Source organism: Mauremys mutica, chromosome 23 (genome assembly GCF_020497125.1).
Source record: "Mauremys mutica isolate MM-2020 ecotype Southern chromosome 23, ASM2049712v1, whole genome shotgun sequence".
NCBI classification, from domain to species: Eukaryota; Metazoa; Chordata; order Testudines; family Geoemydidae; genus Mauremys; species Mauremys mutica.
The window spans coordinates 17,720,891-17,830,598 of NC_059094.1; the positions used below are offsets into that span (position 1 = coordinate 17,720,891).

Below are 109,708 nucleotides of genomic sequence, written 5' to 3' on the forward strand. Positions count from 1 at the left end.
AGCCTGTCTGCAGACTCAGGCTCACAGCACTGTAGGGGCCACATTTTGCAGGGGTTTCCTTGCAGACATAAGGAGAAGTGATAGCGTAACACACACTATGTTGTACTGGCCAGAACTAGTTCAGTAGGACTTCCATTTCTTCCAACGGTCCACTCTCCAAGCATCCCTGCCACCCTCCCTGGGAGCTGGGAGAATGGAAGACTCCTGCCCCCTCTGTGATGAGCACCAGACACTGGGGGTCTCTTTGCTGAGACAGGGAGACTCTGTGGACCAAGGACCTTGCTTCCCATCCACTCGGCAACTGAGCAATCACTGCTAGTAGAAACACACCAAGAAAAGCCCTCCCTGTTCACTGATGCGTCATTCTCCCAATGCCTGTTTGTCCTCTGAGGCTGGGGTTAGCTGGGGATTTCAGCAGCAGCAAAATGTCCAGAGCTGGGGCCTGGTGCTGCTCTCTGGGGTTCAGATGCCTGGCTGCAATCCCCCAGGGGATTCCAGAATAAGTGCCTCAGCAGGCCTGTCGAGTGTGTGCCCTCATGTGTTCCCCCGGTCTCAGAGCCCACCCGGCTTCCTTTTGCCTGGGTGGGGGCGGATGCAATGGGTGAGGTGACCTGGTTCTCAGAGGTTGTCTTGCCCACGACTTTCCCAAAAGTTAATTCTCTGTTCTCAGAAACAAAGAGCAAGAGGATCAGAGGCACCGATCTGAGCCCCCGAGCAGGGGGGCTGGAACAATATGTGTAGTGGGGGTGTGGAGAGCCGTTGAACCAAACTGTATATAATGGAAACCACTTCAAGCCGGGGGTGCGGCAGCCCCCTCCGCACCCTTAGTTCCAGCCCCTGAGACTGTTTCGCATGGTCTCCTTTTGGCCCCCATTACAGATACTCGTCTCAGGTTTGGGAAGGGGGTAAATAATTCCTTTTGATCGTCAGTGAAAAATCAGACCACGAAGCAGTTTGCCAAGCAGCTCACTGGGCTATGATGTGCTGGCAACTCAGACACATTAGCATCAGGGTGACGCATAGACGGCTCTTCTTTTATTTTCAAAACAAAGCCAGTGCTTTCTCATGCAGCACATAATCAAGCTGTGGAACTCCCTGCTGCAGGAATTCTTTGAGGCAAACGCTGAGGCTGGATCACCAACCGAAGATCAGAGCCTCAGCACTCTCAATCCCACTGACTCCAACAGGCATTTCAGGTGTTCAGTAGGTGGATAGGATTCGGCCCATCTTTGTATCTCTGCAAGGTAGGATGATGGTGGTACTCAACGGCCAAGCTCCACAGTGTACGCTGTAAGGGTCAGGAAGGAATCCATCCCATTCAGGGAATCAGGCGCACTACAAGGATTTCCTCCTCCTCTTGAGGTCTTGGATGTTAGCTGGACACATGCTGTCTGAGCTTGCCTGGTAAATCCTCTGGGCTTGATTCTCCACTGCCCTGCTCCTGGTGTCACTGTTTCCACTAGTGCAGCAGTTCTCAAACTGTGGGTTGGGACCCCAAAGTGGGTCAGGACCCCATTTTAATGGGGTCACCAGAGCTGGTGTTAGACTTGCTGCGGCTCGGGGCTGAAGCCAGAGTCCGAGCCCCACTGCCCAGGGCTGACGCCCTCGAGCTCTGGTAACCCACAGGGAGATGGGGGGTTTCTCCCTTCCCAGGCTGTGTAGTAACTTGTTGTCAGGAGGTCGCAGTGCAATGAAGTTTAAGAAACCCTGCACTAGTGCAAAGCGAGTGCCACTGTTCTGACTTGCTTTCCACACCCAAGCAGGGCAATGGAGAACCAGGGCCTATATTCTCAGTCTGACAGGGCTGTGGGACGGACACACACACACACCCCTCACCTCAGAAGCAGGCCCCAGGGTCCTCTGGGGCTCTGATGCCCTGGCCCTGTGACAGTTGGTGCGGCACATATCTCAGAGGCTCCAGCTTGCTGCCTGGCTCCCGCCCCCGCAGTGACTGTGCCTCACCTGCCATCCACCCACAGGCTGATTTCTCTCTGATCTTCTGCTCCTCGGGGGTCTCGTCTGCGCTGCAAACTGCTCCCTGGGCTGGGGTAGTTGATGGGGAGGCTCTTGCCTGGGTCTAGGAAGCTGTGGGGCCTTGCCAGAGCAGGCCCTGCCCCTTGCCTCCCCAAGACCCACCTGCCAACATGCCACGACCCTGCCCCGATAGGGCCAAGCAGGGAGCTCGGTCCTGGGGATACGCAGCCCTTGGCCTCTGGGTCCGCCAGCAGCGGTTCACCAGAGAGACCAAACCTTGCCCCCGAGCAGGGCCGAACGGGACGCCTGGCCCGTCTCTGCCCCCCACCGAGGGTATCCGCCCCTGGAGCCATCCTACTGGACGCCTGGCAAACACCAGACTCACCAGCACAGGAAGGAAAGTGAATCCTGCTCCTGTAAGAGCAGGAGTCACAGGGGCTGGGGAAAAATGCTGGGAATGTTACAAGTGATGGAGGGGTGAGGGGCAGGGGTGGGGAGCCAGCAGGAAGCCCTGAGCCTCAGGCAACCCCCCCGGGGCATGGGCTCCCAGAGAGCCCCCCCAGCCCAGCAGCTGCAGCATGAACAGTCCTTTCCCTCCCCCCCGAGCTACAGCTGCACCTGTCGCAGCCAGAATCCCTCGCAGCCGGGCTCGGGGGGCTGTCAGGGCAGGGGAAGCTAAGTGCTGCCGGGTGGGGGGTGCAGAGGAGGGAGGGAGTCAGGGGTTTGTCCCTCCCCACTTCCCCCCCCAAATTGCCAGCACCTGCCCTGTGATCCTGCGAGCGCAGCGGGGGCCGTGCCGCCTGCTCTGGGGACGCCGGCAGCTCACACACGTGCCCTCGCACGCCAGACCGAGCTCGTGCGGGACGCCGTTGTCCCCAAACCAGTCCCTGCTGCAGCTGCATTTTTCAAGCAACCTAGGGGCTAGGAGCCCCCTTCTGCCCTGCGAGAGCCCCCGGCAGGGGCTGCAGGAGACCTCATCCTCAAGGCACCAGGAGGCCTGTCTGTCTCCTTCTAACGTCTTTTCTTAAACAGTTCCACAGAACCGGCCCCTGTGACCATTCATGAACCTTAACCATCATTCTGGCCACAGCTACCCACGGGGGCTTTCCCCAGCTCTGACCTCTGGGACTCACTGCTGCTTCCCGTCAGGTGTGACTCAGAGCCCAGCCCCCCTTCTAGAGGAAGGGGGGAGGGTCACAGCTATTGGATGGCCAAGCTCCGCCCAGCTGCCCCCCTCCCCCCAGCCCCACCCTAGGCTCACACCCCACCTGCACCCGCCCCTGGCCCCAGCTGGATCAGCAGGCTGGGCCAGGGAGTCTCCCAAGAGGCCTGTTTCCTCCACCACATGCCTTGCCCTCCAAGGGCTGAGGATGGGGTTGGCGCATACACACACACACACACACACCCCCCGTCCCAATTCCTCAGCGGCGAGGATAGCGCAGCCCATGGCAGCGACTCACCCATTTGCAGCAGCCGCTGATGCTGAGGCCCAGGGCGGGGGCAGAACAAGAGGCAGCCCGTTGGAAATAGAAATTTTATTTAAAAGTCGGCGCTACGTGGCCCCCGTCCAGAACAGTCAGCACCACCTCCTTCCCCGAGGTCTGGCCAGACAGCTCCACGGGACCCTGGCACCACGATACGATTCTTAGCGACAGAGCAAAGTGGGCAGCCCCTGACCCCCGGCAGAGCATCCCAGGCTGGTGGCACATCCAGCGCAGTGCCAGGCGGCTCACGCTGCCCCCTGCCCTGTGCCTGCCAGGCTGGCTGGTCCTAGGACCGAGGAGACTTGGGCTCTCATTGGAGAAGCTGGGGTGAGCAGCGAGGAGAAGGGAAAAGCTGGGAATCAGCCCTGGAGCCTTGCAGCCTGAAGGAATCAACGCAAGCTGGCTCCTGGGGCGAGAAGAGTGTGTGGGGAGAACTGAGACTGCACAGCAAATGTCCAAGTTCGGGGAGCGGCTCTGCGGGGTTTGGCCCAGAAGGCCTGGAGAACGGAGGGGGCAGGACGTCTCGCTGGCAATGGCGGCACCTCAGTGCAGGTTTGGGGCTGACCTGAATGGGGGAGGATCCTGTGCTGGAGTCACATACGTCAGAGTGGAGAGACCTCACAACATCCACCCTGGAGAACCCGATGCAAGAGCCGCAGCCTTCTGGCACCGCCTCGGAGGACCAAGCTGCATCTCCACTGGCTCTGAGCAGCAAAGACGTTGCAGAGTTGGAAGGTTCCTCCTTCATTCCCGCTGCACGGAGTCCTTACACACCACGCTCCCTGGCCAGCGGAGAAGGGTGGGACCCCCAGGAGACAAAGGTTGTGTTCACCTCAGCTGTTTCCACTGAAAACCCAAGCTGTCTGCAGCTCCCAAGGAATGGGAGCCACAGAGATTCCCACAGGTCCTGGATGGGGATCAGCGATGGGATATCAGTGGTTCAAATCCAGCCAGGAACTGTCTGGACATGAGATGAGTTTTCTGGGTCTCAGCTCAGTTCCTAGGGGGACTGTCTCCCCGGCACTGGCTGGCAGAGAGGTGAAGGGCTTGCTAGACCACGGGAGCTTGACACACACACACACCCCGACTCACCCCAGGTCACACTGGAGGGTGAAACATTGTGGGAACTCACACAGCTGTTACCCATTTGGGGCACACTCCAGAGCTCCCCCCGCCCCCCCCATGAGGTCCCAGCACAATGCCATTACCCTTCCCCACCTGGCAGGTCAGGACGGGCCGCCTTCAAAGCCAGGGCAGAAAGAGAAACTTCCCAGCCCCTGTGCAAAGCTTCCAGGCCGGCAGCTGCTCCCCGCGCTCTGCACACAACTGCAGCAGGTCCCGGATTAGTCAGCACCGGGCCCCAGTTCTGCCAGCAGGGCCCACTGGTCCCTCCCCAGGATTTGAGAGTTTGTTCTGCGCGTAAGCGGCAAGTTCATTGGCAGGAAGCCATGTCATTGCAATGCTTGGGGGGGGGGGGGGGGAATCATTTCCTGCCAATCCAGCGCCCCCGCCCCCCATTTCATTCCAGTCACTCAAACTTGGACTTGGCCCTGCCCCCCCTTCCTCGTATGTTGAGCAGCAGCAGGAGGCCCAGGCAGATCGTAGCCGGAGCACACATGGCCAACGGCTCCTTCAGCACCAGCAGGGTGTAGATGGCACCTGGGGAGACAGAGAAGAAAACACGCTGGGGAAGAGTCAGGAGATGGACCAATGAAAGGTCAGAGCCACCCCTTCACCAGCAGCCCAAAGCACCTGACTCCAAAAGTGGCCCCATGGCTTTGAACCGTTGTCATTACACTTCAGAGTCAACAGACCCCATGAGATGGATGGGGGCAATTCACACCTCTAGGAGCTATTGTCTCAGGCACTCTGCAGACTCAGGCAGGGTGCAGCACCCCGGGTCAGGCGCAGAGGGTATTCTTTAGGGGATAATATTTGAACCCCACAGATGCTGACCAGGCCCTGAGTTTGGGCAGACCCTGGTTTCACAGAGCTCATGTTCCTCTGCCAGAGATTTATCTCTACGGGTCTCAGCATTAGCCGCCCTACAGCTCACTTTGACGCCAACAGACCGTTCTCCGCACAAGCTCTGCAGTGGCACCAAACAAACATGCGAGAAGCCACCGCAGCTCCCCCCGGAGAACCGCACGGAACGCTCCTCTCGGGGAAGCGGCCTCGGCTGCCTAAGGACAAGGATGATGGGAGCAGAGGGTGGAAAGGGGACACATTCCCAGGCTCTGCTCCCGCTCCGCTGCCGGTGCAGATAACGCTCCCCTAGGCAGTTCCGACGACGTGCCCCGCTGCAGCCTAACGGCAGCTCAGCCACTGCACAGCCAGTTTATCCAGCCCCTGGGGAGTATCCCCAGCATGGGGAGAGGCCCCCCACTGGGTGGGATGGTGCCTGCTCAATGTCCCTGCTGGGCTCACCCTGCAGGCCCCAGGGTCATGCTGAGGAGGGGATAGAGGTTGCTATTCTGGGGCGGTGGAGCTGTCCATAGGGGGCAGTAAATTTAGAGCAGCCTCTGGGGATGCTCTAATTTATGCTGGAGGGGGCAGATCAGGTCCCTGAATCCCCAGAGGGGACGTAAAGCCCCCGTTGCCCCTCTCCACACCAGACCGCACCCCTGTGAGCACCACAGCATGGAGTCAGGGCCAAAGGGATATACACATGACTCTAAACAGCTTTCCACTCTCTCTTCCAATTAACCGGGCCACGGATCTGGTCAGAGCAGCAGCAGTAAATTCCCTGCACGGAGCCCTTGGTGCTGGCCACAAGGCTGTGCTAGATGGGGCCCAAAAGGAATCCAACGTCCATCGTTCTGTGACGGGACGGATGAGGCACCATCTGACCTGCACAGCCCCGGGGCCTGGCAGACAGGGAGAAGCTATTAACCAGTGCAGCGCATGCTAGATTTGAACCTGATGGATGCCTGCTAGCCCCAGGAGCTTGCAGGGCCGAGTTACTTAAGGTCAGCTGTCACTGCAAGCCAAGGGTCCTCAATTTAACATGTGCAGCCTCCTGATTCCAGCAGACAGTGATTTTCTGGCCTGTAACTGACACGCCATTTGAGCAGATTGTTACCAGCCAGCTCCCCCGGCAAAGTGAATCCTGCCGGGGACAAGAGACAGAAATTGCAGCCTTTCACCCTGAAGAATCACTGCCCTCATTAAGGGCACTTGCCTTTAACCCTCAGGTTGCTGGCATGGTGCAGACTGCTGCCCACCTTTCACTGCGACACCCCCATTAACACCGAACTGTTCCAGAGCCGCTCTGAGGAGCCTTGGCACTGGGTGCGAGAGGGGAGGCGGCAGCCGAGGATTTATACCCATCGGGGGCTGGGAAGGATTTAAATGACAGACCATAAAGAGCTCGATTGGCTGAACCTGGACAGTGATGATTAAGAGCCAGGGGAGGGAGGCTTGAGAGCTGGCCGACAGGTGTGAATAGGAGGGAGTAGAAAACCTCGCCTGAATATCGGGGCAGAAGGAATTGGTGGAACCCCAGTTCCTGCAGCCAGGCCAAGCCCCTGGGGAACTTCCAGCAGGAAGCAATGCAGCTGCCGAGAGCAGAGACCTGACTGACCTTTCCTGTCTCGGGACACTGGGCATCTTTCCACGGGTTACGTTAGCCACGGCATAGGCACGTAGCAGGGCTCAGGTGGGCAGAGCCTGCCGTTCGAGGTGCCCCAGGGGCTGGGGATAGCGTGGGGACCCTGCATCCAGCCCCTGGGGAGGGAGGGGGCCTCAATCACGAGAGACTGCTCCAAAGAGTATCCTCGCCCTTGCCCGGAGAGCTGGGAGCGCCGGAGTGGCATCACCACAGAGGAGAAAAGATCAATTCTGGGGCTCCTGCAGCGAAAGCCAGGACTCCCTGGTGGGAGGGGAGGAGGGGGGTAGCGGGGCCGGGGAACTCTCAGTAACAAGCCCAGGGGCCGACACCTACCGATCATGACGATGGTGAGCACGAAGTTGCTGATCTCCTGCAGGAGCTGGGGCCCAAAGGCCAGCAGCGCCCCGGCCACCACCTCGATCCAGCCGACCACCTGCAGATACTGCCCCGGCTCCGGCTTGTAGCCAAACTCCTTCAGGGGGAAGACATCGGCGAACTGCACAAACTGGGACTTCTGGAACGGGGAAGGGAGCGTCAGTGGGTTTGGGGCCGCGGCGGTTCCCCTCCCGGGTATAGGGCGTTTGGGCCCACGGCACGGCAGGGCAGGGGCTCGGTCACGGTGCATGATCCTTGGCAGAGAGGAGATGGGCGGCCTGGAGCCCACGGGGGGCTAGGAAAGGAGCAGGGCGCCCCTTGCTTTGAGGTCTAGAAAGGCAGCTGGGGGGCTCCCAAGTGAAGGGCCTGTCTGCAGTGGTGCTAGGTGCCCCCAAGGTTAGTCAGGGGGGCAGCACTGCCAGAAACCAGGCCCTAGGCCTAGGAGGGACGTGTTATTTATTGGGTAAGTACCAAGAATCTGCCTTGCAGTGTAGCAAATTCTCACCCCGCCTGAAATCCCCCCTTCCACCCACCCTCTGGCCGGCACCTTCCCATCCCGTAGGATCCTGCTTTCCCGGGCTGCCAGCCCAACCTCTTTTCCCAACACCTCCGGCCAGGCTCTCTGACGTGCCCAGCGCCCAGCCAGGCTGTGAAACAAGCAGCCGGACCTTTCAACCCAACAGCAAATTCAACCCTGGGGTGACCCCTCTGTGCCTGAAGAAGAGGGTCCCAGCCTAGCAGCCCTACGCTTGGACTCCGTGGTGCCCGGCTCCAACCTGCACCTCCAGGATGCTTCTGGACTGGCTCGAGGTTCTTTCTGGGGGGGCAACGGGGGGGGGGGGGTAGTTAAGAATCCTTCCTACAACCACCTTAGGGCATGTTAATTATACGGGTTCTTACAGAGCACTGAGTGGGTGGCTTAGGCAGCCAGGACTCCTGGGTTCTCTCCCTAGCTCTGACACGAAATCTGTGGGTTACCTTGGGCAAATTACTTCCCGTGTCTATAGAATGGGGCTAATGATACTTCCCATAGCAGGCAGCTACCTGCTCTTTGGATGGAAGGGGCTACGTAAGGACGAAGTGTTACTACGCCAGAAGGCAATGCCAGTGCATCCCGAGTGCCGCCACCCTAATCGATCATCGTCAAGGCTTCAGGTGAGGTTACAGGTGGAATGTGTCAAGGTGGCAGAGAACGCCTTGCTGCGCTGACACGGACAGTTTATTTCCCTGCAGCTCTAGGTGACATTCCAGTGCTAAAACTCTCCTCTCATGATAGTTTTTGCCAGCTCGCAATATTGCTCCTTAGCCACAGAGCACTGGAAACCTCTGCTCTTTGCTCCTTTATTCCCTGTTGGCCTCAGCTTAAATCAAAGTTCATTTATTTGTGTGTTATATCAGGGCAGATTATTTAACTTCTTATCTTGTCAGTTAGTTTCTGCAAGGCCTCTTGGCAGGGCGCTGGAGAGCAACATTGGCCGTTCCTGAAAAATTGCCAGAACAATCCCGCACTGCTAGCAACAGGCATTAAGGGCTGTGAGCCAGATCCTGCATTCACCTGCACAGGTGTAAAACCAGCGTTACTCCATGGAGCTAGTTTTCATTGACATCGGTGGACCGGAGAGTAGAATCAGGCCCCCCATTTTCAAGTGCTCAGCACCCACATCTGGGGTCAGATTTTCTAAGCTCAGCACCCAACCTGCTGATCTCTGGACAGTCCGTGCCTACGTGACGTTGGAGAGCGTTTCCTCTCCCGATAACTGCCCAGGCTGGGGCGCAACGACGTTTACATGGAAAGTAACGTAGAATCGGTTCATCGTAGCCCCAGCACTTTCCAAGCTGGGGTTTATAACCGATCCCTGAGCCTATGGGGTGGGCTCAATGCAGCTGCCCTGAAGCCATGGACGGTGCTAGATTTTCCAGATTGCTCGTCCTCCAACATGTAGCCCGTGATCAGAGCTCCTCTGAACATCTGTGCGCCCGCCCCAACTCTCACTGTTGGTGCTGAGCGGTTTTGGGAAATCTGACCCCAGTGACAGAGGTGAGAACTAGAACCCAGTTCGCCGGCCCCCCCAGCCCAGTGTTCTAGCCACTGGATCACCCCACCTCAAGCCAGTTACAGCCCTTTCAGATGTCACCTCTGGCCCGAGTCCCTGACCAGCTGTGGGTTTGTAAACACCGTTGGGTTGGGTTTTGGTTTGGTTTGGTTTTGGGGGGCGGTGCGAAGTCGCTTTCCCCTGCTGCCCTGAGAAAGCCACACAACCAACCAGGAGAACTCACTGACCAGACAAGGGAACAGGGCAAGTGACTACAGGCAAAATGCTGTTAGACCTACAAAGAGGGAAAGCAAAGATAATTTCTCCAACCCCTGCCAGTTCTGCCATCCCAGGGGTTAATGTGTAACTAGGGAAGGTAACAAGCCTTCAGGCAGAGCCCAATGTTAAGCTGAGGTTTTGATCTCTCGATACATGTTTGTAAGTTGTGCCACCGCTGGGTGGTAAATATTTGTTTCCCCCTGTGGCCCTGATCCTACTCCAGCCCCCAGCCCAATGGGGTGTTGCTCTCTGAGAGCACAAAGCACCAATCACAATTCTGGGAAGAGCCCTTGGCCTACATCTGCGATGCACTTTCATTTGCAGGGGTCAATCACCCTCCTGTTCCTTACAACTCGGGGGAGGGGGGAACCGCCCCACAATCCGGGGGTGAGGGGGGGGGCGCACGGTGGCAATCGGAAAGGGGGGGACCGCCCCACAATCCGGGGGTGCTGGGGGGGGCCGCACGGTGGCAATCGGAAAGGGGGGGACCGCCCCACAATCCGGCGGTGCAGGGGGGCCGCACGGTGGCAACGGGAAAGGGGGGGACCGCCCCACAATCCGGAGGTGCGGGGGGGGCGCACGGTGGCAATGGGAAAGGGGGGGACCACCCCACAATCCGGGGGTGCGGGGGACTGCACGGTGGCAATGGGAAAGGGGGGGACCGCCCCACAATCCGGAGGTCCGGGGGGGGCGCACGGTGGCAATGGGAAAGGGGGGAGACCGCCCCACAATCCGGGGGTGCGGGGGGGGCGCACGGTGGTAATGGGAAAGGGGGAGGTGGAAATACCCCGGAGCCTCCCTTGTGCAGGGAGGGGGAGACTCGCCAGGCCAGCTGCCCAGAGTCCCAGCCGGACCCAGGGAGCGGCCATGGGGTCGGAGCTCGCCGGCCGCCCCCGCCCAGCCCCACGGGACCGGGCTTAGAGCCCCGGGGAGCCGCTCGGAGGCTGCAGGGCGGCGAGCCCCGCTTGCCAAGCTCGCTTCCCGCCCCGCGAGGAAAACGAAACCGGCCCAGCTCCCAGCCCAGCCCGCGGCCCCGACCCGCTGCTCGCAGGAGCCTGGCACAAGCACCCCGCCCCGGCGCCGCATTTCCCCCGCCGGAGCCCGCGGCAAAGCCCGGGGCCGGGGCCGGGGCCGGGCAGCCCCCGCGGGCCGCGCCCCCCGCACTCACCAGCTGCTGGTAGAGCTCGGCCGAGATCTGGTCCGTCAGCTTCACCGCCCCGGTGAGCAGGAAGAAGAGGCCGAGCAGCACCCGCACGGCGGGGAAGACGAGCGCCATGGCCGCGCCGCGGGCAGACACAGCCCGGCCTGGGGCGCGGCTCCGGCGGCGGCGGCTGCTCCCCGGCCAGGCCCGCCCCGCCCCGCACCTCGGCGGGCACGTGTCTCCTGCAGCCAGGCTCCGCCCCGCCAGGGCTTCCCAGGCGGCCGGGGGCCGGCTAAGGCCCCCTGCGACCCCCCACCGCCCCCCTAGCGGCAGAGCCCCGGGCTGGGGGGTCCCCGCTGGGCAGACGGAGCGCTGAAGCCACTGGCCAGGCTGAGGGGTCTAGGGTGACCAGACAGCAAGTGTGAAACATCAGGACAGGGGTGGGAGGTAATAGGATCCTGTATAAGAAAATGCCCCAAATATCAGGACTGTCCCTAAAAAATCAGGACAGCTGGTCACCCTAGCCAGGGCTCAGGATAGCAGCCGGGTTAGTCTGTATCAGCGAGGAGGAGGAGGAGGCCTTGTGGCACCTTAGAGACTAACAAATGTCTTTGGGCTTAAGCTGTCGTGGGCTAAAACCCACTTCATGGGATGCGTGCAATGGAAAATACAGCCGGACAATATATATACACACCGAGAACATGAAAAAAGGGGTGTTGCCATACCAACTCTAACGAGACTAATTAATTCCCTATCTTAATTAATTTATCTCATTAGAGTTGGTGGTGAGGTGTCTGGCTGATCACTGCATAGTACTGGGCATGGACTTCAGCTAGGCAGAATGGCAGGTGCTCAAACCCAGCCAGGCCTGCAGTGTCAGAACAGTTGAGATCAGGGTACAGTAGCCCAGAGCCTGGTGTCCACCCCGGGATGTGCAGAAGCAAAAGGCCTGACACCGAGAGACCAGGAAGGGGGGACAGTTGCAGTGAGCCCCACAACCCTGACAGTTACCGTGTACATTGCCCTACACTGGCAACTTGTCAGGCTAACGACGTCGCTCTGAGCGATGCAGTTATGCCAACCTCACTGCTGGTGTAGACAGCAGCACTACATCAAAGGAGAGCTTCTCCCGTCAACACAGCTACTGCACGGCCTCCTGGGGAGGTGGATTACCTGTGTGGATGGGAGACGCCCTCCCATAGGCATAGGCAGTGTCTTCACTGACACGCCACAGCAGCACAGCCTTTTAAGAATAGACAAGCCATCTGTGTCCTCACCAGCTGATCCCCCTACACGCTCTGGTAAGCAATGAAAGAGTTAACAATGTGGACATCTATAGCATTATCTTTGATGCATGGGGCACACCCTCTTCCTGTTGTGTAAATGCAGAAAGGCATCACTGCATCTGCTGAGCTGTGGGTCCATGTTTTCAAGACAACCTGAACAGCTGGGAACTTCCATTTAAAAACAAACAAACAAACAAACCTGGGTGTCGTCAGATGCCACCGGCGTGGTGCTCTGCTCTGCTCAATGTTAACTGTCGGCTGCGTGCATGTTCCCTCTGTGTGCTGCCCCGGCTCTGCAGATCACTGGCACAGCAGACCCCGAGAGAACCCCCGCTGACCACAGACTCCGATAAGGTATGAAGGCACCCGGCCAGGGTTATTACCAAACGAAGCACAGTAATAGTTCCCCGCAGACTCTACGGGACATACTATGAATATGCGCCCCCTGACAATGGACCGGCTCAGTCAGCGGCAGGACTCTCCACCGCCCTAGGGATGCATTCTTACACACAGGTACAAACAAGTTACACATCAGTCCTGACGCATTGAGGTTGAACCCCTCTGTGTTTTAGGGTGCTGCTTCTCTCCTGGTGCACGTTGGTTCGAACAAACGAGCCTATCCATCATATTGTCCTTTTGACCCTGACTTCAGGATGGGTCAGCCAGTTCCTCGTTATCTCTGTGGGATGTGTTCGTACCGGGATGTTCTGGTACCATCCTGGCACACGTATTCATGCAATGAGCAGCCTTCTTCTTGCCCACTTCTGTGAGCAGGGCCTGCCTCTGGCTCACAGCTTAACTTTGCTTTATGTTAGCAAAGTCATGACCATTACTTTAGTTCAGGCCTCAGGGCTCATAGCGGGCCTCTGATACAAGGGTTTATGTTTCAGGGCCTCATCTTACTACACTGGGCTTCTGGAGACAAGAGGGCCGCTTCAGAGCATGCACCTGGCCTTTACAGACTTCAAAGCTTCAGTGGGCATATGTGCATAAGTAGAGTTGAACGCGTGCGTAAGTCTTTGCAGTTACCTTCCTGAGGCTAAAGCAATCTTTGCTCTAGTGCTGTATTTATTTGGGTCAAACCAACGTCAGTTTTTTGCCATCGGTCCTTCCTTTGAAAAGTTTAGCACGTGGGACTGTGGAATGGAATGGAACAAACACAGCCCAATTCTGTCCGTCGTATTTTCCTTCCTCAACCCCTCAGATGTTGGAGAGCTGGTCAGACAGGGCACCGCCAGGCTAGTCTGCAGCACCCTGAGCTATTCTGGACTGCAAATTAATCAACAACTGGAAATGCGGTGGAGACAAGGGCAGAATTCAAGTGGGGTTTTCTGTGAAAGCCTTTTTAAAAATCCTTTCTGAATAATAGATTCCTGCATCAGGCAACGTTGTTCCCTTCTTCCAGGATGGGATTTTGTGTCCTTAATACTTTGCACATCACTGCATGAAACATTAAACAGTCCTCCCAGGACTCTTGTTAAAGCAGAAGAGGGCAGGAGACCATAAGGAGAAGCCAGCCTGAGGAAATCATTTTACTTCAGCTGAAAAAGAATCTGCTTGTGTTTAAATAGAGAAGAGGTTTCACTCCAATCCTTTCATGTGTTCTGGAAACTCCTGGTAATTTTGATCCAAATTCTGTCTTGCTGGGACTGCTTAGTGTGCAAAACAGAGGCCTGATTTTAATTTTTAAAATGCTGCAAGAACCGTTTAATTTCCCCTCATCCAAGAGCATAAGATGCCCATTTCAAGTGCCATAAGGACCAAATACCTTGCTGCTGTAACAGCCCCAGCCTTGGTGGGGTTATGTTCAACCTGAATTCACCCCCAAGGCATTTAAAAATGGCGATTACAGAGGGGATAACCTCCTAGGTTATGATTTACCCCAACAGCTTTACATTCCAGCACATATTAAAGATGCTCTGTGCATACCCCACCTCTTCTTGGGAGGCACAGGGCCTGCTTTTCAAAGCAGCTGAGTGCGCCCAGTTCGCATTGACTTCGGGTTGTGCTCTAAAAATCAGGGCTTAAGCCTCTCTCTATCAGCGATCAGGATGAGACTTTCACAGGGGCAGATTATTCCACACCTGTCTGGGAGGAGAGGGCGGTTCTTCCACCTTCCTCTAACGCACATGGTGTTGGCCACTCTCAGACAGGACACTGGGCTAGTAGACCATGGGTCTGATCCAGCCTGGGAATTTATAGGTTACCACACTCCTGTAAATCCAATGACTTCAATAGCATGAGATCAGAAATGTGGCCGTAGGGATTAGGTGCTGCACTGAGCAATCAACGCTGGAGTGATGCTGATGTGGCGTTTTGGACCATTACTGAGGGGAACCCCGCGCCCTTTAAATCCTGACCCCAGCCTGGCCGCCGGAGCCGCGGCCGGGATTTAAAGGACTCTGGGCTGCCCGCAGCCGGACCAGACCGGCTTACTTTCACCTCTGCCTAAGCACCCTAGAGAAAAGGATCTCACAAGATGGTCCCCCCTCCCAGCGTTAGATTTATAATGGAAGAGAATCCATTGTTACATGCTAGGGATGCCAAACTGCTATGCAGCAGAACCACACCTGAGACTGTGTTGCTAGTGCATTCAAGGGCAGACACTAAATTCCCAGTGAACTAATTCACTTCTCATCTTGCAAGCTCAATGAACTCAGCTTACTGTCCATATCTTCCCCCAGCGATTCACAGCCTGTGTTGTCTTCCCCTCTGGGTATATAGACGTGGATCTCTGCTCTGGATTTTCTGATCTGGGGCAGCAAAGGCAGATCCGCCCAGGCCAATGGCAGGCAAGTGAGCCCACACACCAGCAAACTCTGCGCTGTAGCACCAGGAAAGGGTTTCAGTGCTGCTGGCTGCATATTCCTCTGGGCCACTGCTCCTGCTGGGAGGTTGTTTCCATTAGGCTTCGACTTGCTGGGAGATGTCTTGACAGCTGGTCGGATGGGACTGGAAAAGTGCACGTAGGCCTGTTGCTTCCTCGGCCCTCGATGGGTTCCTGTCCTCTCCCTCAGGTTGGAAATGCCGCCATCTTGTGCTCTGCTACCTGTGGAGTAGATTAGCCCTGGGGGAGGTCTTAGGAAGGGTAACTTGCTGTTTTTTAGGAGGCCTTCCAGAGCAGAGCGTTCGCTTTTGGTGAGGAAAGCTTTGCACCTGCTTTAAAGACAAGACCAGGGGTTAGCTCAGGGAGCAGACACAGGAGAGCAAGAGTTCCAACCCCGAGCCAAAGACCCAAATCCAACGCGCATTGAAGTCCTTTGAAAGACTCCGTCAGGGCCCAGCTGCCTGCCAATTTGGAAGCCTGGAGCCCATTTTCCCTTCACCCTCTCTGCAAAGTCTGGAGCTGCAAACCCCTTTGCCCTCTCTGCTGCTGGCCCTTGGGTGAGCAGGTCAGGGATGACTCCCACTCCAGGGTTGGCTGTGCTGGCGTGGGGTTCTTCCCACATCACCACCTTTGAAATGTCAGGGTCCTTGAATGAGCTGCCTTCAGCAGGGGCCGGGTTCCAACCGCTGCTGCCCCTCTCAGAAATGCTCTGCCCAGCAAGAGGAGCACAAGGGAGGAGCTGCACATGGAACCCAGGTGTCCTGACCCCCCAGTACAGCATGATGTCCCCTGCCTCATAACAGCCCATTCAGGCAATGGAACTCTAGGCAAATTACTGCTCCTGTTCAGGGGGGAGGATGTAACTGGGGTTGTAGACACTTAAAATACAGGCACTACTTTGCTCTGCTGTTGCAGCATGGCTGCAGGTCTGTGCTGGGGTCCATTATCATCATGCCAGAATCTGAGCCTTGGAATTATTGGACCAGAATTTCTTCTTTACAATCCCAGGACAGGAAGGGGCAGCAGCGAAGGCTGCAGGGAACAATGGGAGGTGTCATTTCCGTTTCCTGCAAGGAACAGCCATCCAGTCTCCTTGGAGTCCTCAGAGTGGGCCAAGTTCAGCCCGGGGGTGAGTTCACTGCCTACACCAGATTCAAAGGGCTCCCTCCTGTTCTGAGAGTGGGCCTCAGACAGCGGTGGCATGCGGCCAAAATCCGGTTGGTGGCAGAACAAGAATCCATGGCGACTATACTGCTTGCAACCATGAAGGTGACAGGCCAAGTGCTTGTACAGCTGAGATGTGGGACACCCGAGCCCAAAGTCTGAGAACGGGTGATTCTGAGCAGTGGTTTCTCAAGCTCTTCCATCCCTCCTGGGGGTACAATGCAGCGTAAGTCTGGGGCTCTGGGAGGGGTGAAGGGTGCAGGCTCCGGGCTGGGGGAGGGGGTTGGGGAGCAGGCTGGGGTGCAGGAGGGGATGAGAGGTGTGGGCTCCAGCCAGGCAGCATTTACCTCGGGCAGCTCCCAAAAGCGACCGACATCTCTCTGGCAGCGGGTGCTAGGTGGGGGAGCCAGGGTGGGTCTCAGCCAATGGAAGCTGCAGAGTTGGTGCTTGGGGCAGGGGCAGAGACACCCCTGCCCCCCACCAGGGACGTTCCAGCTGCTTCCAGGAGCAGCGTGGGACCAGGGCAGACAGGGAGCCTGCCTTAGCCCCACTGCGTCACCAGAGGGAGAAGAGTTGATCCATGGGGCCCACAGACCCCAGGTTGAGAAACGCTGCTCTAATAATATAGCCATGGGGTGGGGGGGGGGAAGAGGGGGGCGGGGAGTGTGTCATGAGCCCTAGGGAGCTCTCTGACACACCCTGAGGCTGACGGCCCAATGCTTTGGATACCCTTGACAAAGGCCAGAGAAGCTAGGCGTTCGCTACAGGCAAGCTGGGCTTTGTTACAAGCAGGTTAATTCATTCACCTGCATAAAAGGACCATAAAGTACCCTGGAGTACAAAGCCAATTCATTCCATTCAAAGCTTTAGGGGTGGAGGGGGCGGGGGTGACATTTATAGGTCTCCAGGCTGGACTCCCTCTAAAGTAGGGAAGCTGTAATGGCTTCTTCGCCCAGATGGCTGGCGTGATTGGCCACACAGCCTTAGAGAGAGGATTGCTGCTGAGACTATGGAATCGACACCTTGCAGGGAGACACTCGGGCTATTCTTCCATGAGGATTGCAGAAATGCTGTGCCCAGCAGCGCTGTATTCAAACTCAGCTAATTCTTACCCCCATGGCCTTATTCCCACCTTTACGCCTCTACCTCAGCCGCTGCTCCTCTCTTCCAAGCACTGCCAAAGCCCCTAGCCCACTTCTTCGCACCTCATGGCTCTGTCCCCCTTTCCATCCTTTTGCACACTTTCCCCACTCCCACCCCCCGACATCTTCCCCCAGGATTACCTGCTCCTCTGGCTGTTTGAGCTGGTTTTCTCAGGCTCTTGGCAGTTCCACTCCCACCTCACTGCATCCTCCCAGTCCCTCCACAATGTGTAACCCCATTTCTGATCCACACACATAAAAAATGGCCATATGGGGTCAGACCAATGGTCCATTGAGCCCAGTACCCTGTGGATTTGTCTAACCTGTTCTTAAAAATCTCCAATGATGGAAATTCTACAACCTCCCTAGGCAATTTATTCCAGTGTTTAACTACCCTGACAGGAAGTTTCTCCTAATGTCCAACCTAAACCGCTCTTGCTGCAATTTAAACCCATTGCTTCTTGTCCTATCCTCAGAAGTTAACGAGAATAATTTTTCTCCCTCCTCCCTGTAACAACCTTTTATGTACTTGAAAAGTTTTATCCCTCCGTCTTCTCTGCTCCAGATTAAACAACCCCGATTTTTTTTAAATCTTCCCTTAAAAGTCATGTTTTCTAGACCTTTAATCATTTTTGTTTACTCTAGACTCTCCAATTTGTTCACATCCTTCTTGAAATGTGGTGCCCAGAACTGGACACAATACTCCAGCTGAGGCCTAATCAGCCCGGAGTTGAGCGGAAGAATTACTGCTCATGTCTTGCTTACCACACTCCTGCTAATACAGCCCAGCATTTTGTTTTTTTGCAAGTGTTTCACTTCTCATTTAGCTTCTGATCCACTCTGACCCCCATATCCCTTGCCGCAGTACTCCTGCCTAGGCAGTCATTTCGCATTGTGTATTGGGTGCAAAACTGATTGTTCCTTCCTAAGTGGAATACTTTGCATTTGTCCTTTGTGAATTTCATCCTATTTACTTCAGACCATTTGTCCAGAATATTCGGAATTTTAATTCTATCCTCCAAAGCACTTGCAATCTGTCCCAGCTTGTACTTTCTATGCCATTATCTAAATCATTGATGAAGATATTGAACAGAACTGATGACTGTGGGACACCACTTGCTATGTCCTTCTAGCTTGACTGTTCATGTGTCTGATAATTCTGTTCTTTACTCTAGTTCCAACCACTTTTTCTGAAACTGAAATTAGGTTTACTGGCCTATAATTGCCAGGATCACCTCTGGAGTCTTTTTAAAAAAAAAAATCAGCCATTACATTAGCTACCCTGATGTTGTCTGGTACAGAGGCTGATTTAAGTGATAGTTACATACTACAGTTAGTAGCTCTGCAATTGCATAGCAATTACAATCCATAGCATGGTATTTGTGCCCTGCACTGCCTTCAGGGCACAGAACTCTGGCATCCCTGATGCACTGGGAACAGAGCAGTGGTACCTCAAGACTTCCGAAGTACTGCAGCTGCAGAGTTGATAGAGATGCTGTGTTTCCATTTGAGAGTAAAGCAACAGCATGACCCTGGGTGAGAGCCCGGGCAGCATAGCAAGCTATGCCAGGTGAATAATTGCTGAAGTTGCATAACTTCAACAACCCCCCCCCCCCACCCCCCACGTGTAGACCAGGGTAGGCAACCTATGGCACGTGGGCCAAAGGCGGCACGCAAGCTGATTTTCAGTGGCACTCACACTGCCCGGGTCCTGGCCACCGGTCTGGCAGGCTCTGCACTTTAATTTTAAATGAAGCTTCTTAAACATTTTAAAAACCTTATTTACTTTACATACAACCAGAGTTTAGTTATATATTATAGACTTATAGAAAGAGCCCTCCTAAAAATGTTAAAATGTATGACTGGCATGCAAAACCTTAAATCAGAGTGAATAAATGAAGACTCAGCACACCACCTCTGAAAGGTTGCCGACCCCTGCCTTAGAGGGTGGAGTCGTCTCCAAGGCAGTGGTAGAAGCCCCACTGTTGGTGACAAAGCTAAGAGATCACTGTAGAATAGAGTATTTGTCTGAAGGAGGTGGGAAGAGGAAAACCACAGTTCTGCATTAGCCAACCAGACAAGGTAAGACCTATTCTCCCCCCTACCCCAGCTCCAATTCCTATGATTTAATCAGGCACAGTAAAGAGATCTCACAGGTATTTAAGAAAATGGTACACACCAACACACACCGGAGGTGGTAGGGGACTCACCTGCTCTCAAAGCGAAATTTCCAACTGCTCTGCTGCTGACGAAGGCTAGAGCATCTGTGAGATAGCTGGGGCAACAAAGCCACATACTCAGCATCTGGAAGAGCAGGATTCATGGGGGATTCAGAGGGAGTCTGGTGAGCAGGGGGACCTTTCCTTGCTTGCAAGTCCAGAACAAGTGGGTTGCTCAGTCCCACGGATATTTTTGGCACTAAGTGTAACATTCTGCCACGTTCATTCATTTCACTAAGTAACGTCCCAAAGGCAGTGGTGAGAGCCAGTGCTGGAAGAGTTCTCTAAGCCTCTTTCCCTGGGCACCTGCCCCCTTCCTTTTAGCTCAGGTCTAAACTAACATGAATAATTCAGTTGTTGAACTATGTAATATTCATAAGTGATGAGTAAAATGGGACCTAATTACCACCCAAACCTAAAGGGAAGTTAGCTTGAGTATGTAACATGAGGACTTGCCTACAATCTTGCCAGATAAATGGTTGTGTTAACACACAGAAAATGCAACATTAGACATCCCTCTGCAGCTGAAACGCGCATATTTTGCAGTTGCTTGAATAAAAGAGCAATGACTTATGAGATGCCAAATATCTGACTGAAATCCTCATTTTCCTGGACAGATTGTCCTGTATCTGAACAAATGTAAACAATTGTATGGGTACCTGGAAATCAGCTCAGTACCATGCAGAAAAGCCTGATGGCAAACTCAGCATTGTGAGTGTGGAGCTGGACTCCCACTGCTGCTTTGCCACTCTACCTCACTACTGGCCTGCAGCCCCCAGCTCTGGGCCTGTTGACCAAGTACTGCTAACCATACTTAACAGGGCAGTTCATTAAGGATGACTGAGCCCACATGATTGGACACTCAATCAGTTATACCACTTGTTGTTCCACTTGCTGATGTTCTACTTTTGGGAGCGAGGTTAAGAAACCAAAAGCCAAAACAGAAGTCACTGGTATTACACTTGAAGCACCGGTAATGTACATGTGGCTGATTGTTCACTTACAGCATGGTTCCACTTCCCACAATTATGTACATGCTCCAATCCAGTACTCTCTTCCCCTCACAAGTAACACCTCAAGGACTGCCAAGAATGTTCCCAGGACATTTAAGACACTAACTCCATTTTTAAAACTTAGGCCGGCCTCCACAGGGCTGACAGCAGGTTTCCTACTCAAATCTCCATGGCTTGTCAGGCTGCTGTTCAGTTTGACCCATGCAGCAATGAAGCAATGGCTGCTTCTCCCGCTACCACCCTTCCATTCTAACCCATTAATCAAGCTGTTTTAAGAAATTTTCTATAGCATTGTAGAAACCCATGATTGATCTTTTATTTGAAGGTTGGTTCCACATGGGAAAAATTTAGCTGGTTTTATGTTAGTGTGGATTAATGTAATTACAGTAATCTGCGCTGTTGTAATGTTTACTCCCAAGCCTTGGCTAGCAAAGGAATATACACATAATGGCTATTGGCAGAGCATAAACTTCATCAGCTGCTCCATATTATGTGACAGGACAAGATCAGAAATATGGATATTCAAAGCTAAACACAGCAAGCACCTTCCATCCAGCACTGGTTTAGTTGTGGCAGCTTTCTTGGTATAGACATATTAGACTGGAAGACCAACAAATTTGCAAGTGTGTTCACCAAGGACTGCTGCTACACTGTCTGCAATCACATGGGCACCAAAAAGGTTTGATGGCACAAGACGACTACCAGTGATAAACTGAATATCCAATCAAACCATTTTAAGGACCTAGACAGATCAATCCAGGTGAAGCTTCATCTGCAATGAAGCCACGTACCTTTGTGATTTGTCATCATGAGAGCATAAACTTAGCTGCTAGCTTGACTCTTTCCTTGGAGAAAAGTAAAGACATGATGGGCCTTCTTTAATAGACTTAAATCCTTATCCACACTGAAGCAATAAAGCATTACAGCAGGATTGAACAGCTGTAGGATTCATGCTTGCTACACAACCAACCTTATTTTGCAGTAGGTAGCTGACTCTGGCTAATGAGTAACTGCAATTTTGAGATCTACTGCTGGAGAAGCAGTTGGTCTGATTAAGAACCTGATCTCTGTAAGGGAGCACTTTGGAACAAGATACTTTGTCTAGTAAGAACTTTCAGAATCAGGCTTCTAGTTTTGTAAGCATGATAGGCAAGCTCCCATCCCAGCTCATGCAGCTGCCTATTTCTATGCTTCATTAGGGTCTTGGGTTTGTGTCTTGTTCAGTACAGTACCGAAAGACACTAACCATGCAAATGCTTAGACAAGCTCAAAAGACAAGTGTCTTCAGTGTTCCCCACACACTGATGTTTGGATGCTTAGGGGAGGTTCACAGATTCTATCTTTATGCTCCATCCCCATCTCATTTTTAGCAGTGATATCCAAAGTACATAAATATGTTCAACTAAATGAATTTCTGGAGTAACAAACTTAAGAAAACAAATGTCATTTGTACAGCAATTGAGTATTTTATTGAAAGAAAAACATTGCCACTTAAGTCCCTGGCTCCTCTCCACAGGGTTCTGGACTTCAAACACTGCTTCTTCCTGTGAATGCAAAAACACAAAGCTAGCCCCAAAAATCTACAGATGTTACCAGCAAGCGTCATACATAGGTCACTTTAAAAAAAATTGAATGAACACAAAAAAATAATGCATCTGGAACAAACATTCTTTAACAATATATATAAACTTTCAGATTACACCTGGGATTAAGTGAATAGCATAGAAACAGGGACACAGAAGCAGTTCTGAATTGGACTACATAGCATTAGGATCAAATCTTAAGAATCTTTACATCACTGGTTTCAAATTTTAAGTGTTCATTCTGTTCAAACTGCCTAAAGGATAGATCAGATGCATACAACCATCAACAGCGCAAAAGAAAATATTTAGCAAGTTTCCCCCAGGCCTGTGGTTTTACATACTGGCATCATAATTTGTAAGTGTTTTAGACTGAAGTCTGGTCAAATGGTGGGAAAAAAAGAATTATAGTTTAATTCCAGCTCTACAGATTCCTTCTTATAGTCCCTGCATACTACCTCCGGTCTGCTTGCTTCCCCACATATAAAACAGTATACCGGTAATATTGATTCACCTACCTTGTGGGGTGCTGTGAAGTTCAATTGTTTGTAAAATGTTTTGAAGATGAAAAGCAAAACCAATATTTTTGTATCAAGTTTAATTTATGTAATTGTTTTAATCAAGTGTTATGCTATCTGCCCTAAACCTTTCTCCTCCTAATGCACCATGCCTTTCTTATGGTGCTTGAAATTAACATGTTAGTTTCCTTGTTTGTGTCTGAGCATCTGTAGAGTTCAGTGAGCAGGGTTTATTGATGCTGCAGAGCCGGAAAGCCTCAAACAATGCTTATCTTGGTTCTACAAAAGAAAGATTAAAAAGTTGTATATAAAATCCATTAAAGAATGAATTCTGATCTTAAGAATCTATAATTAAGATCAGGTTAAATTTTAGGTGGAAACTGCTAAGTACACGTGGGGTCATTTCTTCTTACAAATTCAGTATCCCAAGATTAATCTACTACTCACCCATTCACTTCATAGTCTGGCTACTCCACATCACCGGACATCGAGTCACATTCTGGATTGTGCTCAGGCTCTACTGCTGTACAAGGAAAAACTACATAAGTTGATGTCTTCCATAAAATGATTTTATACCCCCAAATATATAGTCACTTATTTGGTGACTCTCAGTTTGGCCATTCCTTTTATGAGGTGCAGCATCTCAGCAAAGTAGAGGCCATGGAATTAAGAGGAAGTTGGAGTCTAAAGTAGAACATGACCAACCAAAAATGACAGTGTGCACAATTGTAACTACTTATCTGGAGGTGTAAAAAGCATGTTAACTGTATGGCAAGGGTTCCCAAAAAAATTTATGCAGAGGGTGAACCATCTCAACAAGATTGTTTGAGAACTACCTCCCCTCCCCCCTATTCGCTATTATAATGGGCTGCCTGTGGCAACTATCGCAATTGCTGACACAAAAATGTAAGTTTAGCTTTTTAACTCAATTTAGCTACTGGAAACAAGAACCACCACCAGCACTACTCCACAGTCCTTTAGACCAGTTTCTAAACTTTTTTTTTTTAAATGAAACATTAACAGATATGCTTACTTCACATGGATGAGCACGTGATTTCACTCCGCTTGCATCATCTTCACCTGAAGGATAACAACTGAAGTTAATATAAAAAATACACACACTAGAAAGTTTCTGAAAACAAAGTTCTAAACCCATTACAAAATTCTAACCTTTAAATTAAAAGTAAAAGTTTACAAGATAAATGGACTGATTAGTTATGAGGGAATTTACAAATTATTCCAAAATACTAGGTGGAAGTAGTATAAGGGGCAAAAGTAGGCTAGTCTAAACACTTGTAAGAAAGTAAAAGAATATGCAGGTGGTTGAGTGAAGAACTGCACCTACTCTGAACACCAAGCCATAACTGCTAGCTTCACCAGTCTGAGTACAATGAAGTTTGATTGCAGTCAGAGGTATACTATCCCTTATGTGAAGGTATGTAACTGTGAAACTATACTGGATATTTAATCAGTTTGGCTTATCTGTAGTAATACATGCTCCATATGGATGAAGCAAAGTGTCCCTGAAACTAGCTGTGCCCAGCCCAAGAATCCCACAAGTGCATTGCAATCCAAAGGAAGACAGTTTGTCATGCGCTTAATTACCTTTGTTCTACATCACAGCTTCTCCCCCCTCTGCATATTAAGCCTTTCACTACAGCTATGTTGAGGGCAAACTGCAAGGAGCTGAAGATCATCTACTCATCAGCAACTAGGGACAAGTCTGTACGAAGTTCTGTGCACACTATTAGTTGGAGGCAAAGCACACTGCCTTCACAATGCTACTTAGCCAGCCAAGTGGATGAGACCCAAATTTAATATCAAACCCACCTCTTGGTAGTGTTGAGACTGAATTATAAGTCGACAAAAAATGTAGTATGCACATTGTTTTCTATGCTGTAGCACCAAACACCATGCATAAGGGATACTATATCTTTGTGCATCTTTTTAACACTCCAGATTATGCACTTGTAGCCACCCCCCTTTTTCCCCAGTTAGCTCTTCAGTACTGGTGTTCAAAAGCAACATTTATAGATGGGGTATTCACAGCCCACTGTGGGATTGCACAATCAAGTCCTAACTTGTCAATCATTATCTAGCAGCAATGACAGACAGGGGAGAAGGCCAATCCTCCCATTTTTTTCTTTTCCAGTAGGCAGCCATTTAAAAACCCCACTAGCTGATATGGAGAGAAATCAGAAGCTGATCAGTTGATTCCAGCCTTGCTAGTAGTGGAAGAAGCCAACAGTCCAAAACAGCACACTATTTATGCAATTTCTCCAACATGCTTAGCCTCATTTAACATGTTACAACACACAGGCCTTCCTGATCATGTCACTGCAGCTGGCAATGATTAACGGACATGCAACCCCAATACCGCTCAAGTCCTAAAACTACTCACAGGCCTCAATATTTAGCTGTTTAGTGTTTTGCTATTGGGGAAACTGCAAGCAAGACTTGGTATGCTTAATGTTACAGTAAAAGCCCCCATATGCTACACTGTGCTGTGCTCTCCCATGACAGCACCAGTATCTGATCTAACAGGTACGCATATGTATTCTGGCACCACACTTCCGAGCTTCAGATAAACTTTTGGGAAAAGTATAATTCATAGAGAAAAAGATAAAATCAAGATGAAACACAATGCAAGCACTTCAGTGTACTGTTATTTCTCATACCCACTTATTACAAGTTGTTTGCTTAAAATAGACATGCCTATTTGTTTAAGAGACCTACTGCACTAAGTTTCGTTACTGCAGACAATTCAAAGCTAGTATGAAACCCATTGCTTTGTCACAAATTGCTTGCTCCAAGAGTGTCAAAAGCCTATTACCATTCCAAGTATGCAGAAGAAGGTAGATGTGTCCATATAACCCCTCCATGATATTCCTGAAGGCAAGTCACGTGTCTAGTATATACTCAGCACACTGGCAAATCTGAACAGACCTGACTGTTGGTATAGAGATACCTAATAATCCAATTCTTGCAGTTTCACAGCAAACATACTGCCATTAATTTCATTACTGAATTTTATTAATCAGAAAGCTCTAAAGTCAATGGCAACAGCCAAACTGGCTTAGAGACGAATGATGTCACAGGTTGAATAGCTGAAGTTCAGCTACACATTCAATGTAACTAAAGAGCTGTTACTGTCTGAGTTATGAAGCGCAGAAATTACTTTGATTTTTCAAAAGAACATGAATACAAACAGCAGAGGGCAAGCCTATCTAGTTTATAAACTGCTCACCAATGAGTAAGATTCCTTCTTGGAAGATACAATACAGAAGTATAATGTCCAAATTTGACAAAAATGTACACCAGAAACAAGTATGCAAAGTAAAACTTTGCATCTCAAGTAGAAAAACCCTTGCAATACCACTGAAAAAGGTTTCTTATGCATTGCCAAGAACCAGATCAGGGGATGAAATAAGGAAACGTATGACATTCAGACTCTGGAGTTACAGCTAACTAGCACAACAAAGCAGATAGGAGCTGAAGGTCAACACATTCTGAAGTTTGGAAACATTTAGGTATGTAACCTTTTGAAACACCATATCTGGTATTTCTAGCAGTGAAGAATTTAGAATAAGCACACACTTGAAAGATATTTTGATGAAAAATTAAGCTACTTTGATCAGTACATTCACTACTAAGATGAGTATTTTAAGACAGGAATCCATAGATTCCCAGCATATTCAGTTGCCTTTAATTGAACATATATCATGATCACTGCCACCTAGAAATTAAAACAAACATATCTTAAGTTGATAAACCCTGAAAACTAATGGAGATATTTGAACACAATTTATGACCTAAGACGTACTTACACCCAAGTCTTAAAGCTCACTACTGTGAGCTTTACATCTTTATCGCCTAGTTCATTGAAGGCTAGAGCAAAGATTACCAATATATTTTCTAAATAGCCAAGACTCTACAAGGGGATGTACTGCAGATGGGATATTTTGCTACTACAGAAAGTTAATACAAGTGACAGGTTTTCTAGGTGCAAATTGCACCTAGTTGACTAGTTAAATGATTCTAAAATCACATTCCCTCTTCCCCACAGAGCTCACCTAAGAATATCTTCATTACAATGTACTTAAGAAAATCCACACAAGCCAAGTCATATGTACAAAGGAATCGGGTCTGTGATACTTATCTAAGAATCGCAATAAGTTGCTTATTGCTGCTGAAAAAGATACAGCTTAAAACCGAAAGCCACGCAACTTTGATGCAAGCTAAACATACAAGTATGAAGAGTGCTGCACTGTAATTTCATAGTCGGAAGTGTGATGTCAGAATACCCACAGAATAAGGTTACACAGAAAGTCACCAAGTTATATTATATTGCTTGTTACCTACCTGTACGCAGTCGGCAATGAGAATCTCGGAGCAAGCAGGAATACTACATCCGGGTCCTAATGTCCATTGCCATTTGTGGTACTACGTTCCTCACAGTTATGAACTGCAGAAATGCTGGCTAAGTGCAGTTATGTAGCAGGCCACTACTTTTAAGAGTGTAAAATTGCAGTCTCAAAAACTCCAGCAAAAACTTGCTGCCACAGTAAGTGGTTGCCGCCAAGGAGAAGCCAAGAATTTTTCTACCATAAAAATACCACAAAATCTCACAAAAGCAGTTTCAATTTCTCATAAGCTGTATTTCTATTAGGTGGTATGCTGTATCTACATAGTACTGTAGATATGCTCTGTATTCATTTTTAAGGAAGTGTGAAAACATGCAAAAGAATACCCATTTCTATATGCTGCAGAGATTAAAAGTTTAAATGGGCTCAATTTAATTAAAGCAGACTAAATTGCAAAAGCCAGTATTTTCTCTAAATCCAATATAAAAAAAAGTTCTACATGGTCTAGACCATCTGGAAATGGGTCTGCCAGACCAAGGACTTCTCTTAATGGATTTGAAAACCCTTTACTTCAGTTATGTAAGTCACCTAACTTTGTGAATACTCCAAAACCACAGAACCATGGGGAAAGACCAAAGGAACATGATAACTTCCCTAATACCTCCCACCAACTTAATAACTGGGTATAAAATTTTAAAATTCTGACATTTGTCTGTCAGCTTTTAAGATTGTACCTTTAAAAAGGTTCTGAAATCAAACTGGCCAGAAGCTACTGTATGCAACTCAAAGCAGGACTTGATTCTGTTTAAAAAAGTCTGCTTATGCAACTATAACACAGGGTACACTGTTTAATACAACTATTTCAGAAGTTATAGAAACTGCTGAAGCTTTCAGTATATGTTTGCTAAACACAGTTTAGCAAACAGTCTATTTTTAAGACCCAGCAACAGCTTACATACAAATAGGGATTCTAAAGAGAAAACCTCTGGAAGGTAATGATTAGGACATCAGCATCCTTCACTCTTCAAAGTTACAGTACTACAAAAGAAAGCATTTTAGGATATGTGCCAGCATCTCTTTAATAAAGAATGACATGTAATCTGAAAAATAAACTGAAAAAATTAATTTAATGTTTACTGTCAGAGTTTCCCATCTCAGACACTTTCACCCTCTGTGGGTGTCCACGAACACCCTTTTGAAAGCATTTGCATTGAGTCCCTACTATAAAATTCATACGAGTTGTAATTGGACTGCTGATTTTAAACTAAGAATCCTATACAAAAGATCCCAGACACTTGATCTCCAGTTTAAGAACTGCTGATCCAAGGTTTCCTACATTTCAATTCATAGAGGTAAAGTGTCATCTACCCTCTTAAAAAGTTCTGGGAAAATAGGAACAGATTTGCCAAACTGGCTGAGTCTCTATTTAGACACTTAATATTTAGTCACACACCTGGTTATCAACATTTCACAGCTTGCCAGTGTTACATTTAAAGTTTAACAGTCAGCATTTAAACAGTGCTCACTTCTGAAGACAGACTGTTTGTATTCCTAGGTAATGAAATCTAAACACTAAAACTTTTATCCATAGAGACAGAATTTAGGATTAGCCAATGCTTAGCACAAACAGTGGAAAGACCTTCTAACAATTAAAACTATTCACAGATTGCTCAACATTTTGGGAGTCAGGTAAAAATACAACCAAACCAAATAAGTTTGCCAACTTTGCACAAGCAGGTTGATGTATCCTGTCTTAATACCAAGGCATTTTACACTGGGAAGCCATGCTCCCAGCTTGTCAGGTACAATCACAGTAATGAAGTAACTACATTAATATCAGAGTCCAGAATACCTTGCATTCTTATGGGGTTTAATTAAGTGGACAGCAAACTGTAAATTCATGAAGCCATTTCCTCTGTCAGAATCTTAAGAGGGAGTTTTATTTGTACTATATAGCATTAGCTATTGAACTCCAGGTTTAGTCCTACTCTTGCCTGCCAAATGTCAGCATTAAGATATCTGACAATATCAGAACAGGGGTTCTCAACCAGGAGGTGCGGTGAGCTGAGCCAAACTTAAGTGGCACTGTGACCTGGCACATGGACAGCAGAAGCTCCAAGTAAAAAGAAATGCTAAGACTGGACATGACTCAAAAAAAAGCTGAGAACCCTGCTACAGTGCAAGAGGCTATTTATTTACCTGAATTTAACATGATGCATTTTAGGATTTAAGTACTACAAGGTCTATGAAAGAAGATTTCAGTTTTTACAGACCCTTGAAATTAATCCTAGTTGATTTCTGAACTGTAAGAGTTAGTCCACTCAATTAGCATAAGGACATAAGCAAGTTAGAGTACAAATTAAAAATCTCCTTGTTTTACTCAAGTAATACTCCCTGGTCTTCTTGCCAAGCAATTTCAGTTAGGTATTAAATACTGAACCAGGCCAACCCTGCATCTCAGGTAGACAGCTTACGTATAAAACAAACATTTGTCACGTTTACAGCCCTTTAATTGAGAAGTCAGTTAATCCAAGCCATTCTGTGGCTTTATTTTAAAAAGTGACCTTTTCAACTTCTTTAGAAGATTTCAAGCAGTGGATGCCCAAAGATATAAGTCTCTGCCACCATCCCACCCTCCATTGTTAAAATCTAAAACTCATTACATGACAGCAGCATCATTTGCTGTTTAGTTTCCATTACTGCATCTTACAACACTTGCAAAATTTCCATTTATTTCCTTATTGCAGTATAAGGAATGCTCTGAAAATCTGTACCCATTGGAAGATCAAGTATCAGTTTACAACTATTTGACCCAAACGTAAAGCTTGAGGCATAATGGGAGGAGGCCTCACCCTTAAGCTACTTTTCTGCATCCTGGTCTGAATCAGACCTCTAAATCCAAGACTCATTTGTTTTATGTTGAAAGGTATGGCATTTAGCCTCCTTTAGAACCATGAATGGCGAGTTTATGATCAGAATAGTTACTACATTTAGTATTCTATTTATTTGAAGCACAGTAAAAAAAATTGGTACACTGCCATCAAGTTAGGGATGTTATACATCAAAAAAAACAGCTAAATTTGTTTTGAAACACTGCATTACATAATTAAATTTTACTCGTCCAAACAGACCACTTACAAATATTAGGTCACTAGTTTCTAACATCCATAAAAATGTAGCTTTCTTACTAAAATGCAAGAATTTAAAAGTTGGTGTCTAAACAAGGCAGACAAAAACAAACTGGAATGAAACTACTGGTCACATCTAAAATCGGGGCTTTTTGTTTGGGCCTTCATATTCTTCTCTCCCTCTACCATATCCTGCTGGTGTTCCAGGCCCCATTCCTCTAGGACCCTGGCCACCCACAGGCCCCGCACCTCCCTGCCCAAAGCGTTCAGCACGCTATTGGAACAGTATTAACAGTTCATTATTATGTAGTTGATGTCCATGTGTGTTAAGTATATATTTTTAGAAGGTTCCGTAGTCAAGGTTCGTCGATACAATCACCATTGAGCCGATCCACAGGTACCGGGAACATAGAAAGGAAAAAAGGGTAATTTAAAAATTAGTTTATTGTAATACATGCCTTGAGGTATGTTCCCAACTTGATGCATTCTCATACATCTGTTACAAAGAACAGATACTCCCTGCAGTGCTAGAAATGTAAGCATTAGTGCAGATGTGAATTTATACCCTTTCCGAAATGAGCTCTAGCAATTTTCAACCAAGTTTACGCAAATAGCTTGCAAACTCTCACCTTTAGTTCAGTACAAGTTTTGTTTATGTCAATAAGTTATTTCCAAATAAGCCTAGCCAGAAAAGGCAGATTCAGTTCACTGAAGTATGAGTTGACATTAATAAAATGTCATTGTAAGGAGGATGCCTACTCACCAGTTAATGGCATGTGCTGCATTAGAGACCATGTGCTTTTCAAGATGGGTTTAAGACTACATCTGCTGACTAAAACTGCAGAAGCCTTAAGTAGTAAAACAAACAACTGTAATACAGTGCTACTGGATTACAAGAATGAAAAATGTGAAAGACTAATAAGCAGTGATTTACCTAACCAACACAATTGCTTGATGAAAAGACCTTCATTTATTCTCACATTTTCAGGTCTACTGCTATATAACCAAATGTAAAAATGGGTTCACAGAACTACATTTTAACCATAGTGTTTCAGGTTTGCCCTTTGTGCATTTCACTAGGTGCACCCATTAAAGCCCCCCTCCCTTCCCAGCTTCACCACAAGCTCTTGGAAAGTCCACAAAGACCTTACAATTATTGAAAGACTTCATGGACTGTCTCCCATCAGAGTTGTAAGCACTGAATTAGACTGCAATAAAGCAGAGACTTCAAATATCTTTACTAATGCATCTAGCTGCACGTATTTCTACCAAGCTACCAGATAAGTAGGTGTGGCTGGCAGCAGATCTCTAAAAGTTAGATCAATACTGTGAAGTCAAAGATAGCTTTCAACTTCCATTTCAAATAAAAGTTTCACTACCCCCTAAAAGAATAATAATAATTTCAGTTTACTAAACTAAGTCTGTAAATACAGATCATGGGTTAAATTCAGACTTTTCTCCAGTTACTGGTATAGAATTATTTAAAAGTTAGCTTCAGTCTTTCTGAGGAAGGATTTTCAGAAAATAAGGAGTTTCTAGCTTCTCCATAATTCATGTCTTCTTTACAAAGTTTATACACCAGCTAAAACCTAATTGCAACTCTTAAGTTTAATAACGGGGACAGCACTGTGTGGCATAAATAGAGCCATGTCCTAGGGAACTTTAGGCAGTTAAACCATCTTAAGAGCAACACATTTTGATGGTATCAAGTTGTTTAAAATATTACACAAGTTCAACATGCACCCGTACCAGACTTTTAGAATGAAGAAAAAAATGTACACAGCATTCACCACAGACTACCTAACTGTTCACTAGACGCTTATGAATTGCTTAAAAATGTTATCAGTAGATTATAGATGCATTAATGCCGGTAGCATCATCTACTGGATCAATACTTTGCAAAGTTAGATACCATAGGTATGGTTTCCATAAAAAGAAGATACCTGGCAAGCTACTGTGGTAGCACACCATATGAAGCCAGAGGCCTGAGTACAGTCTAACCTTAAACCCACCCAGAAAAAGATTCTCTGCATTTTGTGCCAGAGGGTGTGTACCCTCAACAGGGAGGGTGGAAGCACACTATCATCAACCACTTGACCCAGAAGAGACTTCCATCCTATTAAAGCATTGCTGTCAGTACTGCTCCAGTGGGATAGCACCAAGCAGACTCCAACCCTATGCACACAATTAGTGTGCGCCAAAAATAGTATTGTTTGGAAACATACCTCTAAACATGAGGTATGCAGTAGATTAAGAACCTGCATCTACAGTCATGCCCAACAAGTGGGAAACAAGAAATTAGAACAGGCTATCATTATTCCTTTGTCAGATAGGAGTCACAAAATGACTAAGGTCAAGGAGTACTGGGAATATTTAAACATGCCTAAAGCTAACAACTGCATTTCTGCTCTTTTGATATTATGGCAAACATTAGCACACATCATATGGTATACTGTTTGCCATTTGATTACTCACAAGTTGAGTGATGAGTAATCTGTTGCATAAACATACATGTGAGCACAAATTTGCATTTTGCAGTGTATCAATGCGAGGGTGCACTGATTTTGTAATTAGGCTTGGAAGGACCAGATTTTAACTGGCCTCAGTTATTACACTTTGGAGAACAAGAGTAGAACCACGTAACACTTGCAGACACTTGATACAATTATGAAATAGTTTCTAGATAGAATTTGGTGCAAGCTCTCCTGTGTCAATTTGTTGTAAATTAATTTCTGTGGTAATCACATCTTGATAAATAAGGTTTAAATTTGTTTCTTGTTAGAGCAAAAGCTGTTGGAAATCAAGCCAGTATTTTGAAACATCAAAATTCATGAAAAATCCTTCCAAGCCTAAATATAATGCAGGTACTCAAAACTGAACCAGTAACAGGGTTAACAGCAAATATGCTTAATAGCACATTTGAATTTGTTTACAGACAACTTCTGTCTAAATGACCATACTCATAAGATCTGAGCTATTACTGTACATACTGCCAGACTAGTCCTTAATATTGCTATTACATACACTGACTGAAAAAAAGCAGTCAGTACTCAAGATTTAAACCATCTACCATTCAAAAATCGGTAGAGTTCAGAATTTCCTGCCTTAATTTCCCCCATACTAAAGTAAAGCCACCACAGGATACATTACCATGTCACTTCCCATCATAGAACCACTCATGGCTGGTTGGCCAACACCAGGACTGGCTTCATAACCTATGCCGCCACCGCCACCACCACCACCCATAGGTGGGAACTTCTGAGCTGCTGCACCATAAGGATCTAAGAAAGAAAAATATATAATCATATTCTGACAAGTTATATGTTAACCATGTAAAGATATTTAACAATCCTTTACCTCCCATGTTCATTGTGCTGGCACCACTCATTCTCATGTCTCTCTCTCTCTGCAAAGGCAAAAATAGATCAGAATGAGTAATCAATTCTGTCCCCCCTTGAAGGCCTGCTTTCATGAAGCAGGTGCACCATTTAACAGTATCCTTTCACCTACCAAAACTATTTGAGCATTAGTTAGTTTGAACTATTTTTTTAAACTAAGAAAATCCCAGTAGCATCTCAAATCATTTTAATTATTCATAAAACACAAGGTTTTATTTTGTTTATACTTACTGGATCCATGTAACCCATTCTACTGTAATTCTCTTCCCTTTGTCTTCTCATCTGTTCTTCCATCTCACGCTGGCGAATCATCATTTCTTCTTCTCGTCTACGACGTTCTTCCTCCTGCCTGATAATTTGTGTGTTATTATACCTCAAAAGCACAATATTTACACCTTTAATATGTATATAACCAACATGAGCAACAAAGAGTTAGCATCTTACAATGTGTGTTGGTGATTATTGGATGAAAAGGTTAAGTGAATTCAACTTCAGTGAGAGCTACAAAAGATTAACCATGTGATGCTATGAGTAGTTGTTGAAGGACACCACTGAGAAATATAACATGATTCAAATTTCAAGATGTTCAAGTAAAAAATGATAGCATTTTTACAAAGGTAAGCTAGCTTTAACATGCAAACCTCAACTGGAAATTGTATTAGCACATGCACAACTGTCATTTGCACAAAGAACATTGTTGTTGTAATTTAGTTTTCAGTGACAAAATCTTGTTCATCAAACCCAGACCTACCTTAGCTGAATTTCCTTGCGTTTCTGCATTTCTTGATTATGAAGTTCCTCCATACGCCTCAATTCTTCTTGACGCCTCATAAGATCTGAAAAAATAGTCTGTCAATATCCCCTTTGTACATGCTTTTTCCAAGTTTTTATTCTCACAAAGTGTTACCTCACTTCAACCACTTACCCTAGCCTCATTTAAACTCTACACAGCACATAACTGATACTGAAACATGACTGCTTTTCTCATCAATTACAGTCATTGGCCAACTAATTTAAAAGGGGAATGGTTTCCTACAGAATTTGAGTTATGCTCACAAAAAAAAACGTTAAACACAAACTCAACTTTGTGGGAAGCTTTTTCTCGTCACAGCATCCTACTGAGCAACCAGAATTCCCAGTCTCACAGAGCCACAGTAATTATGTAAATCAAATATACAAAACCAATTTTTAGGCTCCCTTATTTTTATGCAAAATAAAATTTACAGCGAGCAGGAAGCAAGACGTAATGTAAGTTGCAAGTTACTTTTTAAAAACAATTCTCAAGCTCCACCTGGCTGTTTACTATGGACCAGTTCATGAAAACCTAAAACACAAACATCCATATAATAGGACTATTTGTATAGATAGCACACACAACTAGAAAACAAATGGCAACAGAAGAATTAGTGCCAATCACCTTGACGCAAGAGGTTTGCCTGATGTTCATGATAGGCATCTTCCATTTCACTTTCAAGTTTGTCTTTGGCATCTTTCATGTTTTTCTCCACCTGATCTCTTTGCTGTTTTTCCATTTCATCTAAGGATTTCCACCTCTGGGAATATTCAAATTCAAAACTGCCATGCTGAGCAAAGCGGGGTGGAGTTTCTCTTTCCCTACAAATGGAATAGAAAATATTCACTAATAATGAATTTGAAAGACAGGAGTTGAGTAACAGGTTCATTTGAATACTCAGTTCAAAATTAACTAGTTTCTTCCTAAGCCACAATATTTTCAATAAATGTTTGAATTATGCTTAACAATAAGAGCTTTAAAGACTTAAAACACTGCTGCTGCTGACACAGGCCAGATGTTCAGAACAAAGAATCCAGAGAATTCCGTGTTGAGCCAACTGCTCCTCTGTGGACACTGCCTGCGCCTCTCACAGCGGTGGAGTACCGGAGTTGACAGGAGAGTGCTCAGGATTCAATTTATCGCATCTAAACTAAACGCGATACAATCAATCCCCAATGGATTGATCACTGCCTGCCGATCCAGCAGGTAGTGTAGACATACCCCCAACAACAGCGGTAGTAATTTCTTTCAAGGAATCAATGACCAAAGGCGGGACACATTGTCAGCTAGGTCCAAAACATGTTTTTTATATTAGAATTAGAAAAAATTATGCCTAACAGTTAAACCAAGGTCTCTTCCCATGAGGAAAAGTAACGTAGTAGCTGGACTGAGAAACGGTTTTTACACCCACAGCTCACTGAAAAGTCAAATGATATCCACACCATCGCTGCAATTTTCTGAAAGACCATTTTTCTTTATACTTTTCTGAATGTGTTGGCTTCGGACTATTAATATTGAAATATTTCACTAAAGTTGCATCAACTTGAATTTTTTTATTTAACAAAAAATTCAGAAGTAGTTAAGAAGTCCCATTTTCAATAATGATTTGGGTACATCTGAACATTTTACCAAGCACCAAATACTACAACTGCCCCTCCAATGTTTGTGGTTTTGCAATTTTTTAAATTTCCTTCTTCCCTGTTGCTGTGCGAAAACTGCCAAAGTGCTGTGAAGTGCACAAAGCAAGCAAAGAAAAATATTTGTTGTTTTCCTTGTAAAAATAGTAGAGTAAGCCATTTTAATACAGACGGGTGATTTTTAAGTTGACATCCTTTTAGTGGATAGAAAGAAAAAACCTACGAGAGGTTGTCAAATTCAATGCTGGCTTCACAGCAAAAATTTTATTAAAACTAATGTTTAAAAAAATTATATAATACACAGGTTAAGAAAAGAGTGTTTGTACATCTGGGTATAGTGTTTAGACTATCCATAAATACAAAATTTGTTTTAAAAATCATAAAATACATATGCTAAACTATCATATATTGTAAATAGCATGTACTGTAATATATTTGAGATCAATATGCCTTATCTCTATGTGGAGGAAAACAAAGAGTGCCCCTACTTTTGATACATTGGATTCTTCTGAGCAAGCTTTTCTGGAAGACCATCTTCATCATCCAGTTGTTCAAGTGGTTCCACAATAACTGGCCTAGGAGTACTAAACAAAAAAGATTTTTTTTCAATATGAATGCTGGTTTTAGCTTTTAGAAGAAAATTTGTTTATAAGAAAATTTGTTTACAACAATCATCACTTAAGCTAAGTTGTGATAAAACGACAGTAAGACTAAATGTTTATCTCTAACTGCCATGTTTAAATAAAATACATTTCTATATAGTCAAACAGCTTACGTTGTCAACAAGAATACTCCTTCGGTGCACCGTTCAAATGCTTTCCTTGCAGCTGGCTTAGATGCAAATTCAACAATGCCTTTTCCTGTTGATCTGCCTCGATCATCTACAATCACAACAGCTCTTTCAACTGGACCAAACTGTGAAAAAGCTTCCTCCAATAACTCATTGGACACATAGGGTGAAAGGTTACGCACAGACAGAGCGGCAGCATGTGTGGCAAAACGAACTCGAAGCTGTCGGCCTCTCATAGGAATATCATCAAGTTCTGCCTTTGCAATTTCAGCCAGTGCTCTGGATTCCTGGAAAAATTTAATGAGACCCAGTTTCAACAAACAATTGTGTTGCTGTAATTTAGCTGAACAACAGATTTAAATGGCTACAGTATGAGAACCCACCAATTTAATGAATCCAAATCCCTTCCCCTTGTTGATAAAAACCTCTCCAGGCTCCCCATATTTAGCAAATAATCTTTTGAATTCTTCATCGGTAATGTCAGCAGGCAAGTTCCCCACAAACAGACGGCAACGTTGGGTGTAAGTCTTCTCTCCAGGTCGCCTCAGAAGAGACAGATTTGCTTTAAAACCCTACAAAAAAAAAAGAGACCAGTTCAATGACACGTTGCTTTTATACCAGTCACAAGCCTTCAATCAAAGACGCTCAAATCGATGCCACCCTCTTCATCACGGTACATGCTCCGCGTCGCACAAAGCAATACTAACGAGCCCACGGGGTGACAGGTACCTCAGCGAGCCCTGTAGGTGGGACTGGGGTTAGTTACCAAGTTGGGCCTACGCGGTCTGTCAGGAGGCGACATCCCGCGTTTAGGCAAGGCCAGGCCCTCTCGGTAGGGAAAAGGCCCGTTCACCTGGGACCATACCCGCTTCCCTCCCCGAGGCCACGTCCTCCCACCCGGCCCTCCCTGCAGGGACGTCTCCTCTCCCCTCCTCGCGGCCCCACGCTGTCCGGCCACCCCCGACAGGCCCCTCAGCACTTCCCCGCCCCGCCCTCGGCTCCCTTCAAGATGGCGTCGGGCGCGCGGGGAGTCCGAGCGGGGCCGCCGCCATCTTGTGGCTGCGGGGGAGGGGACGGGACTCACCTCGTCCGTGGCCTTCTCGCCGCTGCCTCCGGCCGAGCCCTGCTGCAAGTTGAGGCCCTGCCCTTGGTGCTGTTGGCCCTGGCCGCGCCCGCGCTGCTCGCCGCCCGGGCCGCCGCGGTGTCCCTGCCCCCCCTTGGGGTGCGGGCCGCCGAGGCCCTGCTGGGGGCCCCCTGGGCCCTTGGGACCCCCGCCCGGAGACTGGCCCTGACCTTTTTTGGGGCCGATGGCAGGGGTGGGGCTCGGCTTCGGCTGCGCCTGTCCCCCAGGGACGGACGGGGTGGAAGGGGGAGCGGCAGCGGCGGCCGCCTGGGCCTGCGGCTGTTGCTGTCCCGCGGCCGGTGTAGGCCCCGCGGGGGGCCCGGAGCCGGCCTGGCTGCCGGAGGGTCCCGAGGTAGTGGCAGTGGCGGAAGTGGACGAGGCCGGCGGCGTGGCCGTCGAGACGGGCGGCTTCGGGGGTTCGGGCTTAGGGCCCCCGCCAGGCGGTCCGCCCCCCAAGGGGCCGCGGTTCTGGCCAAGACCCATGCCGGGCGGTGGAGACCGGAAATCATGGTTGGGGCCTCCCCGGCCTCCGCCACCGCCTCCGCGCCGGTGGAAACCGCCACCGCCTCGGCTACGGAACCGATCCCGAGACATGGCGCCGCTCTGCTCTTTTCTCTTCAGGCTCAGAGCCCTGCGCACAAAATGGCGGCTACGCCAAACGGCCTCGCCGGCGCCTTTGTCCGCCCCTTATATACCTTCTCCTCCCTCGGAAACCACCCTCCATCCCGAGTAACCAATAGAGAGCCGTGTTTGCAACGACTGATAGATCTAACAGCCAATCGGCCGCACCTCTTATGCCACATCTTTTCTCCCGTTGGTAGGAAATCTGTTCCTTGCTGATTGGTCCGTTTGACCTCCGAATACCCGACGGTATGATCGGTTATACTCTTGTGTGCTGATTGGACGATTTGACTGGCAGGCGGGTCGGTCATTAGCAAATATGTATAACAATTGGATGGCAGCGGAGTCACTCATGCTCCTAAGCTACCGGCTCTGCAGGGAAGACGATGAGTTTGTCAACTGCCACAATGTAACCAATGGCTCCGCTATCAGCCATGCAGCCTCAGCCACGTGGTGCGCATGACCCTGAGCTGCCAGGCTCGCATACCGGGGGGCGCTTTCTGGCTGTGCCAATGGCTATTTAACACCCACACAAAACAGAAAGGAGGCCCCTGATTGCTACCAGACTGGTCGTGTGGTTATAAGGCACTGGTCTGGCACTCAGAATAGTGTGATTCTCTTTATTCTGTGACAGGGTCACTGCTACCTTCAAAAGCAACTTCTCATCATTGGGATTCGTCTGTTTCTTGGTCCGCACTTTAGACTGATTTTCAGAGGGGCTGAATATCCCCAGCTCCAACTGAAGTCAGTAGTGTCTGTGTACCCCAAAATCAGAGGCCACTGTTGAATATGTTAAACTAGATCAGGGGTAGGCAACCTATGGCACGTGTGCTGAAGGCGGCATGCGAGCTGATTTTCAGTGGCACTCACACTGCCCGAGTCCTGGCCACTGGTCTGAGGGGCTCTGCATTTTAATTTAATTTTAAATGAAGCTTCTTAAACATTTTAAACACCTTATTTACTTTACATAAAACAATAGTTTAGTTATATATTATAGACTTATAGAAAGAGACCTAAAAACGTTAAAATGTATTACTAGCACACGAAACCTTAAATTAGAGTGAATAAATGAAGACTCGGCACACCACTTCTGAAAGGATGCCGACCCCTGAACTAGATCATAGGCCCTTCTGTAAAATACTATCTCAGTGGGGAATGTGTATGTATGAGGTGCTCAGAAACTAGTTACATGTCCATAGAAGAGATTATAAATAAACATAAACAATAAATAAATGGTGAAATAATTGTAGGCACAATATAAAAAAGCATCAGAATTTAATAACATTTTAATTAGACATATATAAGATTTTAGTGCTACTGAAGGTAGGTGGTTTGGAAGTCTTTCATTTATCCACTGAACAGTTGGTTGGGGAAAATGTAGGGGATTGTAATCATTAACATTTTTATTACATTTAACCTGATCTACAGCTCAGGAAGGCATCACGAGTACAGCTCGCTAAATAACAGATTATTGGTTTGCTGGCAATTTTGAGATACTGAAAAATCATTTCAGATTGGAAAATGTCCAGCAAATCAAAAAGTTAAAAAATTGATTTTAGGTCAAATTTCCTTGTGACCATTTTAAAACATTTTTTAATTATTTTAAATAAAATAAAAGGAAATGGTGTCTGGCCACCCAAAATCAGAAGTCACTTTTGAATGTTAGTCAACATCTTTTTGTACCAAATAGGTCCTTCTGTACCATACTTTAATATCTCAGTGGGGAAAACTGAAATGTTTCCTTTCACAATGTCAAACAAAACATTTTGATATTTTGGGAGGGATGTTTTTGTTTTTTCCTAAATGAACTGTTTGGCAAAGTCAACACAAATTCACAAAACATTTTGGTGTCACTAAATCTGCATTTTTCACTCTAAAAAAAAGCTTAGTGTGAGAAATTTCACCCAATTTTAATCACAAGTGAAAATTTTCAAGTTAGAAAAATAAAGCCATTTAATGAACCCTTGCCATTATGTAGAACTAGTCATTAAATTTAAGCTGTGACCTTGAACTTTTATCCATTTTATCCAACTGCTAGATTTTAGTACCATTTTATCCAACTGCTAGATTTTAGTACCAGCCCCAAGGTGGGTGTACAGTAAAAACCCATGGCAACTAGCTGGTGGAAAAAGCAGATTTGGGACCCCAAAATAGTAACAGGGGAGCCCCACTAGAGAGTTACTACACAGATCACTACTCCATAATACTGCTGTCACAACATTCTGCAGATGAATATATACAGTAGGCCAAGGTGGATAGCACCATTAACTGCAATGAAGTTACACCACGGACTCACTTAGTTTGCTATTATTAGAGGCATGTGGTATTCTGCAGTTTCAGTTTTGAGTGTTTCAATCCATGCGGATTTGCAATTTCTCTCCCTCTCCCCTCCGTTTCACATTCAATATTAGGTTGGAAGGAGACCCAAAACTCAAAGCAAAACTCAGTCAAAACCAAAGGTTTTGCTTGATATCACACGGAAACCAAAACATTCATGTGGTTTTGGTGTGAAATTCTAAAGCAGACCCAGGTTTGTTGAAATTGTTTGTTAACCCTTTGGATGATCCAAGGCAGATCATGGAATATGTACATGAAACAAAGTTTCATGGATTCCACTATGACTTTTGGTTTTTTTAAAGAGAGATTTCTTACAGCTCTAATTATTTTTCAAAACATTATATACATAACAGGCATGATACTTCAATCAACTTAATTCCAGCAGGATGGAACCCAAAACGATGTTTTAAAATGGACGCTCTCCTGAAATGTGAGTTCCAATTGCCAAGAGCAGTAAACATTTCCACCGCTAGGTGTCTCAGTGGTTGTATGACAGGAGAAAGCGTTTTTTAAACTCAGTCTAACCAAAATACAAATAATTGTCATTTTCAGCCTCACACTGGACTATTTCCATTCAGTAGGCAGTGAAAACAGAAAATATTCAATATACAGTCAATATTTCTGCCTTTGCTGTGTCTTAAGTGAAAACTATTTTTAGTTTAGGGAGCTTCTATTTGACAACATTATTTGGATTAGATACAAAGAAACAACTATGATCATTGGCTACAAGCCTACAGGCCAAGAGGAGCGTGGAAACACGGGGCAATTCTTAGGACCAACTCTCAATGTACTTTTAGTGTCAGGATGCTGTGTTCATGCGGGATGTAAACAAGATATCTTGTGCTAACAAAGACGGCTAACTAGGCAATATCAAGGATGATAACTCCATAAAGCAGGGATTCCAACTAGGGGAGACTTCAACCTAGCTCTATCGGGAGGAACTTCCTGGGAATACGAGAATAATTGGGAAGGTTGGACCAATGACCACACACGCAGTGTCTGTATTGAGCATAGTAAAGAATGATTTCATAGAACACTGAAGTACAAAGCATTAGACTTCAAGAAAACTCATTTTAGGCAATTATTAAATCTGGTGAGTAAGGTGCAGAGAGATGAATTATTAAAATCCATGTGTGTGAAAAAATGCTAGTGAATCCTAAAAGCCACTATAAATGAGGCACTATAACTACAGTTTCTCTGAAAAGAATACAAGGAATAAGAATCAGTCCATATGGCTTCACGAGGTGTTCTGAGGTCAATATCCATATGAACTGGAAATAGAAAAGGAGGAAGCAACCAAACAAGAATTCTCAGAATCAGTTAAGGAATTCAAGGAATATAGAAAAACAGCAAAATAACCTAATGTTATCGAATGGGCTAAGAGGGCTTTTGCAAATATAGAGGAACATGGCATATAGGAAGAAAGAAAGTACATTCATAAATAAATGAGGAAGGGGATTAAATTAGTGATTTGAAAATAGCAGAGATACTAAACTGCTTTTTAAAATGTCACCAACAAGAAATAAATGTGGCCAGATTATCCCACCTCAAAGGACTATCCACAGGAAGGGTGCAAAAGAGGTTGAAAACTCTATGCTGTTTGCCTCATGGAGTTTTCAGGGAATTATCACTTATGTATGACCTTGCACTATTAAATTTCATCCCATTTCACTGCAGTTTCAAGGTCCTCCAGATCTTCTTTTATGATATTCTGCTCATACTTTGTATTGGCAATACCTCCCAACTTTGTGTCAACTGCAAATTATATTAGCACACTCCCACTTTTTGTGCCAACATCATGAATAAAAACGTTACCATAAAATTGGTCCTAAATCTGATCCCTAAGGAGCTCCACAAGTAACTTTCCTCCAGCCTGACAGTTTTAGCACAACCCACGGTAGTCTCCCCTTTAGCCAGTTCCTTTCAATTCTCATATTAATCCCCATCTTCTCCAATTTAACTACTAATTTACCATGTGGAACTGTATCAAATGCCTTACTAAAATCCAGGCAGATTAGAGCTACTACATTTCTTTTATCTAAAAATTCAGTTATCTTCTCAAAGAAAGAGATCAGATAGGTCCGGCATGATTTACCTTTTGTAAAGCCAAGTTGTATTTTATCCCAATTACCATTTATCTCTGCGCGGGAAGTGCAGAGAACAAGCCAAATTGAAGAAGTGGCCAACTATTTGTATGAAAAGACTTGTCAGAAAATCTTTGCAGAGAATACTTCTTAGGAAGGTGCTCATGCATTTGGGGAAGAACAGAAATATTGTGTGTAAGTGCAATTGTCCAAATTTATCCCTCATGTAACTCTACTAAATTCACTGGAGTTACATTAGGAATTAATTTGACACATTATGTTTCTTCTATATGTTTGACAGTTTTCTTCTGGTAATAATTAGTATAATCTTAGAAAGACTAAATAAAAGGGTTAAACTCTTCTATAAGATCAGCATCTGCAGTGACAGAAGCATGGATGAGTATTATAAAGGTTCTCAGTCCTCATGCTTCAGCACAGAAGCAGGTTGACATCTAGATCAGGAAGAAACCCCTGCTTTCTCCTATACATGACACTTTCTCCCACTTCCTCATATACATAACATAGGCTACAAGCCTTCAAACCTTCCACATGTGCTTAAGGTTAAGCATATTTGTAAGTCTTGGCAGAACTGGGGCCATAGTGCATAGCACAAGTGACTTGTGACACAGATTAATTCCATTCCAGTCTCAAGAACTCGTGAGCCAATTACCACATTGCAGCCAATTACCGTGACTGAGACCTAGAGCCATGATTTTCCATGGAGTTAATTCTGCTCTCAGTTAGACCTATATAAATCTAGGCTAACTTAATTGAAATCTATGGAGTAACTTTGGATTTACACAGATCTAACAGAGAGCAGGATATAACCAAATGTCTCATGACATTATAAGTGCATTGTGAGCATTTTTGATAGGTCTGAAATCAAAGACACATTGGCTAAGCAGTTGGGAATTTTTACTTGGATTTAGGTGCCTAACTATAGACACCAAAATTTGCATATTTTGGCCACCGGCAACTAAAATTTTTGTTATGTAAACAAACAAGTTCATTTTTTAAAGTTACTGACTGTGATTTTTTAAAAACACATTGTACTTCTCACTGTTTATATTCTCCTTGTTTAGTTTTTGCACTTTTCTCTGGCTGGACAATGAAAATCATTGAAATCAGTTTCCCTAATTTGTATGTGCAGTCAGTTTCACTTTGGGGATCTTAGCACTGCCATGTTTGGCTTGCAAACACTGAATGTTGACATATTTAAAAAAAACAGCTGTTTTCTTTGGAATTAAAAAAAACAGTGGAAGGATTCCACTGGTTTTAGGTTTTATAAAAGCATGCTTATACTGATTTTAAATTCTGGGCCAAATTCCGGTTGTCAGGTCCATCCATAGAACAATTCATCTGATGATTGATTCCCACAGCAAAAAAATGCTATTGGATCATTGATGAAAATATGATTGCTTTTCTTCCCTAGTTATTCACAGAAGTCCACTCCCCGATTCCTGCAGTGTTTTGGGGTAATGTGGCACAAGCAAATCAAATGCATCACAGATCTAGAAGTGAATAGCCCATCTTGGGCCGGAATCCCTACAGAAAGTCCCTGTCACAAGACCTTATTGACTAAAATGCAGCAGCAGAAGGGCATCTGTTTGTGGAGGGAAAGGTAGAATATTCCCTTTTGAGTTCCGCTTCCTCCTTTCAATCCACCTACCATCAGACACTTCCTGGGCATCTCTCTAGCAGGGAGAGTGAAGCAGCTGCCTTTTTTTTTTTTTTGCAACGCGGGCTCCTTCGCTAATCAGTGGAAGGTTGGGGGAAGGGGATGTTATGTGACAAATCCAGCCCTGCAAGTCTGGGAGGAGTTTGTGCCTGGGGAGTTTAAAGGTGAACTGCAAAGAAAAAAATTAAGACCCTGCCATCACTCCAGTGTTAGTGAGTATATGACTGAGCGCCTGATGAATGCATTTCTTTTTTAAACTTGGCTTCTGTCCTTTAAGTCTATGTTGTTTCCATGCTTCTTGTCACTCCCCTTTGTCTTCAGAGTCTCAGGAGACCTTGCTTAGTGTAGGCCTGTGACATCACTAGTGCCATGGAAATGCAAATCACCGTACTGTAATCTGAACTCCTGCTGTCTCCGCAGTCTGCCAGCTTCCTTCTCCCCACCAATGGTGCCCTGTGCTGGGAGGGTTCTGAGATAAAACAATGGTAACTGTGTAAAAGAAAAACAAACCTAGGCTGCTCCCTGGATTTAATTTCCTCCTCTCCCTCCTGGGCTGCTATGGCACAAAGGTTGTGTCTACACTAGGTTTTTTTCTGAACTATTGCTCTCCATTGCTAACAGTGATGTAGCCCCACCCACAGAGACTGCCAGCGCCTTGTCTACACTAGAGCTGCCACCACAGCTACTCTGGTGGAGCTAGACAGGAGCAAAGGCTACAAGATCCATAGGCAGTCTAAACTTCAGCTGCTAGATCCCACGAGCTTCTGCCTAGGGAGAGAGCCCTGATTCAATCTTAGTTCCCCTTTCCCTGCTGCCATCCTCCTCAGAGCCCGTGAACACTTTCCTCTCCCCACATCCTGCCACAGGCAGGAAGGCCCAGCCTCCGGGCATTGCTGTCCCCTCCCCATAAGTGATCCGGTCCTGAGACCCCACAGTACCTTGCTGGCACCATCCCTGCCTGTACTTGAAGGGTGAAATGACTGTGAATAGGTACTTTCCCCTGCCAGGTTGCCTCCCCAGCAACCCTCTTAGGTCCGGTCTTCACTAGAAACGTCAGCAATCTAGTAATATCCATTAGGGATATAGTATTTTGGCTACATTTCTTTACCAGCTAAAGTCCTAGTGCAGACACAGTTATACTGGCATAAAAGTGCTTTGGCTGGCATAGCTTATTTCGCTGGCTAAACTAGTAAACGCTAGAGTGGCCAAAGCGCTCTTTTGCTGGTATAAACTGTGTGTGCACTAGGCGGCTCTGCCTGTATAGCCAGGCTGGCATAGTTATGCCAGCACATCTTTTCTAATGTAGACCCGGTACTTCATTTACCTCCCTCTCACTGGCAGAGCAAACCTGAGCTCCTCCCCACACTCCCATTTGCATCCCCACTAATAGTTACAGATGTTCCCTAACATTCACCCACTCCCGCCCCTGCTGCTGTGCTGGAAGGAGAGGGGGAGCCAGGAATGCCAATCCCACAACCCATCGTGTTGCCTGAAAGGACACAAAACAGTCCCAGGCTAACCCCCACTTTTCCTACCCCAAGAGTTCCCTGCTGGACTGTGGAGTGGTGGTGGTTATTGGACACTATGGCATGAATGGATCGAGTGGCTGCTGGCTAGTAGTGGGAGGAGTAAAGGTAGGGGAAATGCTGTGCTGTGAATAAAAAGAAGACCTTGCACAGGGTGGCAGACTTGAGGAGAAGGAAAGAGATTGCACAGCTGAGCTGTCCTGCAAGTTGGTTCGGAAAGCAAACCAAATACCTGGTCAGGATGGTGTATTGTGTGTTTCCCTTTTGTACTAATGGGCAGAGTAGTGGCAAATTCTTTTACTACTTCTCTTCCAAGGGGAAAGTGAGAGCAGCATGGACTGAGGCTTGCGGAAGGGAAATGAGCTGGAAGCCAAGCAAAAATAGCATACCCTGTGAAGATCCCTTTGATGAATGTGATTTCTCAACGATGGCGGACATGGCATGACGCTGTGGATACAAAAGAAACCCTCTGAAGAAGAAAGCTGTCCCCAAACTGAGAATACGAGCAACTGCAGGGCTGGTAGCAGGGATTAGAAGTCTGAGCTCCAATAGGAGGCATTTTTGTGTGGTAAGGATGTATGTTCATTGTGACAAGCCACACGACAAAAACGGTTTAGGAATGATTCCTATTGCAGGCGAGACTCCAATGTAACATTTCAATATTGTACTTCCCAACCACCCATGAATGCAGAGATGGATCCAGTGCTTGCTGATGAGAATGCTAGTCGAGGTGTTTCCAAACTTCCCAGGGCAGATGTCGGGAATATAAAGAGCACTGCAGTGCGAGGACAAGCAACAGTGAGTACAGCTTAGGACGTATCTTTTTAAAGGGGATTCTCTCTCACTCAGAGGTTTCCAGCAGAGGGAAAATCAAAGTAATTATTTTTGTTATTAAAAACTATAGGGAAAAAAACTGGTTTGATATAAAAAAGCAAAATGGAGCTAAACCCTCCTCATTAACACTGACCCTAAGAGACCAAACTCAAACATGCTTTCCAGATTACTCCAACAGGAGGTGATTAAAGGAAGGTCTTTGCTGAGCAACTTTACTGTCTAATGTAATTTGCCTAGGCTTGTGTCTCAGGCTCATCGCCATCACATCAGAGTGTCTCTGTAGTATATAAAAGTGTGGGAAAGGAGTCCTCACTGGAACTGAGCGAATAATTGAGTTTTTGGTTTGGTGGCGGAACCAAAAATCTGGAAGGAAAAAAAAAAGTGTTTTGACCTGAAATGAAATTTTTGTTTTATTCATTACATTTCAGGGTTGTTTTTTTTTTTAATGTTTTGAATGTTTTTTTTTAATGTAGCTAAATTTAGAAAGGAAACATTGTTTCAGACAAAAAGTGAAAACATTTCCTTGTGCAAATATCAAAACTATTTAGACTTTTTAAAAAAAAATCAATTTTTTATTCGACCAAAACTATTTGCCAAATTAATTAACAGTTTAATTTGCCCCAAAGCTGCTTTTTTCACTGTATAAACTATTTGACCAATTTTTTTCTCCTGGACCTATTTCTCATCCCTCGAAAATTGGCCTGGTTCTTTGCTAATGCAGCAATATATGTTTTATTCTATAGGAGACATACAGTTCTGTTAACTCCAAACTCCCATTTTTTTAAATTATAGCTGTTAATATATTGTCCTATTAAGGTCCCAACGTTTCAAAACTGAGCTCCCAACTTGTATATAGTGTGCTCCAGACCCATGCTAGCCATGTTCCTTCCAGGTAATCCCACAAAATAAAACGAAGATGTTCACAGAATCTGCTTCCAAATTTGGTTGAAAACATTATTATTGTTATTTATTTGTACTTAACAATTTTTAATGGTCCAAGTGTTTGCAGCTGCAATTCTCTGAATAGACTTGAGTTAAGATAGAGGAAGGAGTGCATAGATAAGAATGTGCAATGCTGAGGGGTTTATTTGGATGATCCACACTCAGCTATTCATGCCTGCACGTCTGCGGAATGATCATGCATTCAGCCTGCACACGATTGGAGTTTCACAATCACTTTTTAAAAAAATGTCAATCATTTAAAGACAAATGCGCTTAAACAGAGGTGTGCCATAGGCTATGGTTTGTTTGTTTTTCTTTCTGTAAATTAAAACCAACTATAAATCAAAATACAACTGAGCCCTCACATCTGTCTACCTGTCTAATCTACCTGTCTATGTTTTTTTTTCTATAGTGTCCATCACCACATAATCTAAGTCCTGAAGTGGAGTGTTTATTTTCACACAGAAAAGTCACAGTTACGTGGAGTTTCGCTATAACAGGAGAGAGCCTACCTGGTTATTGCTCCCGCCTTCTCAGCCCAGGAACAATGGCAAGGGCTTTCTTCACCCCTTGCATTTGAAGGGGGCATTATCAGTTTTGTGTGTTGTTGCTACCAGTGGGAAGCAGCTGTGGCAAGAGTAATCCAGTTCCTTTTATCCACCCTAAAAACAGATGCACCAAGAGTGGGAGTCAGTGGATGCCATTTTAGCCTTTTGCCATGGGGTATTGTCCGCTTCTCTTAACCCTCCTCTATCACCTAGGCCTGATCCAAATCCTATTTAATTCCCACAGAGAATGTCTACATAGCACACTAAGTCCAGGCTCTGATTCAGATTTGAGCCTAAGCCCCCGTTCCATCCATACACACAAAATCAGTCTGACTTGGGTCAGCAAGCACACAGGACCCAGGTTCTAGGATCCTGCTATTGTGGTAGGTCAGAGCTTGAATCTTTCTTTAACTCAAGTCCAAGCCCTGTCATTTTGCAGTGTGGATACAGCTCAAGCCACAAACCTGAGTCACAAGGTCTGCCTACTTCAGTATCGATGGGTTACCATGGCTATGAGACTCGTATTCAGCAACTGTAAACCCAGGTTTACAATGGAGTGTGGATGCTCAGGTCAGTGGTGCTGGAACAATTTTTACAGTGGGGGTGCTGAGAGCCATTGAACCAAACTGCAAACCCTGTATATAATGGAAACCACTTCAAGCCAGCACCCCTAGTTCCAGCACCTATGGCTCATGTGTTTGCCTGGAAACACAGAGTCCACAAGCACAGGTCTAACAGACCTGGGCATACAATGCAATATAGACATACCTATAGACTCCCGTGTGCTGATCAGGCCCCTACAGCAGGGGAGCGGGCGGTGGTAGTCTCTTTGGAATGCATCTATCTGGTAGGTGGAAAATGCTGTATTCCAGAGGATTTAGCAGAGTGGCATCTGAACACACTGGAGTGAAAAATTACTATTAATGGAGTGACACTTCATTATAAGAAGAGAGAAAGACCACAGAAATGTACTGATGTAATTTAGGACATACACTCTACTCCACTGGTAAAAATCTTACCTATATGCTGCTGCGCACAGTTAACTTAAGATGTGATTTTAAATGGACTTAGTTAAACCAGTGCCAAAGGCTGTGTGGAAACCCTTATTTCAGTTGAAACAGGGCTTATTTCAGTTTATCTTTAATCAATTAATAACAAGTCTAAGCTACATGAATCTAAGTCATTCTTAAACCAAAATAAGAGTGTCCACATGCGGGTTGGCACTGGTTTAATTAACCCAGTGCAAATGTGTGTGTAAGTAAAGCTAGAGTTTTACTATAGCTGAGCAGTATGTCCTTCAGTATTTTTGGAAGAACAGAGTTATGCACAATCTCATGTAATACAAACATGGTTTATGTTAGGTGCAATATTCAGCCAAGTTGTGGCAACTTTGAAAATTTATCCCATCAGTTCGTCTACTCCGTTCCTAACAGGGGCTAATGCAAGACTGTATTTTAGAATCTATGTTCTAGGGCTCTGCCTGATCTAGTTTTAAATATCTCATGTGACATGATTTTCCCTACTTCCAGTGGGAGATTATTTCACAAAATAATAAACCTCACTATCAGTAACACCGTACCAATACAAGAAAATCCTTTATCAGGCGAACTTGTTAACAGCACATTGTCTTGTAATATTCAATTTGAATGACAGGGCTATTGCTAACAAAAAATATTACTCAGTGTTTTGTATGCATTTTCAGTATACTGTTAGATCTGGGAGCTTATGCTGACATTTCCTCAGCTCCCAGTTTATATCTTTGATGACAAAAACACAAGAAGAAAAAGCTTATTGTTCCTGTTGTTGTGCGCTGAACAACTCATAAAAAGTATCATAGCATTCTACAGAATTATTCCAGACATGACAGTGCGCAACATCAGTTTGCAAACACTTGTGATTTCATTGAGAGTCTGGTGATATTTCTTAAAACCCCAGCTCCTGGAGTCATGTGGTTACATAAAAATCTCAGCTTTCATTTGGAGCTCTAGCCCTCATGATTGTGGAGCAAAGTTTGAAGATGTGATCCTAATGCAACTTACAGGCTCAGAAACCAAAAGTCAAAGAAAAAGAACTTCACAATTTTTTTTAATTAATAATTTTTAAGACAACTTCATCATATTTCAGGATTTGATAATATTGTTACTCCATTGTTTTGGGCCACTAATAAATATTTATACTTTGCACTTCCATCCATCCAAGAATCTTAAAAGAACTTTATAAATATTAATTAAGTCTCACAACAAATGTATTGTGTATATTATATAGCACTTTTCATTGTGAAGGATCCCAAAGTACTTTAAAATGTAAGAAACGGATATATTAAGTATTAAATAGTTAATTCACTTAAGGATGAAAAGTATAATTAATAATTTATTATTAATTATTATTAGATACAGGAATTATTTCACCACCACTGGAATGCAGTCACCTCTAGAGAGAGACTTGACAGCATTTTAATAATGAATCACATCAAGACACAACAGTTTAGGGTAGGAAGTGAAGGATACAGTTTATGCAGGGATCATTTCAACCACCACTGAAATGCAGCTATCTATGGCAAAGAATGTGGCTATTGTTTAACAGCTGTTCAACAATAGTGCACATAAGATTAGGATAGGAAATGAAGAATACTCTATTTAGTAAAAAATTGTAATTAGCAATTAGATTATTTAACTAGTAAACAACTGGGATTATGTTGTTCATATTTATTATCCTTGGGTGCTGACAATGTGTTTGACACTATACCAAGTAAAAACTGATGACAGTCTCTAGCATGAAAGACTTACAGTTTTCATGTTTTTTTGAAAGGCATGTGTCCTGTTACTGGTGGGAGGTATCAAGATGATGAACACCATTACAAAGCTTTAAAGATTTAAACTCTGATCCTGCAAAGATTTACACACATGCCTAAATTTAACTTAAAATCAGTGGGACTATTCATGTACTTAAAAATGAGCCCTCTTATGTGCTTAAAGTTAAACATGTGCAAATCTTTGCAGGATTGGGGGATTAGTTTCTGCAGAAACAGATCTTTGCAGAACCTAAGACCAATAGAAATCTTTCTGCAAAATTAGAAAAAACTCCAATGAAAACAAATAAATTATCCTCCACATATTTGCAATCCAGGTATTGCACTGACAAAAAGTGAAATTAACTAGAAACTGACTATGATATTATTATTAGTGACTAACATAGCCTGGGCACTATAAACAAAAGCAAAACTGACTAATCTAATTTAACTGGCCAGTCCAAGTGAAGTGCAAACAATAAATAACTCCTCAGGGTAGGGACTGTGTCTATTTTTGTCTCTAAAACAATGGGGTGCTGATCCCAGGATGGGAGGGATGCACCTCGGGGCTCTGTCGTAATATAAATATTAATAATAAAAATAGATTGCCTCAGAGATGAAAGATAAACAATATGCTTTCAGTGCTAATGAACTCAAGATGTCATGAGCAACATAGGGGAGAAAATTTGCTTGTAAGAATATATTATTTTTAACCTGCCAGCTTCCTTTAAATAAACAAATACATACTGCCTCCAAGAGTTGTGTCATGATACCACGAGGTGACTTCAAGCATGACTTCGATGTGGGCTTGAGAACAGCTTGGTCACTGGAACAAAGTTGCCTTACCGCATCAGGCAATTCCACCGAGGGTGGTGACATGCAGCCAGTCTTCACTGAGGCCAGTTGGTCCCAGGTACAAGAGGGGAGGGCACCATGGTGTGAGGTGGGGATGTTGTGGTGTGTGATGGGAGCACTGTATCAGGAGAGGCAGGGGCACTGGTATCATGGCCTGGATGCCAAGATGTGAGGCCTAAGGAGGGGGTGCCCTAGTGTGAAGTATGAGCGTCATAGTGCAAGGGAGCGCTGTGGCCGGGGTGCTGTGGTGTGAGGTGGGGAGTGCTACAGTGCAAAATGGGAGGCGGGAGTGCCAGAGGGTGAGGGGGGCACTGGGGCACCCTGGTGTGAGGTTGGGGTACTGGAGCATGGGGGAGGCCACTGGGGCACTGTGCTGAGGCTCCAGGGGAGGCCTTGGCATGAGGTGCCATGGTCCCCCTGCTGACAAGCCATGGCGGATAGTGCTGCCTGGCGTAGGCAACCCCTAATATTATACCCAACCCATCCCCCTCCCTTTACAGCACAGAGACCATGGGTCTCCACTGGGGCTGCAGGCTGTGTTGCCAGCTCAGCCCAGACATGGGTGCGGTGCCCTTTAAGAGGGAGCCAACCTAGACCTGAAGAAGCAAGGGGGGAAAGCGCGCATGCGCGGGGAGGGGGCGGGGGAAGCTGGGCCACGGCGCATGCGCCGTGCACATGCGCACTCGGTCCCCCGCGCTGGGGCTTGTCGTTGCAGCTTTAAGAGGTTGGCGGCCTGGAGGGTCCGACCAGCCCCCCCCTTCCTCCCCCCGAGGGAGCAGCCTAGACACCCCCCCTCCCGGGGAGCCCGGTCGGAGCCCCCTCCCCCGCAGCAGGGCTCGGGGCCGACCCCCACCGCTCCGTGTCACCTCCTCCCACGGGGGGCGAGCGGCAGAGACCCCCCCCCGGGGTGTGAGGGCTGCGGGGGCCCAACATGGCGGAGGCAAAGGAGGAGGGACCCGGCGCTCGTGCCAGGGTGAGCGGAGGGGGGCCCCGGGGGAGGCTGGGGAGGTCAAAGGGGAAGGGTCAGGTGGGGGTCAGGGGGAGTGGGCTGAGGGGAGGCGCCCTGGGGAAGGGGAGGGCGCGAGCCCGCAGAGGAGGGGGCCGCGCTTGCAGGCAGCGGGGCAGGGAGTGGGGCAGCCGGGCTGGGTAGCTGGAGTGCGCTGAGCTGGTGGGAGGGACTCAGGCGTCCGATCCTCTTTGTCCCCGGTAAAGGGCTCGTGCAGCCCGCCTCTGCATGGGGCGGGGATCGGGACCTGGCGTGTGGATGATGGGAGAGCAGAAGGCACCTTTTAACAGTGGTCTTGAAAAGATGGCTGTCTGGAAACGATCCTTCTTTCTCTTCCCCTTCCCCCGCCAACGTCCCATGCTCAAGCCTAGGTAGTCTATGGCAGGAGGTCCTGACCTGGCTGGGAGTGAGATGCCATCGTAAGGCATGCTGGGGATTCATGTGGGATGCAATGACCCAACAAGTCCCCACTAATTAAGGGTATGGAATCCAGTAGCTAAGGTGCATTTCAAGTGTTTAAAAATTTCTAGGTTTCCCTAAAACTGTCCGGTGCAAATCAATTGAGTGATATTACCTCTTTAAAATTTTGTAACGGAGTGTCAGTTGGTCCTCCGGGTGTCATTATTCAAACAACACAATTCAAGTTTATTAAGTTTCATCATTTGGATTTAATTGCCTGGCTTTCCCCTGTTTAAGCACACACTGTAGTTGTTTTTAAAAAGTTATGTTAATTGTCCATGTCAAACCAAAGTGAATTCTCAGCATGGCAGGCTCATCCAGTTCTTAGCTACTCAGACTGCAGCCACTATATAAGTACTATTAGCCCAGCTAATACTGAGACATGGTCCTTCAGTTCCACAGTTAAGTCTGCATGAATATCAGCCATGTTATTTTACCACAGTGATAAGGGATCTCAATAATAAATTTCTTATTCCCTATGTTTAGTTGCCTAAAGAATAGCTGATAAAAATAAGTTTTAAAGCATTTTTCTAAATAAATTTTCAGCAAGTCAGTGACTCTTTTCTGCACTTGTATAACTCCAGTTGAAAACTGCCAGTAATAAGTGAATCAGTGCTAACCTGGATTTGAGCTTCTGATTTAGAGAACTTTTACAGAACCAGACTAACACGGCTACCTCTCTGATACTTGATTTAGAAATGAAAGTTCCATATCCCATTACCATTCTTCTGAGCTGTCCCATTTCCATTGTCTGAGAGATGCTGTTTATGATGAAGTCCTTTCAAGTTCTGGACATTAGACTCAATGAGAATAAATTTAATTAATGTGCTTCAAATAACATGAACCTTGTGATTGGTTAGTTGTTAGGTAGATTATGTGAATCTTCTGGATGTAATTGGCGACACTGTCTAAGTTTTATATTGCTCATCTACCATAGAGTCATGGAACATCATCATAATGTTGCCTTAGACCCCGATCCTTCAAACACTTATACATTTGTGTAGCTTTATACTCAGGAGCAGTCCCATTCAACTTGGTGCAACTGCCCACAAGTGTAAAGTTTATATATAAATGTGGGGGGGATCAAGCTCTCAGATATTAGCAAGAAGTTGGGAGGGGAGGGACTTGATGAGACAAATACATTTGAAAATACAAAGCAAAACTTCATTTCCACTCAATGTAGATGTTAGTAATATAGCTCTTCTGTGAACTGTATCTTTCTCTTAGGTACATTATGCAGTGTTTATTGCCAAATGTATTCCATCTTTGAGAGGAGATATTTGGGATACACAGTGGTAATGCATTGTGAAAAGAGGAAAATCGTGAATCCCTTTCCTTTCTGGATATCCTAATTATCCTTAAACTTTCTGGTAGCCTAATAAGTTATAATGCTTGCATATTCAAAAATTGCTCTGATCTGTGTTATGACCTCCTCCATGTCCCCTGCCCCATACCTTTTGCAAGGACTGTCACTCCAGAGTGATAGTTCTGTACATGTTGAAATAGTCATCTTGCTAAATCCATTGGATGCAGTCTTGCAACTTGATCCAGGAACATCTGCAAAGAATGAAGGAAAGATTAACTCTTTGCCATTGCAAAAAACCAAAAAGCTGGCCTTCTCTTTGCTTTTTAATAATATTCTGCAACTTTTAATATTAAAAAAATCACTATCAAAGGAGATTAGTGTTCTCCCCAAAACAACACTGATACATTTTATGATTATGAATAAACCTACTTAAATTATTATAAAACTACTTTTGTATTTATAAATGCTAAAGTTTTAAGTTGAAGGTTGTCCACTAATATATCGTCTACTAAGAAGTGAAATTCTTTTTTTTTTTTTTTTTTTTAGGGCCTCAAATGCTCATGGCACTTTCCTCTTAGTTAACTGTAATGTCCCTCTTTTGAACAGATTACAACTTAAACAGGGCATGTATTTATTTAGGTTCTTATTCTGTCACCGTTACTGAAATCAGTGGGACTATTTGTGGAGTAAAGTACTAAGTGTGAGTAAAGTTAGGCAGCCTTGGGGCCTTGGAAATTTAAATTAGTGCTGACAGACAAGTTGGCATCTTACATTAATAAGGCAGATATCTTCAAACATTTGTTTAACTTCAGTATGATTCTTGTGCCATTGAAAATGGAAGGAAATGTTCTCTCATTTGAGAATTGCTATTGCTGAACCTCCTTCAGTGGTGCAAAGACATTATAAACAGCCTTTCATCTTGGCAGGGGTTAGACTTGTGGTCCCTTCTAACCCTAAGATTCTATGATTCTCAAAGGCATTTACTGTCACAATCCATCTCTCAAAAAACATGTTGCTACCATTATCCTTCCACACTTGGCTGCTATATGTGAGTGTAATTGGCCTGATTCTCTTATACATTAAGGCCATTTTACATTGCCAGAGCAGTATAAAGGGGCCTTCAAGTGGAAGTAAAATATACTTAAGCACACTTTAAGGCCCTTCACACAACTAGAGCTGTGTAAAGTGGCCTTGCAGTGAGAAACATGCCCAACATTCTTGAACTGGACCTGTTTCCATCTTCACCTTCTAATAATGTCTAAATAATATTGTAGCTGATTCTGTTTACTGAATTTTCTTGAAGGACTCCTGTCAATAGCCCCCCTCTATCCAGATGGCTACTGTCTTTACGTTTTATAACAAGTTCCTAGCTGCATAGAAACAGGGCTATTGTAGCCCAGTCCTGTTCTTGCTGATAACATCTGTGCTTTGTAATCGTCTATACCTGTTAAAGTATAGTAAAGTAAAGTAAAGACTTCTCCAGTAGAAGACTTTTCATCAAGCACTTGTCATTAGGGTGGCAGCTGCTCCTTCTTTCTAGTGTCTTAGCCTATTTTTTGCTTTCCGTTCTATAGTGAAAGCAACATCATGTCTCTACTGGTGAAAAAGGGAGACAGGCAGAGAACAGCAACAGAAGTGCATTTTTTAATGTCAGATGTCTAAAGGGAACAGAAAAAGGATGTGAAAGGATCCATATGGGGAATTACCTGGAGAAGAAATTGAGCTGTGCCACAGGGAAGATTAAATGGATTATATCAGGAATGCAGTAGGAAGTCTGGCAAGTTGGCCTCTTGTGTGGAACTGGTTCCACCAGCAGGTAGTGTCTGCACTGCTAGCAGCATAGTTCACGCTGAAGCAAAGACCACATGACAGGTGAGTTTGAGAGAGATAGGAGGTCTGCTACCTTGATTTGCTGTTTGGCCCTCTCAGGGAAAAGGACACGCATCTATAAGAAAGGTTAGGGAATGGTGCTCACCTCATAATTTAAATGTCGTCTCGTTCTCTATTTACCCTTTCCTTTTTCTTAGTTCTGTCTTTCTGCAAATGCTACTTTCCAGAAACTGCAAGGGAAACAAAAATAAAAGTAACTAGTTTTTTAAAGACTTCTTATCTGTAGCTTTAGGTTACAAAAATGTTGTTTGTTCAACAAATGCATGCTACTTACTGCCTTTGTTTAGACCAGTTGAGAATTGGTAATGTTGTGAAACCCATAGCTGCTTTGTATTTTCCATACATTTTTGCTACATATTAGAAACCATATCTCAAATGTAATATTTGATTTATCAGTGCAAAATTATTGCTTTTCTTTGGCTTTTGGCAAAAAATAAATTAGAAAGGTAAAATCACAGTTGGTCACATGTCAAAAATGTTTTTGGTTTTGTTTTTTTTTAAATTCATCCAGCAAGAACTAACAGTCAGATTCTAGGAACGCTCTGACAATAGTATTGTCTCTCACTCAATAATACTGCAATGAAATTGCACATTTAGAAACTTTTAAGTGGCCTTTCAGAAGCATATGCAAATTGGAACACGTTTTGAAGTTTCAAAGTGTCTATGTGTAACTCTTAGTTTTCATTGAAAAATATATGATACTCAAATATCATTGTAATTAAAACTTCTTAACTGTGGTTTCAATTTTATGGAAATCATAGAATTTATCACTTGCTTCAAAAACATAAAATTCTAGCTGTGCAGCAGTCCCCTCTCCTCTCCCCCACATCATCTGAAAATCTCTTATTTAGGCCATGATTCACCAGACTGAGATTGACAAAGTATAAGAACTTCGATAATTTTTCTGATTTGACAAATGTTGCAGTTGTCTTTGTGTGCCAGTCCACAATGCAAGTGCTGAAATAACCTTTTCACACTATATTGCACTGTAGGATTTTAAACACAGGAGCATAAGACCAGAGAATTTGGGCTGGATTCTCATTTATAATAGGGCCACTTTACACTACTCTGGCAAAGGGACTGAAAATGAGAGTAAATAATATCTATACTAACTTTAAGTCTCGTAATGCATGTGGTACACAGAATATTGTGGCAGGAAGAACTCAGCTGAACAAACATTTTCCTAGAGCAGATGTTCCTGTATCTTTTGTTTACATTTTTTATTGAAATTTATTCTTATTTTTTCAATAAGTTATATAAGTTCTCCCTTTGATTCTTGAATATTTTCAAAGTTCCAACAAGTTTAAAAAGTAAATGGAAATTCTTTGCTTCTTCATTCTGGTACATACTGAAATATTTCAGCTCATGATGAAGTATTGTTTAATTGATACTGGCTGTTAACATGAATGTTTATGAAATGTGATGTTACCCTGTGAAAGTTGCCATGGTTCTTTTTGAAAAATGACACGTTTTCCATGACAAAAAAATGTAGCATTAGCTAGAAAATTGTTTAGGGAAATCAGTAGGGTTTTAGAAACAAACAAACAAAAAAAAATCTGTCTTTGGGAAGATCATATAATTAGTTTTTACTTCAGTCTTTAATATGTTAATGTTCAAAAGACTCCCATCTAAAGCTAGGTTAATATCAGGTAAACAGTGAAATATAGGTGGTAGAAATAATGTAGAAATATTCACTGTGTAAATAAAAATAAACCAAGAAATGTTTAGGTACAAACAGTAACAAAAGGTAATTCCTGAAATTAGCATTTGAGATCGATTAAACACATACCGCATTCATTACATTTTCCCCTTAGAGCTGTATCCATAATTATTCATAAATCACCGAGAGTGGAATCTGCAGTCATGCTCCAGAGACAGCGAAGGCTGGTCCAACTGAACACTGACAGTATAGCACAATGAAGTCTGGGATATGAAACACTAACAGCCTCATTATTCCTCAGGCCAAAGTACAACGCCTCTGTACTAAACACACAGTAATAACAGAAAAATTAAACCCCAGACTCTCTCAGTTCAGAATCAAACAATCCTTTTTAGTGCACCATTCAGAAAAAAGTCCCAATCAAATGGCACTACAGCAAACATCAAACCTGTGCTTTTTCAGCCACAACAGAGTTCTACAAATAAATTTCATTCTGTAACTAGAAAGCATAAAGTTCATCTGCCTGTTTTAATTAAAAAGATCTTAAATCATATATACAAATACTCAGGCTATTTACTAAAATTCAACACCAATGTTTACTAAGGCTGTCAAGGAATTAAAAAAATTAATCGCGATTAATCGTGCAATTAAAAATAATTGTGATTAATTGCTTGATTAAGCGCACTGTTAACAATAGAATACCATTTATTTAAAATATTTTTGGATGTTTACTACATTTTAAAACTTATTAATTTCAATTACAACACAGAATACAAAGTGTACATTGCTCACTTTATTTTTTTTACAAATATTTACACTGTAAAAAACAAAAAAATTGTATTTTTCAATTGATTTCATACAAATACTATAGTGCAATCATCTACCATGAAATTGAACTTACAAATGTAGAATTATGTACAAAAAACCCTGCATTTAAAAATAAAACAATGTAAAATTTTAGAGCCTACAAGTCCACTCAGTCCTACTTCTTGGTTAGCCAGTCACTCAGACAAACAAGGTTGGTTACAATTTGCAGAAGATAATGCTGCCTGCTTCTTGTTTACAGTGTCACCTGAAAGTGAGAACAATCGTTGCCATGGCACTGTTGTAGCTGGTGTTGCAAGATATTTACATGCCAGATGCGCTAAAGATACATATGTCCATTCATGCTTCAACCACCATTCCAGAGGACATGCTTCCATGCTGATGATGGGTTCTGGTTGATAACGATCCAAAGAAGTGCAGACTGATGCATGTTCACTTTCATCATCTGAGTCAGATGCCACCAGAAGAAGGTTCATTTTCTTTTTTGGTGGTTTGGGTTCTGTAGTTTCCACATCAGAGTGTTGCTCTTTTAAGACGTCTAAAAGCATGCTCCACACCTCGTCCCTCTCAGATTTTGGACAGCACTTCAGATTATTAAACCTTGGGTCAAGTGCTGTAGCTATTTTTAGAAATCTCACATCGGTACTTTCTTTGCGTTTTGTCAAATCTGCTGCGAAAGTGTTCTTAAAATGAACATGTGCTAGGTCATCATCCGAGACTACTATAACATGAAATATATGCAGAATGCAGGTAAAACAGAGCAGGACACATACAATTCTCCCCCCAAGGAGTACAGTCACAAATATAATTGACGTATTGTTTTTTTTAACAAGCATCATCAGCATGGAAGCATGTCCTCTGGAATGGTGGCCAAAGCATGGTAGGGGCATACGAGTGTTTAGCATATCTGGCATGTAAATACCTTGCAATGCCTGTTCTCACTTTCAGGTGACATTGTAAATAGAAGCAATCAGCAGTATCTCCCGTCAATGTAAACAAATTCGTTTGTCTTAGCGATTGGCAGAATAAGATATAGGACTGAATGGACTTGTAGGCACTAAAGTTTTACACTGTTTTGTTTTTGATTGAGATTGAGTTTAGTTTTAGCTTGTTTTCCAAAATATCTGCTCTGTAGACCAACACCTTCTTCTTTTTCTGTAAGGGCATTGGAGTGTCATGTGCTTGCATTGTGGTATGAATTTCTATATCTTTTATGTCTCCTAAAATTTCTTCACTCCTTCTGTCGACCGTGGAGTGAGTTTTCTGGAAAGTATCCCAATGAATGAAGGTGTTCTAGGCTGCTGGTAACAGTCATTTTGAATGCTGTCATAGGAGCCAGATGCTACAGGAGAAACTGTCTAATCTTTACCACTAGGGTCCTCATCTTGGATAGTTGTTTCTAGCATGTTTAATTTATGTTGGCTATTTTTACTGAGGCATCTTGTACAGACTGTCTTGGTTTTGTGCTTCCATTTATTTATGTGGTGCAACAATTCCAAACTGTCCTGTGGAGCATTTGCTGGTGGGTTGCTGAGAGTTTTTGGGTCACATAATACTGGTGTTCTGGTTTCCACCTGTTTTCGGAGGTATCCAGACTACGTATAACAGACATTGGAAAGAAGGAGGAGCATCCAGTCTAGCTGCCTCTACTAAGAGCCACAACTATGTAGGAGGAGAAGAGGAAATAGGAGCCAACCATGGGAACTAGAACCACAAGCTGGACTGGAATTTTAGCCACCAGCTGGAGGGGAATGTCCAGGATTATGAGAGTAGGGGAAGGAGAGGATCAGGTGGCAGGGCACCATGTAAAAGGGAGAAGAGGAACAGGCAAAAGAAAGCATCAGTAGGGAAGATGAATTAAAGAGCTAAAGTCAATGTCCTGATTACATTGTTTCAGGAAGGACAAAACACATTGTAGTAGAGGTATCTAAAAACAAATAAAGACTTTCCTATCTTCCATGTAAGCAACTGTTGTAGTTGCCACAGGACAGTTATAGGAAGGGAGGCAACTGTAGGCAAAGACCACAGGACTGTTATCTGGTCTACCAACCAACCTATTAATATAATATCGACCACATGGTGAAAAAGTCTGAGAACCCCTGAAGTAATATTTCAGCAACCAGAGGATACCTCACTCCTGTATTGTCTTAATTTATATGCAAAGCCCTCTTGTAGGTCTCTTATTTGGGGGCGGACTAGAGCCAAAACCAGAAAAATCTAAACAGAGTCTGTTTCCATCATTGTCTTCAAAGACTTATTGTTGTAAGTCTAATAAAACAACCTGTGTTCTGTTAGTAATGTAATTGCTGACAAAACTGTTAGTAATATAAGTTGCTGACAAAACAATTGTTACTGTGGTTAACTTGTTAACCTCTTGGAGATACACTGAGCAAAGGAAAGTGTGACTCTTAGATTCTGGTATGCTGGTCCTCTGGCCCCAAACAGTATATTTGTAGTCGTCATTGTTAGTTGGCTGTATTATTTGGACCCAAATAGTTTTTAAATGCATGTGTTTTGGTTTTTTTTCCTAACGTGATCAAAATCTCAATCCTGTGAGATACTGAGTGACCTCCTCAACTCACATCGAGTTAAATGGGAGCAGACGGCTCTCAGCACCTTGCAGGATAGAATCTCCTAACTGAAAAAATGTTAATTTTTGGAAGCTGCAGACAAATTCTTCTAAGCATACACTTTCAGTCTGGAAAATACAAGCATTCTAATGGGTTAATAAAATATGGAAAGTGAAACTTGGTTTGGAATAATTCATCTAATGAATATCACATCAGTAACATTTGCTGCTAAAATGTATAGGGCCTGATTTTGATTTCATCCTGGTTTTTATACCATTATAACTCTGACTTCAGTGAAGTTCCTCCTGATTTACATTGGTGTAAGTGAGAGTTCTTCTAAAATTCTAAGCGAGTTGCAAATGTGTTTCACCACAATCCAGGGATTTGGGGGATGTGTGTGGAATGACTTAAATGGCAGGAGGAGGAAGGATGTTCAGCATGTAACTAATGTAACCCACCAATTCCCCTCACTCCCTTCCCGCTTTTTTGTTTTTTGTTTTAAATGGTTGTAGATTCCAGGCATCTAGACTGGCAGGCTTCCGCTCCATGTGCACTAGGCTGGTGGTTTTGCAACCAGCACAAAACTGCTGCAAACCATAGCCTTCCTATAGGGGGCCATTGGGCCAGGTAGGAAGGTTTCCCCTCTTGCATTTTTTTGGTGAGGATTTTTTTTATGGGGGTAGAAGCCCCTTCTGCTTTTATTGGGTACAAACTAAGAATACCAAATAATTTGAAGAAATATGCAATAAAGTGTGTATATGCATGCGAGGAAACCATTTGCCTGACCGCCTATAGTTTTGTTGCAATCTGCAACTGAGATTTCTGGGTGGGTGGGGGTTGTGCAGCATAAAGCCGGGTTAGGCTTCATGTATAGTAGGAGCCTAGATGCTTGGGTAAAGATGCTAGCAACTCACTGTTAATCTATTAAGGATATTTTGAGAATTTTATTTTGGTGCTTAGATGGCCCAATATCCTTGGATGAAGTATAGCTTTACATTTTATCATGAACAACAAGGTCAGAAGCAATAAGAAACAGAAAAATGTCTTCCTTGGTATTTTTTAACATGTATGTAGAATTGTTAGGAATTGTCTGTGCTTTAAGAAACTAAACAAAACTGTAATTAAAGGGACATTATCAAGGTTAGGCTAACATTTTGATTTAAAAAAAAAACCTGGGCCCAATCCTATGAGGAGTTGAGTATTTACAGTTCCATTGATTTTAAAGGCTACACCTCACAGTATTAGCACATTTATGTACTTTGCAATTATTCTCTAAAATGCATGTTGTAATGCAGTTTCTTTGACTTAAAAAGAAAATCGGCATGTGCACTGACAACCCATACATAATCCCCCCCTGCCTCCCATACACGTGGAGAAATGGTAGGGTCTTGTTGCAGCAACTTGTTGATACTTCCCCATTGTTACATTTAAATTTAGTTGTATTTTTTTCTGTTTCAGAATAGATTTGTATCTAAAAATGCTTACAGTGTAGTAGAAATTAAAATCCCAGAGACATGTTATAGCAAAACTTTATTTCAACTATCTCCAGAAATAACACAGAAATACATTACACACCCACTGCAACTGAATGGCAGAAATAAGACGCTAGCTACAGGCAGCTGAAACTGCTGAAGCTGCTAGGGGGCTCTGTAGAATTAAATAGCAGTCTTTAATGCACAACTCTGTGGCTCTCTTATTCACAGATCTCTATGGCTCTTCTGACCTCTAGGGGTTCTCTTCCTGTTGAAGTGCTTCTTTTCCTGTAGCAGGTATTTGCAGCAGGCTGGCTCTTTGTTACCCTCTGCTCTCCTCACTCTCTAGGTGTTTTGAAGGTATGAATCAATTGGTCTCTCTGTTATTCTGCAAAAGGAGCCCTAAGAATGGCCCACTGATTAATTTTAACTATTTGTGTTGTACAGGTTTCAAATCTAGGAGGGGCAATGTGATTGGCTGAGTGCCTAACAACCCTCCAGTGATGTCATGCACCAAGGGTCAGGGAGCACTTCCTGACTTCATTACACCTGGGTTCAGGAATATTCATTAAATTTTGAATGACCTTTTAAAAAAAAATCTGTCTTCTGTAAAAGTTTTCTGTTTTCCAAAGCGATGGCGTAGGCTGTGGTGTGTGTGCACAAGGGAAACTGCATAGGAGGTAGGAAAATGTGGATTCTGTCATTTAAAATATAGATGTATATTACAGTTGACCTAGCATCCCTGCTCATAATCAGCCCTAAAACCTATGTGGTGAAAAACGGTGAAGGGAAAAAATATTTCAAGCTTCCAAGGGTTTGTTACAAAGGAACGAGGGAGGGAATTTAATGGTTTCTTTTTAAAAAATGTTATATTCATCTGTTTTGCATATAAAATGAAATTGCCTGCCTCAAGGCAGCCTTGCTCTTTGTATTACACAAAAATAATTATTAATTATTATTAATGGTTTATGGATGTTGCAGTTTTGAATGCCACTGTAATTATGAGCAATTTAATTATTACAAATTAAAGTGTATAATACTAAACTACAGTTAATACCCTTCTGTCACCCATGCCAGGCAAAAAAAGGGGTTAGTGGTAAGCATTCTAGTGTCTAATAATTCTGCAGTGTGGTTGTTTAGCTGCTTAGACTTAGAAGGAAGAATTAAACTAAACCACAACATATCAGATTTACTCAAATTAATCTGACAATTCTGCTAAATATTTTGGTGCCCAGCTTATCAAAACCCTTATTTTCTTTAGACAAACTAACACCTAACCATGCTTCTTGTGTGCACAGCTGAAGAACATTTTTCTCTTTGCACTTTGGGTATGCAGAATACAAGCTAATGTAATCTTCAGACTAGAGAAAATACCTAAAACTCATAGTCTTCTAAAACATCTCCATTATGAAAAATAGCAACACGTAACTTTTGCTAGTTTCAGAATTTAGCTGTCATAAACATACCTTAAGTAATACCTGTCACACTAAGTGCACTTTATAGAAATGATGCGACATGAATACATAGCAAAATAAAACATCCTCACTTAGAAAAAAGCTCTTTGGCTAGCAAAGTGGTGCAGTAATCCTACATCTTGCCTTAATTTATTAAGATCACTTTTGGGAATACACTTGGAACTTTAGGCACAGACTACTGGAGCTTGGTGTGCTCCATCCTCTTACAGTTCCTCATCACTGGCCCAGAACATGGTCTGTAATCTGGAGGCAACTGCTCTCAGGTCCTTCTAGCTAATAATAAATGTACATCATAAAGAAGTGTGGGTGATAGATACAGTACATGGAGCTCTGCCCTGCAATATGTGGGATACTTCATGTGATATGCAGAGTGCCCCCAATTCCCGCCGTCTTGAATAGGGGTTGAAGATGTTCAGCAAGATCAGACCTATAAGCAGTAGGATCTGGTTTCCAAAATAGTACTTGCTACTTATATAGCAACTTGCATGTTTAAATAGCTTTACAGATATTAAGTGACCCTCACAACATCTTTGTGAAGTACTGGCATCCTCATGCTAGTCTGGGAAACTGAGGTGCAATGTTCAAATTAACTTTCTCCGGGTAATGCAGTGGGTCAGCAGTTGAGCCATGATGAGAATTCATGGACTCAGTTCCATACTTTGATCACTAAAACACAGTGCCAGCGATGTCAGGAGACCAAGCTTAGGGCAAAGTGAAGGCAGTGTTCAGAAGAATTGAAAGTGGTATGGACTAACAATTTTCTCATGTTGACTGGAGCTGTAGAAATTACAGTAGAGCTACCATGAAGTATTGTAGTAGGGGAGAGGATCAGAACAATGCCTTAAATATAACACATCATTTTTTCCAGTACAGGAAAAAGACTACATGCAGAAGCCCTCAATAAGGCCTGTGGTAGCTAGTGTGAGAGTATTATGATCCAATGGTAAGGAGTGTGTCACTTGTGCTGTCGTCCATTAAAACCTATGTGCTGTCAAGTCAGGACTACAAAGTGATGTAGTAATGTGAGTAGCAAGAGCACTCATTTATCTTATTTTATTGCTAATTTTTGCAGCCAGCTTCCTTAAAACTGCTTTGGGACAGTGCAGGTCAAGCAGCTTTTTATGGGGAAAAACTTTCCTCCCTCCTCCTCCTGTTTGTTAATTGCAGTTATTGTGAGTCTACTTACAATATCACACCAGAACGTCTGTTATGGCATTACATGGTAATTTATAAAAACCTTGCTATTTTAATTTCACTATATTACTCAATGCAACACCACTTTGGTTTTGGATATTGACTTTTTCTGTTTCCTATAAGATGGTGATGTTCTCATTATCCTAGTTTGTAGTAGTTGTGTACTGCTGCTTGTAATCAGTAGGATACTGTCCTGTGAGCAAATTGCTCTATACAGTTATGTAGTATTTTGTATATGAAAATAACCTCAACTCTGAAGCCAGCTCTTTGTCCCCATTATGCAACTATAGGAATATATTATTTTTCTCCTAAAATTTTCTAGAAATGTTTTTCTAAAGGATTGTGTACCACTCATCAGAGCTACACTGGTGGTAGATCAGATACTTGAAGGGTGAGCCTCCTAAGATTGCACTATGACAAGCAAAACATCTGCCTTTTTTGAAAAAGCAATAGCCAATCTGCAGACTTATGTTTTTAGGACTTGATGATGTGTGTTGCTCAGAACCCTCAACCTTCAAAGATTTTTGTGGGAGTTGGGGGTTCTCATCATGTCAAAGGGTTCTGCTCTTAGAAAATTAGGCAGTCTAGCTTCAACTTTGGAAGGTCAGAGGAGTTGGGAGGGGTGGCTGAAAAGGGAAAAAGGAGAATGCAGGTGTTGTACTTGCTAGGTAGTTATTCAGTGCAGCAAAAATGAAAGAGGTTGTCTTTATATACACATAGGAAGAGGTAGGTACCTCTTCTGGAGACAATCTGGGCAATTTGAGTCCCTACCTCCAAATGGCTCTTGGGGTCTGTTCCTTCAATGCAACAGTGTGATGGTAAAGAAGAGCAGGAGCTTAGATAGACTAAGGGATGTTGGATAGATTAAGAACCAGGGCTGCTCTCCAACAAGCAGGGGCCAAGCCATTATTAGGTGCTTCCTTGGAAGTTCAGTGGAAATTCCTGTTCAATATGCAGCAGTGTTTTTTGTTTAAACAATATTGGGATGCATAAGGAATGGGATGAAAAAATATGTTTAATATCGTTGTATAAGTCAAATATATATCCACACTTGGAATACTTTGTTCATTTCTGGGCACCTTCTAAAATGCCAGAACAGAATAAATAGAGGCCATTCAGAGATAAATGACATTTGTTTGGGGGCATGGAAAGACTTCCATGTGAGGAAATATTGGGACATCTTAGAGAGATGACAGTTAAGAGAGAGCATGATAGAAATATACAAAGTAAAGGTATAGAGAAGGCTAGTTGGGCATTCTTATTTACCCTTCTCATAATACAAGAATGGTGGGGGGACCCAAAGAAATTGAAAACAAATTCAAAACTGCTAAGATTATACATTTTGTTGTAACAAAAAATTAACACGTGGAACTTACTTCCAAGAGATAATATGGAGACTTAATAGGATTAAAAAATGGATTAGAAATGTATATGAGTAGTGAGAATATCCACAGTTATATTAGTTAGAAAAAATGGGATATAAACCCTCACTCTTCAGTGCATAATTAAACCACTGATTGAGAGGGGAAGTTTTCCCCAGTCCCAATAGGCTGGTCATTGAGTTGTCCATTTTGAGGATTTTTGCACCTGCATGTGAGGGTTTCGGTGGTGGCCAGCATCAGAAACTGGATACGGGACAAGGTGGACCAGTCATGTATTATAGTTCCTATGTTCTGAAGCTTTATAGTTGGCCTTGTTGGCAGTAGGCAGAGAAGCTTCTCCAACACATTTAGACTTGGTACCTCTGTTCCCAGTTCTTGCTTCTGCATTGGCCTAAGCCAGGGGTCGGCAACCTTTCAGAAGTGGTGTGCCGAATCTTCATTTATTCACTCTAATTTAAGGTTTCGTGTGCCAGTAATACATTTTAATGTTTTTAGAAGGTCTCTTTCTATAAGTCTGTAATATATAACTAAACTATTGTTGTATGTAAAGTAAATAAGGCTTTTAAAATGTTTTAAAAGCTTCATTTAAAATTAAATTAAAATGAAGAGCCCCCCAGACCGGTGGCCAGGACCTGGGCAGCGTGAGTGCCACTGAAAATCAGCTTGCGTCGCATGCCACCTTCGGCACCCGTGCCATAGGTTGCCTACCCCTGACCTAAGCAGTTACACTCCCGTATGTCTTTCCCAGGTCAATTACTCCTTGTTCCTGCTGTGGTTGAAGGCTCCTCCAAGTCTGCTAAGGGTCCCAAGAAGGGAACCTATCAAGAAGGATAATCAGTTCTAAGGTGGATTGTGTGATATACTGTATATAAAACTAGGGCCTTCAATGGTTGTCAGCAGAAGTAAAACAAAGTAGAAATAAAAACACACTAGTGATCTATTCATGTTTTCATGTATGCCTTGAATCTTTTAAAGAGAATAAATCCAAAAGTATCTAATAACACCCAAGGCAAACGTACACATCACCTCTCATTCTGACAGCTCCATAGAGGAAAGAGACAAGAAATCCAAAACAGGTTTTTCCTTCAAGAACAATCTGATGCTAGAAGATGTGGTAAACACTTTAAAGAGCCATTACAAGCTGTCTGGATTGCAAATATTTTTCAACCTGTTCAGAAAAATAACTTGATATTGTATGTTGGTGCCTAAGGTCCCATAGTGCTAGGTGCTGTACAAACATTGCTTACAATCTAAGTTGAACCTCTCATTTCCCTGAATGAAGCAGTTAGTTTATTGAAGGGGCAAAACCTACAGTGACAATTCACAGGATCTCTCACCTCCTATAAAGTGACAAAGGATTGTACAGTACTATGTCAAAGCGCCCAAGTTAGAGAGGTCCTCTACAGAATAAATATCCCTTTAACAGAGATTTGTTTTCCAAAAGACTTCAGTGATGGAAAAATTGATGTGTTCGTGAAGTGCAGCTTTCCAGCTTCAACATCCTCCATGTCGACTCTATTATCATCTGATTCCGTGTCAAATTGATCATGGCAAAGTTTTGAATTCCATAAAGGACACATCCTACAAATCTGCCATAAAACAAATATCTCTCTGGCCCCTTCTTCATCTCTAACACTTTATGGTTCTGAATCCCCTCCATGAAGCAGAAGTAATTAGGGTTCTAACACTCCAGCCTCCAGTAACTACAGGACTTCAGCATTTCGCCAGCACGTATGGGATCCAAAGAGGAGGAAAGATTCTGGGAGCTAGATTCTGAACACATGTAGGATGACTACCAAAGGCTATGGTGGATCCTAAAAATTAGTTCTCAGAGATGCTCAAGAGATCTCAAACGAGCCCAAGAATCACTTAAGATCTTAATGCAACTCAAGGAGGAGAATGAGTTTGATCTAATGCCTCATCTCCATTGGAAACTTAAAATGCCCCACTAGCAAGGTCTCTCTGGTATGTTCTTTGTCCTCATGAAGAAGAGTGAAAACATTGCTACTGGACTTGGATGTAGAACTGAACCTTGGTCCTTTTTTGTATCTCCAGGAGACTTCCAGTCTGGATACATACTGCACACTCTGGGGAAATGGAAGCAAGTGCCTACTGAGATTCTGCTACCAGGGACACTTCCAGTACTGCATCCTTCTCTCTTGAGTTCTCAGCATCTAGGAACCAGCGCTAGAAAGAGTTCTGGATTTATAGATCCTGATTTTATTCTCTCATTGATTTTACACTAATGTAACTCAGTTCACTTCAGTGGAAATACTCCTGATTTATACTAGTGTAATTGAGAAGAGAATTGGGCCCATAGACCAGCCTCAGATTTGCATCTCACCAGACATTGCCAAATTCATTGCTGCAGTAAGAAAGCTCAAACCTTCCAGGATCTACACATTACTTGTGCTCCAGATGAGGAAGGCAAAGATTATTCTAGCCTCGATGGGAAGTTTAACTTCTTTACCTCTTACAGTTGCCTTAAGAAAGCAGATATGACTTAAAACGGAAGCTTTACCATTTCCACTGAAAGGAAAGATATGTCACCAGAAGAAATAATAATAATTCTGTTGGACATTCTGGTTTCCTTGGTGCACGTTTTGGCTTTGAAAAGCCTCAAAGGATGCTATCAATGTTAACATCGATCAGGGAATGTTCCGTACAATACATAAACACAAGCACTTTTTAGTTCTGTGCCTTACTCTCATGCACTGTCAAAACTCATAGGAAGTAAGGTGTTACCATACTTTATATGTGCGTTATGGAAAAGGGAAGATTCCCTGGCAAATGGTAAGAGTAGCCATTGTGGTTATGCAGCCCATAAGGTCAATGGAAGTTCTGTGTGCTGGTGTTTCTATATTCGTAGTGTGCTGGTCACCTTAGTATTTGGGTATGACAAAGGCTAATTTGGTCTACATTAGGTCTTAGTTTCCCTTGGGTGGAATCCCTGAGCTTTATTTGTTTGAGTGTCTGGGATTTTGGGGGGGGGGGGGGGGGGAGAGGTAAAAAAATTTTTTTTGTTTGTTTTACCCTTTTTCTTAAGTGAGGTAGTATTCTAAACCTCCATGCTGTGCTCTTCTGTACACTACTAAAGCAGCTACAATAAATGTCACTTTGCAACTTCTAATGTAGTTACTTTATTCTGCAATATAATCCTAATTTACAAAATCTTGTATTGACAATTTTGGTAGTGGTGGGTGGTGAATTTTGTTGTAGGGTAAGTTACACCACAATACATGACACTTGCCATGGATAATCATGTAATGTTTTCCTTCTTACAGTTTGAAGACAAATCTAATGCAGTTTTTGACATTACAGAGAAATGTAAGTGCTTCTTTTATTTATATATGTATTTATGAGTAAGCTAAGGTTTAATGCTGTACGCATATTCTCTGTTAAATGGTGGTTTTTGAAGACCTGCACTCTTTTTCCTTATTCATAGGTGGTGATATTCTGGATGCAGAAATGTCTGAGGACGCGGATCACAATTTAATACCTACCCTTGAAAGCATATCCTATGAAATGCAGAATCGAACAGGATCTGAAAACTCACTGCTTGATGAAGATGATTATTTTCTGAACTCGGGGGATCTTGCAGGGATTCCAGTTGTTGGGAGTGACAATGAGGACGATCAGAATTTTACTTCAAAAGACAGTCTCCCGTCTACGATTCACACTGAAGATAACCTGGAGGATGGAAAGAGAGTTACAGAACATGAATTGGACAGTGAAAAAGAATTGCAAATACAAAATGCAATCCAAAAGGACATCACTTCGTCATGTGATCAGGGCCCTATATTTAAACCCATTCGGAAGGATTTTAGCATAGCAAGAGATAATGGTAAAGAGACTTTTTCAACAAAAGAGAAAAGCAGAGAAGGACCTTTCCAAGAACGTGAAAAACGTTTGGAAAAAATTCCTAAAGAGTTGGATTCCAGATTGAAAAGCAGTTTCCTTGATAAAGCAGGTAACAGTTTAACCCACAGAAATAACAGCTCAGGAGAGGAGGAAAAAGAGAACTAGATACAGACCACTCATAGAGTTAGTTAGGTAACCCATTATCTTGGGGAGGGTAATGTGTCCACCTGAATGCAGGGAAAGCATTTTGCATTGAACCCTAAAATATGACAAATGCATATTATAGAAATTATATATATAGGCTCTTCTGAAAATTCTAGCCTTTAGGCTTTGGGTGCTTGACTCCCTTAGCCTTCTCTGAATATCTCAACCTAAACCCTGTTATTGTGGCTTTATTAAGTGAGCTCAATGTCACCTTAAGCTTTCTTACTGTGATTTTCATCATGTTCTTTGCAGTCTCTTTATACTTCCATTCTTCTCTTCCATGATTTTTGTCTTTAAAAGTTTGTCAGTAATGCACTGATGCTTCTGTGAAATGCATGCTATTAATATGTGTGCCCTTCAAGGAATGTGCCTTTCAGAGTGGCATTGGGGGAAGGTTTATTAAAGCTACACTAGTGCCTCCAAGTAGTCGGTTAGAGAGCAGCTTGGAGACACACTCTCTACTGGGACAAGGAATTTGCTTCTCGGACTCTCTCTCCAGCCATCATGGACAGGGCCAAAGGGATGCCTGGGGGTCCTCTCCTCAGTCAAGGGAGCCTGGAAGTGGCCTAGTGATCCTGCTACCCATGCACCTATTTCAAACTTCCAAGGCTCTGGAAGCCTCAGTACAATGTGGGATGCAAAGCTTGACAGTAACAAAACAAGCTGAATTAACATATGATCTAATCATGTTCAGAAATCTCCGGGGATGGGGAGAAAGTAGGCTGTAGGGGTGGCCCTGGAACGAGAGGTTTCTGTTTGCTGCCTCTTAGTGTTCTGCACAACTTACAGCTCAGGTATTTACTGCTGTGCATACCCAATCCTGCATTTTCAAAGGCTTGTAACTCTACAAGAATTTTAAAATCAGTGTTTTACAATCTCAGTTTATGTTTGAATCTCAGCACATGTAAAGGGAGCAACACAAGGGCAATTTTTAAAGAGATAAAAGTGAATGGGATTTTTTTCTCCAGACCACGTCACCATTAGGCAGAGACCAAGCACAAAATATTTCTGCCCCAGAGGGGCATATTTTGGAAAATTATGATGAGTTTAAAGTTGAACTCTCAAACTGTTTTTGCAACCTTGAGTAAAGTGGCCACTTAACTGTGACAGCTATAATAAATGTTAACAAACTTGCTTTGTTACTTATGTAACAAATGCAGTATCTTTGAACATTTTAAGAAGAGCATGCACACTATACATCTCTTCGTGTATTAGCTGCTAGTACTTATGGAGTGAGGGAGGGGGCAGAAAAGCAAGAAATAGATGAGTCTTTGCTTCCTTGTTTTGAAAAAATCAATAGCCAGATATAAATGTAAATGCAGAAACATGGCAGGATCCTCAAAGTTTATTGAGATGCAGATAACCCACAGGGTGGGGTATCTGCTTCAGAATTTTATGACCATTTCACCGATGTCGGGAAATAAATTGTCTAATAGAAGAACAAAAATCTTAATTCTGTTTGAGCATTGTATTTTACCTGCTTTGGGAAGGAAGAGGAGGAGAAGTTTGAATAGAATACATAGGAGATACTCAGATACTATGCTGATGGACATTGGTATAAGACCCTAGGCAGATTTGAAGAAGTTTTGTCTAAGAACTGTATTAACTTTTATTTAATATACATTTTCCCCAGTTACTAATCAAGTAGAAGAAACGTTACGGACACAGTTAGCACCACAGATTCCAGAAACTAACTTCAGGGTAAGTTATGGAACTCTCAGGTGGTTTTTTTTTATATTGCAAAATGTGTTTGTTTTGGGTATTTGAAAATAACTGCAGTTTGTCTCTGCATACATTTTTACTACTTTGAAAGCTCAAATGCAGATTATTTTAATTTTGCCCACCCTCTTTGGATGGGGGCCCTTGATAGTAAAGTTGCTGTACACATCATTTAGAGACCAACTACTAGCTTTTTGGTGAGCTCTTCTGCGGTGTCCCTAGCCTGTTTGCCAGAAGCTGGGAATGGGCGGCAGGGGATGGATCACTTGACGATTACCTGTTCTGTTCATTCTCTCTGGGGCACCTGGCATTGGCCACTGTTAGAGGACAGCGTACTGGACTAGATGGACCTTTGGTCTGACCGATTATTGCCGTTCTTACATGGGAGAAACTACTTAATAGATGAAATCCTGACCCTACTGAAGTCTGTGGGAGTTTTACCATTGACTTCAGTGAGGCCATGATTTCATCCTAGATTTGTAGAGCCTACTGTTTTTAAGTGTCTGTTGCTTTGTTTACAAGAGCCAGAGCATTTGAAGAGGGGAAGGTAATAGTTACAGACAGGAAATGGTCAAGTGGATATTATGTAATTCTTTTTCATATTATTGTGCCTCAGGAGCCTAGCTACCTGTTTGCTAGCAAGGAATCCATTGGTCAGGAGCTGGGGAATTCCTTTGCCTCAAATATTAGAATTAAGGAAGAGCCTTTGGATGATGAATATGATAAAGCTATGGCACCACAGCAGGGACTGTTAGATAAAATTAAAGATGAACCTGATAACTCTGAGGTAAGTCTGCCATTGCTTTTTATATTCTGGTTTCTTACATCTAGTCCTATAAACTGGATATGAATTAAATCTTGCACTTGGTTGTTGGTTGAAGCTTCAACCATACAGGCAGTACAGCTTAGTGATTCTCGATCTTTTACCAGCCCCAATCCAAAACCAAACAACCCTTTTTCCTCCCATGACCTCATATCTCAGAATGTTTCATACTGTTTGTTAGATAAAAACCAAAATGCTGTAATACATAATTTTTTAAAAACAGCACTCATATAAGTTTATGATGTCATTTGTGGCTAAAGTAGACACTTCGGTCCAGCCCATGGCTATGTCATGTTTAAAAAAATCTAAAGTATAATTAATAGTTTTTATTGACTATTTTGTGAATTGTCACACCGTAGCAGTATATAAAAATAGACTACATCTGCTGTTTGCATCCTAAAGGTTACCTTCACAAGCATAAGGGCTAGAAACAATTTTTGGAAATAAAGCTTAGGAAATGTCTACACAGGGATAAAAAAACATGTGGGTGGCCCAGATCAGCTGGCTCAGGCTTGCAGGGCCCGACCCCAAACATCTACATAGCAGTATTTTCAGGCCCAGAGCCTGAGTCCCATGAACCCAAGTCAGCTGCTTTGGGCCAGCTGCAGCTGTGCCACGGGTCTTTTATCCCTGTGTAGACGTACCCGAACAGGCCTCGATTCACAAAAGCAATTAATCACATGCTTAACTCCCATTGACTTGACTTCAGTTATAGGAACACTTAAGTGTATGCTTAAATGCTTTCTTGAATTCTTGAGCTTTATAGAAATTTTTGTGACCATACAGAAAAAAGTTTAATGATTCTAAGGTTGAGAACCATTGGTCTAATGCAGTGGTGCCCAACCGACGGCCAGCTGGCCATACATGGCCCACCAGAGCATTTCATAAGGCCTGCAGCCTGCTTCAGCATAATATACTAATGGCTGATTCATTAGTGTTTTGTCATCATGTTTACATCATTTTAGATTACACAAATGTATAAATAGGTTGTTTCTATATAGAGTATTGTCTATCTAAATACATACAAAACAAACTGAACTTAAAATATAAATCAATACAGGTGAGTTTAAATCTTATTAAAATATGTAGAATATGTTTGGCCTCCCACACAAGGTTGTGCTTAGGTTTATATGGCCCTCTTGTATAAGAAGTTGGGCACCACTGGGCTAGTGGATTGAATGTGGTGGCAGGGAGGTGTGGGCAGGATTTTAAAAGTTCTAACCTATCTTTGTCACTTGATTGTTTTGTGGCCTTAAGCAAATCATTTGATTTGACAATGCCTCAGTCTTCCTTATTCCTAATATGGGTATAATCTCATCCTCATAGGGTATTATGATGGTTAATTAGTGTTTGCCTAAGGCTTTTAAAAATAAAGTGTGTGTGTGTATATATGTAGGTAAGAGGAGAATAAAGTTAGGATTTGTAAATACTGACAGTATTGCCACTGCTGCCTGTGTTTCGGTGTCTTTGTTTAGTGGTGGGGTTTGTTTTGTTCTGTTTTTTGTATTCCTGTACCTTTTTGTACTCTTTCTTCTGTGTCTGCCCCTTTTAGTCTTTGAAAATCTTTATAAACTTGCACTATGGTGCCTTCTGGGTCCAAGTAAACAAAGATGTTATTCATAGATAAATGTAAAGAAAAAGTTTCCTGTGTACTGGTTAACGCTGGAAATATCATTTGTAACAACTATTTATTCAAATTTCACCTCCCTTGATTTGGGCAAAGTTCATGAATATTTTGTGAATTTTTTTCTCTCACGGGTATATATTATTCCAAATTATTTGACAAAATATTTCATGAATTTTGTTTACCCTAGGGCTTGCTAGTTGGTATCTGTGTCAGAGTTTGGTTGGAGAATACAACATTGATTTTTTTTGTTTGTTTTATTTATTTTGTTCACTGTAATTAAACATTCATTCCTGTATGTAATAATTTGCAGATTCTTATTTCAGGCTGCATGGGTTTGGCTATGAAAGCAGAACTTAATGCAGGATATCCTTATGCTTATCAAAAGTCATATTAATGAATGTCTGTGAAGACTTGGAAACTTAAATATATGAAGTTTAAATTCTTAGACACACAAATCCCTTGGGTAAAAGAACCCTATAGTAATCATCTTTATTTGTTACTGAGGAGAAATATCGAAGCTGGTGAGGATTTTCTTTAATTTGGCTGTTAAATTGGGAATGTTTTTTCTCCAACCTGAAATACACAACACACTTTGCTGCAAGTGATTTTTAAGGCTGATGCTTTCTAGTTTTCAGCTCCATTGTATTGCTTTGAAATTTTGCTCTCTAAGGACCCAATCATGCATAATGGACATCAGGGTGTGATCCTATTCCCATTACCAACAGTGCCTGCAGCTAACACTATAATTAAAGTTGTTAAAACATCTGTTTACAGTTGATTTGTAAACTTTAAAAGTAACAGTGTTTTTCAGTTGTTTTAAAGTTTTTTATAGTAAAAAAAATGCTCAGTTCTGGTGCACACAGATAAAATTTCACTTTTAAAAGAGGAGAAACTTTAAATGTTGCAGTCCATCAGTTCCCAAAGGGGACTAGTATCCCTGGGTGTTCTTGTGGGAAATTCTAAGAGATGTAACTCAGTTTTCTTAGGGCATGTCTACACTGCTACTTTGTCGCCAAAACTTTTGTCTTTCACAGGTACTTAAAAGCCGCCGCCGCCACCTTCCCCCCCCCCCCCCGCACGAAAGACAAAAGTTTTGCTGATGCAAGCAGCAGCATGAACGCGGCTTTATCGGCAGGAGCATTCTCCTGCCAACAAAGCTTATGCCGCTTGCGGGGCTGGAAGTATTTTGTCAGCAAAAGTGCTGACAAAATACCAATAGAGTGTTCACACACGCTGACTTTTAGCGAAACAGCCTTGTCGCTAAAAGCTGCGTAGTGTAGACAAGCCCTTAGGAAAGAAGTTTGGAATTTTCCTCCAGCCCCAATAGAAATATAAAGCTTTACATTATACACAGTAGGTGGATTTTACTGCCCCCACATGCCTGGAAATAGGATAAACTTTTTCTGCCTTGTAGATTCCATTGTAGAACATTCAGAGGGTAGCCATGTTAGTCTGTATCCACAAAAAACAAAGAGGAGTCCGGTGGCACCTTAAGGACTAACCAATTTATTAGCTCATGCCTAAATAAATTGGTTAGTCTTTAAGGTGCCACCGGACTCCTCGTTGTTGTTATAGAACATTGAATGTATTGTGTGTTTTGAAAATTGTTTAAACATTTATATAGTTCCATGAAACTCTTTTTTTAAACTTTAGAATCTGCATATAGAATGTGCCTTGCTTCTGGGTGGTGGCCGCTGTTTAGTTTAAATGTGTGGAGAGAGCAAGTAGGGGAGCATGGTTTGAATAGAAGACAGGAACACTTCATTCTAGTTCTGACACCTACTCCCTTTATGGACATGAGGAAGTCATTTAATCTCTGTTTTCTCATATGTAAATTGAGGATTATACTTGCCTCTATTTTATAAGGCAAGGGCAAGAACAATAAGTTGCAACGTGCTCTGTAGATGAAAAGCTCTCTAATAACCGCTAATAATTTGGGGAGAAGCATGGAGATATGTTTTAAGGCTTGGCCCTCAAAGTGTCTTGAAAATATAACCAAGAAAGGGAACATATAATTCGTGCTATGAAATCTCCACACACCACTACACAGTTTGCATACACCAATGTGAGCTTTGTGAATGCAGTGGGTTTATGTATGGTTTTTGTATGCAACAATGTCTGGTAAGTCTCTGGCCCTTGATTTTTGACATAGAAGTTTATGAAGAGTTCTCATTTTTTGGTTTCTTGAACCTTGTATTCAGTAGCACATTATGAAGGAATTGATGTCATTTCATTCGTTTTAATGTCACTTTTAGTTAGGTTTGTTTATTTGGTCTCCTTTTTTCCTTTGTTCAGGAGTATGGCCAGCAGCCAAAAACTCAGGAAGGGGAGCTGAAGATCAGTGCTGTATTTTCAGTCAGTGGCAGTCCTCTTGGTAAGGAACAAGACCGACCAAGTTTAATTAAATCTTCCACATGTTTCCACTTCAAAAAATGACCCCATGGGTTAGCATGCTTTTCGTTTGCTATCTGACTGCAGCAGAAATGAAGTCTGGTTCAGCTTCTGGACACTCTTCAGTTGGAGACCTACAAACACTTGTATTTCAGAACCCAAGAGAGAATTAAATCTGAAAGGGATGTAAAAGTATGTATTTAGTTATAACAATGGGTGGAATTTGCTCCTGTGCAGAAGGCCAGCACAGGGCGCATATATATGAATGTATGGACAAAGCTTGGGCATTACTGAAGTCCTAGTTAGTCCCTCAAATGCAGAGGCTGGCCTTCTGCACAGGGTGAATTTCACCCAGTACATATTGGCTGTTAACATACATTTCCTCTTGTTTTTCTAGCTCCACAGTTGACATCAGGTTTCCAGCCGGCTGTGGCATCCTCTGGCATGAGTAAAATGCTGCCTTCAGTTCCAACCACAGCCATTCGGGTTTCCTGTTCTGGCTGTAAAAAAATCCTCCAGAAGGGACAAACGGCGTACCAGAGGAAAGGCTCTACTCAGCTCTTCTGCTCCACACTGTGCCTCACTGGATACACGGTTCCAGCTTCTCGTCCACCAGCTTCTACAAAGAAGACGTGCTCAAGCTGCTCAAAGTAAAGCAGTGTTCTAGCTAGTTCTAGTAATAACTAACATTCAGATGAATAATCAAAGGCTTTGTTTGTGAAGAAAAGTTAGCTTGTTAGGGATCGTTATTTTGCATTCTCTCCTCCTCCCCACCCCCCCTCCTGGACCCACTTTTATCACCAGTCTTTCCTTTCAGAAATACATTTCATTCTCTGCCTCTGCTGATTTAGCTGTCTGCAAATCGTAGTGTGAACTTGGTTTTCCGTCACTGCAAATGGGCTGTTGTATGCAACTACATATATATATTTTTAAAACGCTTACCCTGATATGCACACCTTCTTTTTTTCCAGTTAAAATCAACAGGAAATAAAAGTTTGCCTCTCAAAAGGTACTTGGTCCCCTTCCCCCATTCTTAAAATAATCATATACAAAATTAGACTTACTCTTCTTTAAGTTTTAAATATATTTTGAGAATACATTTAACAGATGCTCTTCAACTTAAAACAATTAAATTACTAAAGTCAATGAAGTAAAATCAAGTTTTAGTAGTTGAATGTAATTGATAGATTGTATTTAATGAGATTCCCTACAAATTCTAGCTCTCTAAGCTATTTATCAAACTTAGCAATAGGGGTAGTCTCTCCACTTTGCAAGGTTAGGTTTTGTCCATTAAGTTTTTGACCAAAGAAGCCACCTGAGAGCATGCTGGTGGCACTTCGTTATATAATATCTAACCCTTGCTGAGCTGAAGAGATGAAATTATTGAGCATGAAATAAGTTTCTGGTTTAGGGGGATGTCAGGACTTAAATCAGATGCTCACAACTCCTGTCAAGTATGGAAAAAGAAACTTTGCCCTTTATAGGCATAATTTGAAAAGCCTGTTCTGAATAAGAAAGTAGCATTGAACCAGGATTTGTTGTCTACTGCTGCAGAAGCAGTTTTAATTCCTATAGACCATATCTTCTTTTGTGTCCTTATCTCCAAACTAAACCAAGAGAAATGTTGGGTGTAGCTGTTCCAGCTTTCATCAATATCTAATATATACCATAATCTGAGGCAAAGAATAGCCTCTGAGCCTAACTGTGGCTGGATCTGATTATCAGGGAGAGTTATTCATATGTGGTATTTTTAGTTACGAAAGTCACTTTGCAAAGTGAATTCTACTTTGTTTATATATCACTGTGACTTCCTCAACAACAGATTTGTTACCTTCAGATTTACAGGGTTAGCTCAGCTTAAATATAAAACTGCAATTTGTTATTTTGGTTTGTTTAATGCATCACTGTGAAAAATCCATACAACAATGTTCAGTTGTCTGCTGTTCACATTTGTGTTCAGAAAAGTAGTTCTCATCTGCTATAAGTGCAGTGTTATTTTAAACTTGATTTTACTGTCAGAAGCCTTCCATCAAGAGCATTGGCATAGAAGATTTGCTCTTTTTTAAAGTATTTTAATGTCACTTTTAGTTAGGTTTGTTTATTTGGTCTCCTTTTTTCCTTTGTTCAGGAGTATGGCCAGCATAAAAATTTTTTTAAAGTATTTTAGCCAAAAGAGTTGCAGTAATTAAGAGGACAGGCAGAGCAGGAAATAAGACGAAAAACTAACTCGTCTTTGTCAAATTCAGCAGTTACGAATCAAATAAAGTAGCACAAGAAGTGAAAAAAGGAAGGATTGGAACAGCACTGTCAAGGCATCTTGGGATTGGCTTCACAGTGATCAGGAGTTGTATTCTGTTGTTGTTTTTCCCCTCTGATGAGTATTTTCCTTGTTAAAGGAACTCTCTTCTGAATGTAATTTATGTATCCTGTTTTCTGAAGTTTTTGACAAATGTTTCTCTTGCACAGTCTACATCACCTTATTTTCCATACTGCATTTAAAAACAGAGTTACTTAGTGACATCTAAGCAAACCAGATTGTCTAAGACAAGTTAATGTGTAAAGCAGTCGCAAAAACACAACCCGCCTTGAGAGTAAGATTTTTAAACAAAGAAGTTTTGTCTCAGTGTATTCTGCTGGGTGTATAGTTGAGGAAGGCTACTGTACTGAAATAAAGCCCACGGGAGTGAGAGACTGTCATGCTCTCTTATTATTGCACTACTACTGTTCCAGACAATGTGTTTGGTCTGCCAAGGGCCATGCGTGTATCAAGCTGATGGGTTTTTTGTTTTTGTTTTTTTAAATTTAAATAGAGAGATCCTAAATCCAAAGGATGTGATCACTGCACAGTTTGACAATACAAACTCCAGCAAGGATTTCTGCAGCCAGTCATGTCTTTCTACATACGAATTGAAAAGGAAACCTGTTGTTACTATTCATACAAATAGCATTTCAACCAAGTGCAGCATGTGCCAGAAGAATGCAGTGGTAATTTATATGTAACTTCTACTTTCTAGTTTGAATTTCCTGCAGATCAGAACAGTTTAATGTCTCGGACACCAACTATTTTATTTTTTATTTTTTTAGATTAGACATGAAGTGAATTATCAGAATGTTGTACACAAACTCTGCAGTGATGCCTGCTTCTCCAAGTTCCGTTCTGCTAATAACTTGACTATGAACTGCTGTGAGAACTGTGGGGGCTACTGTTACAGTGGCTCTGGCCAATGCCACGTTCTTCAAATAGAAGGACAGTCAAAGAAGTTCTGCAGTTCAACATGTGTTACTGGCTACAAACAGGTACTTTTTTGATACTTATAAAACTTCATGTGTCCCATTGATTGAGAAGTTACTTTAATTGGTAAGTGTGGACTTTAGACCATTTAAGGAATAGACCTGGTCTGTTAATAGAAGCTTCAGTTCTCATTAACTCTGTCATGAATACCTCTCTGCTTTAATTTCTCAAGCTCTGCTCTAACATGTCACTTTGTCTCCAGACCTTTTTTCATGCCACCTTGTATTCCTAGAACAGCTACCAGCATATGCTAAGCTTCCTCTGACTCCACTCTGATAAACTAGAAATAGACCTGAACCAAAGTCTCATATCCAGACACCACCAGCTTTGGAGAAATTCAGATTGACATCCAAACTATATCTCAAGCCTGTCTCTAAGAAAACCCTATGTTGAACATTCAAGCTCTAATGGCTATGCCCCTTATTTTGTTGTCTTTAGGTTGCAAGTCCTTAAGTGTACGGACCAGTTACCTGTTTGAAACCTACCTACCACAATATGGTACCCTGTAGATTTGTAGCATTGTATAGAAGATAAATAATAAGGCCCTGATATTTTAAATGTAACCTCCATTTTTGCATTGTCCATTCAGGTCTCACCATTAAGATGTCAAGATACTTGACTCTGCCTGCAAATCAGGTACTTGGCTGATTAAATGGTGGCATTTGTATCTGCGGTTAATTGAAATGCAGATGCAAAAATGTACCTTCAAAAACAATGATCATTGCTAAAAATTGTAGCCTAAACCTGGATGTAAGAGCAAGGAACAGGTCTTAGATGGGAAAAGAGAGAAAAATGTGTCTTTATGCAGTAGAAATCTAGGAAAGAATAATTTCAAACTTAAGTTTTATGTTGTATATCACTGGAGAAAGCCATTTGTACTGCATAAATGAGTTACGAACATGCATCACAAACATTTTCATATGACAATGAGTTGAGGGGCTTTATTTCCTCTCTTCCCAACCCTGCTTGATTCACTGCCCTTTCTGATTCCTTTAAATTGTTTTAAAAATAAATAAATAAATAAAAATAGCAAAAAACTAGAGTTAAGGCTAAAGTTAAGCAATCAAACAATTTAAAGAAATGTATAGTCAAGGCACCCACACAACTGTAACTGGGTCCTGTACTAATGTCAGCCTTCAGTTCTTTATTCTTTTCTTTCGTAGGTTCTGTTCCTGCAAACAATGCAAATAATCCCTCCCCCCTCTCCTTCTCCCAGGGCTTTAAGAAATTCAGTCTATGGCTGAGCATATTTTAAGTTTTGGTCACTTGCATCCTCCTCCTGGTTTTTTTTCTTTTTTCCTTTATTTTTTTTCCCATCTCTCTCCTTTTTAGAAGAAATTTTTAAGACACTGTAGTTGTACAGCTGCAGATCAGTGGTGGGACTTAATGTCCCTCCGCGCCCTCACATCTCTAACAATCCAACACCCCCACTCTCCTCTTCTGTTCCTCTAACTCCAGAAAGCAGTCTTGTGGGGATCCAGTGGGAGTGGAGAGATGACTGTGTAAAGGGAGTTGAGTGAAGGAGAATGTGGGAGGGGACAATGATAGGGTCACCCATATCTCCCTATTCATTCATCTTTACCTCTGATGTTATAATGGTGCCTCTTAAAGACATGAGCTTTTGACTTATAATTAAAACAAAAATGTTATGACAAATAGCATCTAAAAAAAATTAATTTTAGAAAAAAATTCCCTCCACTGTAGCTAGAGTAAGCATGCAGTATGTCATTTGAAGAGCCTGCAGTTCCATTATTCAGATTACCTAAATCAAAAAAGGGGATGAATTTCAAAATGTTTTTTTTTTTAAGTGTTTATTCTGGAAAAGTAGGAACATTTCATCCAGAAAATGACCTACACAATTAAATTGTCTTCTGAAGAGCTGTTGGGACAAATTAAGAAACCAAATTAATTAAACAGTGAAAAAAGGGATTTTACTTCTGTTTGTACAAATCTCAGCATAACCTTAACTATGGAGACCTTACTGGCACCACCACCATATTTACAAAGCTTATAAAAAAAATGAAAGGTTAATAAATCTTTTATTACTTTTATATTTTTATGCCCAAAATATACTTATCGCAACTGATAAACCAGTTCTATCCAACTGCTTGTCTGTGATATTTTAAATCCTTAAATTGTATCTAGTCTCTCTTTCCCTTGTGTCCTCCACAAAATTCTGATATTACTTGATTACAGAACAAAATTCATTTTTAAGGATAGGAGATGGTAGTTGACTCTAGTCTCAGCCCTGCCACTGACTCTGTGTCCCTAGGCAGTAACTTCGCCTGTCTGTGCCTTCATCTTTCCATCTGCAAAAATGGCAGTAGTGTGTACCTACTTCAGTGTGTGTTGAAAGTTAATTTTAGCAAAATATTTGAGACACTCCAACAGAAGCTACTAGATGTGTGGAATTGTTTGTGCTGCAGCAGTGGCTAGAGGCCCCAGCACTATTATGCTAGGTACTATTTAAACACACAAAAAGAGGGGCTTACAACCTAGATATAAAACAAGGAGTACAAAGAAACATGAGGGAGCATATGGTTACAGTGAAGAAATATATTGTAAGTAATAAACACTGCAATAACTTCATAAGAAATCAAACTTCACGTACACTATCTCTCATATTTTATGTACATTTTATGTGCTAGAGTGGTTAATTTGGAGCTTAAAATTTGCATAAAACCTGCAAATGAGTGACTTATTTTATTCTTTCCACAGAAATCAGCAAAAATTACACCCTGTGCACTGTGCAAGTCTTTGAGATCTTCAGCTGAGATGATAGAGAGCACAAATAATTTAGGAAAGACCGAACTCTTTTGCTCTGTTAACTGCTTGTCAGCCTACAGAGTTAAAATGGTTACATCTGCAGGTAACTTTATTCTTTTGTTTTTGTTTTACATCCATAGTTCCATCTAGTTTAGATCAAACTTAGTTCATCTTGAAAACAAAAATTATTATTTAAATTAAAAAATAATTTAAATAATAGGCTGAAATAAGAGCTTTTTTTTCCCTGTTGTATATACAACTATTAACTTTGCAGTGCTTCCAGTTTAAATATTATCTTATTTTGCCAAGAAAAAAGAATAAGAAGCTGAAGTTTTATCAACTTTTCATTTACTACTTCTTTTTCTTGTTGTGCACTTGGGTGTAAACTTACTTGCATGCTTTGAATACTGATCGCCCTAAAAGTGGATCTATCTGCTGTGTTGATATCTAATGCACATCCTGTTCCCTGTCTGCTAGAATAACAACCTGTGCAGAATTTCCTATGACTTCAGAGAGCAGGAAGATACCTGTAAATCTTAATGTACTTCCTCTTCACAAGCATGAAACAGACAGGTGTGGTGTGAGTGGCAGGGTGCACTAGTCTAGTGCACTGTTTTGTCATGGGCATGCCTACAATTGCGATGAAATTGTGCATAAATTATGGTTCTGAGGTGATAACCAGTGCATGGTTGGTTTGTTGGCCTTTGTTTGTAAAACACTCCAGTTCTTTGCAGGCCAAGTTTTTTCTCAGCCAGTTAACCATGGGATTTTATCAAGGAACATACATTCTATCACGTTCTGTGTACACTGTGTTCCAGTACTACAATTATAATTTAAAAAAATTATAGCTTTTCATATAGATAGTCAAAAGCACTGGGCAGACTTTAATCACTCTAGTACTCTGCTTCCTATATCTTGTACATAGATCATCACGTTTCTGCTAAGCCCTTTAAATGTATTATTGTTTAAACAGCAGCTTTTGGTTTTTTTATTTTTTGTTTTAAATGGGTTGGGGGTTTTACATGTCACAAATGACAGGTGTGGGCCCCAGAACTTTTGCATTTTAATATTCCAGATTGACACTCATTCCCCCTTTGGCTTTAGCTTCTGTCCTCAGATGCTTCTCTTGTAAAATGGGTAAATGCTTACTGACCTACCAGCAATACTGTGAGCATTAATTAACTATAAAGTACTATGCAGGCACCTATGTATCACATTGCAGTGCTCATGTCAACCTATCATAAAGTGCTCAATCTACTATGGCTGCTGCTGCTTTTTCTATAGGACATTGGTCATATTCTTTCTTAAATATAGCTAACTTTGTCATTCAGAGTCGGTGGTGTTTTTTTGTATGCACAGTATAAAGCCATTTGAAATGCTTTTGTGTGGCTTTATTCACTGGGTTTTCTTTTTTCTTTGTTTTTCCATCAGGTGTCCAAGTTCAGTGTAACAGCTGTAAAACTTCAGCAATCCCTCAGTATCACCTGGCTATGTCAGATGGGAGTATACGCAATTTCTGCAGTTACAGCTGCGTTGTAGCTTTTCAGGTATCATGTCCAGACTTTCTTTCAAAGTTCAGTTAATAGAATGGCAGACTAGTGCTATAATCTCCAAGAGATGGGTTTCCTGTTGCAAAATATACCTTCCTTAATTGCTTTCCAACAGAACTTGTTCAACAAGCCTGCAGGAATGAACTCCTCTGTGGTGCCCCTGTCGCAGGGTCAAGTCATTGTAAGCATTCCCTCTGGGGCAACGGTATCAGCATCAGGTGGCACTACCTCGACTGTCTCCCCCAGCTCCATGAGCAGCTCAGCTGCAGCTGGTCTCCAGAGGCTCGCTGCTCAGTCCCAGCAAGTCACTTTCGCCCGCACTGTTGTGAAACTCAAGTGTCAGCACTGTAACCGACTGTTTGCAACCAAACCTGAGCTGCTTGACTATAAGGTAATAAAGATTAGAGCTTTGCATGCAGATCTTTCTGAATCAGAAACAAACACAAAACCATAACGTGGGACACTCTGGCAATAGTCCTTTGGTGTTTTGCTATGGCCTGCTATCCTGGGATTTGGGTAGTAGGTTCGGTACAGCAATACCACCATCAAAATTGGCATTGATTTGCTTCCTTTTCAATTGCCTCAGAAGAAAGGCAAAGGATTAAATGACTATGTAGGCAGCGTTCCTTCTTGCCTCTAGAGATGATCCCTTTGGTCAGGAGTGAAGCACATTGGTAGGTGCATCTGTAGGAACCTTTCCACTTCCTCCTTGTGCGTCATCTGTTCTGCTGACTATTCTCCAACATTATCAAATGGTGACTTTCACCAGCACTAGAAATCCCTTACATGTTTTTTTGTTTTGTTTTTTAACTATTTAAAAAGACTGGTTTTGGGGGCGGGGAAACAAGATTTGGCATAATTGAATTATTCTCATGTAATTACAGGGTAAAATGTTTCAGTTTTGTGGGAAGACCTGCTGTGATGAATACAAGAAGAGAAGTAGTGTAATGGCAATGTGTGCATACTGCAAAATTGAAAAGATCATCAAGGAGACCGTGCGATTCTCAGGAATAGACAAGCCATTCTGTAGTGAAGGTAAGAAAAGGCAGGCCTGTGTGTCAGGTAAATCCTATCAGAAAGCATCCCGCCATAAAATTAGAGCAATAAAATGAGAAATCTCATCTGTTAACCTAACTAGGTCTTTGTCCATACTTCACACTTTTATGATCAATTTTAATAAATTATCATAAAGTCACAATTAACGGCAAGAACTAAACAAACACCCTAATTTAATATACATTGTTTCTGTTTTTGTTCTTCCTTTGATGTCTTAGGTTGTAAGCTGCTCTATAAACACGACTTGGCTAAACGCTGGGGAAACCACTGTAAAATGTGCAGTTACTGTTTACAGGCTTCCCCCAAACTGGTCCAGAATCACTTTGGGGGAAAGATGGAGGAGTTCTGCTCAGAAGAATGCATGTCTAAATTTACGGTTTTGTTTTATCAGGTAAGTAGCTTTCATGCATCACTTTCTGAAATTTAAATGCCATAACAAAAGAACTTCAGAAGCCCAAAGGCTGCGTGAAACTGTCTACAGTGGACCTCTGCTTCCTTTAAAGATCTTGCATATCTGTGGGAGCTGAATGAAAAAGAAGTCTTCACTCTTTGGTGTTTTGCATTTGCTGTCAGAGTTAGTCAGGTTACTTGGGTCTTCAGCCCTGCTTGTTCTCTGTCTCACTCTGGGGCGCACACAGCTCACCACCCTGTGCCTCTATAATTATAAAATCCTGTTCATTGGCTTTGGTGCTGCTCCTAGGCTTTGCAGGGGAGATAGCCAAAGGCAGAAAGGGGAGTTGGATGCCCAGGTTCCCTTTGTGCCTTTGAATGTCCTCTCCATCCCCTACAAGTTGTTGTGAACACCAGAGCTACAGATAAAGGAACCTTACAGGAGAACACAATCTAATGCTCTCATTCTTTAGGCTGTTTTGTGGCTGTGCCAATAAATGTTGCAGCTATTATAAAAGTACCAGCATATAAGCGGAAAGCTTTTTTTGGAGGTAGGTGGGAAGGGGGTCACTTATATGCATTCATTGTTATCCTGGTATTTGAGTGTTTTTAATTTTTTTCCCTGTGCTGGTTTTTTTTTAGATGGCAAAGTGTGATGGTTGTAAAAGACAAGGTAAACTCAGTGAGTCTATGAAATGGCAAGGGGAGATCAAACATTTTTGCAACCTGCTTTGTATTTTGATGTTCTGTAATCAGCAAACTGTCTCTGAACCCCCACCTCAGAACAACACAGGTAAAATAGGATGTGAATTAGAACATAAGAACAGAACAATTGCTTTGGATAATGCAGTATGACCATTTCGGGGAAAACTCAGTTCAGTGGACCTTTTCAATAAACCATATAATGTACACACACATCCCCTACTGAGAGAATAGCCATTGGATGGACTCAGGTATATCCCGCATCTTGACAGGGGGTTAGACTAGATGACCCTAGCAGTCCCTTCTAAACCTACGATTCTATGATGCAGGGCCGTGTTTCTTAACCTTTTTGTGCTGGCAACCCCCTTTGGTATTTAAAAAAAAACAAAAAAAAAAAGAAAAATTGTGCCCCCCCTCTACTAAGCCAAAGCCCAAGCCCTGTTGCCCGGGGCTGAAGCATATAACTTAGCTTCACAGGCCCCCCTGTGGTGTAAGGCCCCGGGCAGTTGCCCTACTTCCCACCCTCTAATGCCAGCCTTGCACTTGTGATCCCTCCCCACCCAGGTTGAGAAACACTGATCTAGGGCTCTTCTGCCTCTTGTTACTTTAATCCTCTGTAGCGGAGAAACAAGATTTCTCTACGTGTTAAGTAGATATAAATGCTCAATGTAGAGAAAACGAGACAAATTAAAAATTACTTTTGAGTGTTACTGTTTGCAAAAGCACGTTCGATTAGCGTAATATCTGTTGCAGAGATGTCAGGCACCTGATTTTCTTTAAGCAGCCCACATGGCAGCATCATATTTGGCAGAATCTAAGTATTCATTTAAAAAATACACATTTGTAAACTTCATCATTGTGAAGACAAACTTTCAAATGTGAACTCAGTTTAACCAATGGTGGGTTGTCTTCCCAAATGTGAAGACGTTTTGAAACAATGACTCTGAGCTCCAGTTTAGTTAGGTGTTGACTCTTGAAATATTAGTGTTAAGCTTGATGTAAGCTGTAGCTATTCCTCACTGATTATTTGAGCAGATGGAATGGGAAGGAGGGTGACAGTTCATCCCCAAGGAATAGGAACTGTGAGTTGCTGTAGGGAATGAAGTGTTAGAGGGGAGGAAGACAGGAAGAGGAAGAGAAACAAAGGGGAGAAATAGCAGTGGTCCTAAAGAGGAGCATGTTCTGCCAGTGAATGATAGTGACTGCAACGCTGTAAGTTACTCACCAGATCATCAATATTAGTGTATTGTATGCTTCCAGGCCATATTCTACCCTTGATCCTTGTGCCAATCTCCTATTGATAGCAGTGGGACTTTTGCTGTGGATTGAGGGTAATACGTAACTCAGTAATTAATTTATACTCTCACGCCGATACTAAAACATTTGACACTCCTGGTTTAGTGTAAAGTTTGTCAGTTAGTGTGTTTTAAGTAGAAAGGATAGTGATAGGTACCATGGCCCTGATTTTCAGAAGTTCAGGTTACCTGCAACTTCATCTGAAACAGATGCGCTACAGGTGTGCGACACTTCTGACAATCTGCCTTACGTGTCCGGGGTAGTACCAGAGACTGCTGGGAACAGTACCTTTGGTGAAATATGGTAAACCTGGAGATTATGAATGTCAAGGACTTAAACCAGCCTTTCTTTGATAGTGAAGAGTCTCGTAGGGCAGTGTTATAATTCACCTGAGTTATTTAGCTAATAAGGATTTTGGGGCATGGACTGTCTCTTATACTGCTGTTTGTTCAGTGCCTAGCACAGTGGGGTCCTGTTCTCAGTTGGGCCCACGGCACTTATGTAATAAAACATAATAATACAAATAGGCCCTTTCATGCTGTGATCAACTTTTGAGATGTCCCACTGACTGGGTAGCATGGTTTGCATATGGAATTTAAAGAAACAGATTTTTTTAATCTAAATTAAAAACCTGCAGTTGATACTTACACAAGCTTTTAACTATAAGAGTGTATGTACTGGAGTGGAGGGTGGATCTTGCAGAATATGTTAGACAGCTATGAATACGCCCTGTTATCAGTAATATTAATGCTTACACTAGATTTCTTCTGCTCATTCTAAACAGCAAACCTTCCCATGACTCCAACTTCTTCATCAGGCCCTCCTTCTCTAAGGAAGGATTCAACTCCGGTTATAGCAAACGTGGTATCCCTAGCAAGCGCCCCTGCTGCCCAGCCCACGGTTAACTCCAACAACGTCTTACAAGGTAGAATTCCTCAATACACAATTTCAAAGTCTTTATATCCTTTTTTCTTGAGTTTGTATTTTGGTTGCTCATAGGTCTGATAGGCAGCATTAGGTCCTGCTCCCATTGAAGATAACAGGCCCAGTTCTTCATTGCCCTGCACTTTGTGTCTTCATTTACACCACTGCAGAGTGAATGTAAAATGCTACCAAATTAGAATGGCAAGGGTGTTACATTCACTTTGCACAGGTGTAAATAACTACAATGTTAGTTTAAAAGAGAACTGGATAAATGCATGGAAGTTAAGTCCATTAATGGCTATTAGCCAGGATGGGTAAGGAATGGTGTCCCTAGACTGTTTGTCAGAGGGTGGAAATGGATGGCAGGAGAAAGATTACTTGATCATTACCTGTTAGGTTCATTCCCTCTGGGGCACCTGGTATTGGCCACCTGGTATTGGACAGTATCCTGTCTATCGGTAGACAGGATACTGGGCTAGATGGACCTTTGGTCTGACCCAGTAAGGCTGTTCTTATGTTAATTAAATTCAACAGAGAATTGGGCCCAATGAAGATTAATACTTGACCTCTGTAGGATGTGGGCCTTGCTGTTAGGCAATACAGAAATTAAGTTTTATGTTGTTTTAATTAACAGGTGCAGTTCCTACTGTGACAGCAAAGATCATTGGAGATGTAAGTTTTTGCAAAAGAACCTTTACACTTCTTCCTGCTCTCCCTCTCCCTCCCCCTGCTTTGCTCAGACACACTGATTTGTTAGAGATATTATCCAAACATCAAATCTCTCTGTTCCATATGTAGTATTACAGCGGTTATTTGAACTGATTTTTTTTCTGACTGTGACTGAGATTCAAAATACATCCAACTTGCTAATATCTTCATAGATAGCTAGAATTTTTACTGCACACAAGTCTTTCTTCTGGTGTACACTGGTAAACTGCTGATTTGATGTTCTAAACTACATGCGCCCATTAATGCAAATATATGTTCCCTCCAGTGGAGTCTCTACTGTAATCTGATCATGCTGTTGGAATAGATGATATGAGAGAGATTCAGCACAGTGTGCAGGAAACTAGAAGCAAAAGTAATCAGTCTGCTTACAGTCAAAAAAGTGATCCTAAAATTGACGGGGTTGGTGTGTTCTACTTTTATATTTTTTCCCTTTTTTAATGACTTCACAGCAGTTTGCCTAGTTGATGGGATATTTCTAATTGCATTCCCCACTTGGCATCTGAAAACTAAGCTATGTTCTTTCTGGGTCTTAGATATTTGTTAAACTGTTAAGGTTTCAAAATCAGAACCTAATCAGCCTTATTTGTTATCTAAAACCAGACACTCTTGCAGGTTTATTCTCAGCAGTGTTGACAGTAATAAACAAAAACACCCTTTGCTTCACTGACAGAAGTAAAAGAGAGATGTGAAGACACACGAGGAGCAAATAAGATACCATTTTTGCCATTTTTTTTTGTGGTTACCAACAGTAAAGCATGTTGCATACCAAATTCTCCATTTTTTAAATTACATCTGTATTATATTGCAGGAGGCTTGCATCTCCTATTGTAACAAAGTACCATAGCCAAATGTACTGAACTTACCATACTTTTCTGTATTTAAAACCAGGCTAGTACTCAGACAGATGCCCTGAAACTACCACCATCACAACCTCCAAGGCTTTTAAAAAACAAAGCATTATTGTGCAAGCCGATCACCCAGACCAAGGCCACATCTTGCAAACCTCATACCCAGAATAAGGAATGCCAGACAGGTATGTGTCAGATTGCCTTCCTTTTTTAAATAAAAGGCCTGTATTGCAGGTGAATGAGTAATATAGTGTGTGACAAGGATTTTTAATATTAAAACAAAAGGGTTTTGCTTGATTGCATAGTGCTTTTAAGCATCATTTTGTGTTATAACTATATAAGACAATCTCTGTCTGCGTTTCTTGAAGTCCATGAAAACTGCATGTGGAATGCATCTTGGAATCAGCTCAAACTTTCACAAGGGTGCTATCATCATGTTATAGATATGGAAAGTGAAGCAGGGAGGTCAAGTGACATGCTCAAGGCTACAGAGGGAGCTTGTGTTGCTCTAGGATTAGAATTAAGGAGTTTTTGGCTCCCAATCTGAGTACAAGACACAAGATCACACAGTCTAGTATTCATTGCAGTCATCCTCCTTCTGATCTACAGAACAGTGTATGAAATACCTCTTTCTCCCTCATTCTTCATGTATATGGTCACAATATTGTTTGCATCTGAATTGTATACCTAACCGTTTCTATTAACAGCACTAAAGTTAAATGTCACTTCCAGGGAAGATGCAGGGGATTTTCTAGAGTAAGTCCATAAAAAGAGAGGAGTGTCAAACTTAAATCCAGTGTGGGCAAATTAAATAGTTAGATATGGAATAATCCATTTGACATGTGTAGGTGCAATTTTTAAATAAAATGCTGGCTTTTATTGATGCAGACACAGGCACAAGTTTGGCATCCTCTTTGAATAATTGGCCTAAACATTTTAAGGCTACATTCCAATTCAAGTGAAATCAATTGTAAAACTCCCATTTGACCCTTTGCGACCAGGATTTAGCCCTTGCCATACAAAGGGTTGGGAGCTAGTCCAGTGAAGAGTGGTCCGAGTCACAGCTCTTGACTTTCTATGATACATACATTTATCTGCCTTGACAGGAATCCTGTCCTGTTTCAGGTAAATCTGTCTTATTACCTGGCTTGTAATCCTCTGTTAAGAGCTAGGGACAGGAGGTGTGCACACAGCTATGTAGACGTGTCAGTCACTGGGATGAATGTACAAGGTTGTGCATGGAGAGATACAAGCAGAAGTCACTGTTAATGGAATTATTAATAATAATCCTTCATGGACCATTCCGAGATATTACTGAGTTGTCAGACGCTCCCTTGCCTCTGGGAACCAAACCACTTTTTATTTTTTTTTAATATGACAGAGGAAGATGAAGTTCGACCCCAAATCCTTGTGGTGCCTGTTCCTGTACCAGTGTTTGTGCCAGTGCCCCTTCACCTCTTCACCCAGTATACGCCAGTTCCACTTGGGCTCCCAGTACCTGTAAGTTACCCGTCAGCTCATCTGACAACTCCTGGTTATGTTCTGTGGCCTGCAGTTTAAAGATTGGTCTCGCTAGAACAAAGAACAGTGAGGGTTATATTTGTTCTTACTCTGTCTAAACACATCCCAGTAGGCAGTATTCGGGGGGAAAAGATGGTTGCAAGAGCTACAGTCATGTCACATTGCCTTAGAGGTCACTTAAAATTTAATACCCATCCTCAAAAAGCTCCTCTGCTGCTGTGCCCTAAATTATAATCCAGAGGTTCCAACTTTATCATCAAAATATTTGAATTAGAGAGATTTCCTAAAATCTTCAGCCTGAGTCTCTCTTATCGATAACCAAATACCTGGTTGTATAGCATTTCTACTATTCTCCGAGGGAGCTTTCAGAACCTCTAGCAACGAAAGTACTGTAAACATCCTTTTAGGAAAAGAGTTAGCATAGGCTAATCCAGTGTGAGAATCTTGGGAGCAGATTCAGATCCTGGTCTGTAGGTCCCAGAGTTTTCAGAGGCTGGAAGTGCCACATAGGCAATGTGTTCAGACGTTGAGTTCTTCTGGCACTCAAATCTCTGGTCAGTTATGGGGTTTGGAGGGAATCCCATCTGGTCCTCTTCTGCTTGATTGATTTTGATCATTATGCTGGGTCATAAAGCTGGGCAGCAGGGGAAAGGGGTGGTGGTAAAAGGAATCGTTCAGGTTATTGCAGAGATACTGCAAGTTGTCCAATCTGCAGATAGATAGTCTGTGTTGCCCCTTTAGTCTAAGTGCCAGAGGAAGAAAAATAGCTGGATCCTCTTTAATGCATTTGGTACGCAAAAAACTACTTCATGTGCGACAAAACAAGTCACTGCTCAGAAATCTAAACTTTCCTATGTGTGTTTAGGTACCAGTTCCCATGCTTATCCCAACTACTCTGGATAATGCTGATAAAATCATAGAGACTATTCAGGACATCAAGGAGAAGATTCCCACAAATCCATTTGAGGCTGATCTTCTTCAAATGGCAGAAATGATTGCAGAAGATGAAGAGAAGGAAAAAACGCACTCTCATGGAGGTATGTGATCATTTAAAAAAGGATACTAAAGGAAACGTTCCTGGGAAAGGTAGGCAGGGGCGGCTCCAGGCCCCAGCACGCCAAGCGCGTGCTTGGGGCGGCATGCCACGGGGGGCGCTCTGCCAGTCGCCGGGAGGATGGCAGGCAGGCAGCCTTCGGCGGCATGCCTGCAGAGGATCCACTGGTCCCACGGCTCTGGTGGACCTCCTGCAGGCGTGCCTGCGGAGGGTCCGCAGGTCCCGCGGCTTCGGTGGAGCCGCGGGACCAGCGGACCCTCCACAGGCACGCCTGCAGGAGGTCCACCGAAGCCGCGGGACCAGCAGAGTGCCCCCCGCGGCATGCCGCTGTGCTTGGGGCAGCAAAATGTCTAGAGCTGCCCCTGAAGGTAGGTAAATGTCAGTTTTGCCTGCATTGGACCAGATGCCCCTGCATCATACAGTGATAAGCCTTCCTTTTGCCCCATCAGCAAACTGCTGTTTTATTTTCACAAGGGCAAATGCAGTGAAAATGGTCTTACTCCATAAGGGATTTTGGTTACCTCTCTCTTAAAGCCAGGATGCCTTTTTGAATACTTTAAACACAGTCCACTATTCTTAGCCCAAGATTGACCTGTTAGTCTCCTGACCTTTTGGATCAATTGTATGAGCTAAGAAATTCTGCATTTCAGCTGCTGTTTTAAATAAGTAAAATACTTCATGTCCATCAAATTCTAGTTGTTGTTGGTTTTTTTTCTTAAGGATCCCAAACATCTGAACATGAGCTGTTCCTGGACCCTAAGATATTTGAGAAAGGTTGGTATTTCATTTGTAGAGAGGACTTTGGTCCTCCTGTACTTCTCTTTTTCCTTTTGGTGCATTTTGTATATGGGTCCTCTTCATTACAGATCAAGGCAGCACTTACAGTGGAGATCTAGAATCAGAAGCAGTGTCAACTCCACACAGCTGGGAGGATGAGCTGAATCACTATGCCTTACGATCAAATGCCATGCAGGATCCAGACCCTGAGCTGAGGCAGTTCTCCAAAGGGGATGTGGAGCAGGACCTGGAGGCAGACTTTCCCTCAGGTTTGTGTAATATGTAGAAAAATGCACTGTCACGTATTAAAAAAATATATACATGATTTGCTAGGAACGATCCTTCCAGTATCTTTATTGCAAGAAGTTAATTTGCCCACAAAGGGCTTATATTTGTACTCAGTACAAATGCATGTTGTTAAAGCTGAAATACATCTTCTCTAATAGAGATACTTGATCCCTATAAGATAGAGCACATGTTTGCTTTTTAAAAAAACATACTTTAGATGATTTGATAGAGAATAGTGGTTACTCTTCCTTGACTGCTTGTGAATTTGTCACCTCTCTGTCCTGTTGGGAGTCTTTCATAAGTACAAAGGATATCGGTTTCTTGTGTACAGAAGCACATCAGTGTGTTGGGGCTTTTCCTCCACCCTGAGAATTCCATGTCCCTTACATGGGAATCCTCCATCTCAGAGCTTCCTTCTAGCTGACATCGACAGAGCTGCTTTTACAACCTAATACCACTACTTAATTATCCAGTGGTAATGCAATAGGAATATCCAGATGTGGCATCTCTAATTTTAAGATACTTAGTAATGACTCAAATTCTCATTTCTAGATGGCCCTGTTAAATCATATAATTAATTTAACTTGTGCTGATGTTGTTTTGATTTTAGACTCATTTGACCCGCTCAATAAAGGACTGGGTCTCCACTCACGTTCGCGAGCAAGGCGGAGACATAGAGATGGCTTCCCACAGCCGAAAAGACGGGTAAGGAAAGCATCCTTCCATCATATTAAAAACTCCATGCATCTCAGGCGCTAAACTTACGTACATATTTACTTCTCTTGAGTTTGAACAATCATCAGAATAAGGAAACAAAGATCAGGATTGGAAATATTTTATCTACATTTTATGTTTATTCTATAAAATTAGGTATTTTTGCTAGGGGAATCAGTGTTCTTTTTATGGGGTAGCATTTAAAGAGTGTGTAGCATTTAAAAGCAACTCTTTTGGATCCTATATTTTTAGGTGTATAATGCTCAGAAAACTATCAAGTTTTACTCGTTCATGTATTTTAATCATGGGCTGTGGCATTATTGTCCAGTGATTAGGGCAGGGGACTAGATGCAAGGAGACCCGTGTTTTTTGTTTTGTCTCTGTCATTGACTTGCTGTGTGTGCAGAACCACTCTGTGCCTTAGTTGTCCATTCTTTAAAATGAGGTTAATGTTTCTCCACTCTTTGTGAAGTCCTCTGACACTGTGTTATAACAGGAGCGTCAGGAGTGTAAGCGTTTACTAGCTGGTCAAAGTGTAATGCACTTTTCCTGTGAGATCAGGTTAAAAGGGGTCTATAATTGGACACTGTGTTATATGAGCTTTTTGGATTTCCTGCAGGGGAGGAAGAAGTCCATAGTTTCTGTGGAGCCTCGGAATCTTATGCAGGGTTCCTATCCAGGCTGCTCTGTTTCCGGGATGACTCTGAAGTACATGTATGGGGTAAATGCCTGGAGGAATTGGGTCCAATGGAAGAATGCACAGGAAGACCAAGGGGAACTAAAATTTGGAGGTAAACTTGTTTCTATTGAAGCAAAACCTGCTACTTAGAGGGCACCTGTTGTGATGTAGCTTTTAAGATGGAGTTTGAGGCGTGCCATTGGTATTGAGGCCCATGTCCCTGTGAGTGGAGTAAGGATTTTAGGAAACTGGTCTCAAGTTTCATGGCTATTGATTTTTTTTTTTAAAGCATCTTGTCTGTCTGTTGCTTTTAATCTATTATGTCACCTGTTGAAGCAGAACTCAGACTGAAATTTGGAAGTTGAACAGTATAAATATTACAATCATTCATGTCCCTATAAGTGTTCATTTTATGCACATTTGTACTTGATTTGAAGCACAGGTGTGTTTATAAAGGTGCAGGGTTCTGATTGAGCTAGCATAGGGGGTAGGACCCTGTACTGACCTTTGTGTTGTCCCCATCTGTTTCTCCAGAATTTAAGCATTCATATGCCAATTTTGTAACTCTTCACTGGTTTTATAGTGATGAAGTAGAGAATCGGACCCTTCATTTCTTGCCCTTACAGTTGCATAGAAAATCTTCCAGATGTGTCCCAATGCCATGCTACAGCCAACCTGAAACTAACTCAGAAAAGCATGAACTATTCCTTTCATACCGTTGGAATGTTGGCTCTAGAACCTAATAATGATGGCTGAAATGTCAACCTTGTTAATGTTTTCACTGGTGATAATTTTTAGCAGAAGCATCCAGTAATTCTGGCAGAATCTGAGTCAAATGTTACTGCTTCCCTTTCCCTCTTCCCTAGTCTGACCTAGGAATACACCAAGAGTTTTATGGGCATGTTTTCAGAGGCCAACTGAAAATTTGGCCCTTAATTTAGAAATAATAGTTGGGAGTTGTGGAGCAGTTTGGTTGCAGGGAATAGAAGAAACTCATAGATTTTAAAATACTTTTGGGGAAATAAACATTTTAAAATTTTTCTGAAACAGAATGTGAGGGGTTTATATAAGAAAGAGGAAAAAAATCTTCTGATTAGGAAGAGAATGCTTCCCCTGTGCTCCTTTTGGAATTTTTTTGTTATATGAGAACAGCTGGTTGTAGGTCCCCACAGAAATGCAATCCATTAAGTTTTTTTGTCTATCCTATTTTTTGTGGGTGAGGGAACTTCACTCATCTTCCTGCATACTCCCAGGAGCCGCCTCTATCCCCAAACTTACCCCACAAAGACTTTCTGTCTAGTCTGCAGAAGCAACTTGCCTATGGGATGGAGGGAGCAAGCCCAGTGCATTCACTCAGAGTTCTCTGACCATTTATTCTGGAACCAACTCTTACGTTTGCTCTTCTTCCCCCTCTCCATATCCTGGCCCTTTAAACTTTTAATTCCTTCCTCTCTTTAAGTAAATGAGTCAAACATACTGCACCCAACTCATTTCCGGAGCTACTAGGAAATGCTCATGATCATTCTCACACTCAAGATTCCCCTGAATCCAGCTATAGAAATGAAATTGATTTATGAAACCTACACTGCCAGCCTAAAGTATAAGTCACTATTCCTTGGGTTTGGTGATCACACTACTGTACAGTCTTTCTTCGTTTTAAATACTCACTTTCTTATTGCTCAGTTAAAATTTATATTGGTTACATATGGTGGCAGTTAAGGTTGTTACTAAATATTCAGAAAACAATAACTGCTTCATAATTGTTAACTAACAAACAGGAAAGTGATGAACTGTTATTTTAGGCGTGAGACGAGTTGTGTGTCTGAGATGGATGTTGTAACAACTCTGCTACCAGGAAGTACAGAAGGACTGACCTGCAGAATGGAGTCTTATGTCTCCTGTGCTTCCATTCCCCACAGTTCGGCCTGTGAAACTCAAGGAGGATATTCTCTCATGCACTTTTGCTGAGCTGAGTTTTGGCTTGTGCCAGTTTATCCAAGAGGTGCGGAGACCAAACGGTGAAAAATATGATCCTGACAGCATCTTATACTTGTGCCTTGGAATTCAGCAGGTAACTCATTGAACTACTGCATTGCCAAGTGTGTAAATAAGATGTTTTTTAATGTAGTGTCTGTAGTAACTGGTAGCTAAAATGATTACACCGGTAGACAGAGCCATATTTGGGGATGTATTTTGTTGTGTTCAAGGATAGTGAATTTTCAGAACACTGCTCTAGATCTGTGCATTAATAATAATTCTGGCCTGCATCTCCCATTTAATAAGAGAGGCCACTGCCCCTGTGTTTATCAGACCTGAGATGCCAGTAAAATGCTTTGGAGCATAACACATTTCGAAATGCACATTCATTTTGAGCATAATTGTAAAAAGAAGGCAAAGAGAAATGCCGTAGGAGAGAACCAAAATAAATCTGACACCCTGTAACCTGTCAGCACTCTTCTGTGTAACTATGAATTGTATCTCTTCCTTTCTTTTCTCTTGTAGTACCTGTTTGAGAATGGTAGAATAGATAACATATTTACCGAGCCCTATTCCAGGTTTATGATTGAACTTACAAAACTATTGAAAATCTGGGAACCTACAATACTTCCAAATGGTAGGACAATTATTTTTCATATTGTGTTGTTTTTATGTACATGCATGACAGTGAAACCCATCTTTATAAATGAATGAGTTCTCAAAGGTGCTCCTTACAGTACATATCATCTGAAGAGTGCTGTGGCCAAAGAACAGCAGCATTGAACTACTCCATTAAGTCTACCATGATTAGGAGCATGATCTGTTCTGTGAGGTGCTATCCTCCTCCCCTCTCCACAACATGTAGTCATTTGTGAGAGACAGGAATCCTGGATTCCGTATTCAACTCTGCCACTTACTTACTATGGGACTCTTTAGCAAGACACACTTAACCATCTCTCTGCCTCAAGTTATGCCTCTGTAAAATGGATATAACACTTCCCTTAGCCATATGTCCTGGAGCTTCATGAATTAATGTTCAAAGTGCTCTTCATCGAGCATCTTTCATTGGAGGCTTTCAAAATATTGTTATAAATCCTCCCTCTGTTTCCTGCAGAGTTGGTTGGTTGGTATACTTGGGAAGGGCACTGAACGAGACAGAGGTAGTCATTTTATAAATACAACTAAAACAGCTAAACACTTTTTTTTGTTTAACACTGTAATTTGGATAGAGGAGATTGGTTTCAGGATACCAAAGAACCTTTAGTGATTGTGGTGACTGCATATCTGGATCCGTGACCATCTCTCTGTGTATTTCCTTTAATAAAAAACAAACAAACAAAAAAACCCCATGCATTTACACGGTGCTACATCCACCAAGGCCTCTCGTTGCCTAACACATCTGTGATTAACCTCCATAATTCCTTTTCTTTACCTGCTTTCAGATTCACTATGTCACAGCAGTGTATCTCCATGTGGAGGTGTCACACAATTATCCATGCTCTACACCCAAGAAGTGTAATGTTTGAGCACTTGATTGAGCTATACAACATGAAACTGTGCTGAGGTCTTACTGGGATAAATAATGGCTGCTTGAAAAGTCTCATTGATCAATAGCTTGGTCTTTCTCATGTTTGATGGGTCATATTTATCCCTTGTGTAAGCGTATGCAGTTCTGTTGATTTCAGTCAAGTTAAATCTACTTACTGTAGATCTGAGTTTGATCTGATGTACAGTTCATTGACGCATCAGGTTCTCTAGGAGGATTTCCATTTATATTATAATTTGTCTGGCAGGACCTGCCTTTTTAATGTAAACCCCGCCCCCAATCCAACTGGGGTTTATTGCTTTCCTTATACCTATGAAAATCCTCAGGGATCACATTGTGCACTCAAGTCACTGCTGAAGTTGCTTACTCATACCCGAGGGCAGAGAGTTGCCCTTACAATGAGACGACTGTTTAATAAAGAGCTGATTTTTCCTTTTCCTTTACCCATTATCCTTAGGTTACATGTTCTCGAGAATTGAAGAGGAACATTTATGGGAATGTAAACAGCTCGGTGCTTATTCCCCTATAGTCTTATTGAACACACTTCTGTTCTTCAATACCAAATACTTCCAACTAAAGAATGTCAGTGAGCATCTGAAGCTGTCCTTTGCCCACGTTATGAGACGCACCCGGACTCTGAAATACAACACCAAGATGACGTACCTGCGTTTTTTCCCACCTTTTCAAAAACAAGAGGTAGAATCAGGTGTGTTGCTGCTTTCTAATTACTTAAGGTGGTTTTAATTTGGATTTACATAGCTCCAGGAGCATTGCCAATGCTTTATTTTAAAATGAGGAAACAGTGTTGTGCATTTTGCACATTTAGTAATATTTGGGCTTCTACTGATACTTTAACTCCCCCCCCCTTTCTTTTTGACTTCTAGCTGGGTTTAAAACCAAAATTCTGTATGAGCCCCAACAGCTGATAGAAACTAGTGAAAATCTTTCAAATATTTTGGGCATCTCATCCACAAATCATTTTTAGAGCAGCCTAAGCACATCCAGCAATTCAAACCTAGAATAAGAATCATTCCCTTCCTGAAAAGCTGATCGCTCGAAGGACCAGGCTACGTAAGGTGCTGAGCACCTTTAACCCCCATTGAAGTCATGGGCACTTGAAGTTAGTCGGCTTAGTTAGGATCTGCTTTGTAGTCTGCACACTCTATTGCACTGGAGCAGGCCCTAAGACAGACCAGCCGCAGGACAACAGTTCAGATAAAGCCAAGCCAGCCAGAGCTGTTGACACACATGAAATTCAGGAGGAGGGAGTGGAAACTCCTCTTGCAGGCCCCAGATGTAGAGAGAGAATGCAGCTTTCCTTGGCTGCGGTAGTGGTTGAGCAGCTTATTGGTAAGCTGGGAAATGTTAAAGCGCAATCTGATTCTGTGAGGAGTGGCAGTGAGCCCTGGGAGAGGAGTTGGTGGTGGTGGTGATTGACTTGTTTGTGAATTGAAAATTCTGTGGAAGGGTGCTGACTGCCACTGATCAGACAGCGTCCTTTGTAAGGACAGCAAGCAGGATCACCAAGCTACTGCCTACTTTAGTTAATCTGATAAGCTATGAATTCTCTCTATTAAGGTAGATAGATGCTATTGTTTGTGTGCTAGGTCTTCTTAACTTCTCTAGGAGGGGAGTAACACTTCTACTCTTCCCTCCTAGAGTTGAAGTCCTTGATAAGATTGATAACATGCACTGCTGATTTTCTAAGTGAGTGACCATAAAGTCTCTCTTAAATGCTTGTCAGGTGGTTTCTGCTATTATGCCATCTTATTATTCATACAATCTTTCACTGGGGAGGTACTTTGTAATACATCTGGTCTGATTGTTCTATGGGCTCTGGAGGATACTGAGCCAATTTCTACATTGACGTACACCATGTGTAGCTCCACTGATTCCAATAGTGTTACAAGTCCGTGCAGAATTGGGCCACTATGGCTTGGGCCTGGTCCACACTAAAAAGGGGGTTCGAATTAGGGTACGCAAATTCAGCTACGGGAATAGCGTAGCTGAATTCGAAGTACCCTAATTCGAACTACTCACCCGTCCAGACGCGGCGGGGTCGAACTCCACGGCTCCCCCGTCGACTCCACCACTGCCGTTTGCAGTGCTGGAGTACCAGAGTTGACCGCGGTGCTTCCGGAGTTCGAACTATCGCGTCTAGATCAGACTCAATAGTTCGAACTCCGTGAAGTCGAATGCACCACGTCGACCCGCGTGGTGAGTATGGACCTGCCCTTACAAAACTTACGTCACTCAAGGGTGTGAATATTCCACCCCCTTGAGCAATACAAGTTACACTGACATAGCACTGTGCACACAAACGCTTATGTCGGTGGGAGAGCTGCTCCCATCGGCATCTTCACCACACATGTCTCAGCGGTGCAGCTATATTGGTACAGCTGCACTGCCCTACATACAGACATAGCCTTAGTTTTGGAACTTATCAAAAATTCATTCTGTGTCCTGGCAAAGATCATTTGCATAAGCAAGATACACTGTGTGGTAGATCTTGATTTCATTTTTATACAACTAATATCAAAAGCAGTGGGGGTGTATGCTCTGAAGGTACAGCAGAAGGAGATGGGTGGAGAAAAGCATAGTGGCAGGTAAGTGGCTGTGCCTTGGAAAGGATGTACACATTCTGAGGTAGATGCATGCATTGGTACTATGGTGTTCTAGCATTTGAGCTGTGGATGAGGGTGAGGGTCTTATCAATCACTGTAAACCAGCATTAACAAGGTGAAACTAAATATTGTTTAAGCAATTACATTTTCCTGAGCCAGCATTTCAATCTGCGTAGAAACAGATCCTTTCTGTTATGTTGGGCTCCTTTTTAACTAGCAGCAACACAGATTATAGCATTCATTTGCTAAAGTTGTTTTCAGTGTTTGACTTGGCAGCGCCAGTTTGCATGAAAAGCGATCCTCCCAAACATCACGTCATTTATGCGCTGCACAAAGCCCCATCAGGGTGCAGAACTTAAACCAAATAGCTTCAGCTTACTGTCACAGAGGAGGACTGTTCTCCACTGAGCTCATGTGTCATTTTCCTGTATCCAGATAAGTTATCTGTAGGAAAAAGGAAACGGAGTGAGGACGAGGAGGTTCCAACAGCAGTGGAAATGGCTGAAAATACAGATAATCCTCTGAGATGTCCAGTCCGACTCTATGAGTTTTACTTGTCAAAATGGTGAGTGATTGGCACAGCCTAGTTTTGGATTATACTTGGACCAGATTGTGCCCTCCTGCAAGGAAACCTGTGGTGAGGTAGGGCAGCTCTGGAGAAAACTCCCCCAGAGGAGCTTTAAACCCCCCCACAAGAAGAGGGTTTCCACACACGCAGTTACCCTGCAAAGAAGCAAGGAAGTTATCTATCCCCCAATCCCTATTGAGCCCCTCAGGATCAGGGTCACCCAGCCCTTTGCCTCTGCACAGGCTCTGAGGCTCCCTACTCCTCAACAACATCACAGCTCAAATGGAGCCAGGTACCAGCAGATCCTCCGAGGTTCAACCAGAGATGGGGAAATGTTGTCACATGGTAATACAGCTGTGGTTTGCATTAATTTTGCCAAGACTTCCCCGGGCTGGGTGGAGGAGAGGGGCAGAGGAAGATGCAATAACCCCCACCACTTCTTTGCCCTCATGCTCACGGATCCTGGACCCTGCAGAATGATTGTAATCTAGCCCCTTGCTCCGAGAAGTAGAGCCAAGCTCTACAATGCAGTAATCCATTGCGAAGATAAGCGACATCTTAGTAGCACTTTCCTCATAAAGCAGGGTGGAAGTGTGTGACTAGAGGTAACAACTAGAGATGCTGACATTTACTTGCTGAAAGATGAGATTAACAGACGTCACAAAGGAAGCTGCAGAACAAGGATGAATGTATAAATTATTCAGTCTCTCCCCCACTCTCCACTTAGGATCACTGAGCAATGGAGTTCAGTATTATTCTCTCTCAAAAGAACATATATGCCAGACAGTGACATCATTAGTGCCCGCTAATAGCCCTGTAAATCATTATCTGAAATGCACACAACCAAATTAGGGCAAAATAGCCTTGCTCAGGCAAAGCCATGTCCAGGAACCCTCTCCATCCCCATGTGTTCACTTGCATACCGTCAGAAGGTGTCATTCTGAGCTATCACACATTTGCAGCACCACCTCATATGACATCATAGTTCAGCCTCTGCAGTAGAGGTAAGTGACAGTGAAAAGCCTCGTTCACTTTCTGGATTTTAATGTGACAATTCTAAAGCCCAGCAGGGAGCAGAGGGCTTTACACTTCTTGCTAGACAAGACTGCAAGGCACTCTCAGATTCTGAAGGTCAGTCTTTCAAGTGGATGGGTTCACCATTCTGCATCACTAACAGGCAGGCAAGGCTCTGGTTTTGTAGATCACTGGCTCTTGTACCCTCAGTATCCCAAAGAACGTTTAAAAGTTATCAAGTGTCCCAGGAAATACCAGTAATGCCATTAGTCTGCATATACTTAGCCGGAGCTCCCATGTTGCCTAGAACACTAGAACCAGTTTTGTTCTGAGATTGAACGTTAATTGTGTTAAGATGGTGATGCCATGTAATGGGATGAAACTGCAATTGAAGAACCACCTCTATAAGGAGATGCAGCTATTCTGCTTGGTTCTATAAATAGCTAATGCCCTTTGAGCTGGAGATGGATTGGCAGCTCACTGCAATGAAGGGCGGAGAGTGCGGCGCTAGAATGGAGATCCAAATTTTACTGTTTAAAATGTAGTTATTCAGTCTCAAGGTAATGTCAGGTAGTAGATCTGAGCTACTTTCCCTTTGTCTCTTTAACTGTGTTGCAAACAGGACTGCTAATGCTGCCTTCTGATACATAGTCTTCCTTTCTTTACACTAACAGTTCTGAAAGCGTGAAGCAGAGAAGTGATGTGTTTTACCTTCAACCTGAGCGTTCTTGTGTACCTAATAGCCCTATGTGGTACTCCACGTTGCCAATAGACCCCGGGACCTTGGACATCATGTTAACACGTATTCTTATGGTGAGGGAGGTACATGAAGAACTTGCCAAAGTCAGATCAGAGGACTCTGATATTGAATTGTCAGACTAACTGAAGTGGGGTATTTTTTCCTTTCAATACACGTTGCAAGTACCAAACTGTGAACACATCCAGCCTTCAGAAAATGTTGTGTATCAAATAAGCCAAGTTAACGTCACTACACGGGCATATTTTGAACCACAATGGATGTGCAAACTGGAATCAGAAGGAAGCAAACTACTTTAAGCTGCAAGAAACGCCAGTGTCCAATGCAGTGATAAATCCTCTAAACAAACTCAAGATGAATTAACCTGTTCAAGCGGTGCATAAATCCTTCATTTGTTTGGGATTAAAACAAAATTGTGAAATATTTTTAAGCAAAACTGTTGTATAAATTCTACCATAGTAACCATGGGCATAGAGAACTAGACTGTGGCTCACATGACTTTGCAGCCCGATGGCTGGCAGCCATTGCTGCCAAAGAGCCTGTGGAGATCCTAGAGATCTCCATGTGGACGGAGAGACAGTGCAGTGAGGTCTAGACAAATAGACACCTTCCGTTATGTATACACACACTTTTTTAGTTTTATTTTTTACTGGGATCAAAGATTAAGAAAGATATTAAGCCAGAAGTCAATGTTATATCTGCCAGATTACTACCCTAGTGGATGACTACCTGGACTGCGTTCAAACAGTCACATGACCCCAGAGTCTAGCTCTTAGTCCATGCTAATAACGAGGACTCTGTTGGATCTCTGATGTCGGGGAGATGCTGTAAGTCAAGCATCAGAGCAATCACGTTATGGGACAGAAATCTCTGGAATACATATAGGAGAGCAAGGGTCTAGGGCTGTGTGCAGAAAACCCCCTGAATAGCCTCTGCAGTCTGTTGATGTAATCTAGCAAATGCTGTGGTTCGCAAAAATAGTCGTTTTGAAGGGAGTTGTTTTGGTTTGGGCATAAGCCAGCTTTCCTTCCCTTTTCCCCCCGTTCCCACCTAATTCTTTGTTTTTATACAGTGCAAGTCTGGAGGGCCTTGTCATTTCAAAGTGAAGATACTCTTTCCACCCTTTCAACGTGTGCAGTATTACTTTTGACAACAGAACTGTGGTAGAAAAGTACCTTGTGTGTTTTTTTACCCCAACCCATCCAAAGAAATTTAGTGATAGTGTTGGAAATTGAAATTTTTTTTCAATGGCTTGGCTGTTACTGTATCTTTTAAAAGGGGAATCTCCCATACTGTATCCAGAGGACAGGACACTGTTTAGATAACATCTGTATCTCCATTTTCTCAAGCTTACGATGCTCGTTTCTAAGGACGACAGGTCATAAATACATTGGAAATACAAGACTATTTTTAAAGAGAATTGTACTTTTTTTTTAAAATCAGTAGTTACAGTCAGTTTCCCAACTTCTGTAGCAGGGGTTTTGATATATGACCCTCTCACTGCAGTTTCAGGAGTTGAAAATCAACAGCCTTGAATTAAATTTGTTTTTTTAATTTTCTTTATTTTTAGCAGTAACAAAGGTAATTTAAACAATAAAATTGGAAAGTAGTCTATTGACGTTGTGTACTCGGTAGTCCTGTCCCTGCCTGTAACAGATTTCACTGATGTATTTTTTAATACAGAAAACTGTGTGAAAAGTAAACCTGCCCCTGATTCTGTATGATCCAAGTCCATCTGTGTCTGTCATTTCTGATTGGAGACTGTTTATTTCACATCTTGTCCTAAAGCTGTGTTGGGAAAATACCCTGGCCATTATTACCCTACCAACAAACTACCCAGAGACTTGGAGGCTTAATGATCTCAATTACATTAATTTTACAGTGTATAAATACTAACCTTCTCCCTATAGTAATATTAAAAGTAGTTAGATAGCAAACACACAGTTTGTGTTTGGACAGCTGATGTGTTTCAGGAAGAAAAAATATCCCTATGCCTTTAACTGACAACAGCAGATACCATATGGTTGGGAAAAAAACCCCACAACCCTATTGCCCCTTCAAAAAACAAAACAAGTAATGTCTCAGTTGCATGCAGGTCTACCCAGAACCTCACATCACAGGAAATATCCATGAATTATTGTAATTCTTGGACATTCCTCAGGAGTGCAGCTATAATGTCTTTGTCAGGTTGTTGTTTTTTTCTCTTTCTATTAGAGAGTTGTGTGAAATTTTTTCAATTAATAAGGGAAACAGTCAAGACATCCTGTTAGGTTTGTTTTTAAACAAAAATATCTGGTTTTCCCTGGATAGAAGTTACAGAAATATTCCCGTAGAATAAAATAGTATATTTGTATATGATGGGTGACTTACTCATTTTTCTTTCTCTCTGGAGAACCTCACTGTTTGTTGTCTGTGGAACTACAGAATGTCAGTTTGTTCCAGGTTCTTGGAATGAAAAATAATTACCCCTCATATCCTCTTAGCAAACAAATCTATACTACTTTAGCCTGACTGATTGAAAGCAACGTTGGTGAATGTTGTATTTGTCTTTATTTAATTTTTTATATGATAAACAGTTAATTGCAGTTTTGGTTCTTTTTGTCATATTAACAGGACAGTAGTTCAGTTTTTTCCAGTATAACAACTTCTGATTTGTGGTTCTTAGAGACAATATGAATTTCCTCGATATTCCAGTGCTGCCTCAGCCTCTCAGATCTGTGGTCGTTTTGATTGGACTCAACATTGAGGCAAGATCTGTTGCCTCGAAGATTTCAATATACATTAATTACACACACAGTTTCAAAGTTACTGGGTATCCTAAAACACTTATTTTATTTTTATTATAAATAGTTCTATCTGTATTGTTTGCTGCCTAGGCAATACTGTTCGTAACTTGAAATGTTCTATTTAAGGAGAAAACAAATCACTTTTTTAGTCTGCACGGGGCAAAGAAATGACAGTGGTGAGTGCAAGCAGGACAAACAGAAGGTGCTGCTTCCTGCCAATAGGGTTTCTTTGCTTATTTTTAGGCCTTCTAACCCAATGACACTTACGATTTTCAGGTGTTTCTTTTCTGGGCACAGATAGGCCAGCAAAGCTGTTAAGATTGTTTAGCTTGAGGGCCCGGAAACCAGGCTGCCCGGTTATATATTACAGGGTATATTACATAGTGAATTACAGCTAGAGCCAGTAATTTGAGACTCGATTTTGCAAAGATTTTAAAAATGCCTTTTTGGGGCGTGGTTGTCCTCTGCACAATTCTGACATTTTCTAGTGGGATGGATCCTGAAATATGCTGAGCATACTGTATGTGCTGATCTCCATCAGCTTCCATTGACTTCAGAATCAGGCACAAAGAAAAGATGCATGTTGCATTAATTATTCCATTGACTTCATTAGCCACTGATCAACCAAAAAAAAATCTGCATTCATCTGGCAACAGTCTCCAGTTTGGTAATGTCTCCTCACAAGCTTAAAATAAAATGGCAGCAGTGGTATCATTTTCTTATTTCCTAAGGGGTACAGTAATATAATGGCCAAGCAGTACTGAGGAGGCTTTAGAAGCAGGGTTATGAACTGTTGCCTTACAAAACAGCTACTGTGTATAAAACCTTGTGTACTGTGCTCTTCTTTTCATCCCTTGTCTCTACGCTTTATGTATAAAATGAGGGCATTTAGCTGGCCTTACCAAAGCATGGTTGCATTCTCTTGTTGCCTTATGGGTTACCCTGTTTAATGTTCTTGATCAATCCAGTGGATTCAGAATCTGGACTTGCTCTGCTCTGCTGCTTAGCTGCTGCTCTACAGTACGTTATAAGTAGAAGGGAACATCTTTGCAGGCTCGTTTGCAGGCCTGAAAGAAGGAGCTAGTTTTGAGCAACCAACTTAGCAGACAAGTTGCAGAAGACTAATGGAATCTACCTATGTTCACTGTAACGACTGGGCATATTTATATCTCAACCACTACAGCAGCAGTGCAGTATAGACACTATGTACGCTGATAGGAGGGGTTCTCCCTTCATAGGTAGAGTCAACAGAAGAATTCTGCCATCAGCCTAGCACTGTCTATACCTTGGGGGTTAAGATGGCATAGTTACATTGCTCAGAAGTGTGGATTTTGAGAGCCGTAGTAGTGCCAATGTAAATTCCCAGCATAGACCAGCCCACTGTAAATCTTTTGGGGAATCCCAAAACTTTTTAATTCCCAGGACAAATCCTTACAAACAGTCGAAGCTTATTGAATCCTTCTCTAGTTGTAAATTGCATCATGTATCCAGAGAGCAACATGAATCAGGCTTTTCTCAGTTCTCAAGAGAAATTGTGCAGCCAATGTCAAGGCATGGCAATTTCATACTGGATTATGGATTACTGGGCGAGAAGTGTCAGATCAGCTGCTGGTTTCTTATTTCATGTACTGTGGGAATTTACACTGGCATAGCTCCATCTTTCTCAGGGTTCTGAAAAATCCACACCCCTGAGATTGTTAAACTGACCTAGTGCTAGATTGGCAGAAGAATTCTTCTGTCAACCAAGCTACTGCGTATCAGAGAGGTGGATGACCTATGTTTCCACTGAAGCACTGTGGCTGTTTAATTGTAGGCATACCCAAAGACAAGCAGTCTATTGCCATTTTATGTCTCTGCTCATAGATTCATTGAAAGAGCAGGACAAGATTTTACAT

The 109,708-nt window shown here is 42.9% G+C and overlaps 3 protein-coding genes and 2 long non-coding RNA genes across 16 annotated transcripts; 2 read left to right on the top strand and 3 right to left on the bottom strand.

The window, feature by feature from the left end:
* Positions 1 to 3,494: 3,494 nt before the first annotated feature.
* On the bottom strand, positions 3,495 to 11,108 carry TMEM35B (transmembrane protein 35B). Its single transcript, XM_044997996.1, has 3 exons — positions 10,924 to 11,108; positions 7,402 to 7,582; positions 3,495 to 5,117 (listed from the first exon to the last, which is right to left on the bottom strand). Exons 1-3 carry the CDS (start codon positions 11,029 to 11,031, stop codon positions 4,987 to 4,989), a joined length of 420 nt encoding a protein of 139 aa, XP_044853931.1. The 5' UTR covers positions 11,032 to 11,108; the 3' UTR covers positions 3,495 to 4,986.
* A 10,882-nt stretch (positions 11,109 to 21,990) lies between these two features.
* On the bottom strand, positions 21,991 to 38,561 carry SFPQ (splicing factor proline and glutamine rich). Of its 9 annotated transcripts, none has more exons than XR_006575053.1 (13): positions 37,840 to 38,560; positions 37,139 to 37,327; positions 36,741 to 37,042; positions 36,454 to 36,549; positions 34,953 to 35,149; positions 34,287 to 34,371; positions 33,767 to 33,884; positions 33,495 to 33,543; positions 33,288 to 33,418; positions 27,008 to 30,411; positions 23,679 to 23,725; positions 23,093 to 23,165; positions 21,991 to 22,924 (listed from the first exon to the last, which is right to left on the bottom strand). XR_006575053.1 is itself a non-coding variant. In XM_044997663.1 (11 exons), exons 1-10 carry the CDS (start codon positions 38,470 to 38,472, stop codon positions 23,702 to 23,704), a joined length of 1,824 nt encoding a protein of 607 aa, XP_044853598.1. In that variant the 5' UTR covers positions 38,473 to 38,561; the 3' UTR covers positions 21,991 to 23,165; positions 23,679 to 23,701. The 9 variants fall into 9 exon arrangements, 2 of the variants coding, with proteins under 2 accessions (XP_044853598.1, XP_044853597.1); XR_006575054.1 differs by having other exon boundaries at positions 21,991 to 22,091; positions 23,093 to 23,168; XR_006575052.1 differs by having other exon boundaries at positions 23,093 to 23,168.
* Positions 38,562 to 38,857: 296 nt separating this feature from the next.
* On the top strand, positions 38,858 to 48,451 carry LOC123355317. Of its 2 annotated transcripts, XR_006575059.1 has the most exons (5): positions 38,858 to 38,952; positions 41,190 to 41,266; positions 46,441 to 46,692; positions 46,816 to 46,922; positions 48,313 to 48,451. It is a non-coding gene; the product is annotated as an uncharacterized LOC123355317 (long non-coding RNA). The 2 variants fall into 2 exon arrangements; XR_006575060.1 differs by lacking the exon at positions 46,441 to 46,692.
* On the bottom strand, positions 48,433 to 52,095 carry LOC123355319. The gene is made up of 3 exons (XR_006575061.1): positions 51,984 to 52,095; positions 49,217 to 49,349; positions 48,433 to 48,562 (listed from the first exon to the last, which is right to left on the bottom strand). It is a non-coding gene; the product is annotated as an uncharacterized LOC123355319 (long non-coding RNA).
* Positions 52,096 to 52,802: 707 nt separating this feature from the next.
* ZMYM4 (zinc finger MYM-type containing 4) lies at positions 52,803 to 107,612 on the top strand. Of its 3 annotated transcripts, none has more exons than XM_044997660.1 (29): positions 52,803 to 53,064; positions 70,615 to 70,657; positions 70,776 to 71,300; positions 73,029 to 73,096; positions 73,731 to 73,901; positions 77,860 to 77,938; positions 78,353 to 78,605; positions 80,766 to 80,940; positions 81,040 to 81,252; positions 83,966 to 84,116; positions 85,445 to 85,560; positions 85,679 to 85,954; positions 86,448 to 86,598; positions 86,838 to 87,010; positions 87,652 to 87,802; positions 89,792 to 89,932; positions 90,566 to 90,603; positions 91,549 to 91,693; positions 92,890 to 93,008; positions 93,895 to 94,066; positions 94,804 to 94,857; positions 94,950 to 95,129; positions 95,759 to 95,853; positions 96,482 to 96,653; positions 98,461 to 98,612; positions 99,044 to 99,155; positions 100,522 to 100,770; positions 103,124 to 103,253; positions 104,945 to 107,612. In XM_044997660.1, exons 1-29 carry the CDS (start codon positions 53,023 to 53,025, stop codon positions 105,150 to 105,152), a joined length of 4,554 nt encoding a protein of 1,517 aa, XP_044853595.1. In that variant the 5' UTR covers positions 52,803 to 53,022; the 3' UTR covers positions 105,153 to 107,612. The 3 variants fall into 3 exon arrangements, with proteins under 3 accessions (XP_044853595.1, XP_044853596.1, XP_044853594.1); XM_044997661.1 differs by lacking the exon at positions 52,803 to 53,064 and adding an exon at positions 56,650 to 56,734; XM_044997659.1 differs by lacking the exon at positions 52,803 to 53,064 and having other exon boundaries at positions 70,463 to 70,657.
* Positions 107,613 to 109,708: the final 2,096 nt, after the last annotated feature.

Coding starts and splice junctions, on each gene's coding strand:
- TMEM35B (XM_044997996.1), bottom strand. CDS start 11,031: ATGGCGCTCGTCTTCCCCGCCGTGCGGGTGCTGCTCGGCCTCTTCTTC. Junction 7,583..10,923: donor CCGAGCTCTACCAGCAGCTG/GTGAGTGCGGGG, acceptor TCCCCGTTCCAG/AAGTCCCAGTTTGTGCAGTT. Junction 5,118..7,401: donor GCTCACCATCGTCATGATCG/GTAGGTGTCGGC, acceptor CTGTCTCCCCAG/GTGCCATCTACACCCTGCTG.
- SFPQ (XM_044997663.1), bottom strand. CDS start 38,472: ATGTCTCGGGATCGGTTCCGTAGCCGAGGCGGTGGCGGTTTCCACCGG. Junction 36,550..36,740: donor GGAGTATTCTTGTTGACAAC/GTAAGCTGTTTG, acceptor TTTTTTGTTTAG/TACTCCTAGGCCAGTTATTG. Junction 33,544..33,766: donor GAATGGGTTACATGGATCCA/GTAAGTATAAAC, acceptor TTGCCTTTGCAG/AGAGAGAGAGACATGAGAAT.
- ZMYM4 (XM_044997659.1), top strand. CDS start 70,570: ATGACACTTGCCATGGATAATCATGTAATGTTTTCCTTCTTACAGTTT. Junction 78,606..80,765: donor ACGTGCTCAAGCTGCTCAAA/GTAAAGCAGTGT, acceptor AAATTTAAATAG/AGAGATCCTAAATCCAAAGG. Junction 100,771..103,123: donor AAAACAAGAGGTAGAATCAG/GTGTGTTGCTGC, acceptor TCCTGTATCCAG/ATAAGTTATCTGTAGGAAAA.